Source organism: Tinamus guttatus, unplaced genomic scaffold (genome assembly GCF_059628265.1).
Source record: "Tinamus guttatus ecotype Peru unplaced genomic scaffold, ASM5962826v1 Tinamus_guttatus_pri_ptg000408l, whole genome shotgun sequence".
Lineage (NCBI taxonomy): Eukaryota > Metazoa > Chordata > Aves > Tinamiformes > Tinamidae > Tinamus > Tinamus guttatus.
Window position 1 is genome coordinate 58,541 of NW_028288942.1, and position 117,430 is coordinate 175,970.

Genomic DNA, 117,430 nt, shown 5'->3' on the forward strand with positions numbered 1-117,430 from the left:
GTTGAATGGGTTTGTCACTGCTTCTTTTTTCAGAGGGTAAGGAATGAGCAATAGATCATTCTTAGGCCTGTGATTTTCAGCTCGGTATTCTTCCCTCTCCCCAAAAGTAGTACTCAGCTGTATTCCTCTCGAGTCTTCTTTCTTGGGGTAAGATACTGTATGCATATGGCAACCGGTTGACTCCAGAAGGGCTGACCTTTCTTAGCACTTCAGATTCCTTCTAGTCAGATTTCAAACCCAAATGTGTTGAGAAAAGCACTTAGTGTGATGGTAAATGGTTTACATTCAAAATTCAGATGCAAGCAACCCCATGTAACTTTCTCTAGGCAACCCTGCTTGTGGAGGGGGTTGAATCAGATGATGTCCAAAGGTCTCTTCCAATATAAATCATTTGGTGATTCTGTGATTTAGAAACATTACTGTAGTCTATAGTATTTTACAAATGCCTTCAATATTTTGAATACATGCTGCTCTGATACCCCTACTGGTGAACACAAACAGTAGTGTTTCCCGGCTGAGTTCCTGTAAAATGAAAAGTGTTGCCAAGGCAGGTGGTTAGGAAAACACTTTAAACAGGAAGAATAGTAGTTGCATTTTTAGGGCAGGCAATGTATTTGGTTTTTAAGATGGTGCCCAGATGTCTGGTATGCCATGTGCCCTGTAAATTCATACATATCAGTGGTCATTGAAGAAATCAACTTTTAACAATATTATTTCATCTTGGGACATAACTTATTTCATATTTTAAAGCAAAGATTTACCAGCTATTGCATGTTTATTCATATTTCTATTTAGTCATATTGTGAAGCAAGACTTTGCTTGACGGTGAGAGAAGATAGTAATTCATATTAAAGAATTTGATCTTTTATGTACTTGAGTGATCTGTGAATAGCATGTGTTACTAAAACTATTTGATATGTACTGTTCTTAACAAAACTTACACATCCTCATTTAAAGTTTACAGGCATCAAGAAAGATTCACAGTACACTTTTTTCTTGATGTATTCTTTCTTTTTTGTTATTTATTTTTTTTCTTCTCATGTAGAAAGTTGACTTACGGTGTGACTCTTACTGGGTGCAAGGTACTCTATTCTCAAGGTGTTCTATTTCTTGGTATTTTTAAAATTGCTTGCTATCAGCAAGTAACTGTCTGCGGGACTCATGTGACATATTTTCTAATTATGTGGCTTCTGCTGTTTTTCTGTGACAATTTGGTGAGTGTTGGCTTAGATCTACATACGTTCTGTTAAAAGATGTCCACTTCTTTGAAGATCTTGTTAATGGTGAAAATCATATTCAGATAGAGGATTAGCCATGGGCAGAGCTGTATTAAGCAAATTTTGATATAAAAGTTAAAAGGAACATAAAACAATGACCAAAACATACAAGTGACAAGGGTGTTCTATCTGTTGTACTTATTCTTAGGTGAGAATAGTTGAAAGTAGACTGGTAATTGCACAGGGAGGAAGGACTAAGAAAGGAAGCATGTGCTGATTCAGTGGCCCATTGACTTCAGCAAAAAACTCCCAGTCTCCAGTGGAAAACTCCCAATCTCCTTAGTGGCTTTGTTTTAGTCTTAAGTGATACAGTGAAATAGTGAGTGATTATAAATGTGTTGTACTGGAGAGCAGCAGGTCTTTTTGTGGTTGTCTAGTTTTGGAGTGTCTGTAGTAGAGTGGAGCCACTGAACTGGCAACATTAAAACAAATACTATACAATGTAGATTGCTTTTACTTTTTATTTCTTCACTAGAAAGGTAAATATGAATGAAATCAAACTAAAGAATTATATCTTGTCAAACTTCAACCTCTTCCTGCAGCAGTTTTAAAACAAACTAAACAATCATTGAACAAGTGCATTCTAAACCAGAATCTAACTCTCGTGGCCCTTTTTTCTATTGTCTAAGCTGAGTGGTAGACATGCAGTAAAAACTTGGTGGAGACACTGAAAAAAAGTTTAAATGCCGTTCCATTTTTATTTTCCATTAATTCATTTCAAGGTTACACTAACATGTTCAAATTTCCATTTTGATTATGATATTTGAGTCATATCTACTTATTTTCCTTTCTATTCCACAATATTTTGTGACTTTATATGTTGCTGGGAATGTACTACACACACCTGTGAGATTTTTTTTGTGTTGTCTTGTAAACTTTGAATGTGTTTTCTCTGATTAAAATATCTTCTGAGTTCATAAATGTCATTTTGTTTAAAGGCCTGTTGTTTAAAAGCCTTTTGTTTAAATGGCATTTTGTTCAAGCAGCAAATATAAGATATATTTATTGAAATATATTATGGTCTTTTTGATTCCTTGATGTATATGAGCTCTTTTTACATATCTCCCAAAACTGGTGTGGTGTTGATAGCTAAAATTGAATAGAAAGGGACTGTATCCTTAGCTGCTGGTATAAATCACTGTAGATGCAGTGGCATCAGTAAAACTGTACCATTTTGTGCCACCGAACATCTGGCCCAGGTCTTTTAAGATCCATTTCAAGGTAAATTCAATTTCAGTTACATTTTACATGAGAACCTCAATACAGATATTCCATTTTTACACATCTTGACTCATGTGATTTAATTTCCTTGTGGATTGTATCCACATATCAAACATTCAGTGGGGGAATTTCAACATGGATGCGTCCAGGTTCAGTAATCAGGGTAGATACATCTCCATATAAGGAAAAACTTCTTTACTCTTAAAGTGATAGGGCACTGGAACAGGCTGCCCAGAGGGATTGTAGAGTCTCCTTCCTTGGAGATATTAAAAACCTGCCTAGGTGTGATCCCATGCAACGTGCTCTAGGTGACCCTGCTTGTGGAGGGAAGTCAGACTAGATGCTCTCTAGAGTCCCTTCCAGGCTCAGCCACCCTGTGATTTTGCATGATTCTGTGATATGTTTTCTACATTTATTTCATTTCTCATAGCAAGGAAAAAAGAGCATTAATATGTAATTTATAGGAGCTGTAAAAATTACATGTAAAATACGCTCTATGACAAGACATAGCTGAGTGATATTACCAAGCTAAGGAAAAAAAGTTGTTGTTATCCGGTTTTGGCTACAGCAGATTTCTGTGGGATTAATCTTTTCATGTCAGTACTGTAGTGACATTCCATTGACTTCAATGAATTTAATCTTGGTGTCATGAGAATCATCATTATGAGGCAAGAGCGGCCGCTAAGGCAAAACATTTTAGTGTTGACCTAGTAAACCCATTGAAATAATCGAACACTTTCAGGGTTACGTGCCAAACACCCTTCAAATCAATAAAGGATCATTTATCATGAAAGTGCCTTCATAGTAGAGTCCATAAGGTATTGAGATGATCTTTCTCAGACCATATTTAGAGCTGACTGATTTCTACAGTCTACCACTGCAGAAGTAACTGTGGTAGCATCATTTAAAATTACCATTCTTGCTGATCAGTCAGCAAAGTAGATCATTTTTTGTGTTTCTCCTTATTTCAGTGCCAAGACAGGAAAGTCTGCAGCTGGAGGAAAGGCATTCTTAGCAGGATAAACAAAATTTTATCATTCTCCCCAGATGTGAAGGTCTGGATCATGACTGCCATAGAAGTTAGAAAGGAGAGGAAAGGTTTGGATATATTGCTGCTGTCTAGGAGGTGGGCAATGAGAGAGGCATGGTGTGGTGGTAATTACAGCTTCAGTCTGACCCCTATCATTAACCAGACTGTTTTCCAGCAGCAGGCAGCTTTAGCTTTAAGGGTTCTGGGGTGGACAAAATATGTCCCAGGCAGTCCAAGACCTTAAGCAGACATCCACTTTTACTACGCTTATAGCCGGCCCCAAGCCTAGCTTGTTTTCAACTTGCATGGTAGCACAAAGTCATTTGACTTCAGGCTAAAGTGAAATAGTGAGCACTCATAAAATCTGGTGTGAGCTTTGTGCTAGAAAACTGCAGGTATGGTAATAAGATCATTTACTGCCACAGGCTCACTGACAACATTTCCTGTGCTTTTTGAATTTGTTCCCACTGATAGTTCTTTTAAACATGAATATGACCTCTTGTGGTCATAGTCCTCAAGCTATCATGCTAGGGGTTTGATATGATGAATTTCTTGAAAATTTATTTAATTTTGATTTGACTTTAATTTCACAGTTATTTTATTGAATCAAATCTCCTATTTTGTTTTTTTTTTAGATCATGTATAAAAAAGAGAAAGATGTGTGGGAGCTGTACCTTCTCACTTACACATTAGCTTCCTGAATATCCATGGTATGAATCATTATGTCTTAAGCAAGCCTAAATCCTTTGACAACAATAGAGTTTTGTAGATTTACATCTCACAAGAACCTGTCCAAAGAATTTCCTCTTTGGAAACTGTGTTAAAGCTACTGTCGAGTAGTATAAATTTAAGTTCCTGTCTCTTCTGCCTTCTCATATGTGTGTCATCCATCATTTAAGTGTATGCTCAGGTTGTGATTTTCAGACTTTGGTGTGAATACAGATTTCCAACTAATCATAGTGTTTCTGAGGTAAATGTTACATTTGCTCTGGATTTGATGATTTCTAGCAACCTCATTGAAGTTTTCTGAAACTTTCTTTTTTGCTTAAATTATAGTATTTTTGACCATTGCTTATTTTTATGTCTGTGGGAGAGGATGTTGTTTGCATTTAAAATGAATTTTTTTTTTTAGGAGGGCCAAACACAGTGAAATCAGTATTGGCTTTTGAAATAATCCCTGAGATAAAGATGTATATGAAAAACTTTGTTATATTGGATGATTTAGAGGAATGGATGAAAAAAGGCATTTCAGGCTTAAAGTGAATGTATGGTTGTTGATTTGATGAACTTCACTCTTACCAATTTGCTATAAACATGTCAGTAAAAATTGGATTTTTTCTCTTCATTTGCTGTTATTGATTGAGCAAATAATAGTTTACAAGACTTCTCCCTAGTTTAAGTGCAGTCCTCTAGACTAAAAGCAGCAGTCATTTGGGCATATTAAACCATAAAGGTGTCAAGTACTGGCTGCTCATAGTGATTCAAGTTGTACTGTGTATGTACTGGACAGTAAATTTGGCTTTGATCTGTGTGTTGTATCAGACCTACTTTTGAGCTGTTAAGTGCTACATGTGCCTTCTCAAGGATTATGTAATTTTCTGAACCAGCTTTAATTCTATGAGACCCTTCATTTTGCAAACAGAAGCATTTTACTCATATTGCCTTTATTTTGAACTGAGAAGCCATCAGTTACTTTAGAAATTACATTGTGTTGGTTTCTTTTCTTTTTTTTTTTTTTTGTAATGGGTCAGATTTGGAGTGGGACAATGGACAGAGTCAAAGTCTGAGATGCATAGTTCATACAGAATGGTGGAAGCACTACTTCAGTAGGCTTTTACTTGAGGCAAAATGCATCTCTGAACTCACTCCTCCTGTGTTGAAGAGGAGGGGATTCTACAACCCCACTACCTCAATTCGAATGCAGAGATAAAGGTTCAGATTTTTTTTTCTGCAAATCACCTGTTGTAACTCTGCTTTTCAGAGGATCAATATTTTCACCTGATGTTCTCTGTGGCATCCAAGTATTTGTGGAGTCTTCAAATGGCTTTCCAGATTTAAGTCACGATTTTTAAGGCAGGCAGTCTTGAACTTATAAACTTAAGTTCAGGAGGAATCACTAAGATCTATGCCAAAATGTAGACTACAAAATTTCATCCTGTAATATTTGCACTAAATCAATGTTTCAAATGTTCTTACATGTATGAGTGGTGAAAACTTTCTATTATTGCTTGTAATTTAATTTAATTATTGCAGAAGAAAGAATAACATCTAGCCTCATTACTGAATTGTGTGGGCTCTGCAAGGAGCAGGGACAAGAATAAGAAGTTGCAAGGGCATATTTTTGTCTTTGAGGTAAATAGATCTGATCTGACTCTGAATAAACACAGCAATGAGATCTGTTGAGTAGGAAGGTGCAATTTTTACGTAATCACTTTTGGAATAGAACTTGCAACATTCCATACTGTTATCCATGCAGTTTTGAGTATACACCATGAGTACAAATTGAGTCCAAGTACCTTGCTGAGACATCCATTCTAGCTCATTTATGTAAAATAATACCTGCAGCTTACCCACTTCACTGTTTGATTTAGCCTAAGTAGTTTTCTAGTCTGTCCTTGCCTCCTTAGCTACAATTTAATTTTTATTGTCACATTTTGAAAGTTCAACTATTTTGGTGCTGTCAGCTGTAGTCATTTCACAAGATTATGTACTCCCCAGTCCTCACCTGAAGTGTAATTCATTCATTTTCATTTATCATTTTATTTGGCTTGTCCTCTGTTTTATGTTTGCTCCTTGGAAATGCATAGTGTCTTTCAAACACAGCCTAACTCATCTTGTGCTTCTGCATACGCAACATGAGTGATGTGTCTGCATGGTGCCTTTCAAACGCATGGTGTCTTTCAAACACACTAGTGTAACTAATGTTATGCAGAAGAACAAACTGTCAGTGAGAGCACTGTGTTCTGAAAGTACTCTCTGCAATTGTTTTCATTACTGCTTGTGTGTCGTAGATTAGAAGTTAAAATTTGGGTTTATCAGTACATGCAGATTATTCTTCTCTCCCAATACCTTGGACTGGAATAAAACTAAAACTGTTTGCTTCTGGGGGTATTTGTTTACTCAATTATACTGCTTTGCGTTAAACGTCATATTCCATTTCTTAATCTATTTGGCCATTCATTTCTCTTCACTTGGTTGGCTTCAGCTACTCTGTATTAACTACAGCATTAATGATGTATTTTATTTTGTATGAATTGTTAATGAAGGTATAAAATGACTAGGCTGGCCCCTCAACAAATCCAACAAAAAAATACCTGCCTGCAGCTTCTAGTCTTCTTTCACCCTCTCATGCGGGCCCCATTTTATTAATTATTTGCTTGCCACTAAATTTGATTCTACATGCTATAATGTATTTGTGATTCTCTTCAAAAACTTTCTGAAAGTACTGCCCTTAAAAGGATTCAAAAGTTGCTTCGTGTTTTGTAGTCAGTCAGTTTCACCACAGAAGCCAATTTTAACACCTCCTACCTTTACTATAAACAGCTCAAATCCTTCTTTTATCATATTTCATGAAAAAATAATCTCAAAACTTGAGTTCAGTCAGTAATTATAGTTAGGAAGATGTTAAAATCTCCCCAGCATTTGCTTTCCAGAAAATTATTCCAAATGATCTTTTTTCTTGTGGTATTTCAAAGAGATGAAATGGAATCTGTGGTTGTCTTATGCAAGATTATGGTGCCATTGGTTAGAAAGAGTCTTATATTAAGCACACAGAATTTTATTGAGCAAGGGCTCAGTTTGGACAGGAAGATTTCAGAAGATTTCCCTTTACAGACAAGTGCTGTTGTGGTCCCTGCTCTATGTATATTGGGTGATCAGGTCAGTCCCAGTTCTGGAAGGTAAGAGATCTGGGTTCAAACAGTCTGAGTCTTCATTTGTTGGCAGATCGTGTCTCACTCTTACAGGGGTGTGCAGGTGACCAAAGTCACAATTTGCATTACCCCCGCATCACTCCAGGTTAAATTCAACAAGTTCTTTTCGTTCCTTTGAGTAATTATGTAACAGAATTAAGCCTAGATGAGATAAATACTTGTTACACAACTGTGTACCTGGGTCAGACATGGAGTCCAAGGTAGAATTGCCTTGGCTTATAATGCTGCAGCTTCAGAGGAAGAATTGTTTGGCTGGATTTTAACCATATGATGCCAGAGCTGCTGCTGTGCCTTTCCCTGCTCCCACAACAGAGGGAGAAAGAGGTTCCTCCAGAGAGCAAAACTCACCAAAAAAAAAAAAAGAAAAAAAAAAGAAAATATTAGACACAGTTAGCACAACACGAAACATAATGAACTGCACAGGTGATCTATAAGAGATGATGAAAAAAATAACAAAACTGTAAAACTATCTCAGATGCACTTAGCACTGCTGCTAGGAACACAAGGGACTCAGCATGACCATAAAACTGTTTAAATATGCTTGTTAGTCAATCAGTCTAGTTCTGCTAGTTCAACTATGGTTTCCATAAACCTCTCTTACCTTTGCCTTCCTGCAAAGCAGGAGGAAAGATGCGACTTTATCAACAGGGATTTCCTGACATTATCAGAAAACCATACTTACCCAAAAGAAAAAGGATTAAATGCAAACAAGAGGTACTTCAGAAAAACAACCAGTCATCTTACTCAGTGTTACTGTGATAAGACACTGACAAAAAACCTCAAGGAAGGGAAATAAAATTATATCTGAGTCCACACACTCCTATACATCTACATGCCCTACATGTACATATTTCTATGTACAGTTTTACTTTTACCACCACTCTATACAGATTCTGCTTGTAAGACAAAAATTAAAGTCCACTGCTGTTTTGAAAAGCACTGCAGTTCTATTTTCAATGGCTTTGTGGAGCTCCATATTTTTTATATCTCAATGACTTATGAATCAAATCAGCTGAGAAAAGGGAAAAAATAAACAACTGGGAAGTATTCTGGAGGAAACAGTGAAACAGTGAATAGCGACTCAAAGATTTGGCCTACTAAGCTCTATAGTTTTGTTACTAGGATATTTTTACTGTAGTGAATATTTCAGAAGTGAACTGTTTGGCACAGATGGACTACATAAAGTTTTAAGTTGCTGTTACTTTTAAACTATTGCTATTTTTTAAACTTAATTTCAAACTTAATTTCCAAATCTTTATTCTGCAAAGTGAGAGCTCTATTCACAGTTTATTTTTGTCAGGCACTGTGTTTTAAAAACATATTCAGCTCTCAATAATATATAAAGGCAGAAGACAGGAAGCATTTCAGGGTAGGGTCAGCAGGATGAAAGGATAATCAGTAGGAGCACATGCTAGTCTAACACAAAAGCACCCATTAATTTGGGGTAATCAAAGCACTCACTATATTTTTTGTGACTTCCACATGAAAACTCTTCAGCTTGATTTTCAGCAGCAAGAGAGCTGCAGCTGCAATTACATTCATTTGATGCTAAGTGTTTAAGTAAAGACTTAATGCTAAAAATATTTCCTGAAGGAGTGTAATTGAAAGCTTCTCTACCAGAAATGTGTTTCAAATAGGAGGGCTTTGAAAATATTGTCTTAACCTGTCTTTGCTCTATTTACTTAAATGCAACAGCACACCCTGACAAAAAAAAAAAAAAAAAAAAAAAAAAAACCTTTGTGAATCATTTCAAAACAATTTGATTTAAAAGCAAACTTTGATGTAAGAGCAAGTAGTTACCATATTAAGCTGCACTGTTGAGCTTGTTACATGGATTTGGCTGAAATAATGGGACTGCTTTAGAGTAATTGTGGTCATAATCTAACATAGAACGCATTGTAACGGGTAAAAACATGAGTTGTTTGGGAATTAGGTGTCTAAATAGGAATTATATGTCTTAATGTCTTTGTGGATCTTGTAGTAAAGGATCATACTGTGAAAGAGAACTTCTCAAAGTTGATTTTAATGCTGTGCTTGGTGATAAGTGATACTCTCAGAATCTTTTATGATACCTATACAAACAGCAGTAAATGTCACAGTTTGTAATCATGGTAAATTACATGCATTACTTTGCTGAACTAGGAGAGGTCACTGCTGTACAGAGTTGGCAGTGCTCAGCCTATCATGAACACTCTCCTGAATTAATTTGATCTCCTAGGGAGCTGAAATCCTTTCCTTGGAAACTTCCACTGTCAATACCTATAAAGTTTGCTATATACACGTTTGTCTTCGGCAAGTTTGTGGCACCAAGGAAGACCTATGTGGACTCCTTAAGATCCAGAGCACTTAAATATGAAGGAATAAATGTCTCTAGATCAGTCATTATCCATCAGTGGATTATTTTGGTTTCAATCTTGTGCTCATGTTTTTCTGAGTGGGACAGTACACATGAGTACACATGACTCAGTGAGGAGGAGGAACAGCTGAAAAAAGGTAACGCATAATAATCTTGCCATTAAACTTTCTGAATGACTTCAGACAGCCTGTGTGCCAAAACCTAGAGACCTTAGTGATCAGAAAGACAGGTAAAGTTTAAACCTGAGTAGTGAATGTGAGATGCTTTCAGCAAGCTAGGAAGAAAATGGAAAAAATAAACTCTCCAGACTCAGTATGGATTAACAGCAGCCAGTTAGGGTATCTCCCTAGTGTCTGAATGGATACACTCAGTTCAGAATGAGGTTTGTGGGGAGAGTGGAAAAATGTAGGTGAATAGGAAAACTCTAAACATCAAAGGCACCTGAGACGAAAAATACAGCCGAGGGCAAAAGAGAAAAGATGTAAGAACAATGCAAAAGGATTTTTGAAACAGAAATACCAAAAGATATAAAGACAAATAATTAGTTCTTTTTCTAAAGTGCAGCAGGAATAGGATGCCTTCAGGAGAGGCAATGAAGGTTGGTAGGGCCCTGAGGTTGCAGTGAAGGGGAAGGAGGAGTTTATTGAGAAGTTAAATGGATTTTTTTTGCATTTGACACTAACAGCAGCAGGTGATGGAGAAATACTTTCCCCAGATCTATTCTTCACAAGTTGAAAAAAATGATCGAGCATCTCAGGAAACTGAGCTATATGCAGTCTCCAAGATATGACATCTGAACATTCCTGTGGTAATAAAGAAGTGTGAGAGGTACCAGCAGAGACAAGTACTAATATTTTAAACCCTAGTCCTATGTGAGAGGCAAGGAAATTAGTCCATTTTATAGTCACTTTTAAGGGCTTCCTCTTGGAAGGTTCTGCCTCGCTTCAACTCCTATGGCTACAGACAGGAGTTGAGGGTATTGGCTACCTTGTGAAGACAAGCTTCCCAGGAGTTGACAGCAGTAATGCTCAGCACAGTGCTTTCAGCCCTAGATCTCTAAATGCTTTATAAAGAGGGAAGTAAGTCTCAAAAAAGGTCATGTAAAAAGACAGTAACAGAGCAAAAATAGAAAGCAGGTCTTTACACTGAACCTATTTTTGCTCTGCCACTCTCCTGCTACATAACCCTGAGTCTTAGGAAGTTTTCTACAGATGCGATCTGGCTAGTGAATAGTACAGACAAGGCAGCCCTCAGCAATCTTGGTGTTTGTCATGGCAAAATGTTTTTCAGAAAATTTAAAATATAGCTAAATACTAGTAAGTTGGGTTGTGCTGTCTAATTTTGCCTATTTCTGCATTTTTTCAACATTGCAACATCCAGTTCTTTTAAATTGTGAAGTCCTCTTGTTGTTCGTGGTTTGTGGTTCAGTAAGATTATCATGTGTTTTTTCATCTATGAGCTCTAAATTCCCTTTTACATATTAGAGATGTAGTGTTCCTCAATCTGGTTCGGAAAGGTCTTAGGCACTGGAAATAACTTCTGAACTTCTCCCTCCTACTCATATGTGTACCTATCTTTCCTCTGTCAGCAAAAGCACCTTTGAACTCTCTGTCATGTACCTACAGGTTTTAAATAATCAATGAGTGAGTGGTATATTCTTCATAGGACACATTAGTACTTGAGCAAGCTACATTTCACACCAGTGTATTTATGTTTATTAGACACTTCTCAGTCTATTTAAGCTTACTATTTATTCTAAAGTATTATTCAGGAACATCAGGTAAGATTAGGGCCTGTTGTTTCTAAAGAAGAGAGTTCTCCCGTGCTCTGAAGAATTTGCAATCGACATAAATTAATTAGAGTGGGGCAATAGGAGTACCCTTGTGGAGCAATGTAGAATTCACTTATCCAATCCATATCTCAGCACATTTTCCACATTATGTCGAACATGTATGGTCATGCCATGCCATTTTATTCCAATGACAGTTATCATTGCTGTGCACATAAGATCATAAATCAAGCAAGAGAGAAATTTCATCATTTTTACAGGCACATTTGCTTAGTAAAGCAATTGATCAAAATAAACCACTGTATGTCAAGACAAGACAGATTAGAGTGTTTGTGGTGATGCATTGATATTGTGGGTGAAGTCTGTAAATCCTAGCCTTCTTTCTTAATCAGGAAAAAAAGGGTAAAAGCTGGAGACACACCCATTTTTTTTTTGCAAAATGCAGATAGATGAAATATTCAAGTGGTAGCATTGGCAACATTTGCTGTAAATGTTGATTTTCAGACAGCAATAATTATTTCAAAAACTGATGCTTTGACAGTTAATTTATCTACAGAGTCCACACGATCCAATGAAAGTGATAGGGAAAAATCCTTACTTTTAAATATATCTTTTAAGGAAATCCATTCTTCATCTGTTTTATTAGCACAGTGTTTTTGAATTGCTGGAACAAGTACTCGTTCTTGAAAACCAAGTAGAAAGTGATGCCTGTTCTGTTCTTCTGTAATAAAAGCTATAAATCAGTCTATGGTAATTTTTGTAAATTCCACAAGTCATGCCTTTGCATTATTTAGTTTTTATCACTGTTTGAAAATGCAATTTTGGGATATGAGCTGGAAGACCTCCTTTGGTCATTAGTGTTTGGATGAAGTACAGCATCTGTTTCCATCTCTTTGAAAGGCTAAGCCTCAAAGATGTTGCCCATCTTTCTTAAGAACTGAAAATCTATTTATGTGAGGAAATTACTTCAGGAAACTTCAGATATGGTATAGAATTAGATATGGTGTACAACATAAGCTGTAGAACCATGGTGATTGGCTGCCATTTGCACTTGTGGAAATGGAAGGAAATATTTAGCAAAATCTTGTTGGAGTTATATAACATGCATTTAGTTCTTTGCTGAAGCATGCCAGAGTTTCTCACTGAACTTTCAAATACATTGTCTAAAAATTGCTTGGGTATAATAAGTTGTAGCAAAAATTAATTAGATACTTTTTAAACTTGCTCCAATAATTCATTGTTGCCTAGTTCAATTTTTGGTGCTGACTGGCACTTAAGGAAAATTCATGTTTCCATTCAGAGATTTACCAGAGATATTCATATGCTGTTAACTGTTTCCCTATCATGATGCATAAATCTCATGTAACATTTGAAAATATAATGGCTGCATCCTTGACAACAGCCAACAATATATTTGTATTGTAAGGGTCGACTTAGCAAGTGGCTAAGCTAAATTTTTCTGTTCTAAAATTTGTAAAGGACAAATTCGTGTCCATTATACAAGCAAATATGGCAATTAATCTATCAGTATTAATTTATCATCATTTATTTATTGCCTACCATTTGTCGTTTATTAACTGCTTCTGAATATAGTATGTCGGGATCTTAAATTGCATGAGAAAGAGTAGTCTTTTCATTGGCTTTGCAGTCTATGCAAGTACACTATGCTCAAGGCAGGCATTCCCTTTTTTTTTTTTTTTTTTTTTAAATCTGTGTGGCTTATTTGCCATTTATAGAAATAATTTCTGCTAAATCTCTAGCTGTTAAAATAATATTACTAAATAACTAACATAAGGGAGTTAATTCTTTTATTTAGCAATACTAAAGTCTCTCTAGCCATAGAATCATAGAGCAACTTAAATCTGAGAGTGATTCTGGTGGACAGCTAGTCCAGCCCAGAAATTTGCCAAGGATCTAATCTGACTACATAGCTCTGTGGACAACAGTCAGGGGTATGGGGGCCCAGGTGTTTTTGCACTCAATTCTGCTGGTGAGAGGTATAGGCTGATAATGTGTGAAAAGAATTGGCTGTGCAGCTAATGTCACCAGCAGGACTTTATTTTCTATGACCCTGGGACCCTGTTTGAAGGCTGATATCTGCTTAGGAGAGAATGAATCGATTCACTAAAAGAAGTAAAATTATCTTTGTCAACAGGCTGGGGATTAAACAGGAGGAACCCGAGGTCTGTGTACAGTTGCAAAGCTATGATACTGCTGGGATCATAGACATGTGGTGGGATAGATCACATGACTGGCTGTAGTGGATGAGTACAGGGTCTTTAGAAAGGACAGATCAGAAAAGGGAGATGAGGGGGCATGATGTGAGAGCAGTTGCAATGTTTGGAGCTCTTCTTAGCGGGGATGATGAAGCAACTGAGAGCTTATGGAAAAGGATTAAGGGGCAAGTCAATAGGAGTGACATTGTGGATGTTTGCTAAAGGCTGCCTGATCTGGAAAGCAAAGTAGATGAAATCTCCTACAATGAGCTCAGTCAACTCATCATCAGAGGCCATAGTCTTCATGGCCATCCTGGTATTTGCTGGAGGGACAACAGATCAGGCCACAAGCAATTCATCTTTCTGTAGAGCATCAGTGACAACAACTGATGCATGTAAGTGAGGCCGTCATTGCCTCAGACCTTGTTGGTAAGACTGGCCTTCAGGAATCCCAGTCTCCAAAGAGTAAGGAAGGGGGAGGAGGAAAGGGAAGACAAGGGAAAGAAGGAATCTGGAGCAAGAAAACTTTGACTTTGTGGAGGAGGTTAGGGAATAGGCCCTGATGTACCCGCAAGTGCTGAGAGAGCTGGCTGAAATCAGTGAAGGGTAATTACCTTTGAAATGCCATGGAGATCTGAAGGGGTGGCTGAGAAAGCAAATATCACTCCACACTTCAAAACGGGCGAGAAGGAGGACCCAGGGAATGACAGGCCGATCTCAGCTCTGGAAAGGTAGTAGAGAAACTAATCCTAGACACCATTTCCAGGCATGCGGAGGGTAAGAAGGTGATCAGAAGCGGTCAGCATGGGTTCCCCAAGGGGAAATCGTAGTTAACATGTAATCATGGAATGAATGGCTGGGTTGATGAGGGGAGAGCAGTGGCTGCTTTGACACTGCTTTCCATAACAACCTCCCAAGCAAACTGATGAAGTGTGGGCTAGATGAGCAGACAGTAACGTAGATTGAAAACTGGCTGAATGAGTTCAGAGGGTTGTGATCAGTTGTGTAAAGTCTAGTTGGACGCTGATGATTAGGCATCATTCCCCGGGTCAATACCGGGCCCAGTACTGGTCAGCTTATTAATTAACAGTCTGAGGAATAGGGTAGAGCACACCCTCATCAAGCTTGCAGATATGATACACCAGAGGATTGTCATGCCATTCTGAGGGATATCTAGAGAAAGGAGCAGAGAGGAACCTCATGAACTTCAAGAAAGGGAAGTGCAGACTCCTGCACCTAGGGAGGAATAATCTCATGTACCAGCACATGTTGAGGCCTGACCTACTGGAAAGCAGCTTTTCAGAAAAGAGACCTGATCAGGGTGACTCTGCTTGAGCAGAAGGATTGAACTAAGTTGTCTCCAGAGGTCCCTGCCAACCTCAACCATTTTGTGATTCTGTGATGATTCTGTGATGTCGTCAAACCATGCTTTCCAGCATTATATCATATTAAAATACTAGATTAAATGGTTCTGCAAATGAACTCTTTAAAATGTGAAATCTTTTTCCCCATAAAATCCCTCAAAGTCAGTCATTGTCAGATTCTGTATAGAATACCTCAACTGGTGGTTCACTGTTCTTGTAGTACTCTGTTCTATTCATGTTTTTCCTGTTACTGTTGATTTAGCAATTGCCTTTGGCAACTTGTTCATTCTCTAGATACACAGAGAACTGTCACTTCATTTCCACTGACCACCCAAAATGAAGCTATTTTTTTCTCTTCCTGCTTAGTTATAAACATGAAGTACAAATAAATATATTTGTTTTCAAGTTCTAAAATATGTGTTAATCAAAATCTCTGTATTTCTACAGATAACTGCAGATGACATTCATCTGTCTTACTAAGAATTCACAATTTGATAAACTAGTTTATTCTTACATAGTCAACATCTTTACAGCAGCTTTATTCAATCACAAACATAATTAAAATCTTTTCTTTGAATTTTGAGCTCAGTTCCTCTTTTTTTTTTCTCAAAATGCTGCTTAACATACATGACGAATGAAAACATTTCTCATCTACCAAGTAGGAAAATCAGCACTTTTAAGATGCTAAGATTGTCAAAAATGAAAATCTGATCAGAATACAGGCATGAGTACTGTAACAAATTTACACAGAGACAATGTGTCTTTTTGATTAGCAAAAGAAGGGATTGTATTATACAAACTCAGAAGTCCCGTTTATAAATGAAAGTAACCAAATGTATATCATATTATGTGAATCAATTTTTCAACTTTTTAGACTGAAAGTAAGTTGTTTCATTTGACATCATTTATTTCACTCTACTTTTCAAAATGAGGCAACACAACTTTCAGAGATTTCACTAATTTCAAATGTGACTTATGTAAGGCTATTTATGTTGGTGTTGCTATTCGTACATGAAGTGGATTTAACTACTTGTAGCTGTGACTCAGCAGGGACACTGGAGAGTAAAAGCATATTATAACCTGTTCCAACCTGTTTAAAAATAAGAATGAGTTTAGGCTTAGTTTGAGAAGGGGAAAGAGGCCCATGAATTTCCATTTGTTGGCCTATTGGACAATAGTATCTTGAGACAGCTCTTTCAGAATATAAGCACAACGTATTAGCAGGAGTAAGGTGGGAAATTCTGTACAGCTGCTTCCTGATCTACTGTTAAATGATTTCAGTCTCCAGAGCTGTCAGATAGGTCAGTGCTTCACACAAGTTCTAAAATCACTTAAAACAGATGGATGATTTTGATATCTGCTTTTGCTTGACTTGCCAAGAGCTGTGAGGGAGGTTCATGGGTTAGAGGCACAATTAACCTTCTTCCATTCCCCTCCATTCTCATGATTTACAATATACTGCTCTTACCAGCTGAGTGTCTCCTACATGTCTGGGGATTTACTTTTTATTTAATTTTATTATTTAATTTATTATCATTATTATTAATTTTTACAGCAGATGCAATTTTGATCCATTTAGGAGTTTTGAAGCCTTTATCTTCATTGTCTGAAATGCACCAAATATCTCCTCCAGGAGTAACAACATTTTGGACTGAGTTAAGAAGCCAAGAATATTCTGTAATGTTGCACATCATTTCCTATGGGAGAGAGTGCTATAGAGATAAATCAAAATCCAGAAATAAAACAGACTGGTTAAAGTTCTGTGCCAATGATCCCAGTTAGAAAGCATATTCAATCTAAATTTTTCCTTAAGTGCTTCTGACCAGTTGATCAGCCAAAAAAAGAAAATCAAATCTAGAAACTTCTGGGTATTTGTGAACAACCACTTTAGAAATTCTTAAGCAGTTTGTCTTATAATTAACACAGCCATATGTAATCATGCATAAGAAATGGTGGTAAGTAGATATAGATTCATTATTAGGCATTTATAAAAGAACAGAGAGAATATAGTAGGCCATTTATATTAGGGAGAGGCCTGATCGAGGCAAGACTGATGTAGTTCCATGCCCCAGATCCAAACAGTAGTGAGGCTGAGCATGTACTTTCAGTACACAGGTACAGTACATATGTAACACATGTATGGATACTGCTGTCCATGCAGCTCAACACAGACAGACACATGCCGTACTCAGAGAAACACAAACAGGACAACAGGACAGCATCTATTTCCTCTCTGACTGATCAGAATGAAGATCTCTTAGTGGGAAATACATACATATATACAAAGTGGATCTCTCCAGTAGCTGGCCTGAGACACTCAGCTTGGTCCTGGATCCTTGCTCTTTCCAGATTATCTCACATCTAGAGATGCACACACATAAAAATATGTCTTATTTAACACCTAACCTTGTGGCCTGGACCTCTTGGTCCCTGTGATAGTCAACTCTTCCTGTGGTCTCACCCTCAGACACACACAGTGGTCTCGGTAGATTCTCCTCTCCGGAAGCTGGCCAGGACTCCTCTGGTCCCTACATGAGGCAACTTTTTCTGTGGCATTGTTGCAGGATTAGAATGATTCACCTTGTTTAAAACTAAGTAGAACAGATGTTCCCTGGATCTTGGTATCTTGATCATCTCCTCCTTTACATCATAATCTGTGTGCAGATGAGCATTTTATGTGTTGACCTCTCTCCTGTGATGGTCCTGTCAGTAGCCAGATTAGGGTGTTTGTTATCCAGATTCCCCTGCTGTTGTTCCTCAGTGCTCCTCAGTGTTTCTTCAGACAAGCTTTTTATCATATAACCTAAGGTCTCAGATCATTTGAATGAAGCTCTTTTTTGGGGCTGGATTTGCACTAACAGAAAGCTTCTGAACTTAGGCTTTTGCCTGAAATCAAGGAATCAAGCCTAGAATTCTTCTGTCTTTCTTTAATCAAACACTATTGTGCTCAAGAGTAGTCAGCATGGATTCACCAAGATGAAATCTTGCTTGACTAACCTGATAGCCTTCTATGATGAAATGACCGGCTGGATAGACGAGGGGAGAGCGGTGGATGTCGTCTATCTCGACTTCACCAAGGCTTTTGACACCGTCCCTCACAATATCCTCCTGGGCAAGCTCCGGAAGTGCGGGATAGATGAGTGGACAGTGAGGTGGATTAGGAACTGGCTGGATGGCAGGGCCCAGAGAGTGGTGATCAGCGGTGCAGAGTCTAGTTGGAGGCCTGTAGCTAGCGGGGTCCCCCAGGGGTCAGTCCTTGGTCCAGTCCTGTTCAATTTATTCATCAATGACCTGGATGAAGGCACAGAGTGCTCCCTCAGCAAGTTTGCTGATGATATGAAACTGGGAGGAGTAGCCGATACCCCAGAGGGCTGCGCTGCCAACCAGAGGGACCTGGACAGACTGGACAACTGGGCGGTGAAAAACTTCATGCAATTCGACAAGGTTGAGTGCAGGGTCCTGCACCTGGGGAGGAATAACCCTAGACACCAGTACAGGCTGGGGACCGACCTTCTGGAGAGCAGCTCTGCAGAGAAAGACCTGGGTGTCATGGTGGATGATAAGTTGACCATGAGGCAGCAGTGTGCTCTTGTGGCCAAGAAGGCCAATGAGATCCTGGGGTGCATTAAGAAGAGCGTCTCCAGCAGATCGAGGGAGGTGATCCTGCCCCTCTACTCAGTCCTAGTGAGGCCGCATCTGGAGTATTGTGTCCAGTTCTGGGCTCCACAGTACAAGAGGGATGTGGAGCTGCTGGAGAGAGTCCAGCGCAGGGCCACAAGGATGATCAGGGGCCTGGAACATCTGCCCTACGAGGAGAGGCTGAGGGAGCTGGGCCTGTTCAGCCTGGAGAAGAGAAGGCTGAGAGGGGATCTAATCAGTGTCTATAAGTACCTCAAGGGAGGCAGTGAGGAGAATGGTGCTGGTCTCTTTTCAGTGGTGGCCACTGATAGGACTAGAGGAAATGGCTGGAAACTGAAGCACCAAAAGTTCCACAGGAACTTAAGGAAAAATTTCTTAACAGTGAGGGTGACAGAGCACTGGAACAGGCTGCCCAGAGAGGTTGTGGAGTCTCCTTCTCTGGAGATCTTCAAAGCCCACTTGGATGTAGTCCTGTGCCACGTGCTCTAGGTGACCCTGCATATGCAGGGGGGTTGGACTAGATGATCTCTAGAGGTCCCTTCCAACCCTAAGCATTCTATGATTCTATTCAAGTAAATAATTATTTTTGGAAAACAACTTTCTCCAAACATTTTTCTTTTCTCTTCAGCAACTTCTCTTTTTTTTTTTTTCCGCTTAAATTGGGTCTCAGATATTGATATGGTTAATGCCATTCAGCTTGCCTTAAGACGTGCTTTCATTAAACAAAAAATAAACCAAACCCTTCATTTCAATATAATTCCTACCATTTTTTCAATTATGTATTATATTTTTCTTTTTTGGAACAGGAATCATGATTCATTTATTTAAATGATAAGGCCAAAGGAAGTATCATTCACAATCTTTTTTTAAAATGGATTCTGTGTTTTCAGGGCACCTGCATCTGAATAATTAGAGCAGGATTTGGCCAAAGGGAACTGATGGTAGTTCTGTTTTTTCCGTAAGTAGAACCACAACACTAGCAGCAATTGATTTCAAAGGAAATTTTTTGCCAAGGATATGGAAGTAAAACTCTATTGTCACTGAGATAATTTACACTGAACCTATTTAGAGTAAAGTCAAGTTTCACAAAAAGAACAGCATAGGCTCTCTACAGAAGGAAAATACTTCCTGTTTTCTTATGTCCTTGGGCTGACAAACTGAGATATGTACAGTAAGCAAAAGCTTAAACTGTAACCCATGAGAGACAGGACACCTGCCTATGTGGTGAGACTTTAAATAAATAGCATAAAACAGCTCTATGAAATCACCCTGGGGTGTTTGAGTAGTAATCATATTTTATAATTTCTTTACTTTGTTTCCCCAAAGTTTTCTAAAAACAATTAGAATGGGACTGATGATGCTATTTAATGTAGCCCATACTGGTAAAGATTCCCATAAGAATGAGATCTCAGAAGGACAAAGGTAATAAATGCTAGAAGGTTCCCTGTGAATTTGCAAGTTATTTCTGCAAATCTCTGCCATTCTTAAATGTTTTTGACTGATTCAGAATATTTTCATTCTCCCTGGATGTTTCACTGTATTTAGAAAAACATCTGGAACATACTATGTTAAAATAAATGTTGGTCATGGCTCCTTATACAGTTATTCAAAAAGACAACAAAACTCTGGTCTGAGAGGAAAAAGAGGCTTGGAATATCTTCCAGTACTGGAAGATACTGAAAAAATATATAAAAGCTGCCAAGGCCTTTTGAAAACTCTTTAAAATCTAATGATATTTTAGAAATTATTTTTCTTTTATTATGTATGATCAGCATGCCAGGTAAATACCGTTTATTTTATGAAACATAAAATCTAAATCCATCTAAATATGGATGAATAGAAATATGTATACATGAGATTAACTGCTACATAAATTGCACAAATGATTGTGCAATTACAGATACATTTTGGATGGCTATACATTTGGATATAATGACATTTTACTTGGAATTCTTTCCTGTCCTTTTTATTCCTAACACTTCACAAATATGTGACCTTTCATTCTTAAAATTACCTTTGTTCTAACCCCTGACTGCTTAAACAAAGTCAATCACTAATCATAAGAAGTTATACTAGGAAAAGAGAAATTTCTTCCTTCATCAAAAATTAATGTTCTCAGACATAAATGGTCTGATCTGTATTTGTATCAAGTTTCTTTTGGAAAGCTCTGATGCTGAACGAGTCTGTAAAGCAACTTCAGTTACCAGTTTTTTTTTTTTTTTACACTGCAAAAATATGCAAAATTAAGAGTAATCAAGATGTCTATCATGTCTCAGAGGTAAGAAGAAAGCTCAAAAAAAGAGGAAAAAAAGAAGAGACTGACCTATTCCAGGTCCAAATGGTAAAGCTGTGAAAGTGAAGCTCTATGAACTATGACACATCAAAGTTTCTGACGAGGTCCTCTGCGAACAGGGCGCTGAGAGAGACGGTTGTCCAGGCTGACAACAGCTGTGAATGGCCTCTGCAACTGAGGATGTAGAGTATTCTCACTGTTGGTAACTGTACTGCAATCCTCTCATCTTTTCTCCAATAGTAAATTTCAGCCTATACACACCATACACGCCACACATGCTGACTTGCCCTTTGGCTTTAATCGCTTGTGTAGGTGTTTATCTCTTGTATTTCCTATCTAAGCCAAACTGCTATATATGGTCTGTTCAGAAAAAAAAAAAAAGACTGTAAAAATGGTGCCTAGGGGATCACTTTTATTATTTCTCAAAAATGTTGTGCTAAATGTGCTTATAAATTGCTTTTTTTTTTTTTCTCTCTCCCAATAAAGCTCTCATCTTCCAGCTCAAGCAATGGTCAGACTTGATAGTTTCTGTCCCATGTATGTCCATCTGCAATAGTGGCTATGGAAGACTGTCTTTAGTGACAGTGACAGTGTGCAACTGTACTTTGCAAAAGTCAAGCTCATCTACAACAGACTGATAAGCATGCAAGAGATTGCTAATGCACAAGTGCAAACAAATTCAAATTCTTGAACTTTGTTGGCCTCGCAAGGAAAGCAAAAGCCGATTGTTTCTGTCCATCCCATTTTGAACAAAAACATAGTGCAAACTGAACAACTCAGAAGGGGCAGTCTCATACTGTCACTCTTCTTTAGGTTTATAGCATAGCAGTCAATACTGTCAGAGCCCTTTCTGTTCATTCAATGAGAAATTTGAACCTTTTAGAAATACAACCATATTTTAAAAAAATCACTAAAAGATAGCCTAGCTAACTTTGTTCTAGGGGTTCCCAACCCTTAGAAATGTCTATTTTTAAAATTTTCTCCATTGTATCTCAAATCAAAAAGAAAAAATCAGCGCATTTGGAAGCAGTTCTGAAAACATGTTTTTGCTGAAGGACGTGCTTTCTTATGGTCTTTTATTCCTTCTACAATATAAGTAAAGGCCCATATAGAATGCAGCATTTCTATTCTTTTAAGCAGCAAATCCATTTACGTATGTTCTCATGTACATTATCCTCTTAACTCACTGAGGAAAGACAGTTCCTTTCCTTTCCAGAAGTCCAGAAAACCCAGTCATCACAACACCTCCTTCAAAGATTATAGGATATCAGCAGAAACAACAAATGTACCAGACACCAGGATACTCAGATAATCACTTTTCCCAGCAAGGGTCCATATTCCAGCTGCCATCATTGCAATGATGCCAGCTGCATTCCCCCACCTGTTTAACACAAACGAAAGTAAAAAAAAAAACATTCAACAAATTGCTGCAATCAGGCAATCAGGCAAAACATGCATATTGTTTTTAGCTCTGTGGTTTACTTCAGTAGCTATTGAGTCAACAGATCTTATCTAGCAGTTATTTTTAATCACGGTGTCCCAAATTATCAATGTGCAAGAAGCTTTGACCTTTACAAAGATATGCTATGCTATTTATATTGGACCATACAAGGCTTTTTTTTTTTTTTTACTAGCAATTTGGTAATAGATGGCACTGCATGAGTAAGACTGTGTTTTCTGTCCTTGGTTCTGTATAGAATGAAGCAGCATTGAGCATTGCTTCTGGGGAAAAGAAGCATGGTGTTAGGCAGAGATTCCTGGATAGAATTTACTTACTCATCTTACTCATCCATCTACAGCAAAAGATACTCGTATGACTAAAGAAAGTTACTCTTTGAGTACATTCAAGCTCCATATAACTTATTTCTCTTTCCATGAGTAGCTGACCTACACAGGCTGGGTAGAAACTACTGGTGCCACGAAAAGGGACACACAGCAAGCACAGTATAGCATCACCAGAGGCCATCTGTTACTCTGACTCTTCCTTTGCTGGTGAGAGAACTACAGGAACTGACAAAATGGGTCAGGAATAATGATTTAAAAAGCCCAAGTCACTGATTGTTTTTCTAATCTAATTTTGATATCTGCTACTACCTTGCTACAGAACATTTATATAAGAATGGGCTGATTCATTTCTGTTACGATGCTTTAAGTCATGTTTCTTGATAGCAAGAATCCACAGGAAAATCTTTCTGTTAGGAAGGAGGATTTTTTTCTCTTTTTTTGTGATTTTTTTTTGCCACATAAATTTGTTTTTCTCTAACTCTTCTCTCTCCTCTCTACCTTCCAAAGCTGCTTTCTGAATTTATGCTCATTTGCTAGTGTTCAAAAATATAAGAAGTTTGTTTCCCAAAGTATATTTACATAGGTATGATAAGCAAACACCTAAGTCTTCCAAGCAGTATTTACCATGAAGTATATACATGGCTGTAGTTAGGAGAAAGTTATAACCAGGAGAAAATTATTCTATGCAACCTAACACTTCAGATAGATAGCCATTCACCATAATCCCTTCACAATTCTGTCTCTTTCATCTGGAATTTTTGAACCCATAACATATTGTCAGATGATTAAAACAAGTGTGTCTACAAGAGTGGATAGAGATAAGGAGAAAATTAAATAGATGCAACATTTCTTTCCTCTCAAGACATGGCCTTTTGCTATTACCAAATTAATGTGAAACATACTCTGGATTCATTTTCAGGAAGCATGGTGGAAGGAGAAGAAAAAAGAGAAAGGCTTGAAACCGTGCTGTGAATACAGACTAAAAGTCATGCACAACATAGAGATAACAAAGGGCCTGTCTAGAGGGCCCTCAGTCTGTATAGGCAGAGAGCAAGCCAGGCAGGTAAAAAGTGCAACCTGTGAACTTCTGCATACTACAGAAATCTTCTGTGTGCTAATCACAATACTGGCAGAAATAGTATCATATAATAATTTAAATTGCACAAGGCCTGTAGATGTCAGCTGGTACAAATCCCATGTGAGCATCCGGTACTCTCTGACCAGATTCTTTCAGATATTACACACACAGAGAGTGCAAAGTTTAATATAATAGTTTATTTTGAAAGTATTTGAAAGTTACACAGGAGTTTTAATTTAGCAGAACACTGTGGTTCAAAGCACGATCAGCTTTGAACTTACATCCAACTAAATGTTAAATCATCTTGTTCAGGGTCTTATCCAGATATTTTTTTAGCATCTCCAGGTATTCCACAACCTCTCTGGGCAATATCTACCAGTGTTTGTCTACTCTCACTGTAGAAAATTGGAATATCTCATGTTGCAACACATTTTATATGCACCTATAAGGGAAGTTTCTCTCTATATTCCCCTATCAGGTCACTGAAGACAGCAAAAATATGTCCCCTGATTCTTCTGTTCCTAAAACTGAAAAATCTTACCCTCAGCCATATTCTTCTTGTATCTCATATGTTCTAGTAACCTGACCATCACAATGGCCTTCCACTGCACTCGCTCCAGCATGTCAATATCTTTCTTGCTGTGAAGAGCTCCAAACTGAACACGATATTCTACATGTGGTCTCTGAAGCAGTGAGTAGAGGGTAAGACTGGCTGTCTACATTGTTGCTACAGTAGCCTAGAATGATCTTGGGCTTCTTCACAAGGACACACTGCTGAATCATGAGGGTCATGATCAGGTCATTTTCTGCAGTCACTCAGCCCCAACCCCATACTGCTGAATGAGATTATTCAGCCTCAACTGCAGGGCTCTGCATTTGCCTTAATGAGGTTCCTGGCAGGTAATTTATCCTGTCTATTGAGGTGTTTCTGAATGGTCACACTACCCTTCAACACAATGCTCTATTGAATCTGTATCTAGAGCACAGAAAGCAGTAAGAGGTTTCCCCTACCTCCCATGTTGTGCAAGTTACCACAAGGCTACATTCCTGTGCCTCACACTTTGAAACAGAGGATCTAAAGACCTTGAGATAAGGCCTGCTTGGATGTCAGGACCTTGGAAAACAAGTCTACTCTCACTGCTGGGGTACCATTAATTACTGTGGTCTGCAACTAGCTCCCTATCTCAGCTATGGGTAAGGCAGTCATTTGCAGTCACTCAGACTCCTTTCTTCAGTGTTGATGAGTGCTCAAGGCAGTTAGCCTGCTTGCCATTGTGGGTGTTCAGACACCCCCTCACTCTTCCCCCAGCCCCATGACTTGTGGGTGCGATCCTCATGACAATGAGGGAAGAGAATTGAAACCTGCAGCAGCCGAAAGCCAGGGACTACAGCTGCCTGAAGAGAACTGGCTTAGCGACTCCTCCTTCCACCTTCCCTTGAAAGCTATAAATAGGTTGCCTCTGAAGGCGTCTTTGGCTCTTTGTGGGTGACAGTGGACATGCCAGCCTGTGAAACACCTCAGGATGGGGATACCCTCCCACAGTTACTTTCCTGAGATTCAGTGTACAATGCCTGCTGACGCAAAGTGTGGGTAATATTAATCAGAATTGGTCTGCCAAGTTCTTTTGTTTGGGTAACTACAGTCTGTATAAATTAGCTAGCTTTGCCTGTTTAGAGTAGTTGCTGTTAGCATAACTTTTAGTATAATTAGAAAGTAAATATTCTAGCTGAGCTAAATTTCTGTTGATAAGAAAGTTGTTTCTGTGTACCATTGTAACTTGTGCAGTAAATTTTGATTTTTGAGACAAGTTCTGGAGTTATGCAGTAAATCTCTTCCTCATCTCCTTCTCCCCCTCCCTCTTCCTCTCTTTCTCCTCTGCCCCTGCCCGCTCCCCTCCTCACCCTGCCTCGGTGTGACAGGAAAGCCTCACAGTCCAGGACTGTGCAGTAGTGGGTTGTCCTGCAACAGTAAATGATCAAAATTCGAGTAAAACAATGACTGCTAGATAATCTCTCTCTTAAACAGTTATACAGATATACAGAACATGCAAATCATCTTTAAAGATGAGAGTGAGAACAAGGGGACACCATACCAAAAATGAATACGCATTTTCATAATTCTGATAAAGACACTGGTCTAAGTGCTATACAATCTATTTTCTCTAGTGTTAGCCATATATATATTTGGATTGAATATTATTGCCGGTTATTCTATACATAAGTATTTGATGTTTTCAATGATAATCTTTGCAATAAGTTTAGCAGAGTTCAACTACACTGCTACACTAGTTGTTTATAGAATATTATCTTACAAGATACAGCAAAAGCCATATCAGTCTTACTTGACAGGGTGCTTTGACTAAGGACACTAGAACAAAAGAGTTCTACATCAGAGTTATGAAATATTTTTGAAATACCATGTGACCTTACCATGAAACAGAAATGATTAGCAACGACTTGAGTACCAGAAAAGGAGATTTAATGGAATATAAAACTCAAACGGAACAGAAATCCCTCGTTGTGCCATATTGTGTAAAAACTCAACACCAAAATGACTGAATATTTAGAACCATAAGCACTTAAATTGCTTTTGAAAACTATATATTCAAATAAATGCCCAAAGAACTATGGCTATAACACATATATATTTTGGTATAAACTATATAAGCATGAATTTTGCTTTTCCATACAAAATTACTTGTTAAAATGTGAAAGATGGAATACATTCTTGCAAGTGCTATATTTTCAGAATGTTGCCATTTCTGAAAACATAAATACTGTGCAGAAGAAATAAATCTAAATAAGAAACAAACAATTGCACATGCAAGTTTATTTTTGTGCATTTCAAAGTGTCTCTATTACTCTTGTACTACACAGGGCAATTTTAGCATGTCTGAATCATTTAAATGAATACAATATTCCAGGTGTAGCCTCACCAATGCCAAGTAAAATGGGTCAGGAATTTCCCTTAATCTTCTGGTACTGCCTTCCTAATACAACCCAGTTTGCAGTTTCCTTTACTTGCAATGAGAGCACATAGTTGGCCCCTAATCTATTTACCCTCCACTGTAACTCTCCATTCCCAAGCAGCTGGACCTGTACTCAGACAGACCATTCCCGGTCTGCACAGATGCATGAAAATGACTCTTATCTTACTAGCAATTATTCTGCCTCACATTTCTTGAGTTCATGAAGTCTGTGTCAGCCCAGACTTAAATTTCTTAAGGTCCCTCTCAAATGAAGTTTTGCCATTCACTGTGTCAACCACTGCCTGTAGTTTAGTGTCACTGGCATATTCATGTCTATGTTATTATCCAGGCCACTGATGCTGAATGATGCCCCCAGCATCGACACTTGGGATGTTCATTACCGGCCAGCAAATGAGACATTGACATCTTGAAAAACTGCAGGAAAATTCCAGCATTGTAGTTTAACACAGAAGGTTCTGGAATATGTAACACAAAAGATTCTGAAATATCTAACATCTCAAGGTTATTATTGTTAAAACAAGAATTCCACAGCCACTCTGGGCTATCTGTACCAGCGCCCTGCCAAGCTCAATGTAAAGAAATTTTTCCTTAAATTCAAATGGAAATACCTGTGTTTCAGTTTATGCCCATTCGCTCTTTCCATGTCACTGGGCACCACTGAGGAGAGTCTGGACCCATCTTCTTTAGACCTTCCCTTTATACACATTGTACAGATTGATAAGATCCCATCTGGGCCTCCTCTATCCTCAACCTAGCCAGTCATTCCATCATAGAAGGTAATCAACTTGGTTGAAAACAGTTTCCCTTTGGTGAATCCATGCTAACCACTCCTGATCACCTTCTTATCCTCCACATGCCTGGAAATGGTGCCCAGAATCAGTTACTCCATTACCTCTCCAGGACTGAGGCTGAATGGCCTGTAGTTCCCTGGGATCTCCTTCTTGCCCTTTTTGAAGACTGGAGTGACATTTGCTTTCTCCCAGTACTCAGGTCTCCACGACCTTTAAAAGGTGATTGAGAGTGGCCATGCAATGACATCAGTCAGCTCTCTCAGCACTCATGGGTGTATCAGGGCCTATTCCCTAACCCCCTCCACAAAGTTGGTCTTCCTTTCTCCAAATTCATACTGCCCATCCCCTCCACCCGCTCCTTGCTCCTCAGTCAGCAGGGCCCCTGGCTCATTCAGCAAAAAGCTCACAATTCCCCCGGTCTTTCCTTTGCTACCGAAGTCCTTAAAAGCAGGTCCCTGAACATCCCCAAGTCTGCTTTCCAGGTTTGTGATACTGCTCCCTCTTCACAGGATCTTGAGCAATACCCTATCAAGGTCACTGTAGCCAAGGTATGATCTTCACATCCACAAGCAGGCCTTCCCTGTTTGTAGGTAGCCCAGCAGAGCATCCCTCTTCATTGGCTGATGGGTGAGTAAAGAGTTAACAATGAAACTCTCACATGAACTCTGCCGATGTGGCAAGTATGTGATGGGGAAATGTTGAGTACTGTCTCCAGCAGCAAGGTAGAGAAGTGGGAAGTGTTGTGGAGGCAGGGCAGTCTTGCTTTGCTGAAAATTGCAACAGTACCAAACTTGATAATAAAACCTGATACCTTTGCAAAAATTGCCTCACTGACCCTGCAAAGAGTAAATACTCTCATGGATCTCACCTAGAGGTTCTGTAAAGATTACCTCATAAGGATGACCATAGTAGAGTCATGTATGTCTCCCCAGGGGTATAAAGGACAGAGTCTAGTATTGATGAGTGGAGCAGGGATTGGAATTGATGAGTGGAGCAGGGATTGGAATGACGCCTGAGCAACTCCTCTGGCTGAATCCTGAGTGTCCCTTCCCTTCCCTTATCTGGGATGCTGGGCTAAGGTAACACCTTATGAGGCTGAGAGTCCCCTGTGCATTCAAGGTGAAGAAAAGCACTAGCATTTCCTTGCAAGGTTGAGAGGTCCCTGTACACTCAGGGTGAAGAAATACTATAGCATTTTACTGGGACAAGCAGTGTATTCCATTTAGTTATGCTAATTGCTAGTTGCTAAGTCTATCCCTATAACAATTGTGCCTGTTAACGGTGGAAGTTGTTATCACAAATATCTTTTGCTGGTGAATAAAATGAACTAACTAAAGTCTAGTGGTTGTTGCCTCTCTGAACAGTTCTACTGTCTCCTTTAATGAGCTAGAAAAACATTGGCTCCTCTATCACCCGTGTCAGGAGACTGTCTTTAATGCAATCTAGAAACTCCTGAATTGCTTGTGGCATGATATGTTGTCCTTCTAGTAGATATTCTTTTGCCCTGCTTGGTCAGGAGCATACCTCATCAATTCTTGTCATTAACACCAGCTGCACAATCTGCAACTGACCCACAGGAACTTTCCACTTCTCCTCAAACCCTTCTCTTTCCCTGTTAGGACTGAGGAAGAATATCACTTCAGACCCCTTATCTGGGACCATCACCCTAGAACCACATAGTCACACTTAACGTGTGCCAGATTTCCCATGGCAGAACTGTTCTTCTCCATGTGGAACAGGACCAGGAGTTAATAGCAGCAGACTCTCTGCAGCGTTCCAGATCAAGGCTCTTAGCAAGAAACAAACCTCCTTACATAGAAAGTCAGTTCAGCAGGTGTGACCTCCATCTTCCACAACAAGGAATCTGCTGCTACTAATACTCACCATCTCCTTCTGGTGCTTCTATGTCAACTTCCCTCCCTTGAAGAATCCTTAGTTTTTGGGCCCCAGTAGACCAGCCTGGAGGGTCCTGTAAGCCTACCTCGCCTCCAGGGCCCAGAGGCTGCTCCCCTTGAGCCTGCTGGGACAGCTTTGAGCCTCTCTTCCCTCAAGCCAGCTCCAGCTCCATGACCCAGCAGACACCTTAGATCCTCACTGTCCTTGAGCCTGTCCAGTCTCCACGGTCCACTAGGGTGGCTTAGAGTCTCACTCCCCTCCAGGCCGCATAACTTTCCAGCACAGTAGGGCAGTTTTCCTTTCCCTTGAGCCTGTCCAGCTTTTGAGTTTGTGTCTTAATAAACATTTGTTTAATGACCAATAATGAAATTAATAATTCCACTTTCAGTATCACAAGGAGAAAATTAATTAAAAAGGAAATACATGTCCACGAGCCCCACTTTAAAAGTCAGCTGATCAAGTTCTAACAAATTTGCTCTTGGGTAATTTTTAGGATAATGGGTTGCAACAGTGATGTGGGGGCAATGCAGTTTGCAGGCTAATGTCAGGCACGTGTGTATGGGGCTGGGGACCAATCCTGTGAGGTCACCTCAGCCTGAAATTAAATGTTCTTGTTCTGGTGGGTCATAAATTTAATGTTTATCAAGCTTGTGTGCTGCCAGTTCTCTGGCACATAGAATAGCTTGTCATACATCACTGTAATGATCTTGTTATTACTGGCAACACAGTTGCAACACAGTGCATTCAGCGCATTGGAATAAATGGAACCAAGAAGTTTCCAAACAGCCAGTGTTCCACAAGAACCATGTGAGCTCTGGTGCAGGTGGGAATTTCTCAGTGGAAACCCACAGACAAGCCTCAAAAATACATACTAAATCCCACACTGTACCTAAGTATAAAGATTTTATCTCTTTTAAATTTCATTTTCCTAGGCTTGGGAACATAGACCATGGTATAGGGATGGAGAGATGGAGACAAAGCTTACATTCCATTATCATGGAGAGGGACAGTTAAAAGCCTCTCTGCAAAGTATAGTGCCATTCCTTAGCCATATGCCATATTTCAAAGGCAATGTCTTTGCTGATATTATTCCAGCTGTGTATTGTATTTCTTCCAGCCTTCCTTCTCACTTGCCGGAATGCTCCAGGAGTTTCATAAATCATATGATAAAATTCAAGACAGTGTTTTGTGGGAAAATCCTGGTGCTGGTGTTGCTGGGCAATATGATGCAAATTGTTTTTTACCTCAAATGCTAAACATCACAAACTTGGTAAACTTTCATCCAATTGCTACAATTCTGATGCCAGCCATGTTACTTCACCAGCAGCTGTGTTTTTTCAGCGATTTTAAAATGGTTTTCTTACACTTTAAGGAATCTTAAAGAAGCATCTAGAGCTAACCACCTGCAAGTACTCTGAATTGAGCATGTTTTTCTCTGTGCAGAAATGACAACATTTACTGGCTGATTGCATCACTGTTTTTTTGTTATCACTCAGAATTTATTATTACTCAAAATAAAATAGGGGAAAAAAGCATTAAAAAATCTCTAGCCTCTTTTTTGATATTGATCTCCTCTGTGCCAGTGCTGTCATGTCAGTGCAGAGTATGGCAAGTCAAAATATAACATGTCCATTTATATTATATCATCAAAACTCTCCCCTCTTACTGTTGCTTCTACAAGCTCCTTGCCTGATTAATAGCCTGAAAACCTTCAGGCAGGGCTCAGCAAATACATTTGCAAGAGCATTCTGTGATCCAGTTTAAGCAGCCTCTCCAACAAATGGTGCAAGAAGCAGGCACTGCCTTCAATCCTTCCAGTAACTCCTTCATATCAAAAACAGTATCTATAGATATTCTTCCATAATTAATGAAGTTTTAAAAGATACAGCTTGAAGAAAAGCTCATAAATTCTGCTGTTGCAGAATCTGCAACTGAGAATCAAGTCTTCCGTGTGTTTGATGCTGCCCCAAAATGATTCCTGCCTAGTTTGAACATGCAATGGTGTGTCATTAAAAATAGGTTGAGGAAGATTATTGAAACAAGGAGACATTATGGATCACTAGAAATATAAGTGGTTGTAGAGACACAAATACCATTAGTAGATAGTACATAAGGAGCTTGGTGGGTTATTAAGCCCAGTGACTCAAATCACAGATTCCACATTATCATAATGTAGAGTGCTGATTGTTTGCTCCACTGCCCCTAGCAGCACAGTGTTCCAGACTCCCTGTTTAGAGGCTTATAACTAATTACAAATTATTAACCTAAATTTAGCCATGACAAGTTTATACCTTTTCGTTCCTGTGACAACATTATCCTTTGTCCGAGGTAGCTCCTCCTTGCTCTTCTGCTTATTCTTAATATATTTGTAGAGCAATTATTTTCCCTCTTAGTCTCTGTTTTGCTGTGCTAAACAAGCTAAACTCTTTCAGTCTCCTTTGTACAATACTGGATACTGGGCTCTCTATGGCTTTGTAATGGATGCCATGTCCTTGGGGATATCAGTGTTCTCTTCTCTCCTGGTCTAAATTCCACATTCACTTCTTATCCCCAGGAGTGTCTGCATTGTTACTTGACCCAAATGCATATTTGGCACCTGAGAGTATGCTAATGTTTGTTACCAGCAATTTTTAAGCATAATATTCAGGATGAACCGTTTCGTGCTCAGCAGTTTCAAAGATCTGGCAAATGTCTTCACTGTGAATATTCAGGTTCTATTCTAAATAAAACAGTGACCTTTACTTTTCTGCCTGCCAATTGAACAGTTAGTCTTTAGCTGAGTTGTACGTGTCTATTAAGACATGTCTGTGACTTGCTTTCAGATCAGTAGGCTCCCAGAATCTACCCTGTACTTCAGCTGCTGCCAGTGAAGAAACATGTTAAATGAAATGCTCCCTATTCAAGAAATATATGAATGGTTTTATTACTTTGACAAAAAAAATCTAACAACATTTCAACTTCAGAAGTGTAGTTCAAAAAGAAACTGCTCTAATAGTATTCAATGAGGCCTTTGGTTAAGCAGCCATAAACTCTGACTCAGGTGAGTTTCTATTCAGAGAGCCTTCAGCAGGTTCACAGTCTCTTGGGAAACATCAACATGTAATATCATTTAGAACATGCTTGCAACATTCTAACCTCTAACAGAGGCTCTGAGGAAAGTTAGAGGAGGTTTATATAGAGTCTGTAAGGTCACAGACCAAATTATACAAGGGGACTGAAGAAAAGACAGTATGTCTTCAGAGACTCAGAGTTTTCCTCAAGCACCATAAACCTGAAGACAGGATAAAGGCATGAGAGCATGCTTGGAGATCTGTATCATCAGGATTTCCCATCTCCCACACAGAGATCCTGATCTGGACTATATGACTCAGGTTCTATTTAGGTAAGAAAAAGGCACATGAGGTTTCTCCTCCTCCCCCATTTGTTGGGTGATAGTGTGCCTTGCCCTTCCAGATGGTTTGTGCTGGTTCTGCTCTTTGTGTAGCCAAACAGTTATTGATTTAGCAAAATTATTTCATTTTATAGTATAAATAGTTTCTCCAAGAGCAAAATGTCCCTCCCTGTGAAAAAAAAAGAAACAAATGAAAGAGCATTTTTAATTGTAATCAGTTCCCCTGTCTGGATCAGCCAGACAAATAACTATGCCAGCAAACAAAAAAATCGGCAATGGATATCCACCCTTGCTGTTGACAAAATTGCTTGGTGGAGTTGTATTATGAGCTTGCCACCTCATTTCACATATTGACTCAGATAAATTCCCGTTACAGGACAACAACCAACATCTTTAGCTAAATCTGATTCTGCAATGTAGGGGTTAAAGCCTGTATTTTTCTCATATTGTCTTGATCCTTCTATTCCACTGTGGCATGCACACTCAAAACAGCCCTTGTGATTCTGAGGCAGGAAGATTTACAATGGAAATAATTGCAGATGTCTATCTGGGAAAGGGGCCTTTCCTAAGACAGCACAGATCCTTTCAAAAGTCTGCATAGAATTAATATACGGGCAAAAAATAGCTTACCACTTTCTCCAGAACAGAATGCACAGAATTTTTTTGTGATTAAGGTCAGGGCAGACCTAAATGCTCACTAATTATTGTGCAAGATATGGATGTGTGTGAAGGAGTTTGGATATTTACTGTTTCTGTGAAAGAGTGGTTTATATACATGCAGGCTTGGTCCCAGGCATCTCTGGAAGTCCTCCACAGTCATGTTTCACAGGACTCCGTCTTGCTCACAAACTTGAATTTTATTTTTATTGCACAAATCAATCTTTAAATTCTATAATGCAATTGTTTTGTTTTAGATGTGAGAATTTTGCTTTCTTTGCTCTCATCTATACTCGTGCTGAAGATAAAGTACATTTTAGGTACAGCAGATTACCATTCAAAGAAGCAACATAGTTAAAAAAAAATCTAATTTCAAGTGGTATAAACCACATTCAGCCCAAGGGAGTAACCAAGATGAAGCTACTCTATTTGACAGTGTCCTCTATTTGACCATGCCCTATATCTCTTCTGCTCTTTCTCTTACAAAAAACAGTTTGAGAACTTTTGTTTGTTTTTCAGTACTGCAAGCTGTAAAATCATACTGGGCAATGAAACATTTTTGATTTGCAGTGTATAGGTGTTTGTATGGAGTAAGTGTTTTGTAAATCATAATAATATATGAATTTGTCCTATTAGGGTACGTAATATTATAATCCAGGTGATTTCTCTGTTCCTCTCCTTTTGTCCCACAAAAGGATGATTTTAAATAATACATTGCACCCACAGAGATCTTTTGTATAATACAAAGCAGGTACAGACATGAGCTAATTAACCCTCCATACCCTGGAAGACAGGTGTGTAAGTAAACTAGTATTAAAAGTTAAAAAATTGGAGTGCGGAGAAAATCATCACTAAATCAGAGTTAGAGACTGCATGAGAATATAATGCTTCTAAGCATTTCAGCTTAGAATATGTTAGAAAGTTCAATAATTTTTTCTATTAAAAATGTACTTCAAGGTTCATGCTTTTGTTAGACTATACTTCGCAGAGACTATTTTGGAATCATTATTGCTTAAGTTTGTCTTTTTTTGGTTATCCTGACAGCAAAAGATGAAGATTAGCATATTACTTTTGACAACAGTTTGTCCTAAATTTCTCCTGAGCTTATATTCTCACTGAATGAACATGACCTTCTAGGTGCCATTTTTAAAATTTGCTTTAAAATGACTTGTAACATGAATCCTCTATATTTTAAAGTCCCCTAGGTTTTCTTCTCACAATGTAAGTATTACATGTAATCTATACCATGTAGTCTATATGTGTAAGCTGGTACGTGTATAGATTCTTTTTTTCTGGAGAAATTAGATGCAAAGGAAAGTATGTGCATTTTCTTACAGTTTTTGAAGAGATAAAGTTTTTTGAAGTGATTCTGTTTGTTACCAAACCTCTCACAAATCCCAGGATTTCAGTAAAGATAAGAATACTTTTCTATTTTTCCCATTTGTACACTGAAATAGGCAGTATTCCTAATGAAAAACAATGGATCACAAAACTAGTTTTTTGACAAGAAAATTTCTAACTCTGCAGTAGCACAGTGTTTTCAAATCCTCCATTTTTGGTTATGTGCCATTTTCATCAGCAGGTTGAATTTTATTTCCAGTCTTTCTAACTTGCTAGGAAAGATATGCCAACCCAGGGAGATGCTGTCTACTACCAAAACAACCTGGCAGCAGTTACTTGCTTTGGCCCAGCTCTCTTGGAATTTTCTGTAATGTAATGTATGTAAAGAGTATGTATGAGTATTTAATAATCATGAGCCCTGTGATACCAGCATTAAACAAGAAATAGGGAAAGAAGAATGCTATTACTTATCGTTGTCATCTTCTTAGATAGGAAACTACCTGAAGCTAGATCTGAAGGGAAATATTCAAAAAAATGGCATCCTGAATTTGATGAGCTTCTCTGATCCACTATTGTTACAAAAGTAGCTGTTATGAAAAGCTTTTGCTTTAAAGAAGCTTTGTCTTGTCTTTAGCAGTTCCCTGTCCCTTCTCAGAAAAAAGATTTCACAATAATACAAACTGTGACTAACTACAATACTCACTGGGTATACAATAATTTCAGGAAATATTACCTTATGAATCTGTATTCCCTGGGACTTTTTATTGTATCTGAATATTCCTGTCAAAATCATAATGCCCATGAAATGTTTTCTCTCTGAAAGAAGATATACTACATGCTTACGCACTCCTTAAGCGTGGCCTTTTTCATTCTTGCTCTTTTTACTCTACTTTATTTGGTTTGAAGAAGGAGAGATGGGCACCATTAACACAAAGAGCACTGTGTAATGCATGTATTATGCACAATGTACACCATTAGGGAAGGGTGTTGTTTCCTGGTTTATTTTATGGAACAGACAACCCTTAACTAATCTGTTAATGATTTCATTCTCAGCAGGGCATAGTAGATTAATGAAGAGTGGAGCCATATCACTGGTATTTTGAAAAGAGAAAAATAGAGAAAATTCAGTATAAAGAAATCCATCTTCCCTCTGACTGGGACCACAAATGAACTAACAGAATATCCAGATCAATATTGTCAGATATAATCAATTAATCTGGAAGGCTGAGCAATGTTTGCAGCCAGAAGGGTCATCATTTTAGGCACCTCAAACTGCTGACTACACAGTATAATGTGGCCAAAGATTATTTGGATTTAATATATTGTGATCATCATCAGGCAGTACAGTATGACCTAGCCTTTTGCTGAGTTCTAGACTGGTTCTAAAAAATAAGCTACATTGCTCCCAGCCCATGAAACACCTGTGGTACTGATCAGACTTTCTTAATTTTTGTGCTTTAATGAGATGCAACAGAGTTTTCACAGTTTTTTTTTGGTGGAAGAGGAAGGGAAAAATGAACCGGAAAGAAAAAAAATCCAACCCACTATCACTACCTCACTTACTGGTTTGTCAGCAGTGAAGTCTGAGCTTCTAAGTATTAGGAGGAAACTGATGATAACATCAAAAGCGAGATACATGGAGGAATTAATTAGTGTATAAGACTAATGAAAAAGAAGGAATGGAGAAGACAAGAGTACAGTTTGCTGGGTCTGACAGCCCAGCCCAGCCCAGAGGGCTCTCTGAGTGATTCTCATACATCTTCCATTTAAAATGCTTTTCAAGAGTGATCTCTAAGCCTATTACAGAAAGAGGCAAGTATATAAATCTGGCATTTTCAACCTGTATTCTATCCCCCCAAAAAAGGTGAGAGGAAAAGGGTAGAAACTTGGGAAAGGGTGAAAAACAGAAACCAATATTATATACAGAAGTGCCCTCTGCCAAAGAAAGAATAGAGAGGACTAATCTCGACTATTGTAACTTCATTTGTGATCTAGTTAAATTCCCTTAACCCTGTGCAACAAAGCAGTTAAAAAGATTAACCATAGATAGTAGCCTAAGAATAATAATAAAAAAAATCTAATAAGATTTGGTATTTACAAAGCAACCGAATATCTTGCTTAAATTAAATCAGGAGAAATGTTGGAATTTTTTTCCTTTTTTTTATGTCTAAAAAGAATTTCCTATATTTCAGTTTGTGCTCATCATCTCTTGTCCTTTCACTGGATGCCCCTGAAATCCATTGGATCCATTTTCTTTACTCTTTGCCCCATCAGATATTTATCCACATTGGCAAGATCCCTAGCCCCCTGCAGCCTGCTTTTCTTGAGGCTAACTAATAGCAGCTCTCTCAGTCTGTTCTCATAAGAGATGCTCCAGTTTCTTAACCATCATAGTAGCCCCTCACTGGACCTGTTGCTGCATATCCATATCTTTCTTGTGTTGACAAGCCAAATCCTTTCATTCCATCTCAGATCACTCAGAAGATTTTAGCTATCACCAAGTTGCCAATTTCTTATGCTTTGATTACAAGACTGACATGAGTCAATTTCAGGTCAAATTCTGGTCTTCTTTCTTTGATAGCTTCTGTGTCTCTTGCTTAAAAATAAATAAAAAACCCACAACTATATTCCCTCTAAATTGCAAAATATATTCCCCATAATCCACCTTCCTTAAAGGCAGATCCCCAGTGAAAAGTAGGACAAGGAACATTTACTCCAGAAATGCCTGCTAAATTCTGTTTACATACATTCAATCCTACTCCATCATGTGCAGAAAAATACTAAGTTCTCCACATCATCATAGTAATCAGTAACATTTTATATTTTGTATAATGTTCAAATTCAAAGCTTGTCAGACTTTGTGTATGAAATATTGAGGGTCAAAGAAGTGACTTAATGCTATAGCTAAGGACATTAGTAAGGCTGCAAAGAAATTTTATTTATATGCCAGAGAATGCAGAAGTGCAAGGGAGGCCCAGATACAACAAAAAATTAGTGATATTTGGAAACAGCTAACATGGTGAGCATTTTTCAAAAGTAAAGTTCAACACGCACACCAATAAATAAAAATGGAGAGAGAGAGAATCATATGGAAAGTTAAACTGTGAAGGTTGAACAAGTAATGAAGAGGAACTTGCAAACCAAAATCCAGATTAATGATCACATAGGAAACTTGAAATGCTCATGAATCATCTGGTCTCAATAATAAGCACCCTTAAAAACGATAAGAAAAAACAGTAAAATTTCTGTCTCAGTGACAGTCACTCCTGAAAAATCATAGACAATGAAGCTGTGCCAAAATATTTAAATGTTTCCAGTTCTCAGGGACAGAAAGGCTTGATTCTGAAAATTCTCTTTTGCTATTTTAGCTTTACTCTAGAAAAAAAAAAGCATGTCTGGAAGGTAAAGAACATGAACAATCAACAGCCTGGTCATGGGATTTATGAGGGACCTGATCCCGCTTTTAGGGGATCTCACGTGACACTTGGCTATGCCTTATAAAGCTGATTTTAAAAAACCATCCATTAGTTTTGATAGAAGTAAATTAATTCCCCAAAAACTGAAAATTCTGCATCTCATCTCAGGAGAAATGTAATCTGAGAAGATAGGATACCAACTGTACTATGTTGAAAAAAAAATTTAATGATATATCTTAGTGTCACTGTAACTTGAGGATGACTTTGCTATTAAGCATAACAGGCATTTTGTTGTCCATTCTGCGTGTGTGTTTCAGAATGGTTAGGCAGAAATTGGACAAGGTCATATTATGCAGGTCAGCATACACTTCAGGATATTATGCCCATTTATATCTGCCATTGGAAGTAATTTCAATTCTCAACAGCCATCCAGCTCCTCTAAGCATCCTAACCCACTGAGGATGGGAGACCCACTTTGGTGGCCTATATAAGAGTTTTCAGAATAGAACTTTTTTTCCAGCAGATTCTTTAAGTTGACCCAATTACAACTTTTTATTGCTTTAGCACTTATTACGAACAAAATAATGGAAGGAATATTTTGATTAATATTTGATTAATTTTCCCTTTTTATTATTGTATAATCCAGTTTCTATCCCTAAATAAAATGGAGTCTACAACTTCAGAAAAAAAAATCTAGAAATGAGTCTGCAAGGAACAAGGTGTTTCATCACTGTATGCATAGCTAAGGGTTCAGTTCATGCCTAGGTTTCTATAGTTTAACAAGTTACACTGAATTAACAGAGCAACAGTAAGTGTCTGTGTATATACTTTTGTAGTAATGGTGAAGTACCTCTGATCAGCCTGGCTTCTGATAGTCAGTTCCTCACTGAAATTAAATATCAGTGGTTAAAAACTAGCAACACAACTGCAAATATTTCAAAAAAAATGTTAGAGCTGTTGAAGATCATACAATAGCTTTAAAGGAATCTATGCTGTGTATAATGACATTTAATAGGGACTAACATTGCTTATTAACAAAAAAAAATCCCCAGTTTTATTTCCTACGATTAAGGTAAAGCTAAACAAAACCAGCAAGGACAAATGGACAATAATAATTTTGAATGGAAGCAGAAAACTGAAAGCGAAGATAGCAAGTGATGAAGGATTATGGGACAAGGGGAAAATGATGGGGTCCCCTAGACGATGGATTTTATCCTTCTCAAAGTCTGCAACACAATTTTTTAAAGACCAGAAATATACCTAAGATAGTAACAAACAATTCAGGAGGTTCCTGCAAAATATTGTGGTTGACATTTTGATCCAGGTGACAGATGAGCCAATGATGAGAGAGGCACTGCTAGACCTTGAACTACCAAGCAAAGACGGTCTGGTTGGAAATGTGAAGGTTAGGGGCAGTCTAACCTTCAACAAGATGCTGAAGTTCAAGATCCCTTGAGGAGGAAGCTGGTCAAGAAGTAGGATTGCGATCCTGGATTTCAAGAGAGCTAACTTTGACCTCCTCAGGGACCTACATGGAGGAATCTCCTGGACCGTAATATTTAATTCATAAATATTGGCTAATATTTAAACACCATTTCCTCCAAGCTCAGGATCTGTGCATCCCTAGAAGAAGGAAGTCAGGCAAGGGGGGCAGGAGACGTGTGTGAATGGGCAAGGAGGTCTTGGGAAAATGTACATAAGGCAAGGAGATCTTGGGAAAGCGTACATAATGTGGAAGAAGGGTCAAACCACATGGGGGGAATATAAGAACATTATCAGAGAATATAGTGAGGCATCGAGGAAGGCCAAGGCCTATTTAGAATTAAATTTAGCAAGAGATGTCAGGGGCAACAGGAAGGGCTTCTACAAATACATCAGAAGTGAAAAGAGGACTAGGGAAAGTGTGGGCCTGCTGCTGAATGGGGTGGGTGCCTTGGTGATGGAATACAGAGAAGGTAGAGTTACTAAATGCCTTCTTTGCTTCAGTTTTTACTGCTAAGTCTAGTCCCCACCAGCTACAGAGCCTGGAGGCAAGAGAGAAAATCTGGATAAAGAAAGACTTTCCCCTAGTTGAAGAGGACTGAATTAGAGGTTATTTAGGCAAATTAGACACCTACGCATCCATGGGCCTTAATGGAATACTTCCCAGGTGCTGAGGGAACTGGCGAAGAGTGGCATTATTGCTAAGCCACTCTATCATCTTCAAAAGGTCATGGAGAACAGGAGAGGTGCCAAAGGACTGGAAGAAAGCCAAAGTCACTCCAGTCTTCAAAAAGGGCAAGGAGGAGGACCCAGGAAACTATGAACCAGTCTCACCTTCATACCTGGAAAGGTGATGAAGCCATCTCTAGGCATGTCAGGAAGAAGAAGATGATCAGGAATAGACAGCACGGATTCATCAAGGAGAACTCATTTTCAACCAACCTCATAGCCTTCTACAGTGGGATGACTGGCTGGGTGGATAAGAGAGCAGTGGTTGTTGCCTACCTTGACTTAAGCAAGGCTTTCAAAGTCATCTCCCATTACATCCTCTTGCAAAAGCCCAGGAAGTGTAGGTTAGATGAGTGGAAAGTGGGGTGGATCTAGAACTGGCTGGATGGTATACCTTAGAGGGTTGTGGTAAGCGGGCCTGAGTCTAGTTGGAGGCCTGTGACGAGTGGTGTCCCGCAGGGGTCAGTACTGGGTCCACTGCTGTTCAACTTATTCATCAGTGACTTGGATGAGAGGACAGAGGACCTCAGCTAGTTTGTGGATGATATAAAGCAGGTAAGAGCAGCCAACACCCCAGAGGGCTGTGCTGCCATTCAGAGGGACCTGGACAGGTTGGAGAGTTGGGCAGAGAGAAACCTCATGAGGTTCAACAAAGGCAAGTGCAGGGTCCTGCATGTGGGGAGGAATAACCCAGGTTATTCCTCAGCAAGCAGCACAGAATCCACAACTGCAGTTGTTATTATAAGACATTTGAAGCAATAAAGATTTTCTTCTTATTTGTTCTTCATTATCACCCCATCTCCATTTGTAATGCTTTTTGGCCTTCATATGCACTTTGTTTAAATTCAGTATTATTTTGACATCTTCTGGCTCAGCAAGTTTGCAGATAATACCAAACTGGTTGGAGGGGCCAACACTCCAGAGGGCTGTGCTGCCATTCAGAGGGACCCGGACAGGTTAGAGAGCTGGGCAGAGAGGAACCTCAAGAGCTTCAACAAAGGCAAGTCTGGAGCCCTGCACCTGGGAGGAATAACCCCAGGCACCAGTAGAGACTAGGAGTTGACCTGTTGGAGGGAGATTTGGGAGTTCTGGTTGACAACATGGTTCAACCATGAGGCAGCAACGTGCCCTCGTGACCAAGAAGGCCAATGGAATCCTGGCCTGCATCAGGAGGAATGTTGCCAGCAGGTAGAGGGAGGTGATCCTGCCCCTCTGCTCAGCTCTGGTGAGGTCGCACCTGGAGTATTGGGTGCAGTTCTGGACTCCTCTGTGCAAGAGGGGCATGGAGCTTCTTGAGAGGGGGTAAGCATAAAGCAACAAAGATGATTAAGGGACTGGAGCATCTATCTTATTAGGAAAGACTAAGCGAGCTGGGCCTGTTTAGCCTAGAGAAGAGAAGTTTGAGAGGGGATCTTATCAATCTGTACAATGACGGGAAATGTAAAGAGAAATACGTCACGGGAGAATGTAAAGAGAATCGGGCTAAACTCTTCTCAGTGGTGGCCAGCAACAGAACAAGGGGTAATGGGTACAAACTGAAACACAGGAAGTTTCATCTGCATTTGAAGAACTTCTTTACTGTGAGGGTGACAGAGCCCTCCTCCTCTGGAGATCTTCCAGCCTTATCTGAACGCGATCCTGTGCCACGTGCTCTAGGTGTCCCTGCTTGAACAGGGGGGTTGGGCTAAATGGCATTTAGAGGTCCCTTCCAACCTCAACCATTCTGTGATGCTGAAACTGGAATTGCTTATTACCAGAAGAAAATTCAGGGAGAATATAGTCCGACTGAAAAAGAACAAAATAAATATATGCTGCAAAGAGCTGTAAAAAAAAGAAAGGGAGAATTTTAAGTGGAGGATGTAGCCATGGAAAGAGTAGTTTGATACAACTCTGAGAAGCTGTAATGCCCAGAGCAGGTTAGAATGTGTTCACATATTCGCAAATGAGGAAAATAAGATGATATTTTAATAATAATAATAACAATAATAAGAAAAGCTGAAGACCCAAGACGAAACAACATTTAAGTATTTACAAAATAAAAGGTATTTGCATTCAGTGTCTGTTAAAATTCACTTCAGAATCTTCAGGATGAATATGGGTGATCTGCAGGAACCAAGAGATTTATCTGGAATATTGGCATTTTTGTGAGATGCAATTTGCATCAGGAGACTGGAAGGTTTGCTACATACTATGCATATTTTGAGGAAAAAGAAAAAACGGCGACTTTCTGATCAACAATACTAAATTCAGCAACAGGTAAATACTTAAAATCACTGAAAAACAGTCACTTTCTGAAGATTCCATAAAGAAAAAAAAAAGAAGAAAAACAGTTAATGAGAACTAGTCAGTCTTGACTCATCAGTTATGGCAGTTTTTCACTTAAAGGTCAGAATCCTCAACTGGCATCAGTTAAAGCAGAGCTACTAACTGGAAAGAGCAATACAAAATGAGGTCCTGCCCCCTGTCTTCCTTAGATCAGATAACAAGCAAAATTTAGGGCAGTGGGAGCATGAGGATTTTGGAGCAGGAAGAAGTCTGTGCTACAATATTTTATCTTCCACTGAGAAAGAGAAGTTAGAGTTCAGTGAATGCTCCCAATCTTAGTGTTATCCCCTTCTTCTCTTTTCCGAAGACAACACAGATGAAAGACACCTGGTGTCTAGTCATTCTGCCTAAGTCTGAGCTCAAACAGAAGAGAGAATATGTCTCTTCCAGGCTGATTATCTTCTGTCTTCCTCCTTTTATCAAGATGCAAGGTACTGAGAATAATGAAACTTCCTAGTGTAAGCTATCTTGTTACATGTGCAGAAATGATTGAAGAAGAGATGGACAGAGTTTCTATCAGGGAAGACAGGAGTGCTCAAAAGACCCAGTGGAAAGAAATCTGTATTATATGACTCAATAGTCCACTATTATAAACATAACATTTTAACAATGATCCATGTCAATACTCCCTGTGATATTAGTGTGCTTTCTTTTACTATTTCTTCTCTCTTCAATCTTTCTACCATTGCGTTTCTTTGCCTACCCCATGCTTCCCTATGCACATTTTTGCAGATTTTTTTTAACTTCTCTGTCAGCCTTCCTCTGACAATCTGAATGAACAAACTGAACAAACTTTGAAGGACAAACTGAGCCCCTTCTTTATTCACATTTTCTTTTGCTTTACTTATTCATCTTTGTATTTCCTTTTCATGGTTTAATGGGAGCACTGGCGTCGCCTTCTTCTTGAAATGATACCAAGTTGTCTGTGTGTGAAGTACTCTGCACATACTCCAATAGGGTAAATATGATAGCAGCAACCATCTTCCCAAATAGTTATTTTGGGAAAGCTTTTATCAGAGGAAAAAGGTGATCTCCTATTGACGTACGTTTTCATCTTTAGCAGCTCACATACTCTAGTGATGTCATCCTCTGGCACTAAGTGCAACTGAAAAAAAAAGGCTGTCCTTGAGGTACAAAGCCTGAAGGATGTTAGTTTTTTTAAAAATTGAAGTGGCATTTATTTCTCTAATATTCAGTCTGAACTTCCCAAACGACAGCATGTAATTGTTGTCACTTTTTCTGTTATCTGTCACCTTAGTAACTGTCCTTAAAAATATTTATAGGCCATTGTTAAGAGTGCTCCTTAGCCTCTTCTTCACTGTATTCAACAAGCACAACTTTCCATGTCTACTCTAACTAGCTGTATCCTGAAACAGGGGACCCGGAACTGGGTACAGAATCAAAGACAGGGTCTTACCAGTGTAAAGCAGTGAGGGAACTTCTCTTAACTTCTCTTGATCTGCTGGCCAATTCCACTTAACGTAACTAAGTTTGAGGTTTCCTTTTTTTTTTTTTTTTCAGTGATATCATGATGGGTCATATTCATCTTGACCCTGCTACCACCCCGTAACTCCATGGTGCTTTCCATCAGGACTCCTAGGCATCTCAGCCAGTACTGATGCATGGAATTACACTCAGATACAGAATTTTGCATTCATTTAAGATAATGACAGAACTAGGAATGAGCCTGTGTCTTCTGTGGAGCAGCACAGTATTATTACATGAAGAAAGACTAAGCAAACTAGGTCTGCTTAGCCTGGAGAAGAGAAGATTGAGAGGAGATCTGATTAATATGTATAAGTACCTGAGGGGAGAATGTAGGGAGGATGGGGCCAAACTCTTCTTGATGGTGGCAAGTGATAGGACAAGGGGTAACAGGTACAAGCTGAAACACAGGAAGTTCCATCTCCATGGGAGGAAGAACTTCTTTCCTGTGAAGGTGCCAGAGCCCTGGAACAGGCTGTCCAGAGAGGTTGTAGAGTCTCCTTCTCTGGAGATCTTCAAAACCCGCCTGGATACTACCCTGTGCCACGTGCTCTAGGTGTCCCTGCTGGAGCAGGGGGGTTGGACTAGATATCTCTAAACATTTGTCAGATTTTCAAAAGAGTTGAGGACCAAAAACCTCTTTCTTCCCTGTGCTAGAAACAAGGAGACAGTAAGGCATTTCTGGTATCTGATAAGCACCAACAAAGAGTTCAGGGTTGAGCAGTCAGACATCATGTATTTTGCCATAGATATGGAGAAGAGCAAGGGTAAGTTAGAGTTCAGGACAAGTGGCACAAGATTCATGTCAAATCTCTACCTGTCAGTTGCTGAGTGCTTTTGAAAATTTGATGCTTCATCTGACTGAAGAGTGATTGAGGTGTATTAGAAATACAGACTCAGTTGTCAAAGAACACTAGAAAAACTGTCCTGGATTTTTTTTTAATCTACTTATTCTCCAAAAAGAATAATGATTTTGCTGTAAATGGTATCATTAGGCTACGTTTGGCTATGTGTATTACCTGAAAATAGAGAATCTACAGTAAAACATGCAGGTCAATCTAAATTCATGCTGATTAAAATTTCATACACTCACCACCAGATACTCACAACATGGCAGAGAAATATATGTGACAAAGATTGCAGAGATTTAGTTCTTACTCATTAGATTTGTTTCCTTATCCCTCCACCTAGGAATCAAAGCACTGAAAAAATTAGTAGTTGTGTGAACTAATGAAAGTTTTAGAGTTGTTAGAATAAGAAGAAAGTAATAGCAGAAAATAAGACTTTTGAATAACTGAATGATCAAATGGCTCTACAAAGTACCTCATGGAGGTCCAATCTCTGGTCATATGGCATATATTTCTATGACAGACTCTGATATTCTGAAATGTTTTTATATGATGCCATCACTCCCTACAAGGCATATTGTCATCTGTCATTTGGCATTTCAGTGTATCACATCACCTTATGCTTCCCTGGGTTGCTCACTTTTATGTGATTTATCACACATCTCTGAAACTTATTTTTATACCTACTGATTCTATGGAAGGACTGTGTGCTGCCGTATATTGAAGGCGAACTGAAGGTGATTCTTAAGCCCAAGGGAGAAATTTGTTCATTTAATTTCCTTGACCCCACTCCCTCATCAGTTCACTGTGGGAGGATAATTTTGCTTTCTGCTCCTTAATTCACATTCCTTGTCCCCATTCCTGAGTCCCCAGGAACAGTTCAGTGTCCTATGTATGCAAGAACTTCCTGTTTCTCTGATAGTTCTTGAGGGAATGCCAATATTCTAGAGGTCATTTGAGGATAAAATCTTCCTCTCTCCCCGCCCTCCCCACCCCCCAAAAAAAGGAGGTAGGGGGCCAAAATTTCAAGAATCCAAACCTATCCAAATCAGAGATTGATGTAGCATCTGCACTGGTTATATGTCTAAAGTCCTAAACAATCTTTCAGACTTTTTTGGGCTTCCATTATCACTCCCAGAGGAAATGATTTTCAGAGAGCAGCTGGCCCTTGAAATCTTGAGTGCAACACATATACGCACAGTCCTAGCATTATTTTCTCACTCCATATACATACATACATACATACATACATATATATATAAAGAGTAGGCTGGAGATTGAGCTGGAGAAAGCGAAGGTGGAAAGCTAAATTATGTAATACACCCCCTCTCCCACCCTTACCCACAGCAAAACAAGTGAGGTAAGAGCAAGACAAACGTTCGTGGCAGGTGGCAATGCATTCCCAAGGAGAAAAATGTCACTAGGGAAATCTAAAAAGAACTCCAAAGCACTTTCACCCCCTTTCCCTCCCCATCAAGACCCCTTCCCTTCCTTCCTCTCTGCCTCCATCTCCTTCCTCTCGCTCCCCGCTTCTGCCCCCTCTCTTCTCCTCCTCATTCCCTTCTCCTCTCCTTCCCCGCCTGCTCCCTCCACCCCCAACTCTTTTCAGCAAGAGCTGTGTCCGGACCAGGACTATATTTTTGCAATTCAACAGTCCAGCACTACTGATGGAGCATGGCTCCTGCTGAAAAAAATCAAGTGAAACAGAAGCTGGAAATGTGCACTCACACACATGAGAAGAAAGCAGGTTTGCTCTTTTACTCGAAGAAACTGAAGCAGATTTCTTCCACTGCCCCATGAGACCTTTGCCGAGAGTCTTTGCAAAGAAAACTAGTGCTGCTTTAGAAAGGGGAAGAGAGAATGGGATGGGAAAGAAAAGAATTGCAAATATCTATATGAAAGAGAAACATTGTGCCAGTTCATGTAGATGTGTGGGTGCATGGATGTGAGAAAATATGTAGGCAATGATGAGGTTGGAGGGAGAGCTTGATATATTCTTTTATCGAGGAAAGACATGTGAATGCAATTCGCGGACAAGGACATCCAGCTCAGCCCAAGAGCAGAAGGGGGAGGGGAGAGGGAAGGGGGAGGGGGCTGCTATTTCTAAAGACATTCGCACAAAGAGGGTGGCAAATGCTGTGAGCATCTTTAAAGGAAGCTTTCTGGAGATCTAGAGAGAAAGAGAGAGAGAAGCCCAAAGAAGGAAAGAAAGGGGCTATGATTTCCTTGTCCTATTGCTTTGTCTCTGGCTCCCTCTGGCTCTGGAAGATTAGCCACAGGACGCAAAGATGCCCAGCTGGTCACTGCATGCCCAAGTTCAGTTTAGCTGGTGTTTCTCTCCTGTTTAGCCCTGCTTTCTCTGAAGGGGAGGACTCTCAGCCCGACAGCCCTTTAGTTTAACCTGAAGAGCGTGTTCCGCCTCTTTACCCATCCTAAAAGCTTGCTGGAGGTGGAGGAGCGAGGGAAAGAGGATAATTTGAAAGTGCCTGACGAATGCTGGATGCCAGACGGAGGCAAACGCTCCTGTGGACAAAGCAAGAAAGGACAGCACAGACTGATTTAATTGCTGTTTTCCCTTTTTTTTTTTTTTTTTTTCCCTCCCTATTCTTCTGGAGCTTTTTTGAAAACACAGCACAAACCAGAACACCAACCCCGAAGCCCCAACCCCTTGGCTAGCTCTTATGGGAATGAAACACTCCTCCCGCTGCCTGCTCCTCAGGAGGAAAATGGCGGAGAACGCCGCCGAGAGCACCGAGGTAAGGACACAAGCAGAGCCCTGCACCCTGGCCCTCGCAGGCTGGGCTGCAGAGCCTTCTGCAGCGCAGAAAGTGCAGGGGAACTTCCCAGCTCCTTCCGCTTTCCCCCGGCGCCGGTGCTGCTGCGATTTCCTGCATGTGCCCCCCTCACCCTCCGGTTACGTCCTCACGGAGAACTTCGCGCCCAGCGGACCCTTGTAGGTCAGGCAGAGGAGATGCTCTGTGGTGTGTATACAGGGGCCGGGATTTCGTGGTGGGGATGGTTATTTTGAGGGGCTGAGTGGGAAAAAAAATATATATATATATTTCTGCAGCACCTTGGCCAGCTCCCAGAGTTTTCCGCCGGGAGAGAGCCGTGGAGGGCTTTTTGGCAGGAGCGCTTGAGGGGGTTGCAGAGAATGTGTTTCTGCAGCACTGTGGGTATCACAAAGTGGAGCTGCCCGAGGCTAGGGAAGGGCACAGCAGCTTTGCCCCGCGAGCCCGACTGGCCCGAGTTGTGCAGAGGAGTGATTTGCCTCGCACTGGGACTGAGATGGTGCCCTCAGAACTCTCCAGGTTTCTGGGAGAAAAGAGAGAAGCTGCATAATTCACCCTTCCCTCAACCTTTCCCATCTCAGTCGCAGGGGGGCTGAGCAGCAGGCTCAGTCCCTTTCCTCACGTTGCCTTGACTTCACAGAGGCTTCTCAAGGGACAGGCGTAATGTGCCAAGTCTTTTCCATATGTGGAAGGCAGCAGGATGCGGTCCCAGCCCCTGGGAGCGTATGATAGGGAGCCAGGCGAAAGCATGAGTGCACGCCAAACTCCCTGTTTCTATTAATAGCTTGTGCTTAGCATTCTGCCTCCACATTTGACATACGGTTACCCGATATGCAGCATGGCCATGTATGGACTCCCAGGGACGTTGCACACCAACCAGCTTCAACAGTTTTCCCCTCACATGCATAAATTACACTGATGTCCCTCCCCAGTTGCTCTGCAGAGATACTAAAGAACACAAGTATCACTCCAGTGTGACTGAGCACTTGACTATTCCATTATTCCTTCTTCCAGTCTACAGAGTCTCTGCAAAATTGCTCTTCCTGCCACAAAGTCTTCATAGTGGATACCCTGCTCCCTTGTTAATCTCACATTTTTCCTCCTAATGCTGCTATCTCTGCAAAGTAAGACATACTTGACCTTCGTAAACGTAAAAAATGCCTCTTTTGCCATGCCAGGTACAGAGCAGCATTAATGTCATTTAAGCAATAAATCAAAGAACATGCCTGTTACCACATTGCAGTCCCCTCAAGTACAGCCTGCAGAAAAGCCATCTATAAATAGCAAGGAGTCAGGCTACACAACTGTACACTGTCAAACTGTCCTAGTACTGACAGCAAATATTGTATTAAGGGTCCCAGGATCTCAGCAGTATTGCAAGTAGAAAGGTAGATTGACAAGCAGTTGTTTCCAGATTCATTCTTTGATAAAATTTGACCTTAAATAGCAACAGGGGTTCAGGTGAGAGGAGCTCTCTAAATTTTCCTCTTCTATTTCAACTCAGTATTTGTACCTATTGTTTAAATCCATTTGTCTTTCTGTTTGTGCAATGCTGTACACACTGCAATATGCTTTTACAGAAAAAGGCTTTCTTAACAACAGCAGTTTCATCCCAAGCCTGTATACCAGTCAGGAGAATATGCAAATAGCAAATGCTGTCTTACTTCTCCTTAAAGTATTTGTCAGTGACAGATTCATGAAATGAGGATGAAACTACTGCAGATTAGGCATCTTCTATTGTGCTTCTACATTTAGAAAGGCAGAGTCAATATGCTCATAACACATAACAGAATGTTTTCTAGTTTATTAATTTTCAGGTAATTGATGTTAAGCTTTGTTTTTCTACTGAGAGGCTTAGTCTGAACAATTAGAAATGTACTAGAGAAAATATACCAAGACCTTTGCAGCTCTTGCACTAGTCAAGCAAAATAATATGATAGCAATTTGACCCTCAGGTCTATATTTCTTTAACTTTTTCCTGAAAATAGCAAATGTTGTGTGACACAAAGAATGTGAGACAAAGCATCCCACTTTTGGATTTATCACAATGAGGATTATATAGGAGGAAATTTAAAAACAGTATAAAATGCATCCATTTGAAACCAATGGGGCTTAACTGATACACACGATGATCCAATAATTATTACATAATATTAATATTATGCCATTATATATGCCAATATATGCCATTAATATTAATTATGCCATTGTAATAGGAAAAATAGGAAAAATGTCAGGTAGACATAGACAGATGAACCATTAAAACATCTAAAAGGTGATCAAAATTCTCCATTGCCAAAAGACTGAAAAACCTTCTGGATCTTAACCAGATTGATTTCAAGTTCAAATGAGACAATTAGGTACGTCACAACTTAAAAATAACAATATACAAGTTCATTGAAACCCAGCACAGTTGAAAGCAGATAAACCAAGCATTCAAGGTCTAGTATGGCATGTATTCTGCTTCAGTAGTGGGACGGTTCACAAAAAATGTATTAAGACAAAGTATAGGCATATTGTATCAGAAAAATTTTGTTCACTTTATTAGTTCTTCTGTTGATCACAGTGCAAGGTTAATATCTGAAAGAACTTAAATAAAAGCAGACAAGAAAAAAAAACACATTTTAATACAAACTTCACAAAAAAAAACGTTACAAAAGAGCAGGAAAGCAATAGTTCCCAGTCAAGAGGACTCTTAATGCTATCAAGGCAGCCACAGAAGTGTGCTCTCAGATTTTACAGACATTTATATTATCAATATACCATAGTCTTATATTTTGATCCAAAGCCTCAATAAGTGTATGAAAATTTAGCCACTAGTGCTGTTGGGTCTTGGAACAGTCTTGGAATGTTTTTGCAATTTTATTCAGCAAGTATATTAGTCAATGTCTGCCAGCATTTCAACGAGGACCCTGAGGACCCTAAGTTTCAGTGGTTTTGTTGTTGTTGTTGTTTTGATGTGAGTGCTGTGTTTTTAGCAGCCTGTGAATAGTGCTTTTTGGAAAAATTAAACTCAAGGGTCATAAAGCCACACTTTTTTTTTTCTGTTTAGAATCTCTCTGAAGGCCTTAGAAGTGGCAACCTTGCAAGAAAGATTTCATTTCCTTCTTAGAGGAGTGCACAGCGAAAACGAAAAATATTCTGAAAATCTTAATTCCCCCAGATGATCCCATAAACTTCAAGAGAAGTTCCACTGGAGAAAAAAAAAAAAAAAAAAAAGCTGTAGAATCACTCATTAAAATACAGAATTAATCTTCTGTATCTTTAGTCAAGAAAAAAGCCTTGTCTACATAAAACAGATTCCCTCTGGGAGTAATCAAAGATCATCAGACAGAAAACAAAATAGAAGAGAATTCTTTTTTGTACATATGCATGAAGATTCTCCCAAATTCACAGTGCTGATCTGCTGTGTATTTCAATTTCTGTTTGTTTTTTTTTCTTTCTTCTTTTTAATGTATCTGAGCATGCAGGCAAGTCATATTAAAAGTTAGTAATAATTAATATCCCTGATATCAGTGATGGGAACCAAACTGAAAGAAGTGAGTAGAAGTGTGCATAATTGTGGTTTGGGAACCAGTCAAGTTCCCCGTACCACTACAACCAGTACAAAACTCCACAGTTCATATGTACATACAACAGAGATATACATGCAATGGGTTAGCCTCTGCCAGAAATCATCATTTCCATACAGAAAACAAACAAAAAAACCTCTAGATTCTAGGATCTCAAAAGGGGCTCTTTCTGTACGACACAATTTCACATAATGTCACAAATTTCAGTGAAATAATAAAGAGCAAGTCTTATGCTGAAAATTTTGCAATGTCTTTTGAGCAAAAGTATGCCTGTTGCATAGCTGAGAATAGAGAAATTAGGCAATTTATGAATGGTAGTGAAACAAACTTGGAGTTCTACCTGAATGTCCTATTACATAAATCTTCTTTTCTGAATTGAAAAGGACTACATTTTTCCTTTTGATGGTTTGGTGTATTGGGTATAATAGAAGAGTTGTAATTCTTCCCTATTCAAATGAATGTAATCTCCTCATGGAATACGGATCTGTGAAAGTATTTACACTGTCATTTGGAGTGGGGAGATTACACTGTCCTAGTTGCAGGAAAGCCAGTCAAACCACTACTAAGAGAAGAATAGGTCATGTTGCAGATAGTTAGGGTTCGGCGGCCAGAAGATATCGTGCTGTACGGAAATATGTTGAAATCATGAGCTCCTGCATGTGATTCATGAATAGGAATATGGTTTTCCACTCAATAAATTATCAAAGTATAACTTAACAGAGGCAGAGCAAGAGAAAGGCAGTGTGCCTAGCACAATATATTCATTTTATTCAATAACCTAAATAAAAAAAAATCAGTAAAGTTCTGTTACCAGTTTTGCCAATGAATGATTTTAGGCATATAATCTAATCTCCTGTATCTGAGCATTCCCATACAGACTGTAGAATTATGGAATCTTTAGTAAAAGGTGCTGGAGGAGATAATTAGTTAGTGTTATTAACTTGCTAAGAACACCATATATGAATGAATAATGCGGAGTAGGTGTTTTTTAACCAAGAGACAAGTAGCTCCAGTATGTAGTGTACTTCTCAGTTTAGTGGAAACCATGACATATCTGGCATGGTGCCAGATAGCCAGCTGAAGAAGCACCTTATGACATGCCCTTCAGCTTCACTGAATAGTATTCCATATGCTAGCATGTCTTATTTTTAAATAGCAAAACATAGTGATAGCTGTTTTTGTGCAAGTAGTATAACTGTGCTATAGAGAGCAGACCTCTGGCCCAAGTTCTAGATCTTCTGCACTGCTGACGAGGCAGTCAAGAAGCTGACCCATCATGTCAGTGAAATATGATGTCACTGTATGCATAGTTAAATCCCCAAGTGCTACAGAGTCAACTCTGAGTCAAAGAAGGGTGCATAGCAGTTCATTTTTTATTATCCTGTGCAGTGCTCCTGATAGGACCTCTGTAGACAATGCTACTTAGACTAATAACAGTGTAGCTCTAATGTAATCATGGGGGTTGTTTTGGTTTCTAGCCAATGCAAGAGTGGGAGAACAGAAATATGACTCTGAGCCATCTTCTCCTACCCACTTCAGCTGTGCAAAACATAAATTTAGCACAGCAGAAGATCTTCTCAGTGTAGCTAAATGCATTCTATTCCTTTCTCGGATTTAATACTAAAAATTTGAGACATCGTCCTACAATATTCTTTTTTGGCTCCATTGCAGAGAAAACTTACGGCTTGCATTAATGATATGAAGAAGATTCAAAAATGCTTAAGCATAAATAAAAAATAATCGCAATCACTCAGAACATGAGTCTGAAGATAAATGATTCAGCCTGGATTTTCACCTCCTCTACCAGACTGATATTTTTTTATAAAAGGTACAGTTCATCTTTATGGCATCAAGGGCCAGGTTATATTGTGGCATTGTGGCAACACAACCTCTGCTAAAAGAGAGCTCCGGGGAAGACTGTCCTTTAAGAGTCAGTGGAGGTAGTGAGCAATCTGCGCAGAAGTTGTCATAACACCTCTTTGTTCAGCCTCTGTAAAAAGCACTAAAATTCTTCAAAGAAGAGGAATGCAAGAAATTCTGTAGGTGGCTACCTTTTTCGATTGTTCTATCCGCATGCACAGGCAAAGTGGGGTTAACAAGTCTGATTCAGCTGCCTTTCCAGGCTTTCCCACCCAGCCTGACTGTGAAGGATAAAAACTTGTGTCTCAGGAGGGCTGGGGTGAGGCAAAGAGAACAGAGGCAAATACATAAAGGTAAAAAAGAACACAGCCTAATTTATTCATAATATTTGACTCAGTCTTTCTCAGTCTACAGAAAAATTCAATCCACTGACATATGAGGTAATCACCAGTCAGAGGGGTTGAATGGTGAAAGCAGTTGCTCTTGCCTCCACTTTCACAGGGCATCCTGCTGCCTGCTGTCCTGCTCACTAGCTTTAATGACAGATTTACTCTGAACTAGATGTTAGGGATGAGGTTGTCCTTTCCTTACTTTTTTCTTTGGGAATAAGCCTGAAACCAAATAGGCAACACGCACTCGTCTTAAGAAGCAAATCTGAGAATCTCCACTAGGTGCATAAATTGGGGGAGCTACAAGGATGTCCTCACCATGCAGGACTGGAATAATCGCTAATCACAGCCATGCCTGGCTTTCCAATTTGTTCATAAACAGGCCCTGACTGACTCCAGGGTGGTCCTTGGAATGTTATTGCCAAGCTGTTGTGCAGGAACTGAGACAACTTCACATGAACTGTAGGAGGATGAGCACCTCTAATAACAGTTCAGTTCACTATTTCAGTGCTAAACTGAGATTTAACAGGAGTATCAAATGGATGATGATGGTTTTTCATGGGTTTTTCAGACTCCAGACAAGAAAAATCATTTTATGTGAAAAAGGTCCAAGTTAAAAAAAAAATCTAAAATTCTGTCTGTTCCATAAGCATATATAAAAGTATAAAAGCATTTTGAAAATCTAGAATATCAAATTGATATATTTTGGTTTAATTGCATCAAAAATGTGCAGAATTAGACACCAGAATTGGAAATAAGGTATACTCAAGCAGACATTTACTGCCATATTTACTGAAAATTCTATTAAGTAAAAAATAAAATATATTTTTTCTTTATGTTGTCAGTCTGAATTGCTAGACGGTCACAAATAAGATCTTAATGTGTGTCTTCAGTTTCCAAAATGAAGAGAAAATTTTCATAGCAACATTTCCTTGCAAGGAAATTAGGGAGAAAATAAAACACTTAGCTAAAATTTTAAACAGAGAAACAAAGACACATTAAAAATGTAAGGAGAATACTCTTCTGACTCACTTAAAATACCTGTTCTGCAATTAAGTTGTGCTTTTGGAAGCTTTGTTATTTTTAGGACTGTATTTCTCATGCACTTTTCTTTCCAGAGTGAGCTAATATAAAGGAAGGGGCATCACCATCTTTTCTGGCTGTTATTCAGAGAAAAGGAGTTCTCTATGATAGCTCTTCTAAGAAGAGACAGTATGGCAAAAATTGTGAAGATATGTATTTACTAAGACATTATTTTATACCTCAGTCTTCCTCAGCTTTTCCTGATGTCAAGCTCTTCATCATACTGCAGGCTGGAGGCTTCGTACTTAGCATGCTGTCCAGGTCTGGACAATATGCTTAAGAGCCTGGTGCTCTCTTTGTCCTACCCAGGGTTCCAGACATATCAGAATCATTCTGTCACTGTTCACTTTCTTTCTTGCAAAAGCAATAGTAGCATTTCCCTCTGTTGTAACAGCGTTTGGAAAGAGTGGTATTCTCCAAGGGATGACATCAAAGTGTTCCTTCAGTGCCATCAGTACACACACAGCCCATATATGTCATAGCAATTCTTCTGTCTCTGTTAACCTTTTCTGCCCATAGAGCTTATATTTCATTATTCCTAGTAGCAACAGAAAGCTCAAAACTAGTCTTAGAGCCCAGAGGAAAGTGCAACCAAGCCAAAGTCTTCCATCGCTAGTCCACCAGTCCAAATTTATTTCTGTTGCAGACTTTCATTTCCCATTTAGAAAGGAAGACAGAAGAACCTGCTATCCATTTTAGTTTCTAGTACATGGACCTGCTGCTTCTACCCTACCTGTCTATCACATTCATCCTGATACAGTTCATCTGTATGCCCTGAAGTTGATCCCTGTTTTGGAATGAAGAGAAGCAACTACTTTCCTGTTCCTTAGTCACAAATAGGGAAATCAGCTGACCCTTTTGTTAATACTTTCTTTACTAGTTTTGTCTGGTGTTCATACACCTCATAATTGTGCCCCATATTAGACATTATACTGTTTGAAGTACAGGATATGTACGTTTTGACTCTAAAGTCAGTTACACTGAGATGTATTTGGAGTAACTCCACTAAGTCCTTTACAAATAGGGATCACTGCTGAATCACAGAAGTATTGATTAGAAGGAACATCTGGAGACCACCTCATGCAACCTGCCAGTCAGGTAGAACAATCACAAACATTAGAACATGTTGGTCATGGCTTTCTCTAGCCAAGTCTTTAAAATCTTCAAGGACAGTGCCTGACTCTCTAAGCAACTTCTTCAAGTGTTTTACTTTCTTAGTGAAAAAAATATTTTCCTAATGTCTTATCCTAACATCTCAAGCTCTTAGCAATGATCTTTACCCTTTGTTATCCCATTTGCTGCTACCAATAAGAGTTTGGTCTTTGTAATTTTTCTTTTCCACAAACAGAACAACCTTGACAATCTCTTTTTGCATGTCATTTTCTCAGGTTATTGGCCATTACAGTAGTATATTTCTTATCTCCTTCTCTCCAGGTGAAAAGGCCTGTTGTGGAAAATAATGCAATTTAGTTGTGAAAGAGAATGTTATAAATTTACAGGAGGATAAAATATTGAAAGCATTTTGTGAAAACGTGAAAATGAAAGAAAAGGAGGAAGGAAGGAAGGAAGGAAGGAAGCAAGCAAGCAAGCAAGGAAGGAATATCAGGGACCAAGAAGCTGGAGGCTGAGGCTTACATGTTTATGTGAGGCTTTCAGGGGAATGGATCAATTTTACAGCTTGTATAAAGACATAACAGGGTTGCTTTTTTGTTGTTTTTTTGGATGTTGTTTTTTTTTTCTTTGCAACATCTGTCAAGGTCTTGTGCAAAATTCACTTTCTCTGTACTCAAAAGAGAAGAAAAACAATGCTTACTAGTTTTTGACTGCATGAGGTAGATTACTCAGTCTTGGAATAAGAGGAGGCAGCATGTAGTTCTAATAACACGATCCACTCCAACCAACCATGAATGAGGAAAGCACAGGACATTTGTTTCAGGAAAATGTACTAAATCCTGCTTCATATTTAGCATATTGTTCTGAGCATAATGTTTGATTGACCATTAATCAATGAGGCCAAGTGATTCAAATGACACAGTGCTAAACTTTTTTTCTGGATAATTTGCTTTTAGCTTCAAGTTTCAGTCCTACTGACTGTTTTTCTGTGTCCCTCACAAGAGCTTGCTGCTTCCTGCTCTGATTTTCTATGGGGCACTCATAAGCTGCTATATTTTTTCATTCTCAAGGAACAGAAAGTCAGAATGGTCCACAGAAACTCTCAGAGAGTCTCTGAAGGGTTTCATATGTTTGACTGGAGTTACACCTGTTCAAAACAGATGCTTTTTCATTGCATGTTATAGGTAAGCATCTGGCATGAAAAAGGGAATGACTATATAGATAGTCATCTGACAATGTTGATCTCTGACTACAAAACATGACATGCCCCCATCACCTGTTTAAGAATTCCCCTTCACATGTCTAGCATGTATCTATCATACAACCGGGTATGTCCACATTGTAGTCATAATTACTGAATTTCAGTCATGTGAGGGGCTATTAGATTTTCAGGAAACAGAGTAGTGGCAGTGAACTTCAAGAGCATTTCATCTGGAATCAGCATACAACCTCCCATGTTTAAAGGCCAACAAAAGAAAGTGCAGCAGGAAATGGATCCCGTATATGGACCAGAGAGTACTTAGTCTTCATATATAGATTATAACTTACCCTCTTCTCTATATTAGGAAATCAGTGACCATCTTTTTCATAATAATTAACAGATAGTTCATAGTGTCTCCAAACTAAAATTTAGGCCACTCTGACATTTACATATGGATGTCTAGCCAGCACCTCAATCTTGGAGTTAATTTACTTTTTCTCTGAAGCCTTTCCTGCTTCCTCTTTCCCTCATTATATATTCTTCTTGTCTCACAGACTATAGCACATACATTGCATTCCAATCAGGTCTCTTCATAGGCGTTCAGTTCCAAACTACATGGTAGTTTTGCTGTTAGAGAGGCAAAAGGAACTCAACAACATCCACAATAATAACAACAACGACATAACACTGCTAGACTCGAGAGATGGATAGACTCCCAGGGAAAGATTTTCACTCATCCCCACACACGAATACTATTTGTTGAAAACTAGCTCTATAACCACTCCAGTGAATACATCCAGCAGAAATGCAACACTCCTTCCCACTAGTCTCAGTACCCAGCTTTTAAAGAGCAACTTATCTCCAACACACAATATTCAGGCACTCTGCTTCTATATTGTCTTAGACATTCACATAAAAATGTGTCCCCCTTCTCACGACGACGGCACCATCTCTTTTCTTTATGCAGAATTATATTTTCCTTGTTTCTAGATGCTATTACTCCCTTAATCATTAAGAGCAAAGGAAATAGTGCTGTGATAGTGTGTATTTATATTTTAGTTCTCTTTATATTTGACTTTCAATTTCTGTCCTGCTTTCTTTAGATAATGTTTGTTTAAGCAGTGTACTTAATGGGAGGTGATAGATAAGGATTTTAAGAAAAGATGTGACTCAAGCGGCTATGGAGGTTTCATAAAATGTGAAACCATGTTATTCTAGAGCTTTTGTTTTTTTTTTTTTCTTTTGCAGAAGACATACTTTCACAAAGCCTCAAGTCAATCATTCCATTCAAGGAAAAAGTCCCTTTCATTCCTCTTTCTGATAGGTCAGCTCCTTTCTCAACAGAGAACCAATAATACTCTCAGAGCCCATAAAATATCTCTTTAACTTGTGACCTTATGGAGTGGAAAACAAAAGTAATTTTGCTTGTAAGATCTGTTTCTAACAGGTGCAACTGCTTCTTCTAGCTGTGCCAGCTGGTAACAAAGGCATATTGATCTCAGGACAGGTTTACTCTAGTGTAAATGCATTCAAATGCACTCTAGTGTAAATGGATTCAAAATCAGGTCACCTGTGTGTGATCATGGTGCTAAAAAGCATGAATCATCCCCTTCTTGCCCTTTTTGAATACTGGAGCCAGCCTTCCCTGGATCTCCATGGCCTTTCAAAGGCGATTGAGAGTGGCTATGCAATGACATCAGCCAGCTCCCTCAGAATTTGTGGGCATATCAGGGCCTATTCCCTAACCTCATCCACAAAGTCAATGTCTTCCTTTCTTCAGATTCCTTCTTCCCCTCCCTTCGACACCTTTTCCCTTTCACTGGGGACTGGGATTCCTGAAGGCCAGTCTTACCAATAAGGACTGAGGCAATGAAGGCTTTTCAGTGTCCTTAATCACCAGGGCTCCTGACTCATTCAATAACAAGCCCACATTTCTTCCAGTCTTTCATTTACTACCAAAGTCCTTAAGGAAGCTCTTCTTCATTTTCCTCATGTCCTTTGCCAAATTAAACACCAGGTGGACTTTTCTAGCCCCATCTCTCCCTACTCAGTGTCTCTACATTCCTCCCAGGTTACCTGTCCCTGCTTCTACCTTGATTGCTTCATTTTTGTGACTGAGTTTAATCAGGAGGTCCTTGTTCATCCATGCCAGTCTCCTGCTACCTTTCCTTGTTTTCCTGCTAATCAGGAGGGACTGTTTTGAGCTTGGAGGAGGGAATCCTTGAAAATCAAGCAGTTTTCTTGGATCACTCTTTTCCCCAGGCTGGATCCCACAGGATTCTTCCAAGCAGGTCCCTGAACAGCCCCACGTCTGTTCTCCAGGTTTGTGATCCTGCTCCCTCCTCACAGGATCCTGAAGGATCCCTCTCAAAGTCACTGCAGCCAAGGCTTTCCCCTAGCCTTCACATCCACAAGCAGCCATTCCCTGTTTTTAAGTATTAGGTTCAGCAGAGCACCTGTCCTCATTGGCTACTCATTCACATGTCAGGAGCTGTCATCAAAGCACTTCAGAAAAGTTGTCATTGATGCTCTCCAGAAACCTGCTGAATTGCTTGTGTCCTGGTGTCCCTTTCAGCAGATACTGAAATGGTCCAAGTCCTCTGTAAAGAGCAGGGCCTGTGAATGTGAGTCTACTTACTTTTCTGTAGAAGTCCTCACTACTTTGCTTTCCTGATTAGGAAATCATCCCCATATCACTAACCTCCAGCTGGAGTTTACATCCCCAAGGAAACATTTTAATGCTCTTTGGACAGTGATTTTCACTTTTAGCTGAAATGATCTGAGAATGAAGGCTTTTGGGAATATAATATTTTCTTGTTGGAGTACAATATGCTTTGTCAGCACTTCTGTGATTGAATCCAACTATATTGATGTGGTATTTTCTCATGGATAAACTATACAGTGACAGTATTTTAAATACATTGGCAACAGAGTGAGCATTAAAAATGCAAATCCTGAATTTTAAGATGTCACTAATCTGGAATATTGATTGCAGCCTGGCAAAGAATATTCACAAAATCACAGAATGGTTGAGGTTGGAAGGGACCTCTAGAGATCATCTAGGCCAACCCCCCTGCTCAAGCAGGGACACCTAGAGCATATGGCACAGGGTCACATCCAGGCAGGTTTGGAAGACCTCCAAAGAAGGAGATTCCACAACCTCTCCGGGCAGCCTGTTCCAGGACTCTGTCACCTTCACAGTACAGAAGTTGTTCCTCACACGGAGATGGAACTTCTTGTGTTTTAATTTGTACTCATTATCCCCCACTAATCCTTGTTCTGTGGCTGGCCACCACAGAGAAGAGTTTGGCCCCATTCTCTTTACATTCTCCTGTCATGTATTTGTACATGTTGATAAGATCCCCTCTCAAACTTCTCTTATCTAGGCTAAAGAGATCTAGTAGCTTAGTCTTTCCTCATAACATAGATGCTCCAGTCCCTTAATCATCTTTTTTGCTCTATGCTGCACCCTCTCTAGAAGCTCCTCTCCCCTCTTGTACAGAGGAGTCCAGAACTGCACCCAATACTCCAGGTGTGGCCTCACCACAGCTGAGCAGAGGGGCAGGATCACCTCCTTCGACCTGCTGGCAACACTCCTCCTGATGCAGGCCAGGATCCCATTGGCCTTCTTGACCATGAGGGCACATTGCTGCCTCATGGGTAACTTGTCAGCCGGGACTTGCAAATCCCTCTTGACAGAGCTGCTTTGCAGCAGGTCAACCCCTAACCTGTACTGGTGCCTGGGGTTATTCCTCCCTATGTACATTGACGGTCTTAATCTAAATCTAAATCTAAAATAGAAATAGTAGATTTTTTATTCTTCCTATTTTATAGGAGTTCCTTTCTCATTTTCACTTGGAAGCTTTTGAAACTACAATAAAAGATGATTTTTGAAATATTTTGTTTCAAAGATAGCTAAGAGTCATATAGAATCATAGAATCATCATGGTTGGAAAAGACCTTCAGGATCATCAAGTCCAACTGTAATGGCATCACCACCATGCCTGTTAAACTGTGTCCCTAAGAGCCTCATCTACACTTTTCTTGAACACTGCCAGGAATGGTGACTCCACCATTTCCATAGGCAGCCTGTTCCAAGGCTTCGCCACGCCCTCCGTGTAGAAATTCTTCCTAATATCTAACCTGAACCTCCCCTGGTGCAACTTAAGGCCATTTCCTCTTGTACTATCAGTAGTTATTTTGAAGAAGAGACTGACCCCTCCCTCACTGCAACCTCCTTTCAGGTTAATTGCAGTACGCGATAAGTTCACCCCTGAGCCTCCTCTTCTCCAGACTAAATAACTGCAGCTCCCTCAGCCACTACTCGTAAGGTCTGTGCTCCAGCGCCTTCACCAGCTTCGCTGCTCTTCTCTGGACACACTCCAGCACCTCCATGTCCTTCCCCTGTAGTGAGGGGCCCAAAACTGAACACAGTATTCGAGGTGTGGCCTCTCCAGTGCTGAATGGAGGTTGACAATCACTTCCCTGGTCCTGCTGGCTACACTGTTCCTGACACAAGCCAGGAGGCCATTGGCCTTCTTGGCCCCCTGGGCACCCTGCTGACTCGTGTTCAGCCTGCTGTTGTCCAGCACCCCCAGATCCTTTTCTGCCATGCAGCTCTCCAGCCCCTCTGCCCCAGGCCTGTAGGGCTGCATGGGGTTGTTGTGGCCCAAGTGCAGGATGCACCTGGCCTTGTTGAACCTCATACAGTTGTCCTCAGCCCATTGATTCGGCCTGTCCAGATCCCTCTATTTTTTAGGCATATTTTAAGAGATATCCTTCATGGTATCCTATATTAATGTATTAGATGAACACAGTAGTTTAAAACATATATAATATTGCTCATGCTTTCTTTTTTTTAACCCACATTCTGCAATTCACTATGCATGGATGATGAGATAAAGCTAGATGATCAGTTTCATTTTACTTATGGCCAGTGGATCAACTGCAGATTTACATTTTTTTCTATTCTTACGTCATGATGGGTTAGAAGAAGTCAGATGGCTAAAACCATCCTTTGCTAAGTCTTGGTTTAGAAGATCCTGGTCATGAAGAATGCTTAGGCACATGAACTAAATGGGACCAAACCCTCATGTTAAAGGTTGTCCTCAACGGATTTCTGGTCTTGAAAGTTATTTCAAAACTCATTTGTTAAAATCTTCTTTTCTTTTGTGTTCATTTGCAGGCAGGGCTAATGCATAGCAGGAATCAGATTTCCAAGTTTTTTAAGTCTTTTTTTAAGTAAGGTTCCTGCTGGCTGGGAGCCCTTCTTCATCTTCCTGGGATCCCGAGCAGCTTTTTGTCATGACTTTTAAGCTATAGTAAATTCTTACATATTCAATATTTAGTTTACACAACTAACTTAATCTTTCCACGATTTAGTTCTACTAGTCCCCTTGCCATGTTACAGTAAGAGATATTTCCATGCCAGCCTTATATGGTCCACCTTATAATTATTCATTAGCTGATCTGCACCTCTTCTGGTGTTAGCTTTGAACAACTTTTGCACTGCTGGCCTGATGAAATTGCTTTCTTTGCATATCTTTATATGAAAAACAGGGCTAAGGCAAGGTCAGACAAGATGTTCTGCTTTCAGGGTGCCAAAGGCTTGAATGTCTTCCCTCTGCAAAAAATAGGGTATAGTGGAAATTTTCTTAATACATTCATAAGCACACTTAAAAATGAACTTTTTCCATTTATTCCCAGTTTCACAAACACCATTTGTCCATTTTATTTTGTACCAATTATGAGTTATGGTGTCATGCTTTACACAATAGGCTAGTGCCCTGTTATGACACTAGGCATAACATAACCTAACATGCAAGTAAGAACATTTTAAGCTCCAAGTCACTACTACTATACATAATATAAGAAGAAGATTCAGTGTAACAAACAAGCATTACAATTTCAAAGCCCTGTGACTTCTATATATACATTAATCATAGAAGCACAGAACTGGCAGTTAGAATGAATCTCTGGAAATCTCCACCCCAATCTCATGCTTAGAGTGGGATCACCCTGATGCCAATAAGGTGTCAGGTCACTATGGCTTTGTCTACCTGAGTCTTGAAAATGATCAAGGATGCAGATTGTGCAGCTTCTCTAGGTGACGTATGCCGGTACTGCATTTGTGATTTTTTCCCTCTAAGATTCCAAACAGAATTTTCTAATATGCAGATTTTAGCTCATTTGTCCTTTTTGTATCATATGCTCCAACTAAGGAGAGTTTTGTTGTCATCCTTGTAATTACCCTTCAGGTAATAGCCTTCAGGTAATTATAAATAAAATAAAGAAAGCCAGCTCTCCCAGTCTCTCTTAATAAGATATTCTCCAGTCCCCTAGCTGTTGTACTAACTCTCCACTGGATCCATTTGGCTTCTCTGCATCCTTCTTGAACCAAGGGGAGCAGGATAAAACTTAATACAGCATTCTAGGTGCAATTTCAGCACTTAGTAGAGAGGGATGGTAGTATCGCTTGATATGGTGGTCACTCTCCGTCTAATGCAGCTCAGTATTCAACTTGTCTTACTTGCAATGACAGTGTAATGAATGCAGGCTCACATTCAGTTTGGCATCCACTGTAATCTTCAGGTCTTTGCAGAAGGGATCCCCAAACTGCAGTTATGCCTGGAATTAACTATTACAGTTTTATCTCAGGTGCAGAATTTTGCACTTTATGTCGAACTTAATGAGGTTTCTGTTGACCTAGTCCTCAAATTTCTCAAGGTCCTGTAAACCATAGTTCTAAATTCATTATTTATACTCTTGGTTTTTTAGTGTTCTTCGCATATTTGCTGAAACTGAAATCTATGACAGTACCCATAGCATTGAGGAAACAAAATGAACAGTATAGGCCCAAATATTGACTCAGGCACATTCCATTTCCTACAGGAACCTAGCTAGATCCTGAGCCATTGATGACTACTCATTGAGCCTGGTGGTCCTACCATATATGCATCTGTTTCAATTATGATGAAATAACTTGAGTAATTTAAACTCTGTTTTTAAAAGGCACTTTTACAGAAAAGTCCTGGCTTTTCATACAATAACATCCTTTGTAGTGACTGTCTTCCTTTCTATAGGTATATTTTCTGAAAAACTTGGTCTAATTGTGGAGAATTACAGGAATATGTAGCCTTTTCCATTTCAAGTTAAGAAAACAAGCTAACATTTCAGATATAACAGGTATAATGTTCTAAGTTAGCTTTAGGATGAACTGTCTTGGTGAGATGTAAGGAATACAAACTCCCAATGCAGAAAGGGAACATTTGAAAATACCTGTTTGTTTCAGTGTATACCTTTTCCAAGCTTTTATGCCTTTGTTTCAGCAATTATGTATAACGAATCTTGTTTTCTGAAGTTCTGAACCACCTATATATCTCATAGACGTCAGAGAAGGATAAGACATTTAGCACGCTTGAAGTGTGATTGCAAATTAGGTCAACTTTATTAGGATGCATAAAAGGCATTTTAACTGCTTTCACAGATACCACTTAGATTTGATTTTTTTTTGCCAATAACAGAAATTCAGAAAAAGTTGATTCTCAAAAATATTTTATCTTAAAACTTCTTCAGCAGTTTAGACACTGTTCCTATCATTCTCTCAGAGTCACTTCGTTCAGGCACCTTTTGCCGTGCCTGAGTAATGTCTTAAGAAGAATATAGACAAGTTAAAAGGACAAAACAAGTATTTATGAGCTAATATATCAAAGAATTAGGATTAGCAAGATACTGGGGTAAATGTTAATGTGCATTCAGAAAATAGGACCCCCAAAGAATCTTTGCTCACCAGATAATAATAAAGCAGGTGGGGAAGGATCGGCTTGTGCTTTTCTCTACAGTGGATTTTTCATGTTTTTGGTGCCATCTTTAGACTCCATTAGGATGCTAAATCATGACAGCATTTTTTTCCTAAATACTCAAGCTGCTAAAGATCTGAGGAATATTCTAGCTCATTGGGTGCTTTTAAAAACCATAGCTGTACATTTCTGAATATTTCTCTGCCTATGTACTTTTGAAAGCCTGGCCTTAGCTATATTTTAAGTCCATACTTCGACATTTATTTTAGCTCTACACAGATATCTTGTCTAGGTTAAAGATGAGGATTTTGGAAGATTACCTGAGATTATACTCCACTTGGAATGTCAAAGTGAGCCCTGTTTTTTTAATTAAGATCTTTCTGCACACCACAAATAAACAAAGCCTGGGATTCAATGTTCATGTAGTACAGTTTTATGCTTCACTAATGTGCTGGATTTAGTGTACACAATCCCCAAATGTCTGTGCAGAAAATCTGGCATTTTCTGCAACATATTTACATATTTCTATCCAGTAAATTGCAGACAGATAAAATAATCCTATGTTAAGTCACTTAGGACTGTAAATCTCAGTGAAATTCTTTGGATACCTATAGACTTATTAAGGGAATGACATGGAAAAATCAGATGTACCTTGTAGGTTAACTGAGTCAAATGTAGATGATATATTAAATCATTAAAATTTAAAAAAATAAGATTTCAATTTTGCTTCATTTACAAACTTGTTGTAGTGTTAATCTTGGGATACTATCATTCTTTTTATTATATATGAGCAAGATATGTCAGATTGTTCTTTCTTAGAAGTCAAAATTATATACCTACATGTACCCATGAACATTGCAATGTTACAAGCATAGATAAATGCACGAACTACTTATTTGTGGTAAGCATTTTTTAAAGAATTTTGTAATTTTGAATTGTATGAAAGCCACATTGTGTGCACACAGTGCATTTCATATAAAGACGACAATAATCATTTCCTAAATCATTACCAGTACATTTCCTGTGATAATGAAAATGTATATTAATCATATTCTATAAAGCACCAGTTTTATTTTCCATGCCATAGTGAATATTTAGGGTCCTTTCACTGCATCTATAGTGCTCATTACTTTCATGCCTTTCAGAGATGTGAAATTGTAATCTGTGTTAAAAACACACATGCCAATGGGAATCAAAGTTTCTCTTAGAAGCCACTGGCACTTAGAGCCCCAATAAAGGACGTGTAAGTTACATATGTGTAGGAAGAGTAAAATAACACATAGAGTTAAATATTTTGGTCAGAAAGAGGAAATATGTTACAATTCCCTTTTCTGATTTTGGTGGTCATGGGGAAAAATAAAAACGAAAATAGAAGATTTCCAAAACATTGATTTTATATTCAAATGGAATTTAATATGCAAAATAAACCAAAAATGCAAATAAAAATGGAAATCTAAGATCTTTAAATATGCATTTTATGAATTGCATTCTTTTTCTTCCTCTGGTTGATATTTAAAAATTCTAGTAAATTTAGAAATCTGCAACACAGGAACACAGCCCCATGTTCTCCTCAAGGGGTCTGTCCTGTGAAATGTTGAGCATGTTCACATCTCTGCTGACTACACTTGCTTTTACTTACAGAAATATGCACCTGGAGTAATTCAAATGAAATAGAACATTTATTCTGTATTTAGGCTGCAATTCTGCTCAACACTTGACAAAACGAAGTCTCAGTAAAATGAAAGAACAAACTATATCTTACAGTCTCTAATGTGATAATCCAGAACAATGAAAATCACGTTAGTTAAATGCTTAATCCATTTGCCAGCAACACCATATTTAACTTTTACCACTTCAGGTCAGTTTAAAAGTCTCTTAACTGCTTCTTTATCTCTGATATCAATTGAAGATCCAAATACTACTGGATAATCTCTTTTTTTTTTTTTTTTTAGTTAGGAATCCTCCATGCAATCAAGATATTATTTGGATCTTTCTAAGGAGGTAGGGAAGTCACTCTTGTCAGTTTGCTTTGTTCTACTTTCTCATTTTTCTTATTCTTTACTATAGACCTTTTTTCACAGTGTGGCATTCAAAAGAAAGCTTATTGCCTGTGGTATTCAATTCACGTCAGTCATGTTTCTGGTGACAGAACAGGTGCATTCCTCTGACTCTCACAATGTCTCATAATTAGTCTGCTGAAAACAAGTGTATTGTCAATAAAAGGAGAAAAAGGGCTGTTTTTGATTTGGTGCGTCCAATGCTTCAATGACTCAAGATAAAGACACTTTCACAATGCTTAAGCTCTTGAAAGGATTCAGCAGTTATTTGAATCCCTCTTTTGGGATCTTCAGGATGGCAGTAGGTTTTTTCCATGATATTTTAACAAATATGCATAACTCATTTCTTAGGCTCCTGATGTCTTCTAGCACCTATTCAACAAAACTTTATTATCATTTTGTTTTAAATGGACAAACAAAAATCTGGATTCAGTCTGTATAACTTGAAATGCTTTAACAAGGTGGCCTACTTGTCTTGTCTAAACAACAGAGACAAGCACCTCTTGGACATCAACTCTGCCCATCTCAGACCTGAATTACCTTTGAAAGGAGCATCTTTCTTTCCATTGTCCCTAAATAGAATCTTTGTAACTAGGCTGCGAACCCAGAGGCCTCTCTTAAGTTTCCGGAATTAGTGCAATCTAGGCCTCTATGGATTTATGTATACACAAATAGATCCAAGATCAGGTCTCACACTTTCCTTATATTATCATTCAGCATAGTATATCTAGTTCATGTGATTATAACTGTGCAGATGTGTCACTTCACTGCTGATGTCCTTGTAATAATATTAACAGACCAACCACTGGTATTTTCATTTTATGCAGCAGTTCTGAAAACATATTTCCCTGATTCACCTATTGTTTTCCTTTGGTAAATATATTTCTTACGTATTTTTCAAAATTTCTCTCAGAAATTTTCTCTCTTCTCACTGTCAAAAAAGTCCCCCTTCCTGTTAGTTCTAAATGTGCAGTAAGTTCAGAAGTGAGAGCTGATGCTCTGCCTTTTCTGTTCTACTCAGCTGACAATCCTCTATGTACAAGCAAATTGTTTAAAGAGACAAGATCCCAAGAGGCTTGGTATGCTTCAATTTAGAACAAAGGAGCTCCTGTTTCAATCACATATTTGCTCTTTTCCCATTCCCCAGGTTAAGCTGCTGTAGCTTCCAACACTGTGTAGCAATCACCACTCTATCTAAAGAGAAAGGTTTTTTCCTGTGCAAATGAGGCATGAATGTGGAGTGACACAAATGTTGTTCTTAGGATCCTGAGATTCCTGAAGCAGATAAATTACCTTAGGCTGATCTGAATTCAGTGATATGGCCAACAGCTCAGTATAAGGAGAAAAAAAATGGCTAAAAAAGTACTGAATTTGTGTAAAGAAGTTTCTTTTATAGGCCTTTCAGGGGTCTCATTATTTTCAAGCTTTTCTTCATAACTGTGAATGGTAAGAACTTCTATAAAGCCGAGATGCATTGACTAACATTTTCAAGTTAAGAGAAGACATGTGAAACACCAGTGAAATAATCACAAATCAAAAGCACTTCTATCAAGCAACAATAGTCTTCATGTTGATCAACCTATTTACACAGACGTCATGCAGAATTAATTCGAACAGAAGCTGAGTTATACCAACCATTCTACTGTCAGTTACGTTTTTAAGTCACATTGTCTCTAATAATGTCCTTTTAGCTCTATACTTCTGTACAGAACAAGCTGGGGAGGGGTGAGTAATGCAGTACACTTCACTTGTATGAGAGATATAGTAATATGTTTTATTGATATGCACAATTACTTTGATAAGATTCAATGGTAAGATCACTGTTATTTACTGCATGGAGGGCAGTTTTATAAAAAATTACACCTGAAATTCTCCTACTGAGTCACAAGGTTTATATTGGTCCCCCTTGCTTTCTAAACTCCTGCTCAGAGGAATTTGGGTATGGTTGGATCCAATCTTAGTTCCAGACTTAGTCAGTGGTTTATTTCTAAGGCATTATGTGCACAGTCAATCCTGGATAAAATTTAGTAAAGCTTACAAAGTTTTAGAAAGCTTTAGCATGTTATGTTCACTTTACCGTGGAGCTGTTGTTGGTAAGGGATCTTTTAACCCAAAGGAGTAATCTTGAGAGGCATCTCTGCCTAAGGGGAGATCCTGACATGCAGCCCACTGCCATGCAAGGAGAGCTCAACAGGCTCTGGGGCTGTCCCCATATTTAAGAAATAAGATGATTGACTTATAGTCTTTTTTGCATGTTGGACGAAGCTCTGCTTCTTCTGCACAAGCTCAATTAGTCCTTGGTTACTGTCATAGAATCATAGAAAGCTTAAGGTTGGAAGGGACCTCTAGAGGTCATCTAATCCAATCCCCCTCCACACGCAGGGTCACCTAGAGCATGTGCCGCAGAACTGCATCCAAGCGGGTTTTGAAGATCTCCAGAGAAGGAGGCTCCACAACCTCTCTGGGCAGCCTCTTCTAGTGCTCTGTCACCCTCACCATTAAGAAATTTTTCCTTAAGTTCCTGTAGAACTTTTGATGCTTCAGTTTCTGGCCATTTCCTCTTGTTCTGTCGGTAGCCACCACTGAAAAGAGGCCAGCACCATCCTCCTCACTGCCTCCCTTGAGGTACTTATAGACACTGATTAGATCCCCTCTCAGCCTTCTCTTCTCCAGGCTGAACAGGCCCAGCTCCCTCAGCCTCTCCTCATACAGCAGATGTTCCAGGCCCCTGATCATCCTTGTAGCCCTGTGCTGGACTCTCTCCAGCAGCTCCACATCCTTCTTCTACTGGGGGGCCCAGAACTGGACACAATACTCCAGATGTGGCCTCACCAGGGCCGAGTAGAGGGGCAGGATCACCTCCCTCGACCTGCTGGAGACGCTCTTCTTAATGCACCCCAGGATCCCATTGGTCTTCTTGGCCACAAGGGCACACTGCTGCCTCATGGTCAACTTGTCGTCCAGCATGATGTCCAGGTCTTTCTCTGCAGAGCTGAGCTCTTTGTTACCTGTCTCTGCAGAATCCATCAGAATGTCTCCCATCAGTATGCAGCCATCATGACTGTTATTGATAGTTATTGTGTGAGTGGAGCAAGAGAACAGGGAGGTAGTCACCATGATCAGATAATGCCACTGGTGATACACTTGAATAGGGCTAAGTGTTAAAGATCAGGTCAGACTGGGGAAGGAGCACACCCATCACACTTTCATCTCAGTGCCTTTTTTTTTTTCCTCATTTCAGAAGGACTTCTTTAGTCTGCAGTAATTCTATAGCAATCATTTGAGTATCTTCTCTATTATTTCACAAATAAAAGGGAAGAGGAGACACTCTTGCCTACATAGGCAGTTCTTGTTCTTCAGAGCCAAAACTTTTCCTAGCAAGAAGGAAGAATCAGACCTCACACAGCACCCCAATAGAAAAGCATAGTAGGGCATGCAGCAGCTCCAGAAATGTGGTAGCAGAATGGAGACAGCCCTTGCATGCTTGTAGAAAGGATTATTCCATGCATATAGTCAATACTGTCTGCCCTTCATATCTAGGGAGTATCTGCTAAAGCAGATATGTTGGGCAGTTGTGTTGGCCAAAGGCAGAGGTTTTAGAAGGTGTGGCAAGGCCTCCAGCCTATACAAGCATTACCCTCAATCTCTGCCCTGCTGTGTCCCTTTGTTCTTCCCTGAACAGTGCTCCTCATTTATCACTTTCAGTACATGGCTACAGATGGACCTTTAGCCCATCTATCAGTGTATTTGGAATATCTTCCATCTTCATCAATGGTAAGAATATGCTGATTTGGTTTCATATTGTAAGAACAACTTAGGAAAGCTCTTCATATAAATATGTACTAGCCAAAATCTTCACTTTCCTATGAATCATTTGTGGTTTTTCTTTCAATAATGATTGTGGAGGCAGAAGACAGATCATGCGTGTTTATTTCATGTGCACTCTTGTGAATACACTGGTCACATTGCAACTCTATTTTTTTTTAACAGTAATTGCTTCTTCAGCTGCCACTTTTTGGTGCAAGTTGCATTTGCTTGTTGCAAAGAGGCTCTGATGCTTATCAGGACGATCATAGGTAGGCAATTGTGGAAAAAAAAAAAAAGAAGGGGAGTATAAATTATGTCCATAATTCAAGAAAGGATTTAATTCTAGTGAAATGTGTGCCCTCTGTCATCACACAATAGCATATGTTGCCTTATGAAACAGCATCAATGAAAACACCATCTGAGACAAAACACCCAGGCCCTTATGAAAATGAAAACAGAAAGTAAGAGAAAGCAAATGGCAATAGCAAAAGCCAAGATGGAGAGAGCTGCCTACAAAATAAGGATAGATGAGCTTCAAAGTAAACTACCTGTGATAAAGTAACCAACATGCTCAATTCAACGTAAAATAAAAATATTCTCACTCCAGGAAAAGTCTGGAGAGAGACGGTAAGATGCACTATGCCTTGTAAATCCTGAAGGGAAATCATCTTCGTTAACTTCCAAGTGCCCAAGACATGACAGAGGTTGAATGATCGTACCACTGTACACCGATCCATGATTTGTGAGGCAGAAAAGTTCCTCTCTTTGTGTCAGCAGCTAGGGCTTCTACACATACAGTAAGGACTCTCTGCCAATCTTTGCCCAAGAGTCTTTCTACAGTTGGACATTTTATATCTTATAACAAATCAAGCTTTGAATCTCCTCACAAGTGATTTATTCTAACCATTACAAACAGAAACACTGAGTTGTGAAAAGGATGTAATACTCAGATAACCTACACTAAGAAATGTCTGACTTCTTCAGAGTCACACAATGAGTTGGGCTTAGACCCGACATTGAGGACCAAGTACTTCTAGCCTGGTTATGGCAGGAGGACAGAAGAAAACTTATGTTGTAATATATACCAGTGAGCTATAGCTCCAGAGGAAGGGGTGGGAGGTCTTTGCTCTGTGCAAGCAAATATACAATTTTTTGACACTTTGACACTTGAAGGTGCCAAATGTGGGACTTCTATTCAGTGTTGAGGCATATCTGTTGGTAGTTCTGAAGCTGCACTAGCTGTGTAAATCGGTGTGTTGATTTTTTTCCTGGCATTTCCTCTCAGGAACTGTCACTTCTCAGCCCTGCTCTACTTTCTTCTTCTTCTTTTTTTTTTTTATCCTGCAGAAGTTGAAAAGTAATAGTGGATAAATCTAGGGGCTCCTTAGGCTGAGTCTCTTTTATGGATGAGATACTAAACTCAAAGAAGAGCAAAAGCCAGGTTAAGATGAAGAGTAGGCAACTATTTGGAGATCTTTTTCCCTTCTTCCATCCTAAAGCTTAGCAAAGCCTATGGGGTGTAATGTCTTCCAAGAGTTGTCATTCTGAGCTGTCTGAAGCTATAAAACAAAGGAAACGAGTGGCTAGGATAAGAGATGGAAAATGACTTTGTGGCCATTGGACTATATCCATAAAGGCTATTAAAAAGGAAACAAGTTGCCTGGCTCCCTCTTTAAAAATAGCATGGTCACAGCAAGTATGAGGAAATAGCAAATATGGGAAATCTCATATATTCAGAGGTCTTATAACAACATTGTGGAAGAAAATATATGCTCAGAATAATCAAGCCTGAAATTGTCTCTGTACAGTTATACCATAAGCTCATTAATAAAGATCAGTTTAGCATGCAGCTCTAAGAAACATCAGAAAAAAATGGTTTTTTTTTGTAAAAATAATCTTTTGTCTTTCCAAGAAGTTTCTGAGCACATAAAGAATTTAATAATTATGAGCCAGCTGTTCTTGTTCTACTGAGCTGACAGAGCAGACTGTTCTTCACAGGTGAAAATTTTCACCCGATCTAGCAGTTTCATTTTTCCATGGATCTGTAAGTGAGGTGATCATTTGGTCAGGAGCTGCTGTCCCCCATTTAATTATCCTGACAGAATTTGAACAATGCTTTGTCTTGGAAGATCATGGAATACCCACTGTGGAATAACTCCATGAGTGAACACCTATGCTGCACTAGAAGTGTTGTTTTTGTCAAACAAGGAAGTAGATGAAGCTAAAACTCATAGAGGCAGTTTTGATTCAGCATCAGTGTCTAAATGGAAAGAAAGAAATGAATAAGTATTATGCTTTGAACTTGTATCTTTATTTTTTGGCAGCTTCCTCTAACAGACAAGAAGTACAATTGGTGTCCAGCAGGACTATTCGCTCTACAGGTGGATTACCCAGGTCTAGTGACATGCTCTTTGTAGTCTCCAACCTCTAGATTCCTATTCCAAATGTAATGGAATCACTAACACTGCACTCCTTACTCATCTGATTTTCCCTAACTCATGAAGTAAAACCATTCAAGTAAAGATCCTATTTGCCTGAGTAAAGATGGATGACTGTAGTAAGAAAGAGATCTTGTAACGTTTCATATGGAGCAGGCATCAGTAAAAACCTTATGGTTTTAGTAATCTCACTGCAGGCAAGGGATCTGAGGACTACTCTGGGCTTTCCATTCTCCATTTACCTGGAGATGCAAGCAGGACTGAGATATCTTGGCAGAGGAAATGGTAAATTTATTTCTTCTATTATGAAGATAAAGTGAGGACTTCTTTATTTTTCAGTGCTTCCATCTCCTGCCTTTCATGAACAGTAAATACAATTTCAGACTTAAAAAAAAGGCAGCTGAGCAGATTGAAAACACCGGGGAGAGGAACCAAAATATGCTATACATTTTGGTTTCAATCTTCTCTTCTATACACCACCTATGACTTATCTACCACACCTACAAACCAGCAAGGTGTTTCAGATCAGCTAAGGTCAACAGGTCGTAACTATTATCTTCTCAACACCTCTTTAACTAATTGGCTAAATAATGCTTGAAAAATTATTCGTACTTCTCACACGGAGGTTTGAAGTAGGCCTGGATTTTATTTTATAAAATAAACTATGGTAATATACATATTACATAACTACGGTAATATTTTAATGATAATAATTATGATAAATAATATGTTTATTTTATAAAATTAACTATAATACTAGTTAACTAGCCTATCATTTGATATGCCTGCCAAATGATATGCCTATCATTTTAATCTAAATCAGCTGTAAGCTATTTCCTTATTCTAAGTATGATCTGTTGTTTTAAGAGTTTGGTTAATTAAGCCTTCTATTTGCAGTGAAGAATGATAATGATGGGGTGGAGAAGAGGCTGATAGTGGTACAGCTACTCCTCCACATCCTTCACCACAAGGGACAAATTATGAGAAGTGATAACAGGATGCTGCAACCCCTCTTGCACCTATCCCCTTCTTTCAGCTGAAATTCCCACATTTGTCAGGGTGATGTAAAGCAACTTAAAAATCCCTTTTTCCTTTCTACTTTGAATGTCTTGTGGAGTTTCTCCAAATGGAGTATAATTTTGGTATACATCAAGTAGCACACTGGACGTATGATTCTGCTTAGCAAAGCAGGCACTAATGCAGTAGCAATCATAGTAGCAACTAATAAAGAAGTCATAATGCAGAATCTAAACAAATGTTTGCACATGTCTGGTTTCATAGATCTTAATTTCTGGGCATTGGATATCCAATTGGAACTGTTGAAATTGATGGATAATTGTTTATTCGAGGAACTGCAACAAACTCTCCGTCTTTACAGAGTACAGTTTTGATATTTACAGTAGAGGATCGTATAACTTTTGCTGCCCTTTCAACAAGCATCTTCTGAAATGAGTTTAAAAGGAATTTGGTATATGAATATATGAAGATTAACAAAAAACACCAGTTCCATTAACATTTCTACTCACTGCTTCAAGACAAAGGCAGCCTGTCCTACCTGGCTCATTACTATTTGAAAACAAATACTAACAAAGTTAGCGGTTCATGATTCAGAAAATTACCTCATGCTTAAGAAAATTCTTTTCACAAAAAGACCTGATCTTCCTAGACATCCTTGAAATATAACTAACTACCACCTCTTACCAGGGCTCTATTACAGATCCCTATGCATCATTCATGTCTTCATAGCTTAAGATGACATATAGTCTCTAGTTCAGAATTTATTTGAAATTAGCATCCCAGAGTGACCTTCCACAAACCATGGAGCTTATTTTAAAATGCCTAGTGCACTAGCTGTTAGCCTCTGCCAAGAAGTGAAAGGGCATGCTTTTCATTCTCAGGTACAATCTATCTGTACTGTGAGTGAGTTACATTGCAGAATGGAAATATTAAGGGGACAGGAATGAGCTCCTTTTGATGCACATGGAAAGGAAGGGGACAACAAAAGAACAATGAGAATCTTAGATTCTTCTCCTAGCTTGTTCTAGCAGGTTTGCACAATATAGGAGTAAAGACAAACTTAGAAAACTGCTCGATTATTTACCCACACTTCAAGAGGAAAATGTACTGAATTATGAAATTCTAGATATTAAATCAGGCTTTGAGGTACTCTTGGGAATCATAGCACTGAACAAGTTCTTTCTCCTATTTTATTGCAAACTGCCAAGTCTAGCCAACCTGCAGAGAACATCACTAGGAACCTTAAAGCAATCACTATTCACATGCACATCACAGGATGGGAATTGCTGTTCTTGGGCCAGCTACAGCCAAGGTGCTCTATAATTAGTAGTGAATAGGCAGAACTCTAAAACTCCACTCAGCCACAAATAAATCTGCTGTTTTCATCCCAACTTAGGATTCAAAATACAATGCAAGTCTGGTGCTAGTTGATTACCTGCAGCAATTGCACTTGCCATTGCAGAAACAGGGCAATGACACCAGCTAGACAGCTGAGGCTTCATGGCCTGAAGGGAAGGGGAAGACTGACAGTTTAATACAGTGCTGTTTCACAGTCTTCTCCTTCAGCCATAAGTCTGTTTATGAGAGTTTGAGGTGGCATTGTGAGTTTGGCTCCTGAACAGTGTGGCATAACTGTTATTTGCTGTTGGAATAGAAATGCTTGCCCTTAAAAGACTTTCACAAATGAGGCCAGATAGGTCATCAAAATGCCTATATCAGTGCAAGTAATATACATTTTATATTATCAACTGCCTATACTAGATTTAGAGGTGACTTACTTTGCAATCGGCATGTTTGAGTTTGAGATTCTCTGAGATTGTGATCAACATTTTAAAATCAGCTGGAACAGCTAAGGCATTTTAATAATTTCTTAACATTGTGCAATCAGTCAATTTGTGTATTAAGTGTACCTCAGACTTTGATAACAGAAAACAAAATGCAAGACATGGCTGGTAACATCTTTCTCTCACGGTGGACCTTCTTTTTAATTTTAATTTCCTATGATCATTTCAACTTGTCAATTCTGAGAGCTTGACGACCTCTCATTATGGTACATTTCCATTCTTCCTTGCTGTTATGTCTCAGGTCCTCCTACATGAATGCAGAATGATGAATTTAAATCATTCTCACTTTTTTTTTTTAATGCCAGAAATAGCAATGTTATCATCTGTCCATGTGTATGAGACTAGAAGCTGCAACCTGTCAAAGCCTCTAGCCTTGTGAAAAGTTTGTGCTGCCAATCTACATTGTTCATGATCCACACAGCTGAGTCAGCTGTTCAGTCCAGATTATGGAACAGAAGACAGGATGTGGTAACCTGTGACAACCAGAAAGCCCATGCTCCTAGGCAAGATACCAAGTTCAGAAGAGCTCTGTAAGAAATCTTTCTGTCCTAACTGTCGATATATGGTACTGAGCCCGAAAAAGGGTGAGAGTTCTGGAATGGCTCTTCTAAACACAGCAAAACTCTTTGTCTAGCCTGTATTTTCAGCCTGCTGGACGTACTTATAGGTGTAAAGCTTGTGTCAAAATAACCAGCACTTGAATATCTGCATGCACCCTTTCCATTCCTGACCAAACTGAAGAATGGAAATAAAATGTCCAAACATTCAGCCATAGAATATCCTAGCTATTCTTCTTCATGACTTTAGAATTCACATCTATTTCATTCTTGCATTTCTGATTCTTGAATCACTTGTTACACTATAATAAATACATATGCTGCGTGTTTGGAGGGAGACAGCATGGCTGGTGGTGGAGATTCTTTTCCAGATTATTTATTTCAGCTTCTACTCCTTGAAATTAAGACTGGATTTGCCCTTCTCTCTACTGCACTTTCAATCCCTTTCGAAAGAAGGGAAGGTTCCTCACTGAGATGAAGCATGCAAAAGTCCCTTTTTACTCCAATAAAAATGGCCTAGAGACCTTAGCTACCACATAACAAACTATTCACGCCAAAATTTATCTCATCCTACATGATAGTCAAGGGCTTTTAACAAGCAGATGGCAAAAGAACTTAATTCATATTTTGATGGAGAAAACGTTTTTTTTTTTGTCCACATATTTTTCCTCCAGAGAGAAGGGGCACTGTGGCAAGACTCAGGTGATTAGAAAAGTGCATAATTCCTGGAAGCTTACTAAACAAAAATTAGCTCAGCAGTTTCATTTGCTTACAGTCATCTTCATGGACATTGGGTTGAGCAAGCTTCTACTTGTCAAAATGTTCACTGAACAAAAAATCAGGCTTAGTGCAGTTATTTATACTGGAAATGCTCACGGCTTATAGGACAGTCAGGTATCTTTGTCATCCTTTGTAGAAATTGATGAAACAGATTGGACAAGTACTGCTTCTATGCCAGTACCCTATCAGTAGAACTGGAATATTATATATGAATAATATATAATATCGAGATTGAGATATATAATATGAATACAAGAATATTATAAATGAAGTTTCAAACAAAAATTGAAAGGAGATCAGAATGGAGAGAGATATGGTAATCTGTGCAACAAACCTTTGTGATCATAGTCAGCTAATACCTGTGGTGTGCCACTAAGTTTCTAATATTCTCTTTTTGAATTCCTTGTAAGGTTCTTTTACTCATATGTATAACACTTGCCTAAATATACTAAGCTCCACACCAACAGTATCTTGCTTTTTCTTTTTTTTTCTTTCTATCTTTAAATGTTTTGCCTTTTTAATTTGATTAATCTGTTTTTATGAAACTAGTGAATGAGATTACCTAAAGAAGAAAGGTATAGTCTTATCCTTTTGCTGTAGTAGTTTCCCTTATGTTCTTTTGTTCATAAACGGCATCCTAACACTGAGGAAAAAATGTACCATATGATCTCATGATGAGTCAGTAGCCACATGTGGTCTCGAACTATTTCCATGGAAACTGTCTGTAGAAAGGAGCTCATAGCAACACATGCAAAACCAGATCAAACCAAACCAATACCAAAACAGATGCGAGATAGATTCCCAACTCTACACAATATCGCATAGGTGAAAGCACAGGTATCTTTGTAGCTGTTCCTTGTAATAGGGGTCTCGTAAACCAAGAAGGTGAGGCAATAAGTCTAAGAGAATAATAGACATTAGATCTATCACATGCCAAAGATGATCGAGCTGCAAACCTATCCTAAGACAAAGACCTCTCAACATTGTTCAAATGATGCTTTGCTATCCTTTCATGAGACTATTTGAAAGTACTAAATCTCTGTTAATAGTAATACATTTTCTCTTATTGTATCTTCTGCTCTATGCTCAAACAGGGACTATTATAAGGTATTCAGCCCTACATTGGACCTTCTACTCTACATCTGTTGCACATTCTCTATCTTTACAAAAACCAACTTGAATTAAACCTTAGTTTTCATACAATTTGCAACCTGAAACAGTCTTTGGCTGCCCTATTCTAGGCTGCACTAGGCAAAAGGGCAGGTTTTATGTCTATTATTTTTAACTGCACCAGCACATAGCATAATCTAAAATTGCTCAGGTATTTAGTAATGCTTCAGATTCTTAAGATCATTCCCAACCTTGCTTCCTGTCATCTCATTTCACGTCGCTTTAGAAGAGTTCTGAAAGCTTCAGACTTTCTCCATTCCCTATCCATTCATTTCAGAGCACTATGTCCTCCTGTTCTCCCGACAGTCTGTACTCCTAAATTTCTTGAGAAAAGGCTACGTGTGTAGCTACTGTGTGTTCGTATTGAATGTGTAAATTTTTAAGTCCAGGACCTAACATAACTCTTCGTCTCCACAAAGCTTAGGTTTACAAGTTTATCCTGTCAATATTGTCTCTTTCTCCTGCATAATCCATATTTTGCCATCATAGAATAATACACATGGAAAGACATGGAGGTTGTGCAGCCCAGCATCCTATTCAGAACAAAGATATTTGCAAAGCAAGAGCAGCATAGGCAGGAACTGGATATTTGTTTCAATGCTTAACCACTCTCCAGGGGGATAAATATTCCGTTACACCCAATTGCAATCTCCCTTGCTATAGCTTGTGACCTGCCAGTGGGCACCTATGAAAAACAGTCTGGTTCCATCTTCTCTGTAAGTCCCTATTTGATAGTCATCATTAGGAGTCTTAACAGTATGTAGTATCCCTAGGTCAGATTCACAAAGGTATCAAAGTTCATATCTTGTGTTTGCATTCTGATACCTGAACATTTAAACTTTCAAACAGTATGTAATAGATTTGGATATTTTTGTGGTCTTTGCATTCTTTCTCACCAGCCAGTGCTATTTCTGCTGAAGCCCAAATATGCTAGCATGCCTTTAGCATACTGATGACCTCCTTGTATCTTTAACCTATTTGGGATTTGACTGCTTACTATATAAATAAGCTCCTTGTATGTCTGCTTAGCCACAGTGTTTCTAGCCTGAGCCTTTATTCTAAGGCGAAGGAGCCTTGCTTTCAGAATATGTCTCAGGGTTTTTACAATATTCTTAGCATCACTATTAGTATAAGGATAACATGAAGCAACAGCAAGGCACTCTGAACTATTCTTATCTGCGAAAGACAGTGAATTAAAATGATAACGAGTGGATGGGTTTGTCTATGACAAGTCCATCCAACTGTGCATTTCAGACCCTCTATCAGGAAAGTTGAGAAGAATGTGTGGCTTGAAATGGCTGAAAAAATAGTAGCTTCTAAACAAGCAGTCCTAAGAATCAGTTCTCTATCCCATCTCACAGAACATATTTCATAACTGAGAAACTCCTAAAATTTTTACACAGTGGACAGATTTGCAGTTGCACTGAATTCTAAATTACTTGCAATTGTAAACAAAATAATCCTAATTTTCATGAAGCAGTAAGCAGATTTACAGCCACTGAGGACTGGCTATTTCATGGTGATTGTTAAAAATACCATGCCATATAGCTTACACTAACAGAGAGAAAATCCACCAGGAAAGATAGATTCTATTTAGTCCATCAAGGTTCTACTAGTTTTTCAGGTCTCTATTTGTCGAAAATTTGTAAGTATGTAAAGTTTTCATTTGTAAGTATGTAAAGTTTTCTTTGCCAGCCAGTACTATCCATCTACATTTGAATGTTTGTGTCTGTCTCGCCTGGCCTCTCTCTTGTTATCCCTTTGTCTTTCTGCACATCACACTCCTTTGACACTTTACATCCTTGGAAAAAAAAAAAAAACTTTTCCATGAGCAGGGGAATAAATTAAGATTTGCTTCCAGCATCTGTGTGCATTTTATTCCCTCATCTTCCAGATCAGTTCTGAGCTCTGCCTAGATTTCCTACTACATCTTCATTATTAATCACATTGTACGGTTAGTCTGGAGACTACACACATGTAACATATATTAGTTAGCTCAATTAGCTGCTATCAAGTAGAATAAGAAATGAAATGTGTGCTTTACTTTTAATGCATCATTAATTTGGGCTTCCTTCTGCCTATTTTCTGCTTTTCAATAAACATGTAGGAATACAAATGTACTTGAAATTTCCCCTGTTCCTTCAAATTGGTGTGGACAAGCTCAACTTAATTTTCTCAGAAAATAGATCAAGATTTCCTTTGGTTAGTTAATGGACCAGATTCCATCCTTAACCCAAAGATCATTCAAGATACACTTTAATAAATGTATGGCAAGACTTATTCCAAAAGTCTATAAGACAAAAGAACTATGGAATGTTTTAACATGTGCACTTGGATAGTGACTCCCAAGAATTGTTATAAAGATAAGACTCACATTTGGCAAAAGGGTACAAAATGCCTACCTTATTTGGCTATGCTCTTATTCCTGCAGAAGAAAGAGGCTGTATTGTTGGAGCTGCTATGGCAATTGCATATCAAATGATAATCTTTTAAATGCTAAGGATGCATATTATTAAGTTCAAACTGATGAAAATAGTACTAGGCATACTCAATTCTATTAGTTTGACATGATAATTTATCTGACCCAAGAAATAATTGCTTTTAACATTCAGATGCTATAAAGGATTTTTTTAAGTGAATGCTGAAAATGATTCTAATTAAACCATAACACCATCTGCAATCTGAGTTTCTTAATGAAAGGGTAGGACTTTCCAGGCAGAAGTTATTTTTAATCTCCTCTATGGCCATAAAAATATCATAAATAAATAAGAACTTGATAAGGAGAAACCACTGCAGCTCGAACAACAATTTTATCTGGACTTAATTTTCATCTCCGGTCTTGTGGCTCTACTGCAATGTCAAGGAACTGACATTGAAATTTAAGTTTATTTTTACACTGAATGCTTCAGTTTTTGTCACAAATCTTTCAAAAAAGGTGCCAAACTCATCTTGCTTCTCTGTAGGCAGATGGATATCCTTAAAACATCACATTTTCGAAATAGCCTGCAATTCTTGAATACCCAGTTCTCTTCTGCATTATGGGAACTTGTGGACGGATATATAGATATAGCAATACGGCTTCGTGCTTGACATAAGCTGACTTGGCCAAACTTAGGCTTAGGACCTGGCGCTCGGAAGATCTCACGATGTTACAGAAAGCAAAGGGTCAGCAGAGATTAAGGCGAGTCAGCTGTCTTACTCTGAAGAATCAGTACATGGCCATATAAGGTAACATGGTTGCTAACTGGTGGCAGAGCAAGCTTCCGCATTCACAAGGAGTATAACTGTAGTGAGCAGTAAACAATAAACGGCACTCCACTTCAACCATATTGGTGTTACGTGGTTTGTCCCCTAGCAGGGTAGGATGGCCCCGGAGAGCCCGACCTCCGGGTGAACACGTTACGTTGCCGAGAGCTGAGTCTGGAGACCGCGTGGCCAGAGACAGCGAACGGCAACAGGAACTGTATTTCTAGATAGCCTAATTTCCATCTAACTTAGATGTTGAAATGACACACAACACCAGGGTCTAAATCCCATAATAGTAGTGGAAAAGGCTGTTCCCAGGTCCTGCAGATCCTCCAGCTCAGTTTGCAGTAGGAAAGGGGAGGATGGAAAACTGGAGGAAGGCTTATTTAGCACACTGAATAATAGTTTCTGAGGCAACTGCTTGCATTCTTTCAAACTTCAGCATCAGCAATGGTCAGTGTTCTGGATTTGTGTGCAGCCTACTGGAACCCATATTTGATAACTGGTTAATTTAGATGGTTTGATGTGAGGTTTACTGCCAGTCCTGGTACCTTCTCTTTTGAGGAGTTATTAAATTAACCATTTTTGACAGAACATATATATGTACTAAACTAGTAAGTCATATCAGGGATACTTTTCTGCTGAAGAGATTCTGGAAACTGTCTTTCCTGAATGGCTTTTCTCTAGAGGCATGTTTTCTCTTCAAGCTGTATTCTTAAAAGTTTAGTCCTTTCTATCTCAGCAAGCACAGGTGTTCTTGCATGATGTTAGCCTTCATAGGCCATGAGTTACTCTCAATCGAAATTGTTTACAGTGTCATAGAAAACTTTGGAAGGATCCACTGATTTCCTGAGCCCCACTTACAAAACTATTTCTGTAATGGTTATCTTGTCCTACATTTTCAAAATTAAAGTGAATATAATTGGTGTCAATTACAAGTGTGCGAAATTGCATTATTCAAATTAGAAATGCCTGCCCATTTTTGAAATGCCTAGAGCAGAACTTCACTGAAGAAGTTGATTTAAAGTTTCCATGACATGTGCTACTGACTGAGAAGGTCTTCCCACCCAGTTTTCTGAGTTTCCCAGTTTTATGTCCTCCTCTGAATAAGCACACAGCAGATGGACAGCGCATGAGTCAGAGGTGCTCCATTTCACACAACCACCACAAACACATTTTACTACAGAATTCTGGGTGGCAAGAGACAAGTGAGAAGCAGACCTGATAGCTGCCTGCTTTTTTCACTACGTGGGATATCCATCCTCTGGCAGAGAAGTAGGTGGACTATTGAGAGCAGTAAGGCTCCAGGCACTGCAGATAAACTTGAACTGAAGCTCTAATACTGTCTCATTGATAATAAAAGTTTTCTTGCCACTCCTTGGCTGTAGCAGAATCAGCCAAAAACCTGCTGCAGCCTCTAAAGAAAAGTATGGCTGTCTTGCACACCATGAGATGACAATGTTAGTTCCTTTACAACAGAAAAAAATCAATTTTTCATTCTTACTCAGCCAGAATTGATGAATTATGTTTCATTTTGTATCTTTGGTCAGAATAAATCCAGTTCTCACAACCCTATCTAGGCAAGCTCTACTCATCTGGGAACAGAACAGATACGGCCTGAGATTCAGTAAGAATATTCATCTTCAATTTGCGTTCATTTTCCTGTGGAAAATCCTTTCTATTGTAGAAAAAAAATCATCTGAGTTTGCAGTTTGACAGTATTAGAGACGCTAATACTCCTTAGCGTAATTTACAAAAACTGACAGATTGTTTCTCCAGTAGTGTAGATAGCTCTTTTGCAACTGCCTGTCTTTTATTATATTCTATCTGGAAACCTTATTAGCTAAGAGAGGAACAGAATGGAAAATTCCATGAATGTTTTATATACACACACACACACGCACACACACACATATATATATATTTATATATATATATATATATATATAACCTGTAAAATGATCTGGAAGATGAAGGACGTGCTTTAGGAGAAAAGCCTAAATCCTTACAGAGTTTGTATTAAATGGAAACACAATTTTGAACATCCACAGTTTAAATAAGCAGAGGATACAGAAAGGACTGGAGGGCAGTATAAATGGAAAAAAATGATAGTGTGTACACCAAATGGAAAAAGATGTTAGTTAGGGTATAACCTCAAGTATATAATTAAAGTATCAAGATGAATTTGGGATGAGAAGAATTGAACATCACAAGCAACACCTTTACAGAATGAGCAGTATTTGACAATGATTTAATATCCTAAGAGAAATGACTTCAAAACCAGGCAGAACAAAAATACCAACTGAGAATAGGTATTCTGGCTGTGAGGTGAACAGAGTGATATGACAGAGTCAAAAAAGCAAGAAATAGGGAAGACCTATAATTAAAGCACTTCTATTGATCTTTTTTGATGAAACATGTTACATGAATGTAAACCCCTAGTATTCATGGACCAAAGAAATACTTGAAAGATGACACCTTTAAATCTCAAATGAGCAAGAGAAGAAAAGGTTAAAGTGATATAAAAAATATTAAAGTAATTAGGTTAATTGATGCTATTCAGAAAGCCTACAAGGGATTGATTTCTTACAGTATCTAGAGAAAATAATGCAAACTTTGTAAAACTATCTAGGAGAGGCTGAGAAAATTCAGGTCCCTACTGGAAAAATACTGAATTTGGAGCAAGAGAAGATTGGAAGAAGTATGACACAGTTTAAGCAGGGTCCATTTTCTCAGTTCAAGAATTTTTTGACCCACAGTTTGCAGGTGACCATGTGAAGCTGTGGTGTTTCATTCAGCCTTTCTCAGCTTTCAGCACTTTGTTTTATGATCAGATACACTATGGGCCCTTCTATGTTCTGCATCTCTTTCCCACTATTTATTTTTTTTTGGGAAGCATTCTGTCTTCCGCCTTATAGGTGTCAAATCCAAGTCAGGGAGATGTTGTATGTTTCTATTGTTCTATTGAAGTTTTGTTGTTGGAAACATAATACCAGGGAAAATTGAAGTGTGGTAGGGCAGGAAGGTATTGGTAGTACCAGAATCCTACATTTCCAATAATAGGAAACTAAAGTAAGGATAATATATCTCACGCAGCTCCTCACAGCATTTTCTGTGCATGCTGAGGGACTACAAAGAGCACAAGGGACTTCTCTGAGAGCATACTAAGAGTCCTCTTTCAGGTCAGCAATACTTAAAATCCTTTGATTATCAGTTCTTCTTTTTGGGGAACTATTACAAGTTGTGTCCCATAAAGTTGTGACAATTTGACAGAAAATGCCATTATAGGAGAAAGCTCAGCTTTTAACTGCTTTGTGCGTGGTTAGAATCAGCAAATATCAATATTTTGCAATTACTTTGCACTGCCATAAATAGATGCAGGAGGGCACCAAGCAAAAAACCACTAAGGAAATTTGCCAAAACAAAGTAAATATGTTAAAGATCTGGGAAGAGAATGCAGTCATTTCAATAAGTTCCACTTATGATAACACACGTGTCCTCTAAGTTATCATCTCATAGCTAATTACAGTAATATGTCAGAGCCAATGGTTAGGTATACACAGAAACGTTATGTTTTAATGATTCCTTTTAACAATATTACATGTTTTCCTAGGCTTGCCCTGTCCCATCCCAGCCTCCTCAGCCCATTGTTGTTCCAAAGCCAGTGCAATCTGTCATACATGTCCCATTGCAACCAAGCTGCCCAGGCCGAGGCAAGATGGCAAAACTTCTCAATCCAGAGGAGATGACATCCAGGGATTATTATTTTGACTCCTATGCTCACTTTGGAATTCATGAGGTAATATTTATTTATTTACTTATTTTTATTTCATTAATCACTGCAGGAAAAAGAAAAGTGTTCTCGGATTTGTTACTGTTCCCACTATCTAACAGTTACATTCTTCTGTTTGTCCTCAGTGCATTGGTCAGTCTAGTTAAGTGCTAAAGATATCACCTACTTCTCTAGAACACCCATACTCAATACTCTGTTTTTCTTAAATCCATATTATATATTAAATATGCATTATGAACTTAAATCCATATATATATGAATAATACACATAAAATATACTATATGCAATATGTAATATATATATAATATGTGTATATATGTAAAACTTGTCCACAGAGCTTACCTTAGGTATCTGCATAGTGGTAATCTTCATTTGAGTACATGCCACTTAGCACACTGATGAGGCTGCAAATTAACCCAGCTGCATATGGAAACTACCTTATTGTTAACTTAGAGCCTTTGCTGTCTTGAACACTTGATGCCAGCAGAACAGTTGCTTAACTGACACAGGGAAGCCAAGTAGTCTTTTGATTCCTGGCATGTTATTTGAATGAACTGGCTGTACTAATGCAGACATATAAGCCTCCAGAAAAATCATTCCTGCAGAGAATTTACAATACAGTAGACCATATTCTATCATCCAAAATTTGATACCAGACTAACTCCAAAGAGGACACGGATACTGTATACTTAGATGACCCAAGAGGATGAGTGCTTATAGCCCAGGCTGAAAAAAGGTAAGCAATGTGAGATCAGTGGTTCTTTCACACAACACATCTATTTCCTTACTCTAGTTGACTCAGATCAAGATCCCAATGGAATGATACAGCTCTGTAAGCATTAGGATTCAGAGAATTCTTAGGGCCTCTCACTGAAACTGTGACAAAGAGACATAGTGTCCTTTGCCAGTAGGAGGTGTGCAGTCGGCAAGTGCACTACTGTCACCAAGTACAGGTACTGCAGGAGTTGGTCAGCAGACTTTGTAGCATCAGAAGTGTCAAGAAAGAGGCTATGGATCTCTTTCCAAGATCCTGAAGGTACAAGAGTCCTTTCCAAGAATGGATCTTCTCCAAGACCCTGAAGGTACGAAAGTCTGAACAACCAATTGTATTGAAAGAAACATAACTAGAGTCCGTGGTTTTTGGATTGGGAAATGGAGACTCCTATGACAGCAAAGACTGGAAGCTTGTGACTTCTGGCAACAGGAGAAAGGTGCCTTCTCCACCTGCAGATCTCCATCTATAGATTGATTTCAGTGCACTGATAGCAGATGAGGAGCTGGAAGTGCTGTCCAATGAAGTAGTAGAGTTGTTGAATCTCTACTAAGCCATGTAGAAGCAACAGAAGAAAGTGGGAAGTGATGATAGTGGGATAGTAGTTCCTGTGTGGCACAGAGACCCCTATATGTTGACCTATCCTGCCATCTAGGGAGGATTGCTGCTTGCGAGACGCTTTGATCTGGGAGACTGTGGATAGACTGCTGACACTTGTCCAGCTCACAGGCTATTATGCCATGCTGCTCTTCCACATAGGCATGAACCATACTGCCAAGGGGGAAACCTGAAGCATATCAAGCATGGCACAAGTAGGCAAATGTCAAGAGCTAGAGGTCCCAAGTTTTTTTTTCCTTGATCCTAACAGGGAAAGAGAAGGCCTTGAGAAGAGGAAAGTTCCTGTGGGTCAATAACATGTTGTGAAGCTGGTGTCAATGACAAGGCCTGTTGACTATTAGGAAGAGGTGTGATCCACCTGACCAAACAGGGCAAAAGAATATCTACTGAAAGAGCAACATAACTAGCCCCTAGCAATTCAGGAGTTTCTGGAGTGCACTCGTGACAGCTCCTGACACAAGTGAGTGAGGAACCAACTTGGAGAGGCGCTCTGCTAGACTCAGTATTTACAAACTAGACTCAGTATTTACAAACAAGGAAGAACCTTGGATATGTGAAAGTCAGGGACAGCCTTGGTTGCAGCAGCCATGAGATGCTGGAGTTCAGGATACCGTCAGGAAGGAACAAGGCAAAAAGCAGGATCACAACACTGGACTTTAGGGATGCAGACTTAGGCCAGTTAAAGGATCCGCTTGGACAGTTACCATGGGAGATGATACTAGAGAGACGAGGGGTCTAACAGAGATGGTTGATTTTCAAGGATCACCTCCTCTAAGTTCAAGAACCATCTATCCTGACATGCAGAAAGTCAAGCAGAAATAGCAGGAGCAGTACATGGATGAACAAGCTGCACGTGGTGACAACAACAACAACGAAAGTACATCCAAGAGGTAGTAGCAGGACAGATAACTCAGGAGTGTTTTGAGGATATTGTCAACATGTGCAGGGATGGATTTAGGAATGTTAAACACTCTTGCAGATGAATCTGGAGGGGTTGTGAAGGACTTTTATAGGTACATCAGCAGCAGAAGGAAGACTAGAGAAAATTAGGGACCACGGATGGATGGGACAGGGGATGTGGTGGCAAAGGACATGGAAATTTACTTCATCACTGCAGTCTTTACCAGTAAAACTTTCCTCCAGGTATCCCAGGTACTTAAGAGCAGTGGCGAATTCAGGATCGAGAAAGACCTACCCTCAGTAGAGAAGAATCAAGATATGAAACATTTAAGCAAACTAGCCCTTGGGACCTGATGGGGTGCATCTATGAGTGCTGAGCACTGAGGGAACTACCTGATGCCACCTCACACTCAAGTTTTGATTATATTTGAAAAATCAGGGTGACTGGAGAAGGTTTCTGCAGACTAGAAGAAAGCTGTTTTTACTCCGTGTTCAGTATGTTACTTCAAGCCCTGGGAAGGTGATGGAGCAAACCCTTCTGGAAACCATTTGCAGACATATTAAGGGACAATGTGTGTTAGTCAGCATGGATTCGGTCATACCTCATGAACATGACAGCTTTGCATGGTGAAATGACTGACTCCATGGATGCGGGAAGAGCAGTGGATGCTCTTTATCTTGACTTTGGGAAGACTTTCGACTCTATCTGCCATAACTTCCTGGTGAAATATGGACTAGGTAAACAGATAGTGAAGTGGACCGAAAAGTGGCTGAACTGCTGGCCTCAGGATTGTGGCTAATGGCACAAAGTCCAGCTGGAGGCCAGTTATTAGGGGTGTCTCCAAGGGATCAATAGCAGAGGCAATACTGTTTAACTTCTTCATTAATGACCTACATGATGGGACAACAGGGAGTGCATTGACAGCTTCTGGGCTCCCAACACAACAGACACTGAATCAGCCCAGTGAAGCCCCAAGAAGGTGATTAAGATATTGGAATATCTCTCATAGGAGATTTGAGAGTGCTGGAACTGTTTAGCCTACGAAGAGACAGCTCGGGGAGGATCTTATCAATATATATAAATTCCTGATGAGTGAGGAAGTAAAAAAGATGGAACCAGACTCTTTTAAGTGGTATCCAGTGAAAGAACAAGAAGCAAAGGGCACAAACTGGAAGACCAGAAATTCCTTTTAAATATTAACCAAGTGTGTGTATATATATATATATATATTCCTTTTCACAGTGATATTTGTCAAACACAGATTGTAGAGTCTCTATTCTAGGAAATTCATAACCTGACTGCCTAAAGTTCTGAGCAGTTTACACTAGCTTAACCTGCAGGGGCAAAAGTCCTTTATAACCTCAGCCATTCTTTGGTTCAGTAACAGATTATGTATTCAGGGAATATTGTTGCTTTGTAAAAGTAGGTTCTACTAATGTGCCATCTGGCAATAGTAAGTGATGCCATAATATAAGTAACAATCCTGTGGAAACATGAGAAATGTAAATTGAAACAGAAAACATTCCCACAGAATGTTTAGGACATTCCATGTTTTAATCCCATACTTAGGAAAATGTATAGTTAGTCTTGGACTATTTCTCTTCCTCTTTCTTTGCTGATACCAAGCCGTATTTCATAATGACAAAATAGTCCTTTATTTATCTACAGTTATGAGTATAGTCTCCTGCCAAAATAGATAAATGAGCAGATGATACATGTAACAATTTGGTGCACCAGTGCTTCCATCTGCTGGGCAGTGGACTTTTTTGTTTTAAACTTCAAAGAATCATTTGTCTAGCTGTTTAAAACTTTGAGGTGATGTCAGTAATATAAGCAAAGGTTCAGCTCTCTAGAGATAACAGATTAATTTTGAAAAAAACATTGAAGTGTATGTTGAATATTCTTGTATTTCTCTTAAAGATGGGACCCAGATCTTAACCTCAGCACTTTCTATTTTACTGATTACTGCAATTCATGGTGTCACTGGAAAGAAACCTGTATATGCTGCTATCAATGAAGTAAAATTCAGTAACAATGACAGCTTAAAATAATGCAGTAGTGATCTAGGTTACTCATTTTAATCTTTGTTCTTTGGTAATACGAACAAATTAATAGGAGAGTAGAGTGGACTCTGGATAAAGCATGCTATTTCCAAACTCTACTGTGGAATTCCTGCATCCCTTACATCAAAGATCTCACGAACATCTTTTTATAATGCCTTAGGAAGTGATCTGAGAGGAATCTCCCAAAATGCATCTGCTGAGGGGCTAGATTTTGCATGATTTAGGAGATTTTTGACTGTGCTCAAAGCTGTGCTGCCAGATTCCTTTTTGTTGCTGCTACTGCTGTTATCATTTCTAACAGTGAACTAATACTTAGAGAAATAAAATTTTAGGAAGGAAGTCATGCTTTTTCTTAATATTTTTCCTCTATAGTTTTTATTTTACAGCTATTTGATGTGTGCATCCCAAAATACTTGGAATAACTCTTCAGGTGGGATTTTAACAATGCTTTAATGTATAATTTTAATAAGGAAATTCATTCAACAGGAGTACTGAATGCATCTAAGTATTGAAAATGAGCACACTGTTTTATTTTATTTATTTATTTATTTATTTTCACCACAGGAAATGTTAAAGGATGAAGTGCGCACATTAACCTATAGAAACTCCATGTATCACAATAAGCATGTTTTTAAAGATAAAATTGTACTCGATGTTGGTAGTGGCACAGGAATCCTCTCCATGTTTGCTGCAAAGGCAGGAGCCAAGAAGGTATATGGGGTAAGAAGACTTTCCCTCACATTTTTTTTTGTTTGTTGTGTTTTGCCTAAGAAGCAAAATGGGTTTTGCCTTGATGATTCCTCCTGACTGCTTTGTCTTCATTTGAAATTCTTCCTTATATATAGAGCCAATTCCTTATATGGTTCACATCACAGTGAAGCCAGTGGAGTTCTGTTGTTTTCTACCACCTGGAGTGTCTTTTCTAGATTAAGAACTTTTTGTGTATAATCTTTGGTGATATTAGGGTACACTTGTGTTTTATTTTGGCTAAAAAAAAAAAAAAGTAGAAAGGACTCATTCCTATTCAGAGAGATGAAAGGAACTATCTTGCTTCTTTTTAATTCTTCCTAAGATCTGAAATTTTGAGGTCTTGGAAAAAAAAATTCCTTTAATTCAAATTTCTGTCTGCTACAATTCAGAGAATCTGAACAGAACAATGCCTTTCGGAGAGGGGAGGGAATTGTTACCTTAAAGCCATTAAGCTGTAGGAATCTTAAAGCACAGTTTTCCACAGAGTACAACTTCTTATTATAGAGGGATAGCATCTTACTCTAAAGATTTCCCCTTCGGTGTATTCAGAGCTATTCGTATGGTCTCTAAAATAACAAACACAATTTCTTATTGCTTTTGACTTCTGTTTGCCCTAAAGAGCCAACAGAGCTCATACAAAGGGAACTGTATATGATTTCTCTCTGTGTAGACAAGAATCAACAACATTGTTTCCTGAAACATGGCTAAAGTCATGCATTTGAAGACACAGATGTCACTGGATATCTCTCAACTATGCATTTCTGATGATGATACAAACTCTTCAACTTAATTCTAAGGCTTATATTATATGCTAATTCTTGGGCCCCTCTTCTGCATATCAGACTTGACAGTGGAAGTAAAAATCAGAAGCTGCTGGCAAAAGTTTAAGCGTGAGACTTACTGTGCAGAACCAGCAGCTAGAATGTATTTCTTGTAAACCAGGTACACTATTTATTATATCAAAAACTGATGGAGAATTAGCCTGGAGCCTTCCCTAATGCAGGCTTTGTTCGTGCAAAGTGTTGCACACATTTTGTAACAAAGCTAACCACACCACAAAAGGGTGCTGCAGTGCTACCACCTTCCCTTTTTCCCGATCTCTGGCTGCATGGTCCTCATTCTCTCCATGTGCTGGCTCTGGTGCTTATCTAATTCCGCACTGAACCACCTCCGCATGCTAAACTAGCATAAAATTCATCCAGAAAAATAAAAATGAATACTTTCCCACATATTTTTTTGTTTGGAGCACTGTGTGGGGAGGGAGACTTTTTATTATTATTATTATTATTTTGAACTTCTTTATACTTACCTCAGGCATTCATAAATTTCAATGCCACATCAGGTTCAGCTTATCCATGGACCATTCAATCTAGTCACTAAAGCTGGAGAGTGTGCCATCTAGGAATACTTTGCACTCAGAGGAACAGGACTAGGTGAGAAAATCCTCTGCTACCCCTAAGAGTTTCAATCTTCTTGTCACATGAGCGATCACATCCATAATCCCATCACACAGAAAGCTGCAGAATTGCATTTTGCGCTGGAACAGCAGACATCTCAGAGAACTGACAGTGGCAACTTTGCAGTGAAATTCAAATTGAGCTCTACGATCCCACTGTAATGAGAAAGATTTCCAACAGAACTCTGTGTTCCTATTAAAAAGAAAACATTTGACAAGAGTTATTATATGGATGATGTACACAGTGATTACAGTGAGATGTCCTCATTTCTCCTCTACACTTAGATGTGATGTTTCAATAGTATGTTACGAGAATGATGACAAGTGCACAGTGTCTATTTCCTGACACATATTGACACTGAAATAATTATTTTCTTCCTTATTCTTCAGGGTCAAATTTCATCCGTTACTCTGGTTCTCCTCAGCATCCTCCACTCACTTTTGGAAATTATTTCTTTCCACTGCTTAGGAAATTGCTGAAATCATCTCTAGGTCTTCAAGAAATGAAAATTATGGAATTGGTTGGGAGGTATCTGAATATCTCTAATCCAACCTGTTCAAATCTGTGTTAACTGTAAAGCTAAAACAACTTGTCCAGTTCACTTTTGAAAACCTCCAAGACTGGAGACTCCAAATCCTTTCACAAGCTGTTCCAATGACACACCACTGTCAGTGTGAAACCTTTTGAATCCCTTGAAGAGCCTGAAATCATATCCCATGAAAATCTATCCTAACATTGAGAACTTTATCCCTTGAAAAGCTCATCTACTGCATTTAGTTCTACAAAATTCAGGCCAGTCCTACAATAGAACTATCCGAAATCTATGCTACTTTCAGACAAACAAGACAGTATAAGGGAGCAGGAATTAAACCAACACATGACACAATAATATACAGAAGATGGTAGTTGAACTGGATGGTCAGGAAGATGTGAGGACCCTGCCAATGGTAAAGGAAATTTGGGAATAAAGAGTGGTGACTGTATCATAAAAAGATGCAGAAGAAATAGCAAGCACAGTCTGGCTTTTAGAGGATAAATTAAATACATAGGAATTATTGAGGAAAGATTTATATTAAGTACTACTGACAGATAAATGTCATCATATCTGGAAGAGGTAAATTAGGAATTGATTAGTTTTAATCATTAACAACTTTTGCCTTCATGAATGTGAAAGAGCAAGAAAAATCAGAGTGATTCAGGCAAAGCAACTTTTCTCTAAGAGATGTAAAAATGTCTTTGAAAACACGGCAAAAATAACCTATGCTACAGCTCAGGTTTCAGCAAAGTCAAGGGCAAACCTAGAACGTGAAGACGCTGTAATTCCTTTCTTAGTCAAAGTGAAAATAGATAATTTAAATTAGATCTATCCTGTTATGGAAGAAATAGAAATATTTGAGAATGTAAAGAAGATAAAGACAGCAAAAATCCCCGAATTCATACTAGTAAATATGTGTAAAGAAAACAACTTATCTGCCATATCTAATCTCTTTTAAAAGAAAAATTAATTAGTGATTTAAAGGGTGATGCTGATTCTTCTTGACCTCTTTTATGGGTTTCTATGCGCACACACACTGATTTCAACACATATATTTCTGTCAGTTTTTCTGAATGAAATACTGACAGGAAACAGAAACAAATTAAACACAGCATAGTACAAATATGAACCAAACATAATCAAGGTTCTTGACAGTAAAAACTCTGAGCAAATGCTCTTTATTTGCAACATGGTCATTTGATGCTTTAACTCATTAGAGTTAACTTGCCTGTATAGAATTTTCTGACACTGTGAATTTTAAGATGACTGTAATTGACTCATATAGAATTTCCATATCTTCTTTCCACATATAAAATCTTTCCACACATAAAATGCTTTAAGAACAACCCTTTCTGTATGAGCCATGTCAGGTCATACATAGACTTCTGTTTAAATGTCATGATACTGCATACAAATGTTTGATTTATTCTGTTATTGGTGATTGCATATTCCACACAGTCTTTGCTGATTTTAATAGATTTTATTCCTGTTCAGATATTTGATGCCCATAACAAGCAACAATTGTCCTTCTTTGTTTTCTTTTCTTTCTTTTTTCTTTCTAGATTGAATGCTCAAGCATCTCTGATTACTCAGAAAAAATTATCAAGGCCAACCACTTGGATAACAGTAAGATATGCATAAGTAAAATTTCTTCAGGAGAAAGGGATGCTAACTGATTTTTGCCTTTTCTGGTTAATTTATGTTGTGTAGCTTACATGTAAGTGATGGGTTTGTATTATTTATTTGTGTAAGTATAAAACTAAACAACACCTAGACAGTCAACAAGAGCTCAAGAGCTAGAAGTTATTTTTACTTCTAGCCTTACAGTAAACAGAAATAAATGGAATCTGCTGCTAGCTTGATTCAGTAAAACAGATAGCATATTAGAGCTGAAGAAGCATCAGAATTGCCTTTTCAAAGAAATTGACATTTCTTTTCCACCTCATGTCTTAAACAGAATCAACACATACGCATATACACTATCATATATTATAAACTCACTTGTAACTTTTACATACTTTTAAAATACATACTTTTAAACTTAAACCAAAATGAGTTTCTGAGCAAAAAGGATTCCAAGTCCATAAAGATTTATTGCTGGCTGGGAGCTTCTTATGATAACAACTTCTAAAAAATATGTTTTTTTTTCAAAAAGCCATATTTAAATAGACACAGATGCACACATATATCAAAACTTTCAATTCCTCAGATGAAAATGCAACTGAAATACTTTTTTTTTTTTTCCTTGAAAACTGGTGAATTTTCCAGGGCTTTGGAAACATTTCAGTTTTTTTTTTTTTTTTAAAAAGCCTACTGAAAGTTGTTAAACAAAGAAAATTTCCAGCCAGCTCCAATTCTCCTCTTCAGTTCTCCTCAACCACAACACACAAGATATCTTCGTAACACTCTGAAGAAAATAGGCTTTTTTAAGCGAGGCTCTGAGTTAGATCCAGATTCAAGGCACTATTTATAAAGAGCTTGTGTTTGCTGCAGAGCAAAGCAGACCCTAGCTGGCAAGACTAATCCCGTGGCAATCCACTGTGTCTGCACTGATGTTGTGCTAGCATGTGTACAGGAATGGATTTCTGTTCTGTTCTAGATCTTCCCTAATTTTTATTGTCACTTAGGGCTTTTGACTAACAAGTAGCCTCTTGGAGGGAGAATTTCTCATGCAGCAAGTATTCAAATGACGTGAAAGAAACAGAAGGAACATAACAGTGACGTATAAGTGGCCACGTAGTGTATGTAAATTGTGGTTCAGAAAAAGGAGGGAGCAAAGGACTCAAAAAAACTTTTCTGCCACAAAAAGGAGAAGGCATTAAAGGAATGTCAATGTTTCAACTTGATTAGCCTATCTTCTCGGTGCAGAGCAGGTAGGTTCCTGGAATAGCCCTGAGTGAAATAGCTGCACAAACAACATCCTGGAAAACTAAATGGTTTCTATATTAAAATATTAGTTTGGATTTCCAATAGCCTCCAACCTGGTCGGGGAATTTTTGTGGGTGCAGGAACCCTTGTTAGAATTAATTGCTGAATTAGAAGCCCACAGTGACAATTCCTTTGGGGAATGTGCAACTGAAAATGTCACAGAATATTCACAGAATGGTTGAGGTTGGAAGGGACCTCTACAGACCATCTAGTCCAGCGCCCCTGCTCCAGCAGGGACACCTAGAGCACGTGGCACAGGGTGGCATCCAGGTGGGTTTGGAAGATCTCCAAAGAAGGAGACTCTACAACCTCTCTGGGCAGGTTCCCAGGCTAAACCCAGGCTGTGCTCTGAAACCCTCACAGCAAAGAACTTCTTCTTCATATAGAGATGAAACTTCCTGTGTTTCAATTTGTACCTATTACCCCTTGCTCTTTCACTAGCCACCATTTGACCCCATCGTCTTTTACATTCTCCCCACATGTATTTGTACATGTTGATAAGATCTCCTCTCAGTCTTCTCTTCCCCAGGCTAAACAGGCCCAGCTCGCTCAGTCCTTCCTCAGACGATAGATGTTCAAGCCCCTTAATCATCTTCATTGCTCTATGGTGGACCCTGTCTAGGAGCTTCTTGTCCCTCTTGCACTGGGGAGCCCAGAACTGCATCCAATACTCCAGGTGCGGCCTCACCAGAGCTGAGTAGAGGGGCAGAATCCCCTCCCTTGACCTGCTGGCGACATTCCTAATGCAGCCCAGGACCCATTGACCTTCTTGGCCACAAGGGCACGTTGCTGCCTCATGGTTGAGCCTTGTTGTCAACCAGAACTCCCAAATCCTTCACCACAGAGCTGAATCCCACTCCATAGAGCTGGAGATATCAGTATTCTTGATTTTATACCGAACACTGAGCTCTGAAGGAAAACTTCTGCTGATTTTTGGTTTTGTTAGAGTGAATGTTATTGAAGGATCATTCTTTCAATTTTAAGAGCAGCTGAAGCCTCCTGTGGCAATAGGAGCTTCATGTGTGATTAATATTAATCAGTTGGTTAAATTAGCTGCAAGGAGAATCCAGTGAGCTCCAGAGGCATCACAAGGTAAATAGCAGGCTCAAGTTCTTGGAAAAAGTGGTGGAAGGACAAAGTAGATTTTCGTCCCCTTTGGCAGGAGTGACTCATTAGACAAGTTTAGCAGGCTGTGGAACAGCAGCTGGTCTCCTGCATAATCAAATTACCCTACTGAGCTAACATTTACACTTGCACACTTTGCACTGATCCGCAATTATATCCACATTTATTTTAATGAGACCTGGTGCTGAGCCCAAGTATCTTGCTGCTCATAAAATTTTACTTTTTTCCCTAATTGTTTAGAGAAATCCAGAGCCCACAAAAGGTGCTGAACAAACACCGCAGTGTTTTCAGAACAGATGCAATATAGCTATGTATACAGTTACGTATATAGTGCAATCTGCTCCCACATGGTCCTTACGAATGTGTTTCATCAAAGAGAAGGGCAGTGGGAGGATCTTGTACTGCTGCTGCTCATGCTGTGACTGTTCTAAGTAGAAACCAAGGGTTTCACAGTCTTCAGGTGTCACACTGGCAGCTAAACAAGGCTAAAATTCTCTAGAAGAATAGAGACAGTGAATGGTCTTAGGCGCACTAAATAGTGCTTGTGACTGGAGTTTTTAACTGCAAGTCTTCAATGTGACAATAGATGAACTACTGAACTACTAAATGTAGTAGGACAAATTTAAAAGGGAAAGGAGGAGGGAGTTTTATGCTCTTTTTCAGTCAGTTTGCTCTCACAGGCTTAATATCTCATGCTACCAGTCTGAATCAAAATGTTCCCAACTTCTGGTATTTATACTATACATATTCTGGAAACACAAAACCTCATTTTCATGGATTATTCTCTAAAAATCATTCAAGCCTCACTTCCTATTGTTCAGCTAACATAGTTCTAGTTAAATGGAAGAAACTTTATCTTCCTCAAATTGAATGATATCAGATATTTTCATCAATAAACTATTAATTGCTACTTCTTAAGTGTAATATAGTCATCATTAATAATGGAAAGTAAAATATTCTCTAACCTTGGTTTTATTCTTGGAAATCACTGTCATGGAAGAATCCAGAACCATGTGACTGACTACCTACTGGAACAAACAATAAAAATAGTAGACAATCCCAAGCTGAAAGTTACATGTCTAAAGAATCACACACATCTTTAAATAGGAAATATATTTTAAAAATACAAGAATATTGGGTAAATTGCTTAGTGATCCTGAAAAAAATAACTGTTACAACTGAACCAACCTTTCATTCTCCTTTGAGCAAATTCTCCACTCTGGCTCTATCCATTGCTATTGACCTGCTTTTGCTCTCCCATCCGTCTCTCTAAGCAGTCTACAGCATTACCATATGTATAGCATAGCATTTAATGAGCCATACTGTATGCCATTTCTGAGGGTCCGGTATACTGCTGCACCAACTTCTAGCAACCTTTATAAGCTATATGAAACTAATGAGCTGACAAATTATCTGACAGGAATGTTTTCCAGCAGTCACTTTAAATAATTGTGGAAAGACATCCAAATCTAAACTGGGTAGGAAATTCAGAATGAGAATGTTATGAAGGATTTAATCAAGAAACAGAAGGGAATGACAGATGATTTTTCATGAGAACCATGTTTGTACAAACTTTCACATTCATATCTTGCTAAGCTACAGCTGCCTTTCCCAGTTGAGCCAGGATTCATTTAAAAAAAATAGTCTGAGTCTCCTCTTTGTGAAACCAGCATGGTGTGTTTAGAAAACAGATAAGAATTAGATCCCAGTTTGATAAATCTCTGCTATATTTATGGTGAGTTCATAAATGTGTAATGCTAAAGCGTAAGTGGTGTTGCATTTCTTGGTCAATGATCTACAAATTTTCAAATTCTAAGGTGCAGGTAAAATGAGGTGCTGCAGGTATCCAGGTAAGGTCGGTTGGTTTTGATATATGAGTTTTACTTTGCTTGTTTTAGTTAATACTGGTGCAATAGTAGTCTAAAAGTCATTGACTCATGTGGGATCACTCCTCATCTACAGGGGATCGAGAAGAGAATCATATTGAAAAGACAGGTCAGCCTGACATTCACCAGTAAGGAACTCCTAGTCAGGTGTTTTATCATGTGAAACATATTTCTTTGGATTCTTCTTTCAGTAATCACAATATTTAAAGGTAAAGTGGAAGAAGTTGAATTACCTGTGGATAAAGTAGACATCATCATCAGCGAGTGGATGGGTTACTGTCTTTTCTATGAATCAATGTTAAACACAGTCATCTTCGCACGAGACAAGTGGCTGGTAGGTGCTCTGCATGTTATACTTCTTGCTGGAGCAATCATTATTTATTTATTTTTAACTACAAGCCTTCCCTCTCCTACCATCACCATAAAAAAGACATATGTACAAGTGCCATTTCTTAGGCTTGAAAAGAAAGACTAACAAAGGGAATCTCAGCAATCTGGGAGACCTGTCACATTTTTAAAAAGCTATGCTTTAGATTTTTTGTCAGTGCAATTCATATAGACACTATTTGTCTATCACATTGCTACAGACTGCAAGAATTGCTGAATAATTAAAGCTGATATGACAATCTGAAGGAAAACAACAAAGGCATGCAAGGGGTGCTTGTCTGTTTTTTGTACGTGCAGTTCAAAATGTGGTATCTTTGTCAGGTGAATAGATTACGAGATCCATTTCCCCACAATTCATCAACAGAAACCTGGAGGGCTAATGTTTCCTGACCGAGCTGCTTTGTACGTGGTAGCAATAGAAGACAGACAGTACAAGGACTTCAAAATTCACTGTGAGTACATGCCTAACAACAACCCTCTTCTATTGTCATTTCCCTATAAATGTTTGATATGTAGTGTTGTGCTGTAAGTTCTTGTTTGACAAAGCTTTGCAAAGAAACAAGAAATCATGTAGGCCAGGCCAGAGTCACAATGCATATCTGAACACTAAGAAAACTCTAGTCTGGAGATTATTCAGGAAACTTAGAGTAGTTTAAGCTAAAGATACATGAATAAAACAATCTAGAGTTTCCTTAAAGTTACCCCTATATAAAAATGTGGATTTAAGGAGATTTAGTTTTGGTTTCGCTTTGAAAAATACATCATCCCACACAATTGCTATTACAATCTGTAATATTCTCTTGGCTGCTATTTTTGGGGTTTCAATTAATAAGAACAAAAGAAAATTAATGAGATGCAAATGAATTGTAAATGTTAAGAAATAAGACTGTAAGAACTTATATCATCTCACTTCCTTTTAAACTTAAATTTAAACTTAGAAGAGCATAATATTTCTTTATTCTTCTGCATAAATATATCAAAGTTTAAGTAAGTGAGACTTTAAAAATAAAAATAAGGATCAGAGTTTTTCCTTTTACTTTGATGGAAATAAATTACATTTTTCTTTAATTCAAAGACACGCAAAAATTGACTTTTCCTTTCCATTTAAAGTGGTGTTTGGTTGAAGTTTTAACGATTTATTTGTTTTATAAGTGACCTTTGGAGGTCACCTAGTCCAGAGTCCTGAGCAAAATAGGGCAGATTTCAAAGTTAAATTAAGTCACTCTGTGGCCTGTCCTATAGAATAAAAAGATGGAGATACCAAAGGCTGTCTGGGCACTTGTTCAAATGCTTAGCAACCCTTAGGAGGAAAAAACTTTTCTAAATGTCCAGTCAGAATGTGCCTTGCTGAAATTTGCATTCATTGTCCTTCCTCACATCTGAAAGGTTGTTTTTGTCTTCTGTTAAGGCAGTGGCAGACATCAGACCCTCCACACACCTTAATTCTTTGCTGTCCCAGGCTTAAGCAAATGCAGATTTCTCAGACACTTCTCATATGTCAGTATGTGGTTCACCCTCATCACCGCATGGTAATACTGCTAGTTTATGCTCGACTTGTCCCTCAGATCACCCAAGCTCTGAATTTACTTGGTCATAATATTGTTGATAAAATGAACAAATTCTACATTACCTCTTTTTTTTTTTTGCTTTTTTTGTTTTTTAGGGAAAAAATGAAATCTTGAAGCAGCTTTATTAATTAAAGATACGTGCAAAGCTTGGATAAGATTAGTGGTTTCAACCAACTGTAGATAAAAATATGTAACTTCCTTTTCTGTTCATTTCCTCTCAGAAAAGAAATTTAGTCTTTCTCTAAACAAATTCGGTGACCGTGTTCACATATCTTTTCCTGCTTACGAATATGGGCTACACAGAACTGCCATTGCATATGCCAGAGTCACCTTTAGTCAAAAACAAACTCTGTGTACTAGGGCAATGACAAAAATTTTAAGTGTCAGAGACAATTATGTCAATTCCTCACAGCACAGTCACAGTCTAGATAAGCAGAATCTTCTCTGTTTTGTTGGGACCTCAAAAACTAAATTCCTTTAAAAAAATCACAGATTCAAAAGGGTATATGAAGCACTCTTTCTGTTAAAGAATCAAGGCCCTTTTGGCCTAAGAAGTTCCCATATGTATTCTTCTTTCTTTTGTCCCCCTTCCTGTCTACACCTTGGGCCTTTTATTGTCTGTTGTTTTATTGTCTGCCTTCCTATCTATTGAGCAATCTTTTTTTCATCCATTCACTTTTTCATCCTTTTAAAATATGTTTAACATTCTTTTTGTCTTCTAAAGTGTTGTTTTCCTTTAAGACACTTTCTTGTCTGGTTTCAGCTCTCATTCACCCTTTACTTTTTATACCTCCAGCGTTTACTTTATCTTCTTTAGTTATTTCTTTCTCACTCCATAATTTGTCTTTCTTTTCAGTTCATAACTTCTTGTGTCTCTTTACATGTCAATTTTTTGGTTTTCTTTAGGATAGAGTCTTCACGTGAAATGTAGGGCTGAGCACTAAAGAATCCCAGATTGGTTAAGAATTAATAAAGTATAAGATTTCTAAAAAAAACTGATTTCTGATTTTTTTCAAACTTTTTTACTGCCTCAGAGGACTGCTATAGTCAGTTAGTCTGATTTCCTACAAAATATAGAATGTATATTTTAATCTCATAATTCCCGCATCAAGTCTCTAGCTAATAGGGACCATAGTTTATATTCAAAGGTATTCCATCAAATAAATGAGATAACTCTGTGGAAAATTCTTTCCTTTCTAATCTTTTCTGAGTAATATAATACGAAGTTCCCATATACTCATAATGCCAGGAACTAAGTAACTAACACCAGCCTCTCTGAAATGTTGAGAAACTGACAGCAGTTCAGCAGCACAGCCAGAGTTCTTTTTCCTAGACTCATTTATTTGAGAATATAAGAATATATAAGAATATGAGGCATTTTGTTGTACAGAAGAATAAGAATAAGAATAGCTCAAATATAGACGATTGGCACAGCTCTTAAATTATTTAGAAGGAGGATATTTTGTCATGATGTACGTGATAGATTAAAGGCCGATTAAAGGTTTGATTCCCCAAATACCTACAGTCATCTGTAATTCTATTCTACCCACTAGTCATCTGGATGAAATTAAGGCTAATTAAATAAATAATAGAAAATGCAAACAATAAATGCCTCAAAAAATACTATCCAGAATGGATATGAAAGATTTAAAGAGCAGGAAATTCCCCATGGCTATTTCTGTGTCTCAATCTGAAATATGGTATAATTGTCAGCAATATTCTCAAATGTCTGATACCTTGAAAATCATCCAGAAATTTTACAGAAGACAGTTTTGGGGATCACCCAAAATCTGAGGCCAAACAGCAAGGGCTACTTGTGAAAAAGTATAAATTGATAGGTCATTTTGACACAATTGCTTCACCCCATAAAATAGCAATGATAAATCATCCCCTGCGACAGGGACCAAAGGGTTAAAGGGGAGACCTGAAAGTTAGCTGAAAGTATAAATATTTTGAAGTGGAAGATGCTTTGAAAAATGAAAAAAAAAACACAACATTTTATAATTACTATTTATCTTTGACACATCCATTTGCATTGACAGGGTGGGAGAATGTGTACGGCTTTGACATGACCTGTATTAGAGATGTTGCCATGAAGGAGCCTTTGGTGGACATAGTAGATCCAAAGCAAGTGGTGACCAATGCCTGTTTAATAAAGGTTTGGTAATTCCAAATATACCTAATTATAAATGTTTACACCTAACTGTAGCATTCTTTGGAGATGTACTGCTTTTGCTTTAATACTCTTTGTGTGCTTCTAACTAGCTACAGAAGACATCATCATAGAATGCTATCACACTACAAAAACTATACATGTGTTTTTTAATTAGCCAGTACTAATATGTTTCATGGGCCAAATACCATCTTCTGAGCCAAACATGAATACTAATGCCTTGATCACTTATGGAATACCCAAATACAAGATGCACCCTGTGACTCAGTATTCATTTGGCTACTAATATAGTGGAACTGTAACCTCAGACTCTCACAAATTATAAATGTGAGTACACTGGATAAGGTTGTATCTAAATACACATTTTAACTGTACTAACTGCTTGTAAATAGAGTTTGAAAATTACAAATGGAAAGATACTGAGAAGAGGTAAATTCTGTTTACAGTAAAAAGGCTGGAGCACCAGCCTTTTTGTCACCTTCTGAATTTGTCAGCTAGGATGGAATAATTCTAATTTACTCCAGGTATGAGATCAGAATTGGACCCTTACTTACTTGTATAGACTCCTGATTCATAGCTTATCTGGAATGTCATTGTGCTCTCCCAGCCCCAGTATGTTCCATCTGCAGCTAGAGCTTTCCATGGACCCTGTTCTACACATAAGACAGAAAGACTGCAGCTCACTGTTCACAAGATCAGAGTAAGAATCCATGGCCTGCAAGAACATATAAAAACTTTGAGATTCCTCTCATGTGGGAGGAATCCTCCTCACAGGGAATGAGTAAAGCTATCTATATCTGCTTCATTAACAGTTGTGGAATCAGTTCTGCAAAGCCAAGATGTCACTCATACATCCCAAGCACTTAGTTCCATTTTTTTCCATTTCACCTTTTGAAAGTAACACAGCATCAAGCATTCCTACATATAACAAGCAAAGGCCTCAGTCTGCAAATCCTCTGTTCAAAGCAGCAGGGAAAAGTAACTGAAGTAGAAACTTTGTGTGAATAGGCATGCATACAAAATCCTCAGAGAGACACAAGATGGTTGTATCTAAAAAAAGCCTAAGGCAAAGCAATTTAAAATCACAATACACAGAAAATAAGAGTTATATAACCAGAATGACTACTTGAGAGTTTAAATCAATTTACCACTCTTAAAAAAGAATTTTAAATGGACTGCATAAAATATGCCTAGAGAGTGAGAGATCGTGTGGCAGAATGGGTTGGCTTTTCTGGTAATAAAGATTTGTGAAAGCTGCATGCCCCTAGCTAAAGTGTAAATCCAAATCCATCTCTAAAAAGGTCTTTGAAAGTAACTGTGTATAAAGAGACAGACAAAATTGTTCAGACATTTCCTATTCAGTTTTTATATTTAGCTCTACAAGGCCTGACATTTTCTGTCCATACACTGAATGGTGCTTTATCACGTAACAGTTCCTTGGGAACTGCTTACGTGCATAAAGCACCATCTCAGTGTATGGACAGAAAATGTCAGGCCTTGCTAGAGCTAAATCACTAAAAACTGAATAGGAAATGTATGAACAATTTTGTCTGTCTTTTATTCATGGTAACAATATGGAAGCAGAAAAACTGAGGCTGCATTTCTTTTTAAAAGAAGTTGTTTTACTTTTGCACATTTTTTTTTATATAATGTGCATTTCTGTGGCCCTGAAAATATCTGTAAATTCAGAAAATAATTTCAGCCTAAGAAATTTGAGAAAAAAATGAGCAATAATGTTTATTTCTCCAGCTGTTTTATTATGTCATTTAAGATGGCATGGCTTATTCATAAGATTGGATTCATAGTCTGTGGAGGTATGTTCAACCAGGTTGTTTTGATCATCTAACTTAGGGTGACTACAGAAGTGTCTGTATCCCCTGCACATCAGGCTGTAGATGGACCTTTCTAATGAACGAATTAGTGCTCTGTGCTTCTGCAGTTATCTGAGCTGCTAATTTAGACACGAAACCAGTAAAAGAAGGTATCATCCACCTGCATGCTGTGGTTTGATGGCACTCATCTATTAGGATACTTAAATAACACATCCTCCATCCTCTTTCAGGATGTAATCCAAGTCTTGACCCTGTCAGAGAACTGTAAGTAACCACTAACCTGCAGGTGCACTGAGTGAGAGTGAGGTGAATTACAAGAAATTGCTTCTGATGTGGAAGCAATTCCCCTTTGAATGCTGTCTTAAATATTAGCCAGGTTGGTTAGAAAAGGAAAATAATTTTCTATCCTAGTGGCAAAGAATTTCTCTTGGCATATCACAGCCCTTTGTGTGAACCCCTGTCCAAATCAGGCAGGGAGGGCAGTTGGACTAAAGCCATCGGCAATCACAGGTAACCACCAAAGTCATTAAGGCGTAGGAGGGAGCACCAGCACCCTCTCCTCATCTCAGGAAAAGCGTTTAAGTCTCCTCCTGAGTGTCTAATGCTCTGAGCAGCATTGCCTGAAAAATGGAATCATTGTTTTCAGACTGAATGAAATAATTGGGTTCTCTTTTTCTGATCTGCTTGCATATTGCAGAAATATATTTGGTTTGGGATTAACCCAAAGCATAATTTTCCTTGTTAGTTTTGGTGTCAGCATCAAAAGCAGCAGCAACAACAACAAAGCAATTACTCACACAACTGTAGAAAAGCCTGCAATGAGAACATGTGGCAAAAAAAACTCAAAAAAAGTTTACCATAAAAAATACTGTGGTAAAATGCTCCTGAATCTCCTCCCCTGTATAACCAACAGAGAAATATAAAATGAAAAGCTACCTTCATGTTCCCATTTGTCCCATGCTTCCCAGGAAATGTTTAAAGTCCCTTCATTTACAACAACAATTTAAGATGTTTAATGGCATTTAAAACGCTAACGGCCTTCCCTACACTGTCTTTCACAAAAGTGGTGATTTTTAATGCACATTCTTCTTTATTTGAAAATATAATGCAGTATCAACAAAACATCTTCCCATGTGCTCACATGTCCATTATTATGAGACATTTCCACCATTCTGGAAATATCATGATTCACCTATATTGAGCCCAATTTCAAAGGATCATCAGTATTTTCTGTAGAAAAAAATGTTTTTTTCTTATAAAGGAATTCAGTTGCAGAGGTGAGGCACTTGTCCCTGAGCTCCGGTGAATCACATGTGCTTCTCCCACAGTAATCTTGACCCGAGAGGTTTAGGATGACTCATTCCTATTCCTATTGCATTCACTGCAGTCCCCTCATTGCTGTGTGTATATGTGCACATGACAATATATTACTTTCTGAATTGTTTTCAGTAAAGAGGGTTTGGCCCTTCCCTCTTCTTTCCCTAGCAATTAGATCAATCCTATTCCTGAAGCTGACAGTACTGCTCCTGTAGATGCTGCCTGTCCTCTAGCTTCTATCCAGCAGCTTTACCTGCCATGGGAAGCCTTGCATTCACTATCATACCCTCTGTCTGGGTGATCATCTCCTCTTTGTCCAAACCAGGTGGTGCAAAAGGAGAGAGGGAAAAAAACTCCTGCTCCTCACAGAGATAGACAAGGAGAAATAAGGCAGTTCACTGAGATTTGAACCATTACGTGATCTCTCTGCTCACACAGTGCTAACTTAGTAAACTAAGTAGCTGTAAGGTGGATGGAGAGGTCTACTTGCATCCCTGTAACAACCTTAACTAGGACAAGCATGAGGAAATGGATGAGGCAGCCAGACAACCCTTTTTTTTTCCCCAGAGTCAGATGAAGAATTCAGTCCTCTTTCTTCCATCATCCTATCTGCCTTTAGCTAGGAATGATACCATTGAATCAAGGAATATGTAGCAGCTGGCAATACCTCATCTCAGCCTCAGTGTAATCATCCTTATGATTCTACATGGTCTATACAGCAATCACTCAGTCCTAAAGCTATGGAACTAATTAGTGCCACGGGACAGCCCAACAACCATTCCTTATACTCTTGTGAATATCAGAACTGAACCCCTGATAGTCTTTCTGTGGCACAGAAACATAGGGGATGTCTCATAGTTAGTCCTTCATAAAGTGTCAGCCCTCAGACTGGACCTTTGTATGTAGCTTATTGTTCTCTGACTTTTAATGTTGCTCAGTTAAACAGCACTCTTTTTAGTGTACTTAAGAGCCATAGTTTGACCAGAATCCTACTTAAATATGCCCATTTTCTTATTGTTTTTCTCATAAATTGTTTATAGTGAAATGTGATAAATGACTTTTCCATTCAATTTTTTGTACAATAGCATTTATCACATTTTTCCCCCTCGGGTTATTACTAATTAATAACATTTAATGAATGACAACATTACATATATGATTTATAGTAACCAAAGAAAGTTTTAAGGAAGCACCAAGAACAGAGATCAGGCTAGTTTCACATTCGTATCCAATCCTGCATAGCAAAAAAATAGAGCTCTGTCCTTACAAAAAAAAAAAAAAAAAGACTGTAAAAATGACAGCTTTTACCCAGCATATCTGTTCATTATTTCTGAGACAATTTCTCAGAATTCACTAATAAAAATTATTTCCTAATGTTTTTGATCATGATTAACCCTGCAGAGCAAAAATAGCTTAGAGAGAGGGAGCCAAAAATTACGGAAGTCCACAGCCATCACTGTACTCCATCTTGGTAAAGATAAATTTTCAGGGTGCTATGGAATTTTAAGTTCTGCAGCCTGAGTAGGTTTCATAAGTGATCATTCCCATTCTGTTTTTTTTTCTTTTTTTTTCTTTTTTTTTCTTTTTTTTTTAGGACAAAAATACATTATAAGGCTACCCCAGCTTTAAATTGTAAGTATGAGTCACTTATAAGCATTACTGACACAGTTTGCCATGACCTTTGCAATATAGAAGAATCATTTTCATTATGGGTAATTTTTTCTTGTACAATATTGTAATCAAATAGGCCAAAACCAATAGCTCATTTAATAAAGACATAAGTTGTCTTATCATAATTTTTCAAATCCTCAGAATTGTAAGATATAGAAAGCAGCGCCTATCATGCCTCAATGCTTTCCTTGATTATCATGATACAAGGAATATTCCTTTCCAGAGGAAGTAAGAGATACCCACATCAGAAGTTTACTTTTATTAAAAAAACAATTCTTCCATCTTTCCTCATGCTGAGTAAGGCTGACAGTCCCTGGTGGAGACGGATCTTAGATATAGACCCCTCCCACATCTATTCTGCATCTACTTGTCAAAGCAGAATTTTACCTTAATTTCTGCTCTCACAGCCCACCCCTGCTATCCCAATGGACACACTCTCTTCACTGCCTGGCCTTTCTATCACTGGATATTTTTTCTGGTTTTATAATTTCCTCTTCTGGGCCATTTACTTATGAAATAATAGAGTCCAATATACCACTGATTTCTTGGAGTTTAAGGGATTGCTATTTATTGCTATTATTAAATATAGTGTTTAAATACCTAATTTAATACTTACTTAAACCAGACAAAATGCCCTATCCTACAACGGGCACAGACCTCTGCATGTAAATAATTTCTTTATTTCTTCTCAAAATAGGAAGTAGATATTTATACAGTGAAGACTGAAGAACTGGCATTCACTTCTGCATTCTGCCTCCAAATTCAACGTAATGATTACATTCATGCCTTGGTCACCTATTTTAATATTGAATTTACAAAGTGCCACAAGAAAATGGGATTTTCTACAGGTAATCTGTACTTCTTTTCATTTCTATTGACGTCATTATATTGTTGCTACTGGTAAGATGGTACATGAGAAATTGCTGTAGCAGCAATACTTTTCAGTGATGAAAACTGTTGTCCCAACTGTTGTTGGGAGTGGGAAGAGGATGAGGAAGACAACTGCTTGCTGGAATACAACAACAGCATAGCAGGATTTCACAGTAACTATCAGGTTTAGAACTCCATGTCCCAAGAGTTCATGCCCATCACTAGGTAGATAGATATAGAATGACTGGTTATAGAAATAGACAGAGGGTATATTGCCTCTGTAAGACATAGCAGGGTGTACATTCCCCCAAACCTGAAACTTGCTTCTCTTAGAGTCTAGAACAAACCCATCATTTTTTCCCCATGATATAACCTCATACATACCGCTTATGTAAATAGGCCCTAAGAATCTAAAGAATCTAAACTCTTACTTACTCTGGTGAGCCCCACTACCCCATTCCTGTGAGTGATTGCTTATCAGAGTGAGTAAACCAGTTTATTTTTGTCAATACAACTGTGCTGTTGTGAAGCATGTTTGTTACTGCAGTGTAGGAGTTAAAGCAACCAATGAGAGAAGGAGCTTTGTTTTCAGTTGTTTCACCAATCTACCTTGACTTGTAAGATGATCAAATATCTATAAATAATGTCTCTATATTTTTTCTAGCACCTGATGCTCCTTATACACACTGGAAGCAAACAGTCTTCTATTTAGAGGACTATCTAACTGTGAGACGAGGGGAAGAAATCTATGGGACTATATCCATGAAACCAAACGCAAAAAATGTGGTGAGTCAGCATCACTGCTTCTAATTCTCAATTCCATTGATGACAAAGTATAATCAGCAATAAATGAGTATAAATAACACAGGCATATATAGTATGTGTACACTACAGTATTGTACAAGTATAAATAACACAAGAAAAAAAAAGGCTCCATATTGGTATTAATTATTAAGAGCTCTAGTCACAGCTTTAACCAATGCTGATGACAGCAATGGTAATGCAGTGCTAGTGATCCAGAACTCAGCAAACAAGTTAGCAGGGAAAGGAAGAAAGGTTCTAGCTACATCACCAAGTCAGCTGTCTTCTGCAGTCAGCCTGGATCACATTTTGTGTCACAGGCAGGAAAGGCCGTCTTTAAAATCAGTGGTAAATTCCACCCTGCCAACAGAGGGTGATCAAGAGTAACTAATTTTAGTAAGCAGATTTCCTAAAAAACTCAGTGTCCAAGAACTCTCCTTCATGGAATTAATTTTTTTTTAAAAAAAAGATCAATTCAGTTTCTGCATGAACTCACCAGTCAAATGACATGATTACCAACACAACTATCCTCCATATTTGTTTTTCATTGATGAAATAAGAGTGTTTAGCTAGAACATTTACTAACACATTAGTGCTTTCGTCTTATGCAAATTACATAGTTTCAACACTGAACTGTATGTGTACATACCAGTAAATGCATGCTATAACAATGAGCAGTCACTAAACAGAATTGTGATTTCAGATTATCAAGTTTGCACAGAGAGCTGCCAGATGAGCTCAGCTCACTAATTGCAAGAGTCAAATTTTCAAAAGGAGATTGTTCTGTTTGTTTGTTTTTCATAAAGGTGGTTGCTGGTCCATGAGTTATTTTTTAAGGCATGCCATTTCAAAGTCTGTCCCCTGTGACTGTCAGAATGCCACTCGCAGGACTAACTGAAGATGTATGAAAAGCAGTGAAATAGCTCCCAGTGGACTAAACATGTCTTGTAGAATTGGTTGAACCTTTCCTGTGAAAAACAAATCAATTTGCAATTACAGAAAAAAAAATGTTTTTAAGATTTGCATTTCCACAGAAAATATTAACCTTTTTTTTTTTTAAAGACTAATGCTAAAACATGACACATATCATGCTATAATGACTGGTGAGAGTTGTAGTTCCACTTCCTCAAATTATCTGCTACAGTTCAATTCCTACCCCTCACAAAATATGCCATTGATTCAGCACTTCTTTTATCTTCTGAGGAGAGTGTGAGATATGGAGTCTTTTGGTCTCCTTTGGTAGAGGAGAGCAAGACATGAGAAGCAGGACTCCTGGGAGAAACAATGGCATCAATTTCTGCCAAAACAATCCGAGTAAAACCCCTTCATTTTCGATTACAATATCCAACCATCAAAACAACTTAGCAACAATCAATTCATGCAGTGGTTAAAACTGTAGGAATCTTAAATTCCATTTCTAAAGCAAAAATCATTGTGTTACCTTCCTTTTTCTTGCATGCATTTTCCTATTCCGTACTAAAAATCTCATATTAAATTCTAAGAATAATACTTAATGCTGTCCTTGGGGACTGAGTCATTTTCTTTCAGCCATTTTCTTTTTGGGGAAAATAAAGAATGTGCTTCATACTGGCTTGTTTAGCACTACACTGCTTTTCTGCAGTTAGAAATTTACCAGAACAGCTGCTTTTGAACAATTTTAAGTGTGAATGCCTTAGATTGAGTGCCTCAATGTGGCAAACCCTTAAAAGAATTATTTGAGGATATTTATGTTAGCATAGCCTTACAAGAGCTTCCTAGTTGTAGCCAGGACACTAAAGCAAGCTTAAGAAGAATATGAAAAGATGCCATAAACATAGATTATATGAGGAATGCTATTACACTTCCTACATCCTACTTCTTCAGTGTTAGCAACATTTTAAAACACTCTAGTTATATCCTGAGTCTGCAAGTTTCTTCAGTCTGAGCGATCATAACTGAATTAATAAACTAATCTACTTACAACCTTACTTACATGTTATATTTAAATCTTATTACAGCGTGACCTGGATTTCACAGTAGACTTGGATTTTAAAGGACAGCTATGTGAAACATCAGTATCTAATGACTACAAAATGCGCTAGCAAGAAACCTTTCAGAAAGATGGAAGGAAAATGGCATCAAGTCTTGAACTGCTGAACTTCAAGCTAGGAATAAGTGTTTGCAAGACTATCATATTAGATACTAGAATGTTTACTCTGATGGGAAGTGGTAACTGGCTCCCTCTTGCAGGTAGTACAGAGGGCTGGGTTCCCACTGTGAATGTACAGTATACAGAACCATAGCTTTTATCAAATATATAGGCAAAATAAGCAACAGTCTTGAGAATTCTGGTTAGCTTTGGGATGGCAGAAGAGTAGAAATTGTACTACTTCCTGTGAATTTATGGTTCTTCCAAGCTTTGCATGTTACAGGCAATTAGGACAGTTTCCTTTATATAGAAAACCATGACAACACTTTGTCATGGCAGCATTACTGACCTTATATTTAATATAAATATACAATATATATATGTGTATATATGTGTATATTGTACACGAGAAAAAATTTGTTGCTTCATAATAGGAATTAGTTTTGTGATTACTTGTCATTATATAGTTGCGGAAAAATAATGTTACTTCTCGCACTACTTTAGGCACTGGCATGGTCTATCTATCATTCGCTGTCCAAAATAATAGCTATGCAAAGTATAAGTAAGGTAATAGAAAGACAAACAGCTATTTTTTAGAATATCATTTGGAAAATATGCATCATTAATTTTAAAATTTATCTACACAAATGGGTTTCTGCCAGAGCTTTAAAGAACATTAGCTTTTTATCCTTTAAAATATTTTGTGGTGCATTTTTATAGCTGGATTTTGCATTGCATGAGACCCTCTGAAATCAGATATTTGGTATTTAGATGTGATGAATGCAAAGTCTCTAAAATGGTGAGTAATTCATGTTTCTTGGCCATGCTGTATTTCAGTTCTCCTTTCCACAATATTCTTAATACAAAATAATTTTCGAAAAAAAAAAGAGAATTGGTATTTACTTTGTTGATGTTGTAGATAAGTCAAAGTGCAAATACTAGTTTTAAGAGTGCAGTGGTTCCTCTTTGCTGGAAGAAGGTATGTCTTTAAAAAAATGTATGTAGCTTCTGATACTACTGAAATGTCTGTAGTGTCCCTATTCCCTTAAACTCGTTGTTTTTCTTTCAATATTTTTTGCTTAAACTATTAATTGTTTATAATCCTTGATATGTATGCTTCAAGTTTTTTTTTTTTTTTTTACTATATGAATTACGACCATTTAATCACATCCTATTGATCAAAACTGCGTCTCTGGCCTTATCCATGCATCTTCCAGTCTCCACGCATTAGTCATTAAATCATGATCTCATCATGTACTGGATGAGATTGAGCATCTTTTTGCCTAAAAGTCTTTGTAATTACCTGAAAATGAGGCAGACTAGAAGACTTGAACAGTTAAAAACACTGCTCATTCATAAACTTTTTTATTTTCTTCATTTGTCAATGTAAGATTGTTAGCTTTTCACTTTCTAGAAACTATTTATATTGCTTTTATCTGCATTAGGAAACTGTACAGTACCTCCATTTTTTATGGTCTAAGATCATGCTTTAGGAATCCTAGTACATGGTATCTACGTAGAATTCTATTAAATCATAACTCATCATCAAAATATACTGTGTGGAGCACAGTTCATCACAGTTCCTTTAAAGCATGTTTGTTTCATATGCTTGGGATGGGGATAAACTATATCTCCTAACAAAAGGATGCTATATCTCCTAACAAAATGACTAGGATCTTATTCTTAAAATACTTCAAGGGATTATTCATAACTAGATCATCTGCTTTCTAAGCAGTAGACTAGACAAGAAAACGTGCAAAAGTTCCTTCTACCAACATTTCTGTGATTCTGGGACTTCAAGGTAAGGAATTCTACCAGATTTTTTTCTGTGCCCATTCCATTTGTATAAAGATGCCCTCAACCTTAGAACAATGCTTGTTTTTAACTTCTCTTCTGCCAATAATTACTGATGTGACTACAAATGAAAGAGGAAATATTATTGTTTTACTTGTTTAACTTATACCTTGTGAGCACTTCAAGACATCCACTTCTCTTGCCAACTGTATGAGTCTTCAGCAAGGGGGAGGGAGGGGAAACAGGAGGTAGATTGTTTAAAAAACAAAAAAGCACAAAGCACAAAGAAAAAGGAGAATTTACAAGGGTCTGCCTCCACTACGAATGTACCTTTTTTTTTTAATGACAGAAACCATTAGAAAAGGAAGAAGAAAAAAGAAAATTTGACCAGAAAAGATCACTTACCAGTTTTGAAGAGGTATTTCAAACAGTGCTGTGTACTTCCTTTTCTGCATTGTCTTTCAGTTATTTACAGTGAAATATGTGCCCCTATTCTGTAGTTGTCACCATGTTTTGTTGCTGCAAGTGCCCATTCACTCCAGTGTTACAAGATTAGGTCCCTGCCAATACTGTTAATCACACAGTTCTGAGAGACTGTGACCAAACTTCAACCACATTGAGCTCCAGGAAAGAGGCTTATACTTTTTTTCTACTTCATATCATAAGCACACCACAGTTTTACAGCTCCATCCATCCCAGTAGGAACCGAGAATGCATACTGTAGTGATGAGTATTTCCAAATCACAATGACCAAAAGGAAAAATCGAGGCTTTCAAGCTCTTATAGGATTTGGGAGAGGGTTGCTGTTATGTCCTGATTCCATATTAAGAGGACCACCCAATGTTTCCAGGGGGACATAGAGTCTCTACAGAACTGTATACTGTACCTCCATTCTCATATGCATTTCTTATTCCCAGCTCCAAGTAGTTCTTGCCAGATGTTCTTAGAGCTCTTTTTCACAGTGTTTGTTCTGAGGACCTTCCTGTAGGCAGAACTAGGTATTTAGTTCTTATTATACTTTTATATTATCATAGTATAATATATTCTATATTCTATAGTACGTATTTTTGAGTAAAAGTAGATCACAAAGTGATCTTCCAGTACTAGCTCTGCAAGAGGCACTGCACTGCAACAGATTCATTTTATTCTACATTAAAAAAAAGAAAAAATAAATAAATACTTTCCAAGGTTCAACAATTTTTCTTCACCTTTTGGCGATCTTAGTGTCATTTTCAAGCTTGATCAGTGATAAGACTATTGTGAAAAGGTCAAACAAAACAGGGATTCAGTATCACTGACCTGGCTTTCTCTGACAGCAGACTGATTTAATGCAGATAGGTTGCTCTATTAACATAAGGCATAAAATAAGTCCTGTCACTGAGAAGCTGCATTAATGATTTATGTCTTGCATCACAATACATATGCATAAGATAGAGGGTTGCTATGACAATTGATGAACATTAATAGCTTGGATTTAAAAGACCTTAACCAAACCTGATTTGCATCTACTTCAATCACATCCACTCGTACAGACTAGAAGCAAGGCCATACAGCATCATCAGTGCACTCACTCACATGCGAACTGCACTGACCTTTGCAGCTTTGGGTGCTGTATCTATAAGCTACTACATGGTGGCGGTTTTGAGGCTTTTCAGTTCTTGGTAGGGCTACCCAAACTGTTTTTTGGCTGCTGCACTACTGAGCTCAGTAGCCCCCTAAAAGCACGGTATATCAGTTCATAGCCTATTTAGTGGTATCTAAAGCTAAAGTGATAAGCAGATTAAACAGCTTACTGAAAACAGGCTCTCCATCCCTCTAGGCTTGTTCTTTTAACTCACCCATTATTTTAGCTCTGTGTTCTCACCTATGCATCCTACTAGCTCAGCTCACTAATGCAGCAGAAAGCTCCCTCTGTCTTCCTTGATTTTTTCCCAGTTTTTGCCAAAGTAGTAATTTAAACTTGTTTATGAACTGGTCTAATGGTTGTGCTCTAATGAGTATTTCAATCAGCACAAGGTAAAACACAACAGTAATTACTGACAGGGAAGATGAGCCCTTTAACCAATACTGCAGCCTCTCACCTGAAATAGATGGCATCTGAGCATTATTAACTACTTCATAACGATATGGTATAGCAATATATGTATCTTACTATGTCTGTCAGTATGCTAAAAGATGAAAGTGATGCTACAGAAGAAAAGTCACATGAGAAAATTCAGCTCAGCAGTAAATTCTGATATCCTCCAAAATTAACATGAACTTCAGACAGCTAAAAAATAAGGACCTGAATTTGGAGTGGTAGTAATTTTGGAATTAAGTTCTAGGTATTAATGTCATAGAAAACACCTTGCTGCAGGGGAGCAGCAAGATGTGATTCATTTTCAGTCCAATAGCAAAGACAATATTTAAATTTATTACAACTCTTCACTGATTGAAAATGGGATAAACAGTTGTTTTGTCTCACTGTTTAAATTAGTCATTTGCATTAACTCAGCTGCAGCTGAATATGGGTAATTCAAGTTCAGAAAGATTTCCAAGATGGATTATGTGTAACAGATGATATGGTGACTTTCACTCCACACAGGGTAATGAACTTCAAGAAGCCACCCTAGGAAGCCAACAGAAAGCCTACTCCTATGTTCTTTATTTTTGTTTTGGTTTGGGGGGAGATGAGGTTAAGTAATTTTACTGAAAGCAAGGAGAGACTTTTTCATCTGCTTGAGCAAACTCGCAGGAATTAGTAGAGAACAGAAAAAATGTGTTAGATCATCCTAGGTTACTGGCTTCATTGCTTAATAGGAAGAAAATGCTGGTTATTCTGCTTGATAGGGAAAGGAGTCACAGCTATATCCCAACCAAGAGAAGGGCATTTGAGTGCTGACAGGGAAAGACGAATTGCTGTAGAAGAAAGTCGGCAAACTCCTGTTTCTTGGGACTTTATATATATTTATATGTATATATATATCTTTCATCAAGCAGAAATCCCAAGAGCCCAATGAATTACTATGAAAGATTTTATTCCAAGATAAATTAAGAGAATTACTTCATGAATTTGTATTTAGTCTCTTGAGTTTCATATTGATTCATTACTCAAGCTAAAAGTAAATTTTCAGAGGTATTTAGAAAATAGTTTAAAAACATAATACATCTATAACATTCTCCTATAAAACATCTACAGTTTTGCTTCTGATATTTTAATGAAATAAAACTATGGCATACATTCCATTTTTCCAACATGCTCACCATCATGCATAATTATTCTTGAATGTTTACCATAATAACTAAATTCATTAAAGAAAGACAAATGCCAACAGGAATGATTGCTGACCTATGCGGGCTGCATAACCCACTTTCAAGTGGCTCGATTTTATTTATTCTACAAAAGTTTCCAAAAGTAAATATGAGATCTAGGTTTCTTATGATGGAAGGTAGGGCATGATTTTGTAAAGCAGGTCTCTGGCAATAGACTTTGATTTCTCAAGCATTGTATCCCAGCGCTAACATACATTTAAACCAAAGGAAAATGCTGCACAGCAGATGCTTTTGAAAACTCAATAGCATATTCTGGTGTATGAGAACAAACTTGTTCTTAAAACAGTAAAAATGAGCAATATCCCATTGGATTTTGATGAGATTTGTACTTTATACTCCTCAAATGCTGGAATGTTTCTCAAATTCTTCCTCAAAAGAGGAATGTCTGTTTCTGAAGTTCTGTCTTAGCAACATCTGGCATGAAACCTTCTGTGAGAGACTTCTGGAGATCACTAGCTGCTTAATCAGCTATAAAATGTTTTGCACTGGCAAAATATGCTTCCCATCTAGGGCTGCACCAGTACTAATGAAAGTGATCTAACTTGAATTTTCAAGTTGTCCTCAGATTGCTATGGGACGTGTAAGGAACACCATGCAGAGTGCAAAGTAAACCATAGCCAAGCAGACGTATCTGCACAAGCTATGAAATCCAAAGCTATACAGCCATTTCAAATATCATGAAAAGTCCAGGA

General features: G+C 38.5%; 1 protein-coding gene across 1 annotated transcript; it reads left to right on the forward strand.

Annotated features, from left to right (window-relative positions):
• The first annotated feature begins 47,930 nt into the window (after positions 1-47,930).
• PRMT8 (protein arginine methyltransferase 8) lies at positions 47,931-112,908 on the forward strand. The gene is made up of 10 exons (XM_010214030.2): positions 47,931-48,087; positions 85,670-85,855; positions 90,769-90,924; positions 94,509-94,572; positions 99,077-99,219; positions 99,637-99,724; positions 102,883-102,998; positions 108,531-108,681; positions 109,368-109,489; positions 111,502-112,908. The coding sequence occupies exons 1-10, from the start codon at positions 48,013-48,015 to the stop codon at positions 111,583-111,585; spliced, it is 1,185 nt and encodes a 394-aa protein (XP_010212332.1). The 5' UTR covers positions 47,931-48,012; the 3' UTR covers positions 111,586-112,908.
• The last annotated feature ends 4,522 nt before the right edge of the window (positions 112,909-117,430 follow it).

Bases quoted from the DNA above. Each gene is read 5' to 3' on its own strand.
- PRMT8 (XM_010214030.2), top strand. From the start codon at position 48,013: ATGGGAATGAAACACTCCTCCCGCTGCCTGCTCCTCAGGAGGAAAATG. The intron at 85,856-90,768 runs GTAATATTTATT...TTTTCACCACAG, and splicing joins CTCACTTTGGAATTCATGAG to GAAATGTTAAAGGATGAAGT. The intron at 108,682-109,367 runs GTAATCTGTACT...TATTTTTTCTAG, and splicing joins GAAAATGGGATTTTCTACAG to CACCTGATGCTCCTTATACA.